Genomic DNA, 144,179 nt, shown 5'->3' with positions numbered 1-144,179 from the left:
CGCGGTGAGAAAAAATCTCACATTTTATCCTTTTCCGTGACAACTTGATGAAAAATTTTTCAACATTTCTTTCCACTCGTAAGTGCTTCGAGGAAGATAGTAGTAATGCGTGGAATTTCTTTTTTTTTAAATGTTTTTTTTTATTTTTTTATTTTTTTTGTGGAATTTATAGCTTTGGTGAGAACCAGTTAGCTTTAAAATTGTTAGGAATATTATATTTTTAACATAACAAGTAAATAAAATATTATAAAATAGAAATTTGATTTAAATTCGTATTTAAATCTATAGATTTAAATACGATTGAGATTATTTCTCTACGTGCGACTACTTACGTTACAGAAGTGAGCGCGACTGCTCTCGTGTTAAAGTTGTTATATAATTTTTTATCTAATTTATATAATATCTTAACTTTGATCTTCATTTTGTTCTTTTCCTACTTGTCACTTGTTTGCATATTTTGTTTGGTACTGCGCCTTTTTTATTCTTTCTAAACAACTTCTAAATTTCTGTATCAAAAAATTAACTTGTTTGTTAAAGTTTAAATAGTATTTTACATGTTTTTTTTTAATATTTATTTCCCTTTTCACTCCCAACAGCGATATATAGATTTTATGTTCTCCGTAGGGTCTCATGAAAGAGAAGGATTAGATATATTCTTGAATTAAAGAAATTTCTCAAATGCATCATGGAAAAAAACAATAACTCACTACTATTTCTGAATGTGTTAATCATAAAGCAGCACATAGGTTAAAAAACTTAAGGCTACCGAAAACCAACACACACCCTTATCCAACTAACTGCAACAAAATTGTATATAGCCCAGTCGGGATAGCATTAGGAGCTGCCCCAAATTTTATTTTTCTAATCTTTAGGGAGGGTCAATGTTAGTAAAAATTTAAAATCTCGACTGAATTCCACCGTTGCGTTAGCCGCCATCTTGATTTTAAAGAAGAACCGTTTTTGCTCAATATCTCTGCCATTTTCAATTTTTTGACAAAAAGTGTAGAAACTGAAATTGTTGAAAATGCGATTTTCTATAATTTCATTTATTATAATTTTTTGGTGCGGTCGATATTTTCCGAGTTATGAGGGGAAAATAGTGACAGTTGTAGTATAATTATAGAGTTATTGAATTATCTCGTTTATTATTAGTTTTACAACAAATATTTACCTACACAAAAATGAAGACAATTAAATTTTGTACAATTTTGATGCCGTTCATTTTTTTGATAAAATCAATATTTAAGGTAGTACGTATGTGGTAAAGGTGCGAGTGTAAGACCTGATTGATTTTTTAGCAATTGTTTTTGTTCAATATCTCCGCCATTTTCAACTTTTCGACAAAAAGTGTAAGAACTGAAATTGTTGCAATTACGATTTACTACAATTTTTCGACAGAACCAGTGGCGGGTCCACAAGGGGGGAAATGGGAAAATTTCCCCCAACAGGGTCCAAAATTTAAAAAAAAATTATTGGAACCTCACGATATATTAGCTGACATAAAACTTAAAATATCGACAGACAAATTCAACCAATAAAAAACGCTAGTTAATAAAGGGCCTAGCCGGTTAATATGATGAAAAGTGTCTTCAACTCGATTCGAATTCCATATAGGTCACCGTTTAGCATATATAGTGAAACTAACTTTCTGAAATTTTTAGCCCCCTAGGTGGTCATGTGACCCACCTAGAGCCTAATTAGGCTTTTTAGGTTTTTATTTTTTATCTCAGCCGCATCGAGAACTAGCGAAAAACTTTAAATAAAAAATTTGTAAGATTTAAAAATTTCTGTGCGAAAAATTTTTTTTTTAAATTTGGCGGGAAATTTAAATTTTAGAACGATTTTAAAATTTTAAATGAGTATAAAAAAATAACTAAGACATTCGTTTTCACGAAAAAAATATATAACGTGTATTTTCGTATAATATTTCACCCTGAATTTTTAAAAATTTTTAAAATTGGTGAAACGCACCTTCAAAAATAAAAAACCGCATTTTTTTGTTTTTTTTTTGTTTTTTGATACAATTTTATACATATTTTTCAAAAAAGGTAACACCGTCACTGGAGCAAGTAAAAAATTTAAAAAGAATTGGGGTTTGCTTAATAAAAATTTTTTGTAACACCATCCATTTTCAAGATACAGGGCTTGAAGAAAACAAAATTTTACACATTTTTTACGATTTTGCCGAAACTACTGGCAACATTGTAATAAAACTTGGCGGGTTTTAAGAGGTAGTTATTGTGCATGTTTTGACATACAATTAAGGATTTGATATTCATCATTGGCGCGCTTAGGGGTAATGGTCTGAAGTTTTTAAAGAAAAAAAGATAGTACGCCACTGACATATTTCAAATTAACAATCATTTTTAAATTCCTCATTCAATTTGCGATAAAAAACTATGTTATCATTTTTTCATACGAGGCGCCGTTTTGCTGCAAAAAATAAAATATCTTAACGCTTCCAAAGTATTCGAATTAGTTTTTATAATGGATGTACGAGTTTACGTATGTAGATGTAGAAACTACTAATAGTAGTTCGAATACTTTGTAAGGGTTAAGATATTTTATTTTTTGAATAAAAATGGCGCATCGTATGAAAAAATAGAAAGATAGATTTTTTGTCACAAATTAAACGAGGAATTCAAAAAGGATTGTTAATTTGAAATATGTCAGTGGCGTACTATCTTTTTCCTTTAAAAAATTCAGAATATTACCCGTATACGCGCCAATGATAAATATAAAATTCTTAATTGTATGTCAAAAAATGCACAATAACTACCTCTTAAAACTCGCCAAATTGTATTACAATGTTGCCAGTAGTATCGGCAAAATCGTAAAAAATGTGTAAAATTTTGTTTTCTTCAACGCCCTGTATATTGAAAATGGATGGGATTACAAAAAATTTTTATTAAGCAAACCCCAATTATTTTTCAGTTTTTTACCTATTCTAGTGACGGTATTACCTTTTTTGAAAAATATGTATAAAATTGTATCAAAAAACGAAAAAAAAACCGAAAAAATGCGGTTTTTATTTTTAAAGGTGCGTTTCACCAACTAAATTTGAAAAAATTCAGAGTGAAATATTATGCAAAAAGACACGTTATATATTTTTTTCGTGAAAACGAATGTCTTAGTTATTTTTTTATACTAATTTAAAATTTTAAAATCGTTCTAAAATTTAAATTTCCCGCCAAAAATTATAAAAAAAAAATTTTTCGGACAGAACTATTTAAATCTTACAACTTTTTTATTTAAAGTTTTTTGCTAGTTCTCGATGCAGCTGAGATAAAAAAATAAAAACTTAAAAAGCCTAATTAGGCTCTAGGTGGGTCACATGACCACCTGGGGGCTAAAAATTTCAGAAAGTTAGTTTCACTATATATGCTAAACGGTGACTTATATGGAATTCGAATCGAGTTGGGGGCAATTTTCATCATCTTACCCGGCTAGGCCCTTTAAGTGAACTTAATGTATATAATGTCTTTTTATGTCTTTTATATACTTAGTTTGGTTGATGTTTCATTGGAAGTTTCAAAAATTGTATAGAATATAATTCTCTTTATTTTTGATTATGTACAAATATGTCGTAAATTTAATAATAAATGAGAAAATTCAATAATTATGCTTCCCCTCCGCTTCCATTATTTTCCCCCTTAACTCGGAGAATATTGATCGTATATAAAAATTGTGCCAAAGAAATTGTAGGAAATTGCATTTCCAACAATCTTCTTTCCCACCACTTATGTAAAAAAGTTGAAAATGGCGGAGATATTAAGCAACAACAGTTCTCATTTAAAATCAATATGGCGGCTAATGCAACCGCGGAATTCAGTCGAGATTTTAAATTTACCGTAATATTGATCTCTCCTAAAGGATACAATTATAAAATTTGCGGCAGCTCTAATACAAAATTCAATTCAATAATTATGCTCCCCCCACCACTTTTTATTATTTTCCCATGTAAGTAGGAAAATATCAACCGCATGAAAAAAATTGTTAAAAATAAATTGTAGGAAATTATATTTTGAACAATTTTAGTTGAAAATGGCGTAGATATTGAACAAAAACAATTGCTATAAAATCAATCCGGTCTTACGCTCGCGCCATTACCGGATACGTACTACCTTAAATATTAATTTTAGGTAATGAAAATGATAATTCAATAATTCAATAATGATGCTCCAACGGTCACTATTTTCCCCTCATAACTCGGAGAATATCGGCCGCACGAAAAAAATTATAATAAATGAAATTATAGAAAATCTAAATCTAAAATTTGAGTAACTTTGAAACGAGTAAGCGATGGACTACCCCAGCTAATTGAAATAATATTCGAAAATATTACTTCAACCAACCAAGATAGCCATCTTTACACCCTTAGCTTTGGTCAGTCACTCAGGTGTGTGCGTTCGTCTTGTCCTAACCTTAGATATGAACTCTAAAAATTTAGAATGGAAGCAAACAAACCAGTATTTTTAACTAATCATGTTTATTGTTCATAAAGATATAATAAAAATATAACTTACTAAATTGCATTAACAAATATATTCAAATTCTTGCCAAAAACTAACAATTCTGGATTATACTTATGGCTTTTGGTAGCTGATGGTAACTTCTTGATGTCGTATGGTACAGCTGTTGACTTCTCTTGACCTGGGCTAGATGGACGGCCTCAGGTCAGTGCATCTCTAGTTTACTGGTAGTGTTTGTCGCTGTAGTCTAGTTGCGATGCATCCTGTCGTCTTTGCCTGAAGAGTAGCATCACCGGTGATGAAGGCATGTGGCTCCCGAATGGAGAGAGGTGATTTTATCCAAAAACTATAAAATAGAGACACATATCAATCATCAAGAAGAAAAACCAACCTGTGCCAACCTGTCATTCTTTAATCCAAAAGTAGCAGATGACAAGAATAAATTAAATGGAATTTAGATTAGGAGAATAGTTAAAATTTTCATTACTAAACGTGCATATATGTAAATTAAAAAGATAATATATTTAAAACTAAAATATCAGAACACATGGTCTGACATTGGGGTTAGGTTGGATATAGAAAAATATTAGAAAAAATGTTATAAGAAACCAGGTATGGATGGAATATAATGACTGTAAGAATTTATTAAAAAGACTTTATGAAAAACTCACCCCAAGAGGAAGATTTTATTTGGAATCAAAATGATTTATTTTCCACATTACATGCCTTTTATAAGATTACCACCGCCATTTGGAGAGTTGAAATGACAGCGAGTAGGGATGAAGTCGATGAAGTGTCACTTTCATGACAGTGCGACATAGGCAGTGGCGGCCATGTTCCGTATTGAGACAGATATTTACACAGTAAGAATGTATGGGGTACATTCAGTATGTTCAATCGATGATTTAGATTTTAGATGAAAAGAGATATAGTAAACAGAAGATAATAAAAGAGGGTAATAAAAGAGGATAATAAAAGAGGATCATAGAAGAGGGCGCCAACGAGTTTTAACGAAGAAAACTGGTAAAACAAATAGAAGAAAATAATTACTAATGAAATATTAAAGAAAATAAAGTAGAATAATTATTTAAAAATAAAATATCAAAGATGTAACGTTTGTAACGTTATAACTTGCAATTTATTTACTTTAGTTATTTAAAAATATTGTAAGTTTATGTCAAAAAGTGTAATTATGTAGTATTTTGCAATTATATTCATATAAAATAAATTAAAACTTTACCGGTTTAGTAATTATTCAATATTGATATAAAAGAAAGAAGAGTTTATGAAAATATTATGACTTTTAAAATTTAAAACGTTCTTAAATTGTAAATTGTAAGTCCCTAAGTGTTAAAACCAATGTAAAAGGCGATAAAATTTTGTATGCACCACGTCAGTAAAGATTCTTTATCGAACTTGTCTGTTATTCGCCTTGCTCGCTACGCTCGCTCGGATCATATTATCAGACTCATTCGATAAAGAGTAACACTATTAAATAAATTGTTATTATTCAGTTTAAATTAGATAATGACATACAACGGCATATTATATAAGGTATATCTATAAAGTTACAAAAAATAAATAGTTTCCTGATTTTGAGAAACACTTTTGTAGCCACTGTGTTCATTTTCATTTCCCTTTAAATTTCCAAGGGAATTGCGATAACAAACAACTGGAAAAACTTTCCTAAAATATTCCACTGATAAACAGCTAAACATGGCACATATTTCAGTCCTCACCAACACGAAAACCTCACGACCGCTTGTGGTTAAATAGTTTAAAAGTTGAAAAACAAACTTGGCACACATCTAGCCATGTGGTTTGTTTTTTAACAGCGCTTTTCAGACTCGTTTCGAGTGACAACACAAATGAAACTAACCAGAAAATTTGTAGTCTATACGCTATGTAGTAGTGGAGTTATAATCAGTTGGTGGAATTTATGATAATGACACTTTTAATACTATAAAAGTCCATACTGTGATAAAATACTCGGAAAGTGTGTTTGTAATTGGTGAAGCATAATGTTTTTGGAACTAACGAGTTAAAACTTAACAATGCATGCTAACGCTTACGCTTAATTAATTATGCAATTTTGAAATTGATATATTGCTGTTGGTAGTATGGCAAGAAATACATTTTGAAATTGGATTTTCAAGTCTTGTACTAATATCTCAATATATTCTTTAGATTAACCAAAAAACTGATATTCTAACGTATAATAGATCTCTCTATATAAAAAAAGAGAATACATCAACTGGGAAAAAATTATAGAGCAATAGGTGTGCCATCGGTATGTTTTAAAATATACACGAAGATTGTGGAGAAGAGTCTAAGACCAGAGGTAAAAAAAGAACTGAGACAATTAAAGGGATAACCAAAGAGGAACCAATACTAAACAAAATAATAAAGAGCAAATTAAACTGGTATTTACTGCTGATGAGAATGAATTTCAGTAGACTAACGAGAAAAATGCACGAAAAAAGAAATATCACAAAAAAGGTAGACCAAGAAAAAAATTGACTAATCAAATAGAAGATGCAAGAAACATTAAACTTTCGCAAACCATTCTCGCAGGTTATTCAGCCAGAAAAATGGCTGAAGAACCTGCGAAACATTAAACAGAAAACGCTTAAAGAAATGAAATGAAAATAACAGCACAATATAGAAAATAATGAAAGAGATGGGTGAAATGGGTGAATATGTATTGTAACTGTTACAGTTCAAGTTGATTATCCAGTTGGAGTTGACTCCAACTAGTTGGTTTTGGTGACTCCAACCGTGGCAACGGTTTTATAAAGCAAACGGTCATTATTTTTTCATGCAGAATTACTCCTTAAAGTTTATCGTACTTATTTAGAAATACCCTGTATTGATGAAGAAAGTTGCTAGTTGTTAAAGTACCTAACTTTTTTATTATCCAACATAAGCGAATAAATCAAAAAGCGTAATATTAAGAAAGCCTAAGGCTACAGTCGAGTTTTGATTTCAATATTTTATATGCGCCAGAATATTCCACAGGGTGTTCCAAAGTTTGAGGAAAAAACACACTATCATTGTTATACCCGGTATACAATGACACTTATCTGTTTAACAACCATATTATTACAACGATATTCTTGACGTATAAAGCTATAATACATTGAAAAAAATCACTAAAATCGGAACAGTTTTAGGAAGTACAAGACACCAAAAATGTCTCATTTTTAAGATGGTGCGGTAATTTTGACGCTTAATGTATAAATTTCAAAAGCAAAAAAAATGTGCATCAAGAATATTTAGAAAAAAAGATTACGCTATAGGTAGTAAAAAACTCAACAAAATGAAACACAGAGGAAGTTTGTACTATGATGCTAACCGAAGAATTCGCAAAAAAACTAAAAACCCTTTTTTTATTTTTTTAAGGTTTTTGGTAGGGCTAGGTGTTTAAAAATTTTTTTGGTCGAATAATTTTTGATGTAGAATAAGATGGTATTTTTATTTTTGGAATATCGCTGGGGGATTTTTCACTATCTTAACCAGCTAGCTAGAGCCTGTGAAATTCAGTATAATTTTCTTTTTATTTCATTTGTTGTGTAGCTCTCATTTGTTAAATAGTAAAATATTTAACAAATAAACCAAATATACTGTAAAAAAAGACCTATATGTATTTCTACTACGTCTGAAATTTGAGCAGTACAGTATAATCGCGAAAATGATTTTTTTCATAAATTCATACCTTTCGTTAATCGTTAATGGAAAAGCCATAATAGTCCATTCCTTCACGGTTTTTGCTCTAAATTTTAAGGAACCGCTTGGATTGACATGAAATTTGGCGTACGTATAGCTTACATGTCAAAGAAAAAAAGTGATATTGTGCCGATCTGTGCTTTTGCCCTGGGGGTGACTTTCACCCCCTCTTGGAGTGAAAAAATATATGTCCAAAATAAGTCCGGAAATGGGTAAACTGACTAATTTTAAGTAACTTTTGTTCTATAGAGCTTTTTCGCCAAGTCAACCCTTTTGGAGTTATTTGTGAATGAATATGTTCATTTTTCAACAAAATAACCACATTTTTAGACGGTTTTTCGCAAATAACTTAAAAAGTAAATATTTTGTCGAAAAAAACGTTCTTAGCAAAAATATACCTAGCTTATAAAAAATAAAAAAAAATGGTGTACTCGTTAGGTGTCTGGATCTCGTAGAACCAGAGTTATAGCCAATGAAAAATGTATTCAGAGTCACCAAATTTCAAATAGAATATTTCGACTTGAAATATCCAAAAAATTAAGCACTTTTTGGGGAAAACCCATTATAACTTTTTTAAAGTGTTTAAAAAAAGCTTTATTTCTGTTTTTACAAAAAGTTTCTAGCATTAAATTTTACCAAGTTACGCTGAAAATAAAGTTGGTCCCTTTTTTTTTCAAAAGAAAATCGGGAAGACCACCCCCTAATTAGCAACTTAAATGAAATTAATCGTTACCGCTCCACAAATTATTTTACTTATGTTATGTTTATATGATCTGTAAGTTTTATCGATTCAAAGTGCTTATTTTTGAAAAAAATTGGTTTCAAAGTAACATTTTTAAAAATTTAAATTTTGAAAAATATGCTTTTTTTTCAAAATAACTTAAAAATTGTTAGAGATTAACTTAAAAATCTCGAAAAACAAAAGAAGTCAGATTTGGTTGAAAGACTGATACTACAGACATACTACATTTTCATTTTCCCTTATGAAGTCAGATTTGCTTTTCTGAATATCATGTATTTTTTTGTTTTTCTGTTGGACAAAAATTGATTAAGATTTGGTGTTTCTAAATTTGCATACATTCGTGATCAGTGACCCGTTCAACACCTTTTAACTACAGCCCTTTCAATAATAAGGACTTTGAACCGATGAAACTTACAGATCATATAAACAATATATACACGAGTCAAGAAACTTGTGAAGTCGTAACGATTAAGTTCATTTAAGATATTAATTAGGGGGTGATTTTCTCGATTTTTTTACCAAAACCAAAAGGGACTAACTTTATTTTGAGCGTAACTTGTTTAATTTTGATGCTAGAAATTTTTTTTATAAAACAAAAATGAAGCTTTTTTTAAATACTTTAAATAAATTCTAATGAGTTTTCCCCGAAATGTGCTTCATTTTTGGTTATTTCACGTTAAAGTATTCCATTTGGAATTCGACGAATATGAATCTATTTTTCATTAGCTATAACTCTGCTTCTACTAGGTGCAGCGACGTGATATACACCATTTTTTTAAATTTTTTACAGGCTATATTTTTACTAAGAATGTTTTTTCGAGAAAATACTTACTATTTGAGTTATTTGCGAAGAACCGCCTAAAAGCGTGGTTATTTTGTTGAAAAAATGAACATATTCACTGCCAAATAACTCGAAAAGTATTGACTTAGTGAAAAAACTCTATAGAACAGAAGTTACTTAAAATTAGCCAGTTTATCCATTTCCTGACTTTCTTTGGACGAATATTTTTTCACCTCCAAGAGGGGGGTGAAAACCACCCCCAGGGCAAAAGCACATATCGGCACAATATCACTTTTTTTCTTTGACTTGTTAGCTATGTGTATGCCAAATTTCATGTCAATCCAAGCGGTTCTTTAAAATTTAGAGATTTTGCAATATTTTACCGTTAAAGAACGGACTATAAGGAAACCTGCATTTCCGTCCAGTAGCTTGCTTTCAGTTAAGGCATGAAATTGTAATTACAGTTTGTATTTGCAAAGCTGTTTAAAGCTGAACGTTGAGTAACAAGAAGCGCGTTAGAAACTTTAGTTCAGTATAAACTGTTTTATTAGTTGGTAGCAAATTTGCTTTAAAATATTCTGGGCTAGTGGTAAACGCAAAGTTTTATAATATCTTGGAAGCTGCAGGGCAAGAAACGAAATAAGGACAAGTTAATACACACCACGATACAGAATATTGTAGGAAAGCATATCGTAGGAAAGTTTTATTAAAACATTTGTAGTGAAAATTTTTTGCTCAATTAGAAATCCAATGAAATCAATTAATTTGTGGTCATCTGATTGAATACAACCAATAAAACCAACATTATACTGAAAACAGATCCCATGGGCTGTTTTCACTCAATCATGTAGCTATGTATACCTACATTTCGTTTCATTTCGATTTTGACATTTCAAATATTCAATATTTCATAATGTCACGATTTGGTTGTAATACTGATGAGAATATTAATGAAATTATAAATCTTCATTAAATTTTTCTAATTGTTCCTTTGTTAATTGCACATTTAAATAAATTGTTTCTGCTCTGTATTTTTTTTTTCATAACCAGCAAAAAATTTTCTATCGGAATAACCCTCAAACATTGATAAATGATCAAAAAATTTTTTAACAACTTTCTCAAGCTTGTTGCTTACAGGCAACAGACCTCCGCCTACGGCGTCGGTCTGTTTCCAAGCAACAAGCTTTCGAAATCTGTTATAAAATTTTTTCGAACAATTATCAATGTCCTTGGGTTATTACTACTGAAAATAAAATAGTAGAAAAATTAAGTTCATCTTTAATTTATTCAATTGAGTATTGGCTTTGCGATTGCTATATAGACAAGGAAGGATCTGTTTTTAGGTGGATGTGAGAGGTGGCATTCGGATTTTTGCGGATGAAGTTAGGTGATAACTTCTTTAATAATAATTGACTTATGCTGCTTCTCAAATATGCCCGGAACATTAATAAAAAAATGAAATATTTAAAAATTTCAAAAAATTTCGTTTTTTTTCTATTTTCTTGGCTTATAACTTTAAAACAATTCATTTTGGAACAAAGTCGTATAGGAATAAAACAAAGATAATTAAATTTTCTATCAGATACGGTTGGTGAACAATGTCTTAATTTAACACCCTTGCTGCAAAATAGCAATAAATATAAAATAAGGAGGCAAAACAAGCATGTCCTTATTCAATGTTTTTCCATGACTTAGGTTACACTTGGAACCTTCCTAATTCGCATAGAAAATTTTTGTAATTTCATTAAAATTGACTTACTAGATTTTGCACACTAACTTTGCAATCTAAACTTTTTTTAAAAAATTAAAATTTTTTAAAATCTTGCACAACAAAAACTGGAACATACGATTTGTCAAATTTTTAACATATAAAGAAGCACTCCACCTATCTAATGCAGTTTAGAGAATTGAAATCGGATTATTTAAGCATCCTCAGCAATGTTTTAAAATTATAAACAATTTTTTGGCTTATAAACAAATTAGTGCTGTGTCCAGGAGGGGGTGCTACCGGCTCCTTTATTTAGATAAAATTACCCAATTTTTTTTATATATTTTGACCCGTAGAACACGATTTTTTTGGGTAACAGTTGATCCGGACTTCGATAAGGTTGTTATAAACAAAGAACTTGAGGAATTACATAACATCGATTTTTAGCAAAATAAAACATGTTCTTAAATTTATCGTAGGATTCATAGTTTTCGAGATAAACGCGGTGGAACATTCAAAAAATCGAAAAATTGCAATTTTTGAACGAGAATAATTTTTGATTCAAAAATAAAATAGCAATTCTGCTGACAGCATTTGAAAGTTTAAGTCAAATTATACCGGGTTTAATTATTTGCATTGCTAAAAATTAATTTTTTTATTATTAAATAAAGCTATTTGTTTATAAGCCAAAAAATTGTTTATAATTTTAAAACATTGCTGAGGCTCCTTAGATAATCCGATTTTAATTCTGTAAAGTGTATTAGATAGGTAGAGCACCTCTTTATATGCAAAAAAGTAGCCAACTTCTAAATAGTCTAATTTTTGTTCAGAATGATTTTAAAAAATTTGAACTTTTTTAAAAACATTTATACTGCAAATTTATTATGCAAAATCTAATCGGTCGATTGTAATGAAATTTGGTAGACCATTTAAGTAAGTTATAAGAATTTTCTAAGCGAATTACTAAGGTTCTAGGTGCTACCAAAGTGGTTAAGAAACATTGAATTACAACAGGCGTATTTTGCCCCCTTATTTTGTATTTATTGCTATATTGCAGAAAAGGTAATACCTTAAGACATTTTTGACCAGTCGTACATGATCATCATGTATCCGTACGATGATCATCGTACATGATCATCATGATCAATAGATAGCATCCACACTCCTAGCGGAGATTCGTTTGTCACGGTGAATCAATCCGCATTAACATTTTGGTTTTACAATTGGTTGTGTGACTTGGCATCTTCTACAAATTTTCTCCATTCGTTCCTGTTTTTGCTTATGTTTGCCCATTCTCTGACTCCCATCTTCTTAAGGTCCTCGACTATCTGGTTCTCCCATCTAGTTTTGGGTCTTCCCCGTGGTGTGCCTGATACAGGTCTCCATTTGGAAATTTTCTTGATGACGGCTTCTGGATTTCTTCTTTCTATATGTCCCATCCAACTGAGTCTCTGTGCCTTGATAAATCTGATGATGTCTTCTCCTTTCAGAAGTCCTCTTACTTCGTGGTTCATGAGATTTCTAAATTCATTATTATCTAAATCTAGTGGGCCTGCTATCCTCCTAATTATTTTCCTCTCTAGGATCCTCAATATTTCTTCCTCTTTCTGGGTCAGACACATTACCTCAGCACCTTATATGTGATTACTGGTCTAATTGCTGCTTTGTAAATCTTCAGTTTAATATTCTGAGTAAGCTTCTTATCTTTTAGGAGGTTATTTTATTTCCAGTAGACTCTGTTTCCTACCTGGATTCTTTCACTGATTACGATGCTTCTATCGTTAGTTCCATTAACTGAGACTCCAAGATATTTTTCTGAAGCTATTTCCTTGTGGCATTTTTATGATTAATTATTTATATGGGAAATAAGCCACAATTAAAATGAAAAAAATAATTTTATTAACGTTTCGACGCCCAAAATTTCCAAGATATTTAAAGTGTTCTACTTTTCAAACTTATATTCACCAATATTTAAACTTGTCACATTATCTGGATTTTTTCTTGAGCATATTAGGTATTTTGTTTTGTTTTGGTTTATTTCTAAACCCCTTTTGGATGCTTTCTTGCATAACTTCGTAAATTCTTCCTTTAAACTGTTCAGGTTTCTGCTAATTAATGATAATATGTCGTCAGCATGATACAAAATTCAGTTATCTTTATTTTATTTCTCTACGACTTTGTTCCAAAACAAAACATTTTAAAGTTGTAAGCAAAGAAAGCAGAAAAAAAATCGATGTTTTTCGAAATTTTTAAATATTTTAATTTTTTTATTAATGTTCCGGGCATATTTGAGAAGGATCATAAGTCAATTATTATTACAGAAGTTGTCACCTAACTTTATCTGCAAAAATCCGAATGCCACCTCTCACATCCAAAAATACACGTTTTTTTACAGATTAGTCCTGGTCTAATAAAGAGACCAGACATTTTATAATATATACCGTGAAAATTTTAAGAACTGAACATGTGTAATATTTAAAATGGAATGGGGTGCCTATCTTTCAAAAGGTACTGCACAAATATTGGAAACAGCGATACCCTATTTAACTAAACTGAGGATGCTTTTGACAAATAGATAAGAAAATCCCCATTTTGTTTAAGGTTTATTAATAAAATGTTTTATTTAGGTATTACCTTTTTAGAAATTACGCATCCTAAATATTAGTGCTAGATTTCTTACTTAAAACAAAATATTATATTGTTATAACTTATAACAATAATGTATTAACTGTTTAATTACAGATAAAAAATTGTTACATTTGAACGTTTGCTTTAAGTTATGCGACAAGATCAATATGCTTGAATTCTGATGATGATGACTTACGATATAATGTTTCTACACAATTGAATCTATCCCTAACGGTATTCTCTTGTACTCAGCATTTAAATATTACCTACCGATCACTTTATAGCTTGGTAAGTTCCATGACAAACCAGTCGAAAAATCTGCGATCAACTTTCTGCCACTATCAGATCGGAGACTGGTCCTGAAATTCAAAGCAAAACTAGACTGTCTCAATATTATCTTTTATGGTTCAACAGCAATGAAAGGGATGACGAAATTGAGAATTTTTATAGCGAACTGTGATTTAGCTACCACAGTAAGCCCTACAAGAAGGCCAAAAATTTCACTTAGTCATGGGCGATTTCAACTCCACCAACTTAATTGGCTGTTCTACTTCTTTAAGTACCGTGCCCAAATTTTAGGCGTGGGTAGCTTCCATGACAATTTGCCGATATCGTTCTCGATCTTGCGCGGCATGTATTAATTGATCTGCTGATAAGCCAGTCCATTGACGAAGGATTCGGTGCCATGAATATTTCTTCCTACCAATTTCTCTTTTTCCGTCGATTTTTCCATTGAGTATTAACTGCAGCTTCCTGTACCTGCTATCTCTCATTGTATGCCCAAGATATTCAAGTTACTTCTTTTTATCATCTCGATTAAGTCACCTTCGACTTGACCTACTCTGTTTAAGACTTCTCTGTTTGAAATGCGTTGAATCCAAGATATTCTGAGCATTCTACGATATGACCACATCTCGAAGGCTTCTAATTTGTTCATCGTGTTAACCTACATGATCCAGGTTTCACATCCATACAGTAATACAGGATACACATAAGATTTTAGGAATTTGATTCTCAGTTGTAAAGCCAGCTGAGAGTTGCACAGAAAAGATCTAAGTTTCATCAATGCTCCTCTTAGAATATCTATACGAGTTTTAATTTCTTCATTCGGATTTAGTGTCTCGTTTATCCAACATCCTAGGTATTTAAAATGGTTAACTTTTGTTAAAGGTTCATTATTGACAATTTGTTGCATAGGGCCGACGTCTTGTTTGCTAACCACAAGTAACATTGTCTTTGTTGTATTTATCCCAAGTCCGTTATTTGAGGATTCTCTAGTAACTCGATCTATAAGGAATTGAAGATTTTCGATACTTTCAGTCGTGATCGCGGTATCGTCTGCATATCTGATGTTGCTAATAGTTTCTCCCCCCATTCGAACTCCACATTACCCCTCCAAGGTGTCGTTAAAAATTATTTCTGAATATAGGTTAAACAAAGTTGGGGATAACACACAACCCTGTCTGACACCTGTTTGAATGCAAATTTTGTCTGTCTCTTTGCCATCTACCAGAATACAAGCTTCTTGATTCCAATATAGATGTTGTAAAAGTCTCAGGTCTTTATCATCTATTCCAATAATTTCTAGATATTCACAGCCTATCATGTTGAACCCTATCAAACGCCTTCTCAAAATCTATAAAGTAAACGTAAATTATTTTCTGTACTTCCCATGACCGTTAAAGTAATTTTAGCATTGATAACAAAGCTTTCCTTGTTCCCAATCCTTCTCTGAAACCGAAATGTTGGTTTTCCATTGTCTCCTCACATTTATGCTTGGTTCAATTAAGACTTATCTTAGACTTAGAAGTAGCTTGAGAGACTGGCTCATAAGACTAATTAGTATAAAGTCTTTACATGATGATGTATTAGGTTTCTTTGGGAGTGGAATAAATGTAGACTCTAACCATATCTGTGGGTAATTGGCTGTTGGTTAACTGAAAAAATATAAAAAATTCAAATTCTAAAAGTGTAAACAATAATTAGAAATTACCTTTTGTTATATAGTGTTAATAGGTAAATAGTAGATTATCTTTTAAAATGGATGCCTTTCTGTTATTAAGTTCTGTTTTCACAATCACCAAAAATTTTCAACAAAAGTGATTATTCGATTTGGTTTCTTGTCTTGTTCTTCCTTTGTGTAGATATGACTCTTTACGTTTTTCAGTACGCCTCCAATAATTTGTCGTTCCATCGCTTTCGCGATCTTCCCACTGATCGTCTTCCTATTGGGAAACCGGATTTTCATCATTACTCTTTCTAGTATTATTGTTATCCTCTTTGTACCAGGTCGTGTTTCTGCAGCGTATTACATTATTGGTCTGTTGATTGTTTTGGGAATTCTCTCTTTAATTTCTCTCCCGATATTTTTGCTTCTCCATCGAGCTTTCCGTAATTAGATTGTTTGATGGCTGGATAATTAAAATCCATCACTTGTTCTATTTTCCGATCCTCTAGCTCTAATCTACATCTTAGTAGATTTGCTGTTATGACTGCTGTTATTATTATTATTATTATTATTATGCTGTTATGACCATACGTTTTGCCTTTTTTTTTTTGGAAAATTAATATGATCTCCTGGCGGTTAAACTATATTGGATATTGGTGCTTCATACGTTATAAATCATCTTCAATTTGAGAAATTAATATTGCGTTGTCTTAAAAACTGATTATTTTAAGTTGTTTTTCTCCCATTTCGTATCATTATTTTTAAATAAATAGGTTGCATGTGTGAGTCCGTTTCAATGGGCTGAAAAAATAAAATTCAGACATACTCACAATCTGTTTGTAAGATTGTGAGTAACGATTGGAAGTTAAAATGATTAAAAAATAATCAGTTTAATTTTTATTTCTGCAGCTTTCTATTGGTCAGAATCTCCTACGAATGAAATAATCAGTAGTAATTGCACAAGATCTCTTTAAATTATCGAATTTTCCCGAGTGACACTTTGACAGTTCTAATTTCAAGACCCGAAGGGGATTGAAATTATGTCAAAGTGTCACGAGGGCAAAAATTCGGTAATAATTTTAGAGATCGAGTGCAATTTGTTGCGATTATTTCATGAAAAACTGTTCAAAACCAAAATTTTATTGTAATTTATTTATGTAAGTACAAAGTAGTACAATTAAACACACTGATATTATAAATATTTGACGGTTGAAAGTCATCACTTTTATAATTTTTAAACCATTAATTGTCATTAATGTCACTGAATGTATTTTTTCGTAGCAACGAAAGGCATCTGACATAATATACTTGACGACGGGATATTATCAAAAATTATCAGTTTCATTTTTATTTCTGCAGCTTTCTATTGGTCAGAATCTCCTATGAATTAAATAATCATTACAACCGATTGTGGCCTAATTCCATCAAAAATATCATTGTCAACATAAAAATGTTAAATAAAATATAAAACTATGATATTAAATTTCTATATTTAAAAAAAATGGCCCGATTTTCATTGAAAAGTCCCGGATTTCAGGTACTTTTTTCAGCCTTGACCCGAATTCGAATAAATTGGAGTTGATCACACTATGTATGATGTAAATGTAAACTGTAGAAATATAAAACAATTTCATGTATATTTGCATATTAAGCACAATATGACTGTTAATTGGTTATAAGTAAAATTTTGACAACTGAAAAAAAGAAACATTATACGTTCATACGGTATTGTCCTTTTTATGAGCATTTTTCAGTGCGTAACAAATGATAGGAAAAAGGGTAAGTCCGTGATAATACACATTTATGACATTTATTCTAACATGACATTTTAGTTAAATCTGACAGTTGTCACATTTTATTTTCAATTTGGAATAAAAACAAATCAAATGTGTTTCTTGCATTTATAAAATGGTATTTTCTTTGTATAGTCTTATAAATTATACAGATTATATTTGTAATATTATTATCTAATTAAAAAAAATATTTTTTTATTATGGTGCCATCTATCGACAAATAGAATAACTAGAATAAATGTTGTAAATGTCTGTAATCACGGACGTGCCTTTTTTCTGTCACATAATATTTAATGCGTTAGAAAGAAATCGAAAAACTGTGACGCACTGAAAGATGATCATGAGAAAAATAATATTACATTTTTTTCTAAAAATTACACACACACTCTGTTTCCTGCATGACTGCTTTGGCGGTAAACATTAATATCTGATGGAACACACAACGCTTTGAAGCTAATATTTTATACGTGTTATTCACAATCACTACCAATTATTTGTAAGCTGTTACATAATAATATTAAGTGTTATCCAATAATCCAATGCGGACTCTCCACATATCTATAGCCAAATTACAAGTATAAACTGGCCATTAGTCAACCAACAATTAAAGTTAGACCGTCCATTATCGAACAGTTGAATTTGCACTATTGCACTGATGATAATTGGGATGTCTGCAGATCATTATTGGTCACCATGATTGGCACAATTTCGTTGCCGATAATGCCGTGTCAGCACAACGAGTGCGGCAGGCACTACGTTGGCCCTTCGATTTGTCTCTCAGGTCATAGACATATTGCGGATCTCCCGGAAATTACATCTGTTTTAGAGGCCACGGTTGGTAATTTGGTGAATTAGAGCCGAACTCGGTTTGTATATAACATAAGGTGTTTATAGAAGGTCACTAAAAAGCTATCAGCAGTATCAGGACAGTGTAGAGCTATAAGCTGTTATATCGAGTGTTAAAATATTATACTGCATGGGCCGTTATTGCTGAGTAAATGAAAAATTTCACGACGGTAGTATAATATTATCTTAAATTCAATATTTTCAGTAGTAATTACACGAGCGCTCTAAAGTTATCGATTTGTCTCCCAAGTGACACTTTGAAATTATGTCAAAGTGTCACGAGGACAAAACAAATCGATAATTTTTAAGAGGTCGAGAGTAATTAGGTAAGAATATTTCATGAATAAAACTGTGCTGATAAAGCCGATAAAGTTTTGATCCAATCTGCGAGTATATTTTCCTCATTCCTTATACTGTTGATAAGGTTACACGTCCTTTTTTGTAGTTCTTACATTTAAGTCTTTAGCATTTCCGTAGCTATTTCGTTGTCTCTCGGTCTTTTGCTATTTTTGAGCCCATTGATTTTATTTTTAATCTTTAGTTCAATAGGAAGCAATTTTCGAAGTGAAAATCGAAACGTCAAAACGTTTTAAAGTAAAATTGTGGAACATTACTAACAGAAATATTAAATTCCCAAGACAGTCTTATTATAAGGCACAAAGAGTGAGATGGATGGGACACGTGCAAATAATGGAAAGGATGAAGGAGGTCAATCACGAAAAGAAGGAAGTGACGACCCAGACAAAGACGGTTTGATAGCGTACAGGAAGATCTCAGAAGAGAGTGTATTGAAGGTTGGGAAGAAAGAGCAATGAGCAAGGATAGACTCACTACCACAGAATAACAGATAGTGAATGTCGAAAATGAGGAAAAAAGGTTCATGCAAGTCAAGAATAATATAAAGATGCGTTGTGAGATAGAAGAAGACACACAAATTGATACCAGGGAGAGTGAAAGCAGATATAAAATATTCAAACATAAGGTAAAAGAAATAAATGATTTTTACCAGAGTAGATACAGGGTGAGTTTTTAGTGCGGGATCGGTCGATAACTCCATTATGGTATAAAATATCGAGAAAAGTTATTTAAAAAAAATGTAGGCAATGATATTCTCCACGCTCGGAAAATATGTCCATTTCTACAGGGTGATCGGCAACTGCGTGGTATATCAAACATATAATTTTTAAATGGGACACCCTATATATTTTTTTAATATTTATATTCCCCTTATAATTCTTGTTCATATAATACACGGTTTTGCATTACTATACAGAGTATTTAACAAGTTATGACCATTTTTATTTCGAAATCACTATGAGGTTAACACCCTGTATATAAAGAAGTAATTCGTAGACAATAATTTGTTTTCTGTAATAAGATAAACAGTATACTGTAGTTTTTAAATTAAGTCCAATTCACATCATTGACGAATATTTGCATACAGGGTGAACTACAAAACCAAATTACGATTTTCTCTATTTTTTTAAATGGATCACCTTATATTTTATTTTTCAACATTATTGTATTTAATATACTCTTTCATTTTTATACAAAATTACCTATATCTAAACTGATTACTTTCCGAGATATTTTTAGTTTTCTTCAAATTTCGGGAATACATTCAATTTTTCTAGTAGAAATAAGTTAGTATTGAGTGATAATTAAACAAAATTATTTTTATTAGATAAATAACTAACACAAAATATAAACCATAGCAATATGCAGTGAATATACCAATAAGTGTGATATTAAGAAATTATCATATTTCCCTAATATACAAGAATCGTAAAATTCCTACAAAAAAAACTTTGTATTGTATTTAATAATATAACAAGATTATTTTTATTTAACAAATAACTTACATGAAACATAAATCAAAACAATATAAAACTGATGTAACAGTTTTTAGATTGGTATATCAACAGCATTCTAAGCCAAGCATTTTTTAGTAGAAGATTCATTTTTATAAGCACTTTTAAACTACAAAACACAATTACGATTTTCTCAATTTTTTGAATAGATCACCCTATATTTTATTTTTTTTTGAAATATTTTATTTATGAAAGAAGTGAAAGAAGTATATTAAAGTGTGTAAATGTATTTTAATTTCCTTAGCTAAGCTCTTTCGACATAAAAGTCATCTTCAGAGCTAATGCTACAATAAAAAGTTAAAACAATAAGTAAAAAGATGTTCAGAGTACAAAGTTTTTTAACTTACGTCAATATATAAAAAGTACCGGCTACTTAGGAATGTATTTTCTTGCATCGCATTAAGAAATTTTTAATTCTGGTCCACTGTACAACTCCGGCTGATGAAAGCTAGTTTTAATTTTTAATTTTTCAATGGTAAAACAATAAGAACAACCACTGGGACGATACATACATATAAAATTTTTGGCATGGTACAGGTTATAAGCAAAAATGGTATTGTATGGTACAGGCAAAAATTTTATATGTATGTATCGTCCCAGTGGTTGTTCTTATTGGAGTTGTACAGTGGACCAGAATTAAAAATTTCTTAATGCGATGCAAGATAATACATTCCTAAGTAGCCGGTACTTTTTATATATTGACGTAAGTTAAAAAACTTTGTACTCTGAACATCTTTTTACTTATTGTTTTAACTTTTTATTGTAGCATTAGCTCTGAAGATGACTTTTATGTCGAAAGCGCTTAGCTAAGGAAATTAAAGCTATATAAAAGTGAAAGAGTATAATAAATACAATATTTTTGAAAAATAAAATATAGGGTGATCCATTTAAAAAAATAGAGAAAATCGTAATTTGGTTTTGTTGTTCACCCTGTATACAAACATTCGTCGATGATTTCAATTGGACTTAATTTAAAATCTACAGTATATTGTTTATCTTACTACATAAAACAAATTATTGTCTATGAATTACTTCTTTAAATACAGGGTGTTAATCTCATAGGGATTTCGAAATATAAAGGGTCATAACTTGTTAAATACTCTGTATAGTAATGCAAAACCCTATATTATATGAACAAGAATTATGAGGGGAATATAAATATGAAAAAATATATAGGGTGTCCCATTTAAAAAATTATATGTTTGATATACCACGCTGTTATTGATGACCCTGTAGAAATGGACATATTTTCCAAGCGTGGAGAATATCATTGCCTACATTTTTTCTAAATAACTTTTTTTGATATTCTATACCATAATGGAATTATCGACCGATCCCGCACTAAAAACTCACCCAGTATATCAAAGACGTACGTAATATAAAAATTGTAGTGAAAACAATATTTTGATAATTTATAAACCGACCAGTTATTATAAAAAAAATAGTTGAATTAACGGAAACTGTGACAGCTAACTCAACAGTTATAGTCACCCAAATAAGAAACGAGGAAGCTGCTCGAGTACTTAGAAAAGTTAAGACAGGTAAATAAGTTACACCAGAAGATCTCCTTGAGGGAGCAGGGACAGTTTTTGTAGATAATGGAAACAGTTGGCAATAGATTAAGAATGCAAAAGCTACAGGGCTATAAAACATTGTCACGACGAATTAAATATGGTACATTTAATATTTTCAAGGATATTTGGGCGAGGCGATGAACTAGTAAAAACCCCAACACCTACCAAATTTTTGCAGTTAGATGATTCAATAGAACTTTTTGTATTCGATTCGTAAGGGCCTTAGGAAATATTTGAACAAAAATGGTGACGACGAAATAAAAATTGCGTTATTAAACCAGGAAAATGCATTTTCTTAAATGAATTTCGATTTGACGACAGATAATAATGTTGTCCTGAAGCTATTTTCTTGTGTCATTTTTAAAATCAATTACTTTTAATGGGAAATAAGCCACAATTTTACCAAAAAAATGATTTTATTAACGTTTCGACGCCCAAGCCGGGTGTCATTGTCAAAATACAAAATAATACTAAATTAAACAAAAATGTTGTTGCTTAGTTAAAAATTCTACTAATAATTTATTTAATCTGATTTATTTAAATGAATCAGATATAAATAAGTCTGATATAAATGAGTCAGATTAAATAAATTATTAGAAGAATTGTGAAGAAGTGGAAGAAATGGAAAATTAAATTAAAAAATGGAAAGTCCCCACTAAAATGAAAAATTTAAGACTTTTTTTGGTCATAGGACCTAATAATCACAACCCAATAGGTCCCCGTGACTGCAAATTTAGCATACTTTTTTCCCCTACCATTATGTTATTAATAGTAATTCTTTAGGATTTTTTGATTCCTTATGATTTTGTCACATAATGTACCGTTGTATTATTTATAGCTTTCGCCCGTTTATAAGGATGACCAACAAACTGTCTGACGTCACAACCGATTCCGCCCGTTGAAAGAATAATTTAAATTGTGCAGTTTTTAATTGCTTATATTTATTTCATAATGATAAAATATGAGTTTTTTTTGCAAACTGGGGTTCGTTTAACACAATTAAATAACGTTTAGCAGTAATATTTCTGGAATATAATTTTTATGCAAGTTCCCTGTTGTGTTAAAATTTTATAAGAGTGGAGTAAACTTGCCTAAGATTGGACCAAATTACAAGCAGCATTACGGTACGGTAAATTTGAATTACTCCTCTTGGTTTAAAACATACATTAGTACACTCCAATAACCAATATTTCAAATTAAAATTTAATTTTAAAGTCGGAAATTGCCAAAAGGGTTATTGCTGTAACTTTTTAAACCTTCAATCTTTTTTTACACGTTCGATATTCTATGAGCAAAAACGATTCATAGGCGATTTCGTTATTGCAAAAAAATAAGTGACTATATAGTAAATGTAGATAATTACTCATCCCCAAGAGATGAGACTTTGTCGAAATTGGTTTATGACATATCACATCCACTTTGAAAAGGTTTCCAATATGAACAAAATGCTAAAGATACTGTAATTAAAAATTCTGAAAACTTCCTATAGGCAAAAAAATCGTTCAAGAAAAACTCTAAGTAACTGCACGTAATCGTTTTTAATCTTCTGGTATATAAAAATAACATAATCGGAACTTTTGGTTGTAATTTAAAGGTGTGCTCGGAAATATTGCATACTATAAGATAATATCGAAGATATACACATATCGTCGGTCTAAGATGCTAATTGCCTAAGTCACAAATTGAAAATTTTACAGGAGAGACAAAAAACTTTGGAATTTGCCTAATTGCCTATGTCCAACAGCCAACAAAAGTAATAAAAGAGAAAATTGCCTAGCTCCATGCAATACATATTGACCAAAATTAATTAAACAAAATATTTACACAAACTTTCTACTTATTATACTATACCCATATTAATAATAATAATCAAAATATATTTATTTACTTACATTTTCTAACGTTTTCAATCAAAACAATTTCATTAACACTGTTACGTACAATCGAATATCTGATCAAACAATGGACATAGGCAATATTCGTATGAATGTGAAAGAACGTTTGGACTTCAGCAAAATTCGTTTAGCGAAATTGGCGCGAAATAAAATAATAATGGCGCTTGTGGGAATTATCAGATGGTAGCTTTTACCGTCTACTACTAGATGACACCAAAAAACAATTTTCGCCAAAAATGGACTTAGGCAATTTGCATCTTAGACCGACGATATGTCTCATTTAGAACACAAACCATCCAACTACTAATTACAACAAAAGACCAGGTCTGCACAAAAAAATATAAATTCATTGTGACCTTGTCAATAAATAACACTCTGTAAATTAAAATTTTCAAGGTCCGTTCGCATATTTAAAAAGAGCACAAAAAACCAAGTTTACTAGTTGGCTTCAATTTTTTGGCTAGACAATTTAATGACATTAATTTTGAAATTTTATTGAAATTTTTAAGAACTCGGAGATTGAAAAGCAGGTATTTTTACCTTTTAATAATAAATTATTAAATTAATGAACAAATACTTATTTGATGGATTCGACCGTTACTTGATGGAAGTTCACTTTATCTAACAATAAAACACTGAAAACGTTTGTTTTCTATACTTCCACAAAATTTATTATAACTAAGTGACTACAGCTGTTTCGGCGGAGTGCCTTTCTCAAGTGATACAGTTTACAATGTGTTTGCCTTTTAAGTCTTCAACTGAAGAGGTTGAGGAGTGGGGAGCTGTTTGTCTCGAGTTGGTCATTCAGAATTATATCTGTATTTTTCAGTTTATTAATTTCCATAGATTCTAAAAAAGATAGCTTAAGGCCTTTATTTTGAATATGTAAAATTTGAAACTCTTCATTGAACATTGAAATACTTATTTTAAAAATAACCAATACTTACTCTCTATCTTAGAACGACCTATTTACCAATCGCAAGAAAAATCCAGGTCCGGATTAAAAAAAAAACCTAAAGTAATTGTGACCTTGAAACAACACCCTGTATATTAAAATTTTCAAAATCCGTTTGCACGTTTGAAAAGAGTTAAAAAACTGAGTTTATAGGTTCGCTTTAATTTTTTGCGGAGACAATTGAATGACATTACTTTTTAAATTACATCGATATTTTTGTTGGAGTTCCCAGAGTTCTTAAAAATTTCGAGATAATTTTAAAAAATTAGAGTCATTAAATTGTCTGCGTAAAAATGGAAGTGAACCATTAAACTTAGTTTTTGTGCTTTTCTCAAATGTGCATACGAATTTTGAAAATTTCAATATTCAGGGTGTTGTTTCAAGGTCACAACTACTTTATATTTTTTTGTTAATCCAGACCTGGATGTTTATTGTGATTAGTATGTGGATCGTTTCAAGGTAGTAAATAATTACTGATTATTTTTAAAATGAGTATTTAGCCATTTACTTTAATAAGTTATTATTAAAAGTCATTAATACCTTCTTTTTAATCTCAGAGTTCTAAAAAATTCCAATAGGTATATTTAATTTCAAAATTAAATTCATTAAATTTTCTGTGCAAAAAATTAAAACGAACCTATAGCTTCAATTTTTATGCTCTATTCAAATGTTCAAACTGATTTTGAAAATTTCAATATAGAGGTTGTTACTTCAAGGTCACAATTACTTTATGTTTTTTTGTTAATCCGGACCTGGATCTTTCTGGTGATTAGTAAATTTGTCGTTTTAATGTAGTAAATAATTATTGATTATTTTTAAAATGAGTATTTGTTCATTAACTTTAATAATTTCTTATTAAAATTTAATTATGCCTGCTTTTAAATCTAGAGTTCTTAAAAATTTCCATATAATTTCAAAATTAAAGTCATTAAATTGTCTGGCCAAAAAATTGAATAAAACCATTAAACCTATAGACTAAGAGCCGCTATAGGTGAAATTTCTTAATCATTTTAGGCACGACGGGACCCTATAACTTAAATAGTAGAACCTAAAAGAAAACGTTTGAGCACTGTGCCGTCACTTTTCAGTGGCACATGCGTCTACAGTGGCGCATCAAACTTTCCACTTATGGACGGGATATATAAATTAAAAAATACCCTCCCTCATAACCAGAATTTAATTTTTTTCCATTTTTTTAAGTTCTATGTGATGAAGACATAAGATTCATCGTAATTTTAACCCACCACCCCCTTCTCCCTGCCCCCACCATCAAAAAGTTTATTTTTCGATTTTATTTTTTTTGGTGGGATGCGATCAATTTTAAAATTTCAATAAATTCACAAGCATAGATAATTCGTTTATAAAACTTCGTTTATTTTTTATAGACCTATAGGTTGAGTCTACATAACCTCAAAAAATTTTTAAATTTTTTTTTTGGAAAAAAGTATATAACTTTTTTTGGGGGATAGCTGCAGATCTAATTTTTTCTTAGTCTTGTGTATTTTATCAAACATTATATTTCTAATTTTTTTCAGATTTTTCTGTAACGCTGGTCACCTTCAAAAATCCAAAAAACTGTTTTTTAAGGGGGTTTTGGGGGGTTTGAACGTGTTTTTCTGATTTTTAAATATTCTAAAGGACTCAGTTACTTCAAGTTACATAACCTATAAAAATAAAATTGATTTGATATATTATGTAGTCTATAAAATAGGGAAAATCCCCCAAAACCCCCCAAAAAACAGTTTTTCGGATTTTTGAAGGTGTGAAGGCTTACGGAAATATCTGAAAAAAATTAAAAATATAGTGTTTGATAAAACACACAAAATTAAGAAAAAAATAGACCTGCAGCTATTCCTCAAAAAAAGTTATACGCTTTTTAGAAAAAAAAATCTCTTTTAATTTTTTGAGGTTATGTACACTCCACCTATGGGTCTATAAAAAATAGGCATGTTTTATAAAAGCCTCAGCTATGCGTGTGAATTTTTTGAAATTTTAAAATTGATTGCATCCCACCAAAAAAAAATAAAAACGAAAAATGAAGTTTTTGACGGTGGGGGCAGGGGGAAGGGGGTGGTGGGTTAAAATTACGCTGAATCCTATGTGTTAATGACATAGAACTTAAAAAAATAAAAAAAATAATTCTGTTAGTAAGGGTAACTTTTAATTTATTTATCCCGTCCATAAGTGGAAAGTTTGATGCGCCACTGTCGGCGCATGTGCCACTGAAAAGTGACGGCATAGTGTTCAAACGTTTTCTTTTAGGTTCTACTATTTAAGTTATAGGGTCCCATCGTGCCTAAAATGATTAAGAAATTTCACCTATAGCGGCTCTTAGTTTACTAATTTTTTGTACTATTTTCAAATATGCAAACGGATTTTGAAAATTTCGATGTACCGGGTGTTGTTTCCAAGGTAAAAATGAATTTATATTTTTTATTAATGCGGACCAGGATTTTTCTTGCGATTGGTAGTTGGATGGTTTGGGTTCTAAGTGAGACATGTGTGCACCAAATATCAAAAAAATACACAAGGTGGTTCAAAAGTTGTGGTTCCAGAAATAAACGGGAAAAATCGATAAAACTCCCTGTAACTCGGTTATAAAAGTCAGTGAGGCAATCAATGCAGTATATTTAAAAGTATTTTAGTTTCTCAGTGACAACACCCTGTATAGCATAATATACGCGATACTCTCTATAAAAATATTATGATTCTACTTTCTGAGAATATCACAGATCATTTTACCCAAAATTACTTTACTGCCGTCCTGTCCGTCAGTAATTCCCAAGAAGTGTTTAAAATTTCGAACAAAGCCGTCGGTATATATTCTTTTACAGAATTCATTGTGTCACAAGTAGATTGGAACTTGTCCCGAAATTCCAGCATAAAGTAGCTTTCGAGATTTAGTTTAAGTTATACACTCTGAGAAAAGAACTGCGAAGTCCTGATTACAATGGGACATATATCACTTTTGAGTTATCGCTCCAAAGTTTAAGCCAGTTGGAAGTTTAGTGAGAGCTACTGCCACATAATTTAGGATAAAAGTTTCCATATTCATTCTGAACTATCATATATCTCGAGCGGTGTTGCGTCGTGAATATCATAATGTGTTGTTTAGTGAAAACTGTCAATAAGTTGTCGCTTTATGCTGAAGTTTTAGGCCAATTAGAAATCAGCAAGCATTGTAAGGTAAAATAGAACCCTCAAAATTATTACTATTATATTACACGTGGGGACAAGAAGTGAACACCATAAACCGCTACAGAAATTTGGAACCAGTAAAAATAATTTCTACTATACGCAGATAATATAGTAGTCCAGGGCGCATCTGTTTGAGATGGACGTTGAGAGGTGACTCAAATTTTTTTGCAGAAATTGCTTGAAAATATGTCAAATTTAAATATTTGAGTTATCCTCCCGCTCAAAAAGGTCCGGAACATTGTTTAAATAATCAAAATGTCAAAAAATGAAGGAAAAATTTGGTTTTTTCCTTCGTTTTTTGATTATAACTTTAAAAGTATTCATTTACGAGAAAAGTTGTACTGACATAAAAGTTACGTAATACAATTTTATACAATATAGAATTGGTTAAAAATTTAAAAAATAGTCACCCAAGTTGCAAAATAGCAATAATTGCGAAAAAAACCATACAAAAACAAGTATTCGTAATTTACGTTTTTCAACCATTTATGCTACACTTAGGACCTTCATATTTCACCCAGAAAAACTTTATGACACAGCAAAACCACAGTATAAATTTCATTAAGATCGGTTCAACAAATTTTGCAAAATAAATTTTGCAATCAAGCCTTCGCAAAAAAAATTCATTTTTTCAAAATGTTACAGGACTGAAAATAAAGCAGATAACAAGTTGAATTTTTTTTTGCTTATAGAAGTGTACTGTATCTTTTATTTGAAATATTGCAAAATTAAAAGCGATTAATTACCACGGCGTCAGAAATTTTTTTAAATAAACATTAATTTTTGGTGTTACGCGCAGGACAGCGGTGTTCGATTCACACAAGTTGACTTCCACCAAAATTTTTTCCAATCTTTATCTAATATATTATTTTCTTACTCTATATTTTGTTGTATTTTAATATTTTAATTCCACAAAAATCAAACTAATTTTATTATTGTTTGTGAAATATTGTTTAAACAATTGCATATGTTTAAAAATAATAATCTTTTATTCTCTAAGTTAAAATATATGAACAAAGAAAGTTTTTTGTAATAAAAGTGTTATTTCAAAGTATATAGTATGTGTTTTTATTTTGCAATAAACAAATTTATTTATTTATATCGAAATGTAATAAAAATTAAAATGTATCAATCATTATCAAAGGTCATTGGAATGCCCAATCAGATCAAACTATCCGCTGTCCTGCGCGTAGAACCAATAATTAATGTTTATTTAAAAAAATTCCTGACGCCGTGATGTTAATCGATTTTAATTTTGCAAAATTGTAAATAAAAGGTACAGTACACTTCTATGGGCAAAAAAAATTCATCTTGCTATTTGCTTTATTTTCAGTTCTGTAACATTTTGAAAAAATGAATTTTTTTTGCGAAAGCTGGATTGCAAAATTTATTTTGCAAAATCTGTTAAACCGATCTTAATGAAATTTACAGTATTGTTTTACTATATCATAAAGTTTTTCTGAGTGAAATATGAAGGTCTTAAGTTTAGCATAAATGGTTGAAAAACGTAAAATGCAAATACTTGTTTTTGTATGGTTCTTTCGTAATTATTGCTGTTTTGCAACAAGGGTGAAGTTTTTTTTATAATTTTTAATCAATTCTATATTGTAGGAAATTTAATTACGCAACTTTTATGTCAGTACAACTTTTCTCGAAAATGAATACTTTTAAAGTTATAATCAAAAAACCAAGAAAAAAATCAAAAAATACTAATATTTTTACAGATGCGCCCTGGTCTATAGTGCTGATAGCCAATAATAAAAATATAATGCATGAAAATCTTAATTTATGGACTGAAGAAATTGAAATGATGGTAATGAAAATAAACATAGACAAAAAAACAATGATAATAAATAACAAAGAGGACCTAAACAACAGAAAGATAAAGTTCAATCAGATAACGTTAGAAAAAAGTATCAACCTATGAATCAACCTAGGGAGTATAATAACTGACGACGGGAAACAGACGCTAAAATAGCAAACAGAGAACACAAATCAACAAGAATATTGTATACCTTAAATAAATCCATACTATGACATAAATACACACACCCAAACTTATATGGAATCACCATGTATTTCAAAGTAATATTTTTTTTTTGAAAAAACTTGTTATTGTTGCGAAGAATAAAGGTTTTTATTGAAAATAAACAAATCTATAAAACAATCAGATGGTACAGCTTGGTATGGTATAGGTTATTTGCTTGAGTTACAAATTGAACGAAAATAAATAAACTAACTTTTGCGTCCAAAAACGAAAATATGCGTCACATGGGGTTATAGAACTTACAACGGGGAAAGATTATTGGTCTTGTGGAGCAAGTAATGTCCTCAGAGGGACATAGCTGTAGAGACAGACGTAACACAGAGCGTTCTGTCCAAAGCCTATGCTAGGTAACAGGACTAGGAAAGCTCAAAAATAAAACAAGGGAAAGTCACCAAAAGGTAATAAGGGCTCGCGACGATCGTTTAATTGTCGATTCAGCTAGAAGACACCCAACCATTTCTCACGTGCAGCTCCAAAGACAGCTTTTAGAAGCTACAGCTGTAACTCTTTCAGTTGACATAAGAAGAAGAGTTTGTGCCAAAAAATATACAGCAGGAGACAGTTATGGGTTCCCGAGTTATCCAGGCAGCACAAGATTGATCGCCTAAATTGGTGTATTCACCACCAAAACTGGAACATTCGGAGAATTGACAAAATGTGCTATTTTCAGGAAAAGTCAGGATTTGTGTAAAATCAGATGACTCACGAAATCGTGTACTTAGAGTTCCAGGAAAACAAGCAAGAACAAAAACTGTCAGATCTGTTCACAGATATACAAGAGGAAGTGTAATGTTCTGGAGAGAAATTGTGATCCGTAAAAAAACTCCTTTAATTTTCATCCAATCAACTTTAACTGCTTACTGGTATGTTGATAACTTGTAGTTAGGCCACAGAATAAATAACCATACAGAAGCGAAACTCCTGCCGAAAACGGTAACATAATTTTCATGCTCATGCGTCACATAATTGGTGCAACCTCACTTTTGCGACTGACGCACAGTGGTTCCAAATGCTGAAAACGTGGTCATGAGGCGAAAAAAGGAGTCCCTATTTAGGGATTTTCATGTGTACAGTTGTTTTCTCATACTATCGTAGAGTCCAAATTCGCAGGTATGAGGATCAGACTGGATATATTCTGGTTCACAACTCAGGTACAAGTGGGCATGTCCGGGGTTATTTTGGCCGGCAGAGAAAGTGAAAAAGAACTCCTATATTGAAAACGCTGTAAAACGTTTTGTAGTTTATCAATTTTATCGCTGTAAAGCAGATTCTTCTTTTTTAAGTATGTAGTAATGTAAGATGTAACTTAAATCAACATTTATTAACAATAAATGCATTAAATTTGTTAATGCATAAATAGTGAAAATATACTTGAAATAATTAAAAATTTGTAAAAATGCATTCCAAAAGTACAAAATTCTGCATAATTCTGCGACTAATGTTTATTAATCTTAAAATATATAGTAAGGAGATACAGAATCACTTTGGTTTAGCTGCCTATAGCTGCCTATGCATTGCTGGCAGTTGTTTGAATACAAAAGTGGGAAATGACGCATATTACATGATTCTGGCGATTGTTGAGTATGTATGGGCAGTTGTATATAAGTAATAGGTTCTGAATATTGTACTTCATAAAGAAAATCTATTGGTAATCAGCAGTTTCAAAAGTCCCTGATAGTATAACATTTTAAACAAAAATGCGTCTAAAATAAAATTTTCGAACTTCTTTCGTCCATATTGGATCCGCCATTTTGTTAAAAAAAAAAGTAATGTTAGATTTGTAATCAGCTACCTTAACCTACCAAATTTGACAAAAAAATTTCCTTTTTGATTGATATTTTCAATTTCTTTCCGCCATGTTGGATCCTCCATTTTGTTTTTCAGAAAAAATAATGCCAGATTCGTAATCAGCGATGCCAAAAACCCTTAAGAACGAAAGTAGTTTCAAAACGTATAAACAATATACGCTTTTAAAGGTTCATGACCACGTTTTCGGCATTTGGAACCACTGTGTGACGTGACAGTTGTTTATAGTTAAATTTTATATTTATATATGTTTTATTTTATATTTTATTTATATTTTAGAGTTAAATTTTATATTTTATATTTAATTAATAACTACTTGTCAAAAATATTACCTAATTTGGAATGGTCTATTCCTTAGAACATCAAGTTCTATTCAGCAACTGTTGCACTAGGTCAAATATTTCGGTCCCAACAAAATCAATGGAAACGACAGTCAGATTCGCTTCTGTGTGGTTATTTATTCTGTGGTTAGGCTCTGGAGAGGTGCACAGGAAAGCATTTAATTTTCTTGCATAATAATGGACCTCCACATACCATTAGAGTGACTAGAGACATCATTGAAGCAGAAGGTATCCCTTGTTTGGAGTGGCCTGCTTGGTCACCCGAGCTTAACCCTAGAGAGAATTTGTGGGATATGCTTAAATGAAAAATTAGAGCTTGCCAGGATAATCCACAAAACACGTCACGACTAGTACAAGCTGCTCTTGAAGGATGGAGCAACCTAACACAACTAAATGTTGATAATTTGATTAAGAGCGTGTCCACACAAACTGAAGCTTGCATAAGGACTAGAGGTGATAACACTGACTACAAAAAAAATAAAGACAATTTAAACATTATTCGTTTCACATTGAAATCTTTTATGCTATTGACTTTAAAACAACTAATTTCAATTTGTTTGTTCAATACTTTATTATTTTGTTATGTATTTGTTTTTAAATTGCTTTAAATTAAGTATTGTTTGACTTCATGTGTTTGTTTTTTTAAATTCGCAGGAAATAATAAGAAATATTAGGTGACTCCATATAACTTTGGGTGGGTGTGTATATACAAATGGAAGTAAAGAGGAAGATTCGTAACAATAACAATACCAGTAATAACCTATGCAAATGAAAATTTGACAATACAGAAGAAATGTGAGTCAAAAATAGGAGCCATGGAGATGAAATACTTAAGAAAGATCGCAGGAAAATCAAAATGGGATAGAAAAAGAAATGAATAAATAAGAAGAATAACGGAAGTAGAGGCAATATTATATCACATTCAAAATAAACAACTAGAATGGTATGGAGATGTGATAAGAATGAAACCAGAAAGGATGCCCAGGAAAATTCTGGAAATGGGAAACACGACAAAATGGGGAAGAGGGAGTCCCCGAAAGAATTGGAGGAATCAAATAGAGGACATAGGAAATACACGAGGGAAAACGAAAGAAGAAATGAAACGTCTAGCCAAAAACAGAAAAGTGTGAAAAAATGGGTGAAAGAAACAACGGACCATAATCCGACGCCGTAATGGGCATAAGAAAAAAAGACAAGAAGAAGAAAAATATATTGCACGTGGTCTATTTTCAGTCTTCGATGTTAAAGAAAAAATACGGGAAGAAGAATAGTTAGTAGATGTGCGTATTCAATACAAACAATGAACATATAATGAAAAAAAAAATAGATCTAATATGAAATAACGTTTTCTTCCCTAAGAAAGTTGTTAATAGCTATTTTTATAACAAGGGAGGAAAGTGCTACTTTTCCTCCTGAGAATGAAGTTTACTGCCCGACGCGTAGCGGAGGGCAGTAAACATTCGAGGGAGGAAAAGTCACTTTACTCCCATGTTATACATATGGTTTTTCCACCTTCCTCAAATTAATAACAAGCCATTTTTCATTTTTACTTAATTTATTTATGTAACTAACCAACAAAATTAATTAAACTAAAACTAACAAGTAGGTACAATATAACTGTCAACTGTCAAATATAAGTCCAGTTATTAATGTAAACATTGTTAAATCAAAATAACAATTTACTGTTTTTTACCATTCTGCAAAATACTGGGTGTTTTATCAATAAACGTTAAAATGTATAGAAACTTACGTAATAGAAAATAGATATTGTACAGGGCGTCAATAAGTTATATTTCATGAATGACGTCACTTTTCGGTAGAAGTCAACTTTCGGTAGAAGTAGGTGGAAAAATAACTTACCTACATTCATATTTTTTTTTACTTCGCAGTGAAACAGGTGACAGGGTTTTTCACTTCGCAGGTGACCAAGCTATTGCTGCACAGTACTTTAATACCTGAAATTTATGCTCAGAAAATACGGAGGACTTTGTAATGACATATGGAAGTAAAAAGTGTGGACTTTAACCTTTCAGTTCTCGCGTCAAGCTTTAATGCATAATTGATTGAGTGCGGACTGAGGGTACGCACGAACAAAACGCCTGTTTTTGTCCCACATTTCCTCACAGTTTAATCGGGTAGATTTTAGAACTCTCGCTAGTCATAAGAACCCAATTAAAGCCTTGATTTATATTAAATCTGTGTTTTGGCATCTCATTCACGTTGATAATTTTCCCGGTATACTTAAATGTGTTTATTTGTGCAATCGACAATTCTATTCAACATGGTATCAGAAAATATCGAAGAGGACCACAAAAAATCAAGTGGGGGATGCTAAAACATGAGAAAGAAGGTCTGTTCAGGGAAAGAATAGTAGAGAAAATATGTTGGAACATGAAACGAAGCCCTACTACAATTTGGAAAAAAATGGCCAGTAGTATTAGAGAGACTGGCTATTGAAATCCTGGGGAAAACGTCAGGAAAAAAGTTTGAGGATAAAGAGACTTGGTGGTGGTCAAACGAAGTTCAAGAAAAAATAAAAGAGAAGGGACAATTATATAAAAAGTGGCAAGAAATCAGATCCAACACAGATCTTCAAAACTATATGGTCGCGAAAAAGGAAGCGAAAGTAGCAGTAGCAAAAGCTAAAGCAGAAGCGTATTCAAACCTATACGATCAACTTGATACCAGGGAAGGCGAAACGAAGATATATAAAATAGCCGAACAGAGAGCAAAGAAAGCAAAAGATTTTAATCAGATTAGATGTATCCGAGATGAAAATAATAAAATACTAGTTCACGAAAAGGATGTCAAAAAGAGATTGAGAAAGTACTTTGACAGCTTATTAAATGAAGAATTTGACAGACAGACTGTTGACCCAACGGAGACTGGAGCAGCAATGGTCACCAAAATAACAAACGAGGAAGTGGCTCAAGCGCTTTAAAAAATAAAGAAAGGAAAAGCGGTAGGACCAGATGATATTCCTGGGGATGTATGGAAAGCATTGGGAGAGACAGGAACAAGGTGGCTAGCAGGTTTATTTAAAAGAATTATGGAAGTTGGACATATGCGAGACGAATGGAGAAGCAGTATACTAGTACCTGTATACAAAAACAAGGGAGATATACCGCAGTGTACAAACTACAGGGCTATAAAACTGCTTAGCCACACCATGAAAATATGGGAGAGAGTAATAGATAGACAGATACGTGAAGAGACCGGCATATCCGAGAATCAATTTGGCTTTATGCAGGGTAGATCAACAACAGACGCAATTTTTATTATAAGGCAGTTGATGGAAAAATACAGGAGTGAAGAAACAAACGCTCATATGGTATTCATTGATCTTGAGAAAGCATATGATATAGTTCCTCGAGAGATTCTGTGGTGGGCACTCAATAAGAAAGGAGTCCCTGGTGCATATGTAAAGATTGTGAGGGATATGTATGAGGGAGTAACGACTAGTGTTAGGACAGGTGTGGGAGAGACTGATAAATTTCATGTGAAAGTAGAATTGCACCAAGGCTCAGTGCTTAGTCCGTATTTATTCTCATTAGTTTTGGACCAGATAACAGTGAAATTACAGGATAACATTCCATGGTGCTTAATGTATGCTGATGATGTCGTGTTAGTAGGAAATAGTGAAAGAGACTTAGAACAAAAACTGGAACAGTGGACACGAGCTCTGGAGGAAAAAGGTTTAAAGCTTAGTAGGACTAAGACAGAGTATTTGGAATGTTCATTTAAAGATGGAGTTCCTACAAATAAAATGGTACCTTTGGATGGTGAACTGATTGAAAAAGCAATAGTTTTAAGTACCTGGGATCGGTATTACAGAGTAATGGGGAAATAGATGGAGATTCATGCAGTAGAATTAGGGCTGGATGGATGAAGTGGAACGAAGCGAGTGGTGTTTTGTGTGACAGAAAAGTTCCAATGAAGCTGAAAGGAAAATTCTATAAAACAGCCATAATACCGGCTATGATGTACGGAACTGAATGTTGGACAGTGAAAAAGAAAGAGGAACAACTAATGCATGTGGCGCAGATGAGAATGCTTAGATGGATGAGTGGAATGACAAGAAAGGATACAATTAAAAATGAGTATATTAGGGGAAGTCTAGGTGTGGCACCAATTGATGCCAAAATGAGAGAGCATAGGTTGAGATGGTTTGGTCATGTTCAACGTCGAGACGTTAATCATCCAATACGAAGAGTAGCTGAACTGCAGATTTCTGGAAGGAGTAGGAGAGGAAGACCAAAAAAGACGTGGAGGGAGACGATTAGGCAGGACATGTCGGTAAATGGGATTAATATTGATATGACCCAGGATAGAATTGTGTGGAGAAATGCAATTAGGAAAGCCGACCCCGCATAAGGATAAGGCAAAGAGAATGATGATGATGATGATCAGAAACAAAGTAGTTCCAAATTTCTAACCCCGTTTTCAAATTCCTTAATGACATTTTTACACCAAGCAGATGTTTTGTTAGGTTTCCTGCCCTAGTTCTACCGTGCCTGGGTATAGGACCTTTGACAGATTGATACATATCTATTAAATTAAATTTTACCTTAAGTACTATCCAGTTGTATTTACTCACACCATAACGAAAAGTAGTAAATAGTTCCATGATGATACATACCTGAAACAAAAACATCATTTAAATAACAAATACATAAATACAAGTACTTATACGAATAAATATTTTTGGTCTTTGGTCTTTTTGGTATTGGTATTTGAGTTTGTACACATCCACGTATACCTGACGAAATCAAACGAGTTAAAATGGTCATCGAATATACCGCCGGTCCCGAATAAGAATGACGTAACTGCAAAAAGTCAAATTTCTCAGGAGAGCAAAAAAACGATGTTTAAATATTTAAAATAGGGTTTAAATGAGGCAGGACCGCCGCTACAATGTGTGCAAAGATGATGATAATACTTTTTTTAAAACGAAAATAAATTCAAAAAATTAAATGGTAATGATACAGATATTTCTATAAACTCTAATATCCCAAACAATCTAAACAAAAATGCCAGAAAATGTTATTTATTATATGAACTGCCCTTTTGCAACTGTAGTCATAAACTAGTTCCGGGAATGCTTTTTAATTCAAAGTGGCTGACAGCTTTCGGACTTTAAGATATTTTTATCTACGTGGTCAATATTATGCGATTTTTTCAAATTCTGAACATACATATATGATTTGTTAAGAGAGTACGATAGGACAATAGGATACTTTCCGAGAATTTAGATTAAGTGATTATTAAGTTGATCTCATTTAGTAATAAAAAAGTTTTTTTTATTACTCGATGGTTTAAAAAAATTTTTTTGTTACTCGATGGTTGCTCTGTTATAATATTTTTCCTTTATGCTTATGCATGGTTATAGATGGGTTATATTTAGTCTAAGTTAAGAATTTGATGATTTTAGACACGCTTTTGATAAACGATTTTGTTTGTAATATAGTGGTGTGCCCGTTTCTTTTGCACACTACTGTATTTTAAATAGGCCTGAATTCCGCGTACCAAAAAAAAAGTTGATTAATAGCAAGCTGAAAATTTGTTAATAGGTTAACGGTGTCTAGTCGGACAAACTTTGACGTACGGGAACACTGGAACAGGGGAAGATTTAATTGTGGAACAGTTTTATTATTTGGAACGTGAGATTACGAAAACGTCCCATGTATTTTGTCGGGCAGAACATCCAGTTGATTTGTTACCCTTTCATTAAACTCTCAAGCAAAAATCAAACTGCTATTACTAACCAACATGATTCCTGTCATTTGATATGTTCTTCGTGTTCCACTCATTAAAATGTCCAGTTGGTGATAAAAACCAGTCTGATTTTTGCATGAGAGTCTAATGAAATGGTAACAAATCAATTGGAAGTTATATTCGACAAAATACCTGGAACGTTTTCGTAGTCTGACGTTCCAAATTTTTAACCTGTTCCACAATTAAAACCCCTGCTGTCGCAGTGTTCCCATATATCAAAGTTTGTCTGACTAGAGAGAAATTCACACCGAGAGTGCAGTGCAGCTAAGATAGGGCAATACATTTCTAATGGGGAATAAACGCTTGTCGATCTTCACTAGTTGTTGATTGCTCTCTCAAGAGCGTCGCACAGGAACTGTGGCAACTTTGAATGAGCATGTCTATCTTAGCCGTACTGCACTCCCAGTGTGAATTTTAGATTAGACACCGTTAAGCTATTAACAAATTTTCAGCCTAGTATTAATCAACTTTTTTTGGTTCTCGGGATCCAGGTCTGAAAGTCACGTCGAGATCAGAGCAATTAGTATTCATATACGCGTTACGGTTCCGATGTATCTCCTGTACATTTCTTTAAATACTTGTACCTATGTTGAAACGACTAAAGTGTTAAAAGGGGGCGGCAAATATTAACTTGCACACGGACGGCCAACACTTTAGCGGCGGCCCTGAAATGAGGAGTAATCGTCCAGCAGCATCGGTATGGCGTTTAGTGTTAGAATGCTGGCTTTTATATTTATTCCTTATGGTTTGAATTTCTTTATCTTAATTTAATCCCCCCATTTCTATCCATTTTACAGTTGCGTGATTCAGTGGTGTAGCTAGCCCCACAGGGGGCCACGTATCAAAGTTTGTCGCGGGGCCCTTTTTGTCTTTTTGACCTTGTTCAACAAAAGAAGCAAAAACGCTTGTATTGAACAGAATACTTATTAAATATAGTTCTAAAGTATACAAAAATATGCTCCTGCAAGCCAATAATATTTATATTACCCAAATAATTTAAAAATTAACTTCTTTTCTTGCCTTTTGTTCGGCAAATTTATGTATTAAAGCATCCATAATTGAAGAAGATTTAAATTCCTCTAAATTTTCCATAGAAGTTCTGAGATAGTCTTTAATCAGTTTTAATTTTAAAAAACATCTTTCAGCTACGGCAGTAGTTACCGGAAGGATCAAAAATCGAAAACATGTTGTTATTACTTACCTCAAGAAATCTGTATGCAAGGTTATTATATTTTATCATTAGTAAGTTTGTAAGTTCTGTAACATATTGAATTTTCTGATTTTCAGTTTGTAAGCAGATTTTTAAAGCAAGCAACTGTTCGTAAAGATGCAATGAAATGTCTTGATCGTATTTAGTAGTCAGTATTTGGACTTGCTCCTTTATAATAAAATTTCATTTGGAAATCATAGAAGTTTCTCCGGTTGTAATACTTCAAATGTCTTACTCAAGTCACAGAAACTTTGAAATGTTTGTTTGGTTGGAGAAATAAATATATCTAAACAGGAATAATATAATTGGGCTGTACGATTCCGAGTTTGAAATCCTCTTATCTTCTGATAACTCATCAAAAAATCTCTTTGGTTTTTTCGTCTTTTGTTTTTAAAAATAGTTGTTATCCCCACTCTTTGATTGGATCCCATGAAATGGATTTTGATTTATTTTTATCTTTCAGCCTATTTAAAAGATTACTTAGTAGAGTACCTACCAGATTTCTGTAAATCATTGTTTTCATTTTGCTGAGCTTTAGAAACAGGATTGATTATTTCAAACAACAATAGTATATTGTACAACAAGTGAGAAAAAAGACATATTTCTCACGAGCGCAGAACACGAGGCGAGGGCCGCAAATCAAGCGAGGGAGAAATATGCCATTTTCTTATGTGTTGTACACTGTACTTTTTCTATGGATGCGGTTTTGTTAAGAGTTGAAACTTCAAAATTAAATAATTTACGTGCTTTTAGGTATATTATATGTATAAATGGAAATAAAATACATATACATGTAGGTATTTAATATTCTTAAAATTTACATACCTTATTTTTTAAAATTCTAATTAACAGTTATTTTTGAACAGTTTTGAAAGGTATTTAATTCCTGGTAAGTTTTGCTTTGACACATTTGTTTGACAACATTAATTGTGTTTGTATTGTGCGTGTTACTATGGAAACGGCAATCATATGTATTGAAACCGGCGGAGAACCCGTGAGAAAAAATATTTCTCACTGCAATGGCCGACTTTTCTCACTGCCTGAGAAATTGTTCGTTTTGAATGAAGTAGTGAGAGAAGTTGCATATTGTATAGCATCCATAGAAAAATGAATCTTTTTTAATTTCTGAGACAATTATTTCCCTAATTGTAGTAGGTACCAAGTAAACTAATAATATAATTTGATTTTGAATTTTGGGGTTGAAATAATTTATCTCACTTTTGGGTTTTAAACTAAGTTCGTTTAAAATAGGATCCTAATTTGATATAAAGCGAAAGATAAATAGATATTAGACATACATGAATATAATTTATAGATAAAGAATAGATTATACGAAATCGCCGGTATTCAAACAATAAAATATTCAAAGGTAAATCGATTACAAATATTGCAATTTTGTATTATACAGTGCCTCGCACACAACACAGCCAATGATAAATGGACAATGGAAATTAGCTTAAACAAAGATACCTACTCCGTTCTTATGGTATGGCCGGCGGCGGCTAATAGATACACCTACATAATACATATCGCACCTTGAAAACCATAGGGCAGTAACTGCAAAAATCATAATATTGAGTTATGAGCATTTTAAGTTTTTGTAAAGTTAATTTTATTTACTGTAATTCCAAAAATTAAGCTGCAAACCTGGTATTTGGCACAATTGTCTTTAATTTTACATATTTTTATATGAATTAAGAAGTACGTAAAATTTCCCCCAGGAAATAGGTACTTTAGCACATACGGCCATATGGTATTAAAAAATATATCAATTTTCGCACATGATACAGTAAAAATTCATATAAAATAACACTTTTTTTATTGATTGTACTTATTTATTACAAATTTTTAGTGTTAACACTTAATCAAAGTCTTGCATATTATAATCTGTCGTTTATATAATGTCTGTCGGTTATAATTCGCTTATCTTTTGGGATCTGCAGTACGACGTTGTATATCAATTTGTTATAGTCTTGTCGCTTATTTCCAGTGTTGAAATCAAATCTCTATGCAGGACTCTGTTTTGTTGCAGTCAAAGGATGTTTCCTTAGTAGATCTTGCTTTCATTTTACGAGCGTGGGTCACATTTTGCACATACTGCCATATAGATCTGGGGTTTTTTTTTCTAATTTTAGAACCGTAGAGCATCAACTACTGCAGATAATGCCTGATGGTATAAAAAGAAGAACCGATTTTTGACAAAAGCCATAGGGATGTATCTTTCTGGTGCCGAACTTAAAATTTTTTGCAGACGCTGCTATATAGCATTAAAAAATAGATTTTTTTTCTTATTAGACTACATTCAAAGGTCATTTCATGAAAAAATTGCAGATATTGCTATATGGTTTTCAAGGTGCGATATAGTTTATATTTAGATAAAATATACCGAAACAATACATACTGTCTCAAAACGACCTAATAGTGAAATTGTAGAATAGTTTTATCAATTTTTTTAAATGGAATTTTTGCTTCGACATGCCGGGGCCCCTGAATTGGTACGGCTGATACGACGGTAGCTACGCCTCTGGCGTCATTCTTCATCTAAAAAAAAATTAATTATTTAAAATAATGATTAAATAAGCAGTAACCATCCGGGGCATCGGTATGGCGTTTATTATTACAATGATGGCTTTTAGTTTCATCCCATTTGGCTCGAATTTCATTATCTCAATTTAATCCCCCCACTTTCAACACTATCTACAGTTGCGTCGTTCTTGATCTGAAAAATTTTCTGTACAAAAAAACTATTTTTAAATAGTTATTATTCCGTTTATTCTTGTAACGGCCTCAAATTTACCGTCTTATAAACATATCAGGTCCGGTCCTGTAGTGACGAATAAATTAGATGCAAGTGTTATAACACGAAACCTTTTTTATATATCCCACGATCTGTGGCGATATGGTGTTTTTCGTTTGCCGTTCAAATACCATGAACGAGCACGTGTTTATTCTTCGGCTAGTTATCAAAAGGATTTAATGATTTTGTGAGACAAAAGCCTGGTAAATGTTAATGTTAGGGCTGGAATGTCGACATGGAGTGTTGGTAAAATTCTCAAGTGTCTGAATTCTCAAAATTGGCCATTAGAATAGAGTAATAGAGTCAGTGGTTTCGGTGAGAACCAGAAATCTGTTTATGGAAAATAAGCGTTTTTTCATTGGTTAGGAAGAAAGAGTACAGCCTCGGTAGAATGCTCTTATTATCATTTTCTTGCTATCTTATTGGCAGAAGAAATGTTTGTATTATTTCTATTGGATAAGCGATCTGATATTGGTAAGAATGGGAGGTAACTTTTTTTTAAAGAGGGAACCTGGGCTTGAAGGAGAACTGAAAGATTTAGTTAAGTTTGGTCTGTCAGAGAGTTTAGTTTGAGCTGACATGTAGTGAAGAGTCCAGTTTACTTTGTCTGTGCCAAAGTTAGACTCAGATGGAATCTTGTGTAGATTCTGTAGTGAAAGTAGCAGGAGCGATGTGTTAGTCGTAAATACCATACCGGCATCTTCTGGTGTTGTTGTTCCGGTGAAATAAATGATATAGTGTTTCTAGTAGTGGCGTAGAGTATGCCTTTTCCAAGAATAACTTAATTCAATCTTCGCAGGACGTGGTTCCGATCTTTTAACTAAAGTTCAATTGCTCAAACTAAATTTTTTATCATCAATTTGGTAAAATGTGTCAATAATAATCAAAATAAGCAGTTACTTTATTTTTAAATATAAAACAAGACTATGGAATTTTATCTTTCATATAAAAAAACAACTTGTGTAATAGTACTTTCTTTCGATCAGATATTGTAAAGTGGAGTGAAGTGTCGTCGTATCGCTTTACCAGAGCTCCAGGCGAGCTACACGAGGCCAGCAGCCCACGGCACCACCGCAGGTCATCAGGTATTTGTAACAAACTGTTTAATTATTTTTCTTCGAACTTTTGAAAACGCGAAGGACTTAATATGTTTATTGACTTCTTACCAATTCAGTTTTGCCTTTTAACTTTTTTTACATAAATAAAAAATGAATATGTTTTAAACTTTGTCTTTTTATTTTGCACAATCTATCTCTGATCCTTATTGCAATAAAACATACAGATTACCTCAGATATCAATGGTAAGTACCGATTTATATTCAATGGAATGTCATTGAAAGTAGTTTTTTTTGTAATATTCGTATAGACATAATATGGCAATACATTTTAATTTGTTGATGGCGCCCAATAATTACTATTTTTTCTCTCTATATTAAATTTTATTTCAAGGACACACTTCCTTAATCCTCTGAGGCTGTTAGCTTACCGGGGTAATATATAAAGTTGTGTAGCGCGAAATTTCTCAAGCCTATGACCTAACAATAATGTCTAAGAATATTTTTATGTTTATTAAATTTGTCGTGCTACATTCTTACAGCCATGGCTCTTATTTTCATCCCTATTGGTTCGAATTTCATTATCTTAACTTAGTCCCCCAATTTTCAACGCTATTTACAGTTGCGTCATTCTTCATCTGAAACAAGGTCTAAAATGGTGCGTATTTAAATAACGACGCAACTACCCTGTGGTGGCCCAGCACATAGTTACAGTTCTATCGCTTTTGTATCATCTGTATATAGTATTTTAAGAAGTTAATTACGCAATAAACAGGAATACTCATTGAGCTATTAGATAGTATTGAGGGGTAGTAATTTTTATATAGTATGTTTGCGACAATGAATCTGTTAAAATATACCCCAGTTAAGCGAATGGATTATGTTTATTTTATTGAAAGTGTAGTGTAACTTTATGCCATTTAAAACCATTTTCTGTAAATGTATTTCCATTTATTTTCATTTATGTTTAATCAGATACGTTTAAGCTGTTAAGATAATTATCTTCAAATTTTCACACGATGAAAATGTTACAATAAATTGCCATTTAAGAAATTGACTAATACATTAACGTTGATGGGAGCGTTTTAAACGTCGCGTCGCGTCGTTAATACATCTTTATACTTTGGATTTCATTTTAATTTGAACATAATGCGGATATCGTGACAGTGTCACATTTGAACAAGCTTTTGATGAGCTAAAGTTTATTGAATTATTGTCACATTTTTCATATCTAACGAAACTTTTTACTCCTCTTCTTCTAACTATGTCAGCTTTAAAACTTTAGATATAAACTATAAATTTACATAATGAAACTAATGTCACTATACTTTTTTATAACAAAATGAATATAAAGTAGTAGGCGTGGATTCCGCGTACCAAAAAAATTATCAATAACAAGCTAAAAAATTGTTAAACTAGAAGCCAAACAATAAGGAATGTACGTAGTTTTCCCCTTGTTGTCATATTCTAAATTTGAAAAAAAAAATATAAGGAATAATCAGATTTTTTTGACATGCCATTCCTATTAGAGCGAGCATTTTATTGGCTAGAAGTAGTGACGACTATATATGACGTCATTATTATATTTGGTCAGATGGTAAATGGTAACTGACATCGGTGATAATAACCAAGGCCATGATAGTAACTCAAAAGAAAAGGGAAGAAATAAACCAAACGATATTTAGGTGCAAAAACGAAATAATATAAGTAGTCTCGACATTTGAATACATTGGAGTAATAATATCAGAGGATGGAAAGATTGATCAAGAAATCTCATACAGAGCGAAAAAAGCAAATAAGATCTACTATGCACTAAATAAAACAATATTTGGAAAGGAAGAAATAGATAAATATATAAAACTGAAGGTATACAACGCAATCTCTGTACCAACTTTAATATATGCAAGTGAGACATTGGTAAACAATGCAAAAATAGACAATACAATAAACGCAGCGAAGATGAAGCAGCTAAGAAAAATAGCAGGAAAAACGAAATTGCACAGAATAAGAAATGAAGATATTAGACAAAGACTGAAACAGGAATCGATAATAACCAAGATACAAAAAAAATTAAAATGTTATGGACACATTAACAGAATGAACCAGGGAAGACTACCAAAGCATGTAATTGAATCAAAAAGATATGGCAAAAGAAGGAAAGGGAGGCCAAGGAAGAGATGGATCGATCAGATTAGAGAAATTGGACAGGGAAAAGTAAAAACCCATCAACAAATGAAAGAGTTAGCAAAGGACCGCAAGAAATGGAAGATATGGATAGAGGATGAATAAAACCTCCGACGCTCCTGAGGGGCATAAGAAGTTTCGAGAAAGAAGAAGAAGATAATATTTTATTGGCGCCTGAAGCGTATGAAAGGTCGAGCAACTCCATATGGGTTTCGTATTATTAACTGTATTAGGTATTAGGCAAATTTTTATTTCAAGGTTATGGTTAGAGAAATAGTAACTAAGAATGACGTTAATTTATAAAAGCAGTGACGTAAGCTTAAAGTTGTAATAAAAATATTATGTATCCCTCATAACATTAGGTTTGTTCTAGCAAACAGTCAAACTAGTCAGACTAGTCAAGCTAGTCAGCAAACAGTTGGTCAGTGACACGGTTATTAGACTTTATTACGGTTGTCTTGTCCGACGGTGGTGGGGAGACTTATATTTTTGACTTTACGTCACAAGAGTTTACATTCCCATATTTTTAAATTATTTTCGATCATTGAATGTGTGTTATTGTGTATATATGTGTATTATTTGTGTTATTATGAAATAATAAGACAAATAGTACACATTTTATCTTATACCGGGTCGCGAATCGTAAAAAGGGCCATAGGAAACTCAATGTAAAGTTCTGAATTGTTGAATTCCTGCTTCCCTAATTATTCTACATCAAAAGTCATGAGAGAATACTTGTAGAGAATTAAAATCTGTATTAAAATCAAAAGTTAGAATTGTTCTACGATTTAAATGCATTCCAAAATTTTGAAAAATATGATATATTTGCCACAATAGGTAGGCGTGTAAAAGTAAGGCCACACGTTACTATTTAACTGACAGTGCTCACACCATTGACTGAATAAAAAAATCTTTATTATTAATCCTTTCTCCACAACTGAGGGTATCTTATCAACTGTATTGTTTTTAAACAATACATGATAAAATAAAAATATTGACAGTTCAAAAATGTGAACATTATTGCATTGTGTGTGGCCTAAGTATGGGCTGAAAACTAAAATGTATTACATTTTTACAAAATTTTGGAATATGTTTAATTACGTAGACCAATTTTAACAGTTATTTCCAATACAGATTTCAATCCTCTTCAAATAGTTTCTAATGTCTTTTGATGTAAAATAATTATTAGGGAAGGTGGAATTCAACAGTTCAGAATTTTACATTGGGTGCGTTCACCAGACCAGTGCGCTACGTCAGCGCTCTGAAACTGTTTAAGATTTTTCGGGTGAACGTCATGTCAATTTAGGCTAAACTTCAACGTGTTGACGAAGCGGTCGCCATTTTATTGAACGTAGTATTTGTATCGCTTCAATATTGAACGTGTTGAAGAAATATATTGTAATGGCGCGATTATTTGAAAATATTTATTTTACAATGGATTTAATTATAAAGTAATTGAAACTTAGGAGATACATAATTGTTTATTCTCACGAAATTGTAAATCTGTGTATTAAGGAACAATATTTTCAACATAATTCATATTTACGTGATAATTATTATTTATTTATGGTGGGTCATCCAATGGTCCAGCACAGCCAGCAGCACCAAAAATTATTTCTTGTTCATTTCATTATCAAACATCAATAAAGGTAGTATATTATCCATTTTTGAATTAAATTTGTTTAAGATACGTCCAATAGGGCTTTTCATCGACTGTCATTTGTTTCGAGCTTCTGTCATGTGTCACATAATATTAATATATCTACGCCATACGTCTTTGGTTTGTATCATTGGTATATATTAATAACGTATGACGTAGATATATTAATATTTTGTGACACATGACAGAAGCTCGAAACACATGACTGTGAATGAAAATCCCTATTTATTGTTGAACGATAAGTATAAAATCAACAAAAGCAACGAATCTCGTTTTAGGTTAGGTTCATACATAGAACGTGGGAACACAAAAAAAACCAACTATGAAAATGTCAAACGGAAAAATACCATTCACCAGACTAAACGGAGTTTTAAAGCGCTGCAACATAGCTGTTTAGTTGAAACTTAAACCGATTATTTCTGGTGAACGCAGCCATTGAGTTAATGCAAAACTTTGACGCATGTCAAATTTCTCAATGTGTTTTAATTGTATTCATTTTTTTCGAATCTTGAGAAAACTAATAAATATTTTTGAAAAATTTAAACTCAGAATGAAAGACTACATTATTACCGAGGGCTGAAAGTCCCTGAAACTTATATAATGTTTATTTTAATAAGTTACAGGGCTGAAAATAAAAGAGAAGTGTGATATTTAATTTCAAATATTTCATTCAATAGAATCTGCTTGTTTATTCTAAGGGGCTTTCCGCCCTCGGTAATAATGTAGTCTTTCATTCTGAGTTTAAATTTTTCTAAAATACTTTGTTTTCTCAGGATTCGAAAAAATCATATTACGATTCAAATGACAGTAAACTCTCGTGACGTAATCTCACCCTTATTGTTCATTGGTTAGTCGATTTAGGCAACCATAGTAATGTCTAAGAACCGTGGGTCAGTGAGGGAACATAATAGCAAAAAGAAGCGAAAGCATCGACTATTTTACGATCCAAATTTCTTTGCGCATGTACGATCCGCCATGTTTTATGTATTATTTCTTATTTCTCAACCTAACCCCTAACAATTGTTTGTTGAACCTAACAAATAATGTGAATGTATTTGTAAAATTATTGTGTAGTTTAATCTATGCTAATTGTAGAAAAAGGGATAATACTATTAAACATATATATTGTTAAAATAAACTCTCATTGTGATTGCTCCACACAAAGGTGGATTTTCTTGTGTGGTTCGTACTGGGATGCCCCACTAGATCGTAAACAAATACATAATTCTCTTTTCAATAGGTACCGAGAAATCGTAGCAGGTAAACGATCGTAGGGCAATGAGAGAAGTTCCGTTTAAACATTTATGTGATTCATTTTCATTCATTTTCAAACATTTATGTGATTCCATATACGTACCTATCTATTAAAATTATTTATTCCCAGATTTTTAATAAAGAATAAATACAAACATAGCTATTTGGTGTTTTATTTAATTTGCAAGAGTATTATTTTATTTCCAGTAAACCAACATTTGCATAATTTTGTTCAGATCATTAAGTATTTGTCTAAGCACCCTATTCAAAATAAGTTTTCGTCATCGTAATACATTTGAAATAGGTATAACAAAATTTAGTGTACGGTTCTAGAAGTAAAAGTCATTTTGAATTTATGCAAGGCAGGTCCACAACATAATTTTTTATTTTATAAAAGCTGAGGGAAAATCTTATGAGTGTAAGAGAAAGTCTTGCACATAGTGTTTATTAATATTGAGAAGGCATATTTAGCAAATTTACCAGAAACCTATTGGTACTAAGTAGGAAAGGAGTGCCGACTGAATATGTGAGAGTGGTATAAGAGATGTATCAGACGGTAACAATTAGAGAGAGAGCGAATGCAGCTGAAACTGGAAAATTTTGTGTGAAAGCAGAGCTTCATTAGGGTTAGGTTAAGTTCCGTATTGAACCCGTAGTTATAAATAACTAGAACTAGCAAATAACTAGAAAAGATAATGTTAAGAATCAGTATATACGAAAAAATTGGGTGTGGATCCTATTGGAAACAAAATAAGAAACAGGTTAAGGTAGCTAGATGCTAGATCTAATATCTTCTTTCTTTTATATAGGCAGTACTGCCTCTTTTTCTTCAACGATGCATTTCATTCTGTCTCTAAATTGTCATTACAGCCTTTCCTTGGGCATCCTATACTTCTTCTGCCTAACGGTGACCTGTCCCTGGCTATTCTTACAATCCTTGATTCAAACATCCTGCTTATATGTTGAGTCCTCTCTTTTTTTCTGTTCTTTACCCAGGTATTTATATTGTCTACCCCACATATGCGTCTGATTTCCTCACTTCTTACCCTGTCCTGCAGTCCTTTTTCAGCAGTCCTTCTTAATATCTTCATTTCGTTGTGTCTCCAGATGTTTTTGTGTCTTTGCTTGTATCTGGTCTTGTTTCGGCCGTATAAGTCATAACTGGCCTAATAACTGACTTATATATCCGGGCCTTTATTTGCAATCTTACGTGTTTGTTTTTCCAAATTGTGTCGTTTAGACATCGGGCCGTTCTACTGGCTTTAATTATTTATTCTTTTACCTCTTCTTCGATATTCTTCGTAATTCACAGGTATGAGATGCTAGATATGATGGGATAATTGTTATATATCCAGGCGAGTTGAATTTGGTACAGTACAACCAGTTTCCAGAAACCTCAGATGCACAGAAAGAAATCAAAGGCGAATAAAGTCATTCTAGCCTCAGCCGCGCAGAGTTTTCTCGTGCAGCGAGAATATGGTTGTGTTGGAGGTCAATAGATATTCAAAGAAATTTCTCAAAAGGAAACAAACAGTTATCAACCTAAGACAGAAAAAGTTAATAGAAGAAAATTTGAAAGTATAATTCTGTACCAAGTAAAAAGGTCTTGGGTCAAAAATATCTATTTTGACAAGTTTTTTAATACGAAAAAAAGTAATAGAAATCGATAGAAATTTTAATCTCTATTTTGAATATAACTATTAAATTCAACTAGGCATTAAAAATCCATCACGTTTACATAAATTTACAAAACTTAGTCAAAATAGATATTTTTAACTTAAAACCTTTTTACTTATCAGTACAAAATTGATGTATGGGTTATATTAAATTTTACAGAAAAAATACAACTCATATTAAATAGATCAACTTAAAAACACTATAGTTTTAATTATTACTTTGTTTCTCAGTGTAACTCAAATTTCCTACTGTTTTGAACGAATTCCTCATTACTTTTCTTAGTGTAGTGTGAAGTATTACCCCTACCATTCTCCGACAGATATTTCTGTCCCCTGAATATCAAAGGAGCCGACAGGTGCTTTCGCTTCTTGTTGGATGGAGTATTCTTTGATAATAGAGTCACCAGTGCTATCACCTCTACTCGCGCTGGTCGACTATTCGCTGATGGTTTCAACCCGTTTAAAACTAATGCTAGAACAAACCTTGTATAATATTATTCTACTGTCATGTCAATAGTTGACAAATATGCGACAATAATTAATTAAACAATATTTAACAATATATTAAAGGTATGAAAATGTTAACGAACAGAGGTGTTTGCATACCTAAGTACTTATATAGAAGAAAAATTGAACATTTAAAAACCAAAATTATTAGAAGAAAATACGCATACTTATTTTACAGAAATACTATATGCAACATTCTTCCTTCACAGGCTTGTAAATATTACTTATTTAAACTGCAGCAAAAATGTTTTGAAAGATGGTACAACGCATGGTATGAAGTAAGAGTGGGATGGAAGAAAAACGTTAGAGCTTCTGTTTTTTATAAGTATACTCTTAGACTAAAAACTTTCAGTTGCTGGAAATTATTTGCAAGGTATAGATTAAGCAGAAAAATTAAATGGCAACAAGCTTTATTACATTCTGCAAAGAATGAAGACAGATACGATATATTATATGCCTTCGAGAAGTGGAGATGGTATATTAAGTATAAAGCATATAAGAAATCCAAAGTTATAATAGCCGACGAGTTTTTCAGAATAAAACATACTCCAGAAGACTTACGATTATTTTGGAATATCTGGGTGAACTATACTGACACAGCAAGGGAAGAAAAGATGAGACTTGAAAGAGCAGGACAAATATATCAAAAAAAATTGTTAATTAAGACTTTTAATAGGTTCAAGGCTTACATTAATATTGTAAGAAGAAAACGTTATATTTGTCGATTAGCCGACGAATTATATAATCAGAATTTAACAAAAAAAATATTCTCAACTTGGATAATTTTTACGGAACAGACAGTATCGGAAAGAATCAACTTTGCATTGGCTGAAGCTCACTCAGTCTACAAACTAAAATTAAATTGTTTTGCAAAGTTACTTCAATACAAACTACGGAAATGTTCCATCCGAACTAAATTGCATCTTTTTAGAGTCAGCACAGAAACAAAATTGAAACACCGATGTTTTAATCAGCTTTTAAAATATGCCCAAAACAAACGAAAAAAGCATGAAAAATTTAAGGAAGCCGGCGAGTTCGCAAGGAAGAAATTGTTACGAAAAACTTTAATTAATATCAAGGTTTTTGTGCAGATGCAAAAGGAAAAGGCGCAAACAATTACTAATTCGGTAAGCAGGGTAGTCCATTTGCTTAATATGTTCCAAAAGCAAAAAATAATAACGAGATGGAGAGACTTTACAGATGAAATGCAAATTAAAAAAGTTAAACACAGAAACGCTGAGAGTCATTTTAAAGATACTTTAACAAAGAGGTATTTAAGATCCTGGATCTATTTCGTAAGTTTAGCACGTCTGAAAAGAATAAGTCTTTTAAAGTCAGAGAAACACTATTTACTGAACTTAAAAAAGATGGGTTTCCGAAGTTGGCAGATTTATGTACGAGCAGAAAAAGATTTTCAAAACAAGTTGAAAATGGCCCAGGAATATTACAAATCATCTTTAGTTGCTGATGGATTACTGGTTATATATAAAGCAGGTTTGAGAAGGAAAGATGAAAATTTTCGAGTGGCGTTGGAAAAATATAGGCAAGATTTGTTTTTGGCTCAAAAGTACTTAAGCCTATGGAAGAAAAAAGTGCTCTATATTAATGTAGGTGAAAGAAAGGATACAATTATCGAAAAGAATAAAGAGAGAGATGATGATTGGTATCCTGTATGTTTTTTGGTACCAAAAGTTTCAAGGTTTTTTACAAGCTAATCTATTTTGCGATGACGATTTAATAGGCTCTTCATGTTCTTTATTTTTTCATAGTGTTTCATTTGTTCTTTTGTTTTGATAGTCCAATATTGTGAGATATTTAATTTATAAAATAATTATAGATTTCAATCACTTAAATAAATAATATTTCTGTAGGCAAGATAAAATGTGATCTCTAATATGCATGGATACCTATGGTTAACTTTCCTATTTTGCACATGGAAATTGGACTAACATTTATTTTAAAAAAGAGGTAATCCTTAGTTTAATTATTGATGTTTTATAATATGTGAATTACATACAATAAAATGAGTTGAAAACCGATAGTAATTTATTAAATAAATATTTAGGAAGGACTGTATCTTTATTCTTTTATTTGCAGAAGATCAAATAATCACTGCGACCTAGGAAGAGTATATAATACATGTAAGAAAAGTTACCGAACTATAAGAATGGAGATTGAATGTAACTTGTGACAAAACTGATTATTTAAATGTAAAAAGAAGACCAGAGATCAACTTCCAAAGAGAACAATGAAAGGATGTCGTCAGTATAAATATTTAGCAACCAAAATCCCAGTACAAGGAAAGATATAAGGATGGTCAGAATAGAGTTTGCAAAAGGATGATGATCAATGCAAAAATGTTTAACTCTATTTTATGGTCACCGAGAATAATTACATTAAGAACAAAATCCATATTTTCCATATTTTCAATCTGCATGTTGTTAACAGTAAATAATATACAGTGCGCTGGAGTAAGTGTTACCGCATTTATTAACTCTTTTATTTTTAGCACATAAGCAAAACGTTCTGACAGGTCGGTTTTTACAATAATCATAGTATATTATAGCATCAATGTTTCGAACTTTACGCGATTCCTCTTCAGGTGACAGGCATAACTTTGACTTTTTTAAATGGGAAAGTACATCATGTGACACTTCATTTAAGAGCTTCTGAAATACTGATTACAAAAATGTATAATAGTTTAATTCTATTTGAGAGCGTAGGTGCAAAATTTCGGTCGAATTATTTTTAAACGCATTACTTTTTTTTTCGAATTCTGAGAAAAGTAATAAGTGTTTTTGAAAAATTTAAACGTAGTATGAAATATATTATTATTACGGAGGGCTAAAAGTCGTTTAAACTAAACACAACGTTTCTGTTGAATTATATAGGGTGAGGCAGATAAAGGGCCTATTAGAAATATCTCGAGAACTAAAGATAAGATAATCATGAAAATTGGAATACAGGGTACATTTCATTACAATACAAAAATACAGGGTGTTCCTTTTGAGAAAACTTGGGAAATACTCATTCCGAGCTTCGACCAACCCTGCATTAAACATTTCGCTATATTATTAATGTTTAATAATAATAGACTATATTCAAAATCGCTTGAATATAAATGGAGTTTTTGATATCAAATCAGTACAATTCTACGGGGTGTGAAGTTTGCTACAAAATTTATAAAAAACCGTAATTATCTTTTAAACTACCCTATATAATATCACAAAACTTCATATTTTAAGAACGAAGATATCGAGCAGAATCCAACAATGTAAAAATATACAGGGTGTCCCATTTAAACAAAAACGAAGTTACAATGAATTTCCGGTATAACCGGAAGTAGCAAAGAGGCCAAAATATTTTCGTTAAATAGTTCATACCTCAAAACCCCTGTTATCAATTTTCATGATTCTCTTACCTTTAGTTCTCGAGATATTTCTAATAGGCCCTTTATCTGCCTCACTCTCTATAATTCAACAGAAAATTTGTGTTTACTTTAAACGACTTTTAGCCCTCCGTAATAATATAACATTTCATTCTACGTTTAAATATTTCAAAAACACTTATTACTTTTCTCAGAATTCGAAAAAAATTAATGGTTTAAAAAAAAGTTCTCGAGATATTTCTAATAGGTCCTTTATCTGCCTCACCCTGTATATTTGAAATTAAAAATCAGACTAAATTTTCACTTTTTTCACCTCTGTGACTTACTAAAATAAACGTTATAGAAGTTCTTAGGGACTCTCGGCCCTCGATAATACTGTAATATTTCATTCTGCGTTTAAATTTTTCAAAAATACTTATTAGCTTTCTCAGGATTCGAAAAAAATTAATGAATTTAAAAATAATTCGACCGAAACTTTGCACCTACGCTGTCAAATAGAATTAAACTATTATATATTTTTGTAATCAGTATTTCAGAAGCTTTTAAATGAGGTGTCATGTGATGTACTTTCCCATTTAAAAAAAATCAAAGTTATGCCTGTCACCTGAAGAGGGATCGCGTAAAGTTCGAAACATTGACGGTATAATATACTATGATAATTTAAAAAATCGACCTGTTCGAACGTTTAGCCTATGTGCTAAAATTAAAACAGTTAATATGGGGGGGGGGGGAGGACATCAGCCCACTGTATGATGGTTCTGGAATTTATTCTCATGGATTTGCGTTTTAATAACATTGATTTTCAAGCCTATTTTATTGGTTTCAGTGGAAAGTATTTTCAGTTGTTCAGCCACATCTTGGAATCTTTGGTCTAATAAGCAGATACCATCAGCGTATTCTATATCGCTTAGGCGTGTGGTCAACGTCCGTTGTATCCCTCTTGTTGCGAAGTCTAGAGAACATAGTCTACGGCTACGTTAAAAAGAAACGGACAAAGCACTCATCCCTGTCTGACTCCAGTAGGTACGTTAAATTTATCACTGTTGATCGCATTGTGTCCACGCTTCATTTAGCCTCAGTGTACAAGTGTACAGTGACTTTATAATGGAAATTATTTTTTGCGGTATACTTCTCAGTCATTAAAAAAGTGCATCCCAAACTATTAAAAATTGGATTAAAGTATGATTCGGGTATAAAATAAAATTAAATCCTGGCTCAGTTTTTGTAAGTGGCAACATTGTCAATTCCGCATAAAAGGTCGTAACTAACCGGAAATAGTTTTTCGCTTTTTCCGTTTACGACCGAAATCAGAGATGATCTACGGAAAACGCATTAAAAACGTCATAAAAATCCCCATCCTTTCAATAAAGCATAATTTATTACCCATACTCTTATTATATAGATAGAAAACACGTGAGTTTTTTACTGCTTCATTATATTTCCGCTTTATATGACGTAGTAAATCCAGAAGCGTTTATTAAGAGTTAATTCCACGTGAGTGGGATTGCAGTTTCATAAATTTTATCTGTCAGCATTCAAACTGTTGCATATCCCGGGTAGGATTGTTTTGAACATTATCTAAAAGATTCAGGGGAGTAGACTGGAATTAATGGGATTTTAGATAATTAGTTGTTGCTCTAGTAAATTATTTGAACACGAAATTTATCAACTTCGATAAACTGCGATTATTTTAGTGTCAGTCAAGTAATGGATAGAGGCTGTTTCGTTGAAATATTTATTAGCTGTTTCTGTATTTCAGTGTGTCAAAATATTATATCAGGTTTCATATGAGTGGCATATCTAGTTTTTATTTATTTAATAATCTCAGTCTGCAGTTTTGTTGGATGAATCTAGTAACTCGACAGAACTATTACCGGTCCCAAGCCCGGATAAAGGAAGAGGGGTCTAGAGCGAGGTTAACAGTCAGTCGGCCACACTTTAAACCGGTAGCCTTTAAACCCATACAGCTCATAGCAATAGGATACATAGCAAGTAGGACTCCAGGTGATCATAAGAGTGAATTCATTTTTGTAGGTGCTATGGGGAGCTCTGTAATAGATTTAGCGTGTATTTCAAGGGCATTAGTGTAGAAATTGGAGGATTTATCAGTAGGTTGTGAATACTTTTCAGATCATCAGCCAATAATCCTGGAGCTCAAGATGGTGAGGGATCAGAGGCAGGTACAAAATGAGGACATTTTACCGTTACTACCCAAACTTAAATGGACAAATCAAGATGCAAGAAATTTTGAAAATAAAATAGATTAACGTATTCAGCGGATAGACGTGAATATGATGAGGCCAGAAAGTTTTGTTGAGGAACTGCAAAGAAGCATTATGGAAACCGCCAAGATAGGAGGAGAACGCGAACAGAGAGGTAGGAGAGGGAGCAATAAAAAAGGTAGGATAGTATGGTTTGATCGAGAATGTGGGAATTTGAGAAAGCAGGTAATGAGTTTCCTAAATATTTTAGGAAGACGGGTGGAGCATATGTGAGAGATATGTATTTGCAACGAAAGAGAGAGTATAAACAGACTTGTGAAAGAAAAAAGAGAGAGTATTACATGAGAGTGGCAGAGGATTTAAGTAGGGCACGTGACTCTAAAGAGTTTTGGTCTTTGGTAGGTGTTTTTAGAATTAAAAATAGTTCGAGATGTGCATCAATCCCCTTAGAGACATTTCGTTTGCACTTTTTGGGTCTCCTAAATCCAGCACTCCCCTCGGACCAACTAAATTATGCAGAGCCTTATATTGCCTATGAAAGAACGGGTGTGAGTTTTGATATGACGGAGTTAGATATAGCGCTCATAAGCCTAAGGGATAATAAAGCACCTGGCACCGATAGGCAACCGGCTGAGTTTTATAAAAATCTTTCAGCTACTAGCAAAGCAAAGCTATTGGTTGCTTTTAATGCAATGTTCAATCGAGCCTCGGTTCCGGATTCTTTCCGGGATGCGATAATTTTTGCTTTGCATACGAAAGGAGCGAGAGACGATGTAATGAATTACAGGGGAATAAGTTACCTGAACGCAGTAGCCAAGATAATTTCGTCGTTGTTATTGGGTAGAATAAAAAAGTGGGCAGAGTCAGGGATTTTACTGGAATAATAGGCAGAGTATAGAGAGGTATACTCTACAGTCGACCAACTGTTTAACTTGACAAACATAATTAAAATACGAAGAGCAAGGGGTTATAAGAGAACCTATGCTTTGTTTGTAGACCTCAGTAAAGCATTTGAAGCGATTGATCGACAAGCATTGTATTACAAGCTTAGTTGTATGGGGTTGTCTTCCAAAATGCGGGAAATTATCAAATGCATTTTTACAGAAACACAATCTGCAGTATGGGGAATGGTATGTCACGTTGGTTTGACTGTGAGATGGGAGTTAGACAAGGCTGCATTCTTAGTCCGCTGCTAGTTGCACTATTTCTTAATGACTTACATGATTTTCTAGGAGGAGGCGTTGATTTAAACGGATTTATCATTAGAATATTGCTGTATGCTGATGATATGCTAGTGTTAGCAAGCAGCCCGAGAGTTTTACAAATTATGACCAATAAATTAGGGGAGTTTTGCAGACTATGGAATTTGAAGATCAACATGGACAAGTCAAAAATTATGGTGTTTAGACAAGGAGGGGGAAAAATTAAAGAAGATTGGAAAATAAATGGAGAAGTGGTGGAAATAATTATGGCTATTTGGGAGTGAAACTAACACCGCGGCTATTTTAGTTCCCACTTTATCGAAAAACGACGAGCGGCTAGATAAGAGCAGCTATACACATGGCTTGGCGACAGGTCTTAGCTTAGCCGAATTTTCCACTATCATCTAAAGTGCGTATTTATGAAGGGGTAGTTCGATCTATTCTGACTTATGGTGCTCAAGTTTGGGGATTGGCGGAATTTAAGGAAGTTTAGGAGGTAAGAAGGTTTTTTATAAAAAAATGTTGAATATTCCGAGTTACTGTCCAAACTACATGTTGGATTTGGAAACCAATATTGAGCATGTGTATCTATTTACGATGAAGTTGCATAAAAATATGTCAAGAGAGTGTTAGAGTATGAGGAAGGACGTCTGCCTAAATTTCTGCTTCAGGAAATGATAAGAGCGAACTGTGGTTGGAGAAGAGATTGGGAAAACTTGGGAGAGAGATGGGGAGTGGAATTTAACACAGAGTGGGAAAATAGGAATTTTTGGGAGGATAAGTTGGAACAGGTGATAGGAGCCATTCGTGATGGGATAAGGGAAAGAGCATTGGAGAGAGCAACTAGATCAAATTTCTGCAATCATTATAGAGAGTTAATTGGACTCGGCGTTGACATGGGTTATACAAGGGATGAGGTGAGTTTTAATGATATAAGGTGGATATTCAAGATTAGATGTGGAGTATTGTATCTCAATGATAGACCTGGTAGGGCTGATGATAGGAAAAAGTGTGCTTTGTGTAATGAGAGGGAGGTGGAAGATATTTTGCATTTCATGGGACCGATGTCCGTTACTACGTGAATACAGAATGAAGTGGTTTAGAAAATGTAGATTAGATAGGGAAGAATTGTTGGAATGAGAGGTTTGGGCTGGAGAGAACTGGTTGTATATGCAAGGGATGCATGGAAGTATAGATACAATCTAGTGTTGGAATATAACTATTGGACTCACGACATTATATTCCTCTTCTTCATGTAATGTGCCTCTTCACCAGTTCTTAACCTATTTTGAGCGTGTATTTACGACATTCTAATAGGTAAAATTTAATCTATACTTCTCAGTTAATGAATTACCTTTTATGCTTTATTAAATCTTAATTAATATTTAATTTAATTGAGTTTATATGTTTATTTTAGTATATAACACTTTATAAAATTTCATTATGTATTCTGGTGCCTGGTGTAAGCTTATCCCAGCAAGGGAATTTCACTGGAAACTATGATAGTTATCATTTTTTTCATATTCATTAGTTTTTTTATTAATAATTGTTAATTTTATTGTTAGTTATAGAAAAAAAATGTTGATTTATATTTTGGCCAACCCCCCAGACGACCAGTGGTCATGGGGGAAAATGTTTTATTAGGCGAGGTATTATGTTAATTTAAGCATTACGCGTAGTTAAAAGCAATAAACATTTCTGAATCTAAATCTGAAATCTGAATCTGAATAGGATAACAACGAGCAACACGAGAAAGTAAAGGAAAACCTGATGTTGTAAAATTCATTAATGTAGCACGCCTTAGATTCATAGGGCATGTATTCAGGCGACAGGAAGATGCCATAATCAGAAAAGTTTTCAGCTGAAGAGGGCCGATAAGACAACTAGCAAGAAGAATACTGAAACTTATGTACCAAGACAACTTAGAGAATGATATAAAATCTATGGAAATTTGAGCATGGAGAAGGGTGTTACCAGAGACAGGGGCGAATGGAGGAATCTTCTGAAGAAGGCTTTGGCTCATAAAGAGCTGTAACGCCAATAGTGATGATGATGAGCCACACAAGAAAGCGGAAAACGAATTTTTAACGTGAAGTCTGTAAACACAAGAAAGTAGGAAACTACAATAGAGCTTGTACCAAAAAGTATAGACATAATACGTGCACTACAAGATAAAAAGAAAAAAAAAGAAATAATCAAATTATACTGGAAGAAAAAAACCTGTAGAAGCCTCAGAGGTGTTACCAGAGAAGGTTCCCATTGTTTTCAGTCTGGTAGGATGTAGAATAGCATTTTTGGATGTTGTTTTATGTGCTATTAGATTGGAAACTTGTTGCCGCTAGGGCATCCCTGCCATTTTGTTCGTTGCAATCCGTGACTGCACGCCGGGGTTTGTCCTAGTTGGGTCAGAGAGAGCAGCATATGTGCCTCCTGATGAGAGACTAATAAATTTCGAAACCGGTAGAGGTGCTTGCTGCACTCTCTGATTCAACTGAAATGATGAAGCGGCTGTAGCTTCGTGTTGCAACGAAACCGAAGATGGTTATTCATTTTTGATGTACTGGAAGATTTTCTGATAATTTACAGGGTGTCGACAAAGAAATCCGAGGCAAATAAGTAGACGCTTGTTTAGTGCACAGAAAGTTTTTACACGATGTAAAAAATGTTAATATATCTCTGAAAGAATAGTTAGTGTTCTGGATGTCAAACCTTGAAACGTGATATACATTTATGCACCTGACTTACAGACTTACCTAACAACTTACATAATATATTATATAATTATTATGCGTGATTTTAACGACCGTGTTGGAAGACCTGAGTAGATGGTCAAAGAACTATACCACTACCGACTTCTATGATTTTTATGGTCTGCAAAAGGAAATATGGCGTTTTGTCAGAAGTCAAAAAAACGGTGGTAAAAGAACTACTACAACCAAAACACCTAGAAAAGTATACGTGGATTGATTATCTAAAAGAGTAGACCTGGATCCCGCGTAAGAAAAAAAGTTAATTACTGATAGCAAGCTGAAAATTTGGTAATAGCTAGATTTACCATAATTTATTAAGGCCAAATCCGGACAGATTATTAAGGCTAAATCTGGAATTTGACTGTGTTGCTACCTCTACATTGTACATATAGGAGAAATGCATAATGGCACAATTAAGAGTACAGCTGTTTCGCTACAATATGCAACTAACATCGAAAATCTCTGCCAGTTTAAAATAAACTTACGTGCATAGCAATCGGCCCACTTAAAAATTTGGTCATTTTTATGTCTCATATTTCAAATTAAAATGTTATGGACACATTAACAGAATGGACCAGGGAAGACTACCAAAGCATGTAATGGAATCAAAAAGATATGGCAAAAGAAGGAAAGGGAGGCCAAGGAAGAGATGGATCGATAGGATTAGAGAAATTGGACAGGAAAAGGGAAAAACCCAAGGGAAAACAAGAAAGTCGGAAACTACAATAGAGCTTGTACCAAAAAGTATAGACATAATACGTGCGCTACAAGATAGAAAGAAAAAAAAAAGAAATAATCAAATTATACTGGAAGAAAAAAACCTGTAGAAGCCTCAGAGGTGTTACCAGAGAAGGTTCCCATTGTTTTCAGTCTGGTAGGATGTAGAATGACATTTTTTTTATGTTTTTTTATGTGCTATTAGATTGAAAACTTAGTTTTTTGATAGCAGTTGCCGCTAGGGCATCCCTGCCATTTCGTTCGTTGCAATCCGTGACTGCACGCCGGGGTTTGTCCTAGTTGGGCAGAGAGAGCAGCATATGTGCCTCCTGATGAGAGACTAATATATTTCGAAACCGGTAGAGTTGCTTGCTGCACTCTCTGATTGAACTGGAATGATGATGCGACTGTAGTTTCGTGTTGCAACGAAATTGAAAATGGTTATTCATTTTTGATATATTGGAAGATTTTCTGATAATTTACAGGGTGTCGTCAAAGAAACCCGAGGCAAATAAGTAGACGCTTGTTTAGTGCACAGAAAGTTTTTACACGATGTACAAAAATGTAAATATATCTGTGAAAGAATAGTTAGTGTTCTGGATGTCAAACCTTGAAACGTGATATACATATATGCACCTGACTTACAGACTTACCTACCAACTCACATAACAACAGACTTACCTACCAACATAAGAGAAAACTTCAATGAACATTTTCAGACTGTAATAAATAAGAACCCAAATGACGAATATATAATTATTATGCGTGATTTTAACGCCCGTGTTGGAAGACCTGAGAAGATGGTCAAATAACTATACCACTATCGACTTCTATGATTTTTATGGTTTGCAAAAGGAAATATAGCGTTTTGTCAGGAGTCAAAAACGGTGGTAAAAGAAATAATACAAACAAACACATAGAAAACTATACGTGGATTGACTATCTAAAATAGTAGACCTGGATCCGGCATAAGAAAAAAAAGTTAATTATTGATAGCAAGCTGAAAATTTGGTAATAGCTTAACGGTGTCTAGTCGGACAAACTTTTATGTGTGGGAACACTGGAGCAGGGGAAGTTTTAATTGTGAAACAGGTTAAAAATTTGTAACGTCAGACTACGAAAACGTTCCATGTATTTTGTCGGACAGAACTTCCAGTTGATTTGATACCATTTCATTAAACTCTCGTGCAAAAATCAGACTGGTGTTTATCGCCAACAGGGCATTTTAATTAGTAGAACACGAAGAATATGTCAAATGACAGGAATCATGTTGGTTAATAATAGCAGCCTGATTCTTGCAAAAGAGTTTAATGAAAGGGTAACAAATGAATTGGATGTTCTGTCCGACAAAATACATGGGACGTTTTCTTAATATGACGTTCCAAATTTTTAAACTGTTCCACAATTAAAACTTCCCCTGTTCTAGTGTTCCCATACATCAAAATTTGTCCGACTAGACACCGTTAATCTATTACCAAATGTTCAGCTTGCTATTAATAAACGTTTTTTTGGTACGCGGGATCCAGGCCTATATCTGTACCTATGTATAGGAACAGAAATTGACGCTAGGACCAAAAACACCGGAAATTACGACAAACGAAGAAGAAGTTAGTATAAATAGACAAGAAGTTCAAAAGATACTTAAAGAACTGAAGGACAGAAAAGCTGCAGGTGCAGACGGAAGAACGACAAAGACACAAAAAAATAATAAACAAAATTAAATATAGATTAAAAAACAAAGCAATAAAACAATAAAAACTATCGACAGCATGGAGAACTAGCGAAATAATTGTACTATTTAAAACAAGAGATAAAAAGTGTCCAGAAAACTACAAAAGTATACACCTATTAAATATTACCTTTAAACTTATAGAGTGTGGACCAATGAAAACAGTCCACCTCGATATTTGACAGTAATTATTAAATTTTAAGGAAATGACGAAACAGGTCGATTTTTGATCGAAGGTTGACACATTTTTAGGGTACATACATCTGTCATTTGTAAACGCCCTCCCTTCCACTCCCCCAACCCTTATTTTTAAATAGGGGCCAGAGGTCGTGTGCTAGCTCATTTGAAAAGTTATTCAATTGTATATTCAATAATATAAACATTAATATAATTGTTTATACAGGGTGTCAAAGAAAAATTATTTTTAATTAAATTGACACAAAAAGAAGAATTTATACAAATTATTTAATTCAAAATACATTCTACTGTTGTCAAAAAACATAAAAAAATGTTTTTTGATAAATAAACATTGCTTTTCGCTTAATTTCAATGTTCAAGCTGCCACCAATCTGCCTCCTGGTAGGTTGAATACTGAATTTAAACAACAAGCAATGTTTATATATCAAAATAAAATGTTTTTCTGTTTTCTATCAGCAGTAAAATGTATTTTGAGTAAAATAAATTACATACAATTAATTTAATTGTGTCAATTAATTTAATTCAAAATAATTTTTCTCTGATATCCTGTATAAATAGTTATATCAATGTTAATATTACTTAGTTATAATGTTAATATTACTAAATAGAGAATTGAATAACCTTTCAAATGAGCTAGCACAAGACCCCTATTCCCTATTAAAAAATAAGGGGTGGGAGATGTGGAAGGGAGGGGGTTGACAAATGACAGTTGTATGTACTGAAAAATGTGTTCCCCTAAGATTAAAAATCGACCTGTTTCTTCATTTCCTTAAAATCTAATAAAGATTGCCAAATACCGAGGTGGACTCTTTTCATTGGCCTACCCTCTACCCTATACTAAGCCCTCTAAACTAAAATTTTACAAGAAATCACGAAACAGAGAAGTTTAGCACGTGAACAACAAGGTTTTCGTACTGGAAGATCGTATACTTAAGAAATATTAGTCATAAAGCAAATTACTGAGAAGCCACTAGAGTAGAATAGACCAGCATTTCTCTGTCTGACTGACTTGAAAAAAGTATTTGAGAGAGTAAGACTCAAAGATGTAATATAATATTTCAGTCAACGGTAATATCTAAAAACTTTTAAGGAGTCATGATAAAATAACAAATAAGACAATTACCTTAAATAAAAACCCCAGAAATGTTAATTACTCTTAGGTCTGGATCCCGCGTATGAAAAAAAAGTTGATTAATAGCAAGCTGAAAATTTGTTAATAGCTTAAGAGTGTCTAGTCAGATAAAGTTTGATATATGGGAACACTGGAACAGGGGCAGTTTTAACTGTGGAACAGGTTAAAAATTTGGAACGACCAGACCACGAAAACGGCACATTTATTTTGTCCGACATAATAGACTTAAACTCTCCAAACAGAGATTAAACTCTCACGCAAAAATCAGACTGCTATTTATCACCTGTTATAATTCCTATCATTTGACATATTATACATGTTCCACTTATTAAAACGCTCATTTGGTGATAGAAGTCTGATTTTTGCATGAGACTTTAATCTCTGTTCGGAGACTTTAAGTCTTTTCTGTCGGACAAAATAAATGTGCCGTTTTGGTAGTCTGACCGTTCCAAATTTTTAACCTGTTCCACAATTAAAACTGCCCCTGTTCCAGTGTTCCCATATATCAAAGTTTATCCGACTAGACACCCTTAAACTATTAACAAATTTTCAGCTTGCTATTAATCAACTTTTTTTTCATACGCGGGATCCAAGACCTATCTGTACTTTATTTTACAGCTTATATTTATATAAGAAAGATTATTAAAGTTTTCTCAGTTTTCTTCTCAATCCGCAATGCCGTATCTCAACTTTTAAGATAAAGTTGAGTAGTTTAGCCATATAAGAGAAATATTTTTATTACCTATTTTTGTGTAAAGCAAGTTTTATATAAGTAGAGACAAATTTTTCTTCGTGCCTGTTTGTTTAATGTTGGATATAGTACGTGATGTACGTCCATACTCTTGCAACGCTTTTTTAAAGGTATCTTGATCTATTGAAGGGGTTAGTAATGACAAAACGGTAATTCGCGGGTATTTTTCATTATTTGTTACTATGTAGGGCTTACGATTGACGGATAATTTTTGGGTAAGTAGGCATGAGGTTAAATTGGTTACCGGCAAAGCATTTTAAACACATTTAAAGTGTTTTTTTTAATTTTTATTGTTATTGGACTTATCACCCGTTAAGATAGGCAAAATGTCGCCACTCCAAAAATTCAATATTTTTTTATTTTTTGACGTTCTCTGATTAAAAAGTAAAACAGCGCAATTTTTACCATACGCTCCCCTACCCCTTTCCCTACCAGCAAAAATGTAATTTTTTCGTTTTTGTTTTTGGTGGGATGCAATCAGTTGAAAAATTTAGGCTTTTGACAAGCAAGATGTATAATTTTAGACTCATAGGTTCAGTGTACATCACTTCAAAATACATTTTTCCCCAGGTATTTCTGTTTGGCTTCTCTGATCGTTCTCTCTATCTCTCGTTAAATGTTTTATACATGGAGTTATCGTTCTTGTTTTTTCTTCTCTCTTCCATTATCTGCAGAATCTCTATCGTCACCCATGCCTTATTCATACCTTCTTTGTTCTTCATAAATTTGTCTTTAATGTCGCCTATCGTTCTTCTCTTCTTTCCGTTGTATTATCGATTTCTTTGAATTTTCTCTTTAATGTTTTTCTGACTATTTCTTTTACTTTGCTACCTTTTAGTTTTCTCATATCGTGTTTTTTTACAGTTTTTCCGCGTGTTTTCTTTAACTTGGTTCTATACACACTCACTAAAGGAATTATCTCAAAATTATAAACAGTATAATTGGTTAAAAGAGCATAATTTGGCTATATACTGGTGATATTTTTGGAAGATTATTATAAATATCTTTTTCTATGGATGCTATACAATATGCAACTTCTCTCACTACTTACATACATTCAAAACGAACAATTCCTCACGTAGTGAGAAAAGTCGGCCATTGCAGTGAGAAATAATTTTTTCTACCGGGTTCCCCTACGGTCTTCCATACTATGATCGCCGTTTCCATGGTAACATGCACAATACAAACACAATTAATGTTGTCAAAAAAAATGTGTTAAAGCAAAACTTAGCGGGAATTATCTGTCAAAACGCTTCACAAATAACTGTTAATTAGAATTTAAAAAAATAAGGTAGGTATATGAATTTTAAGAATATTAAATACCTACATGTATATGTATTTTATTTCAGTTTATGCATATAATACATATAACTAAAAGCACCTAAATTATTTAATTTTGAAGTTTGAACTCTTGACAAAGCCGCATCCATAGAAAAAGTACAGTGTACAACACATGAGAAAATGACATATATTTCTCTCTCGCTTGATTTGCGGCCCTCGCTTCGTGCCTCGGCTCGTGTCAACAAACTTGTGCGTTCGTGAGAAATATGTCTTTTTTCTCACTTGTTGTATAATATACTATTGCAAATACCATAAAATTTGAATCTATTATTTTAGTATAAACTTTTGTAGTTTATAGATATTTCTATGTATTTTTTGTTCACACACAATTAAAAACCTTTTGTCGGAAAATTTTCATTTTGATGTAATGTTTTTGTAAAATTAAAGCTATCGATAAAAATACATTTAAAATAATGAAAACAAATATATTTAAACGTAAACTGCATACCAAAATATCATCCAACCGAATATTCTATTTTGTTTTTATAGAAATGTTTTTAATAATTTTGGTGGTGGTGAAAAACCATTGTTATTAAAACAGAAAAGAGTAATGGAAGTGCTAACAGTGTATTTACTTTTATTATAGGATAAAAAAAATACGTAAAATAATATAACGGCTTTAGTGAAATTTTATGAAATATGATAAACTGGTAGGAATTTGAGTAGGTAGGAAGTTTTAGGAATAATTTTATATCAACTGTGATATTCTGTTTTCGGGTATATATTTCTTTTGAACCAATAATTAGTTTTCTAATGACGGTTTAAAAAGGTTTGTAAGATCTGTTTAAGATATTTTTATTGCTACGATTTTTCCTTTTTTTGGTAGGGTTTCTTATGGTTTTATTAAAGGCCTGTTGCTTAATTTTTACTGGAACAAGTATGCAAAAATAAGTATTTATTTGAACTAGTGATAGCATGGAAGAACCTGTTTCATATCTTCATTACTTCAGCTAAAATTCCTAAAATCAGTCAATAATTCAACCGTTTTCTTCCAAACGCAAAGATCAATAGTAATCGTATAGTCTAAGAGCTAGTGAACCCTTCGGGTAACGGTCTTGCTGTAAGGCTAGACCACCATTTTTTAGAGAAAATTACTACTTGGTATCTAGCTATATTCTGGTCCATAAGATCAACTTCAACTTTTCTTTCACTAGCTTTTTAGCTTTTGCTGATTATCTGGAAGGCTGATCCTCGTCAATATCATTATATATTTCGGAATCTCTTTCATTATTTGGTAAAACAAGTTCAACAGGTACTCTAAGAATTCTCCCGGACAACCTGTTAAAATCATTATGTTGCTCATCACCAGACTCCTCGTCTGTAAGCACATTAAATTCTGGGGGTTCAGTACCTATATATAGCATTAACATCGAAAATTTTATCGGCATCAATCGTCTCGAGCGCTTCTTGAGAGAAAACCCTATTCTGGAATAAAAAATACAGTTCTAAAAGTTCCGATTTTTGCTCCCATATGTTCCTAGCAATACATATATATTATGTAACACCAGCAATACATATATATTATGTAACACCAGAAATTAAAGACATAATTTACAAAACCAGGATAAAATTTCGAAAAATTTATCTTATCAGTAAGAAAAGGCATATAATTATTATCAACTGAAAACACTTTAAACAAAATATAATAATAGAGTGAATAGTAAAAATATACTTACTCAAACTTGAGATCCATGTTTACCATAAATAATAAACACCGTCAAATCAAACACTCAACTAAATAAACAGGTTAGATCAAATCCTCGAACCAAATGGTGAAAACTAGTAAACAAGTGTCCCTTGAAAGTCTTGCATCACCATCTAGTTAAAATTAAAATCACTTCCCGAATTTAAGGCTCAAGATTTTAGCGGTTTCTGCGTTACATATTTGTAACGATAGGAAATTAAGGGTTAAATAAACTACATACATTTTTCTTTTTGTGTCGATCAATCTAAAAAAAAATCCCCTGTACTTGTATTTTTGGACACCTTGTATAAATAATTATGTAAGTGTTTATATTACTGTATAGATAATTGATTAACCTTTCAAATGAGCAATCACATGACCTCTATTCTTATTTACAAAAATCATCGATTACGTCATCACGCCCGAATGGATGACCTCACTAGAATGATATATATATATATATATATATATATATATATATATATATATATATATATATATATATGATTATTAATATGTAGTGACTGTTAATAATACAAAATGAATAATTTTGGGGAATGCAGTCAATGTGTTTTGGGCTGATTAAAAGAGAAACACTTTGAACTTTTGTCGAGCTTTCGGACAATTTATTTCCTTTATCAAGACAATCTAAAAATACAAATGTTTAAATTTAGATGAAAACTAGAAAAATAACAACTTACTGCTCGTGGTTTACAAAATAACTAACATACTTATTAAAAACATAAAAATTCTTTCTAAAAAATATAAATTGTAAACGTAAATTAATTATAACTTAAATTTAATAATTATAACTTCAAATTTGCTTATATCTTTATATCATTATTTTATACACTGTTAGCTAACTTCTTTCCCAATCTATCGAGTTATTAAAGTAGTCTAACTACATTTGATTAATGTCCTTTTGACATATTTCAAAATTAATTTACGTTTACAATTTATATTTTTTAGAAAGAATTTTTATGTTTTTAATAAGTATGTTAGTTATTTTGTAAACCACGAGCAGTAAGTTGTTATTTTTCTAGTTTTCATCTAAATTTAAACATTTGTATTTTTAGATTGTCTTGATAAAGGAAATAAATTGTCCGAAAGCTCGACAAAAGTTCAAAGTGTTTCTCTTTTAATCAGCCCAAAACACATTGACTGCATTCCCCAAAATTATTCATTTTATATATATATATATATATATATGCCAAAAATTCGTAATTTAAAAATAACAATCAACCTGTTCTGGGAACTTTTTATAGTGTTCTTTATTTAGCTAATAATGAGTTTATGCGTTACTTTATGAATGAACTGCATAATGTCCTTTTTCATTTAGTATTCCCAGACCATATTTTCCTATGATATCTTCCTGCTGTACTTCGCCAATCTTCGCATTCAAATCTCTCATGATAATATTGAGCTCATTTTACATTGTAGATGATAATACTTTTCCTAACTCATGATAGAATTTTACAATATCTTCTTCTCTTGTACGGGTGCATACGCCTGTACGTTACTAAGTAAAATATCCAGGGGTGGAACGCTGCGTGGCCGACAAATGGGTGGGGCAGGTGTAAATATAAAAATTATAAGGGCTTTTTATGACGTTCGTGATGAAGATAGTGACCCAAAATTTGGGAGTAAGTAGATCATGACTAATCAAAGTCTCCAGAGGCTGAAACCAAAGTTGGGGATATGGGTAGTGTTAAGGGGTCAAAGTCGCAGTTTGTATTATTTTTATTTGTGACGCAGCGCAACATTTGTGCACCACGCAGCGCTCCGCCCCTGGGGATTTTACTTAGTAATGTCATGATCTATTTATTCCCAAATTTTGGTGCACTATCTCGATCACGAACGGGAAAAAACCCCTTAGATATTTTTATACTCACCCCTGCCTACCACTCCATTGTACCCCAAGCAGCGGTCCGCCCCTGGAGATTTTACTTAGTTACGTCATGATTTTACTTACTCCAAAATTTTAATGCACTATCTCCATCATGAGCGTCACAGAAAAATAATAAAAACCGTGATTTTATCCCTTATAACTACCCTCGTCCCCCACTCTGGTTTTCGCCTCTGGGGATTTTGCTTAGCTAGGTCATGGTCTTCTTATTCCCAAATTTTGGTGCACTATCTCAATAGCGAACATCGCAAACAAAACCCTTATATTTTTTATATTCGCCCCTTCCCCCACCCCTTTGTCGGCCACGCAGCATTCTGTCCCTAGAGATTTTACTTAGTTACATCATGACCTACTTATTCCCAAATTTTGGTGCACTTTTGGTGATCTCGATCATGAGCGTTACAAAAAAAATAATAAAAGCCGCGATTTTGACCCTTTATAACTACCCTCGTCCCCCACTCTGGTTTCCGGCCGTTGGGGAAAGTCATGTACACAACTAATTCAACATATTCCCGTATAGTTTTTCCATATTACTTATCACGCACAAAATCCGCTCTCAGCTCTTAGACTATAATTATTCCTACATAATATTTATTTAACTGTCTTCTCCCAAATAGTATACAATATTTTACTTACCTATTCCAAGGATAATTATATCTAGCCGATTTATTTCTTTTATGATGTAAATCTTTTCTGATTCGTACATAATTCTTTCATTCCATATATAATAATATGGAATCTGATCTAGATAATCAGGAGTGTTTCTTAGCGCCACTGCTCCATTTAAGGTGCGCCCTTATTCGGAGCCTTTGTATTTATCAGCCATTTCTATGATTGCTTCTTGGAGGTTAGTACCTAGATGGTTTCCTGTCACCTTCCTAGAGTGTTCAGTAGAAGTAAATATAGCGACTATTTTACCCTCGGAAACTTATTTATTTGGGATCGAAAAAAACAGGATTTACCAGGAAAGTCTTATTGAAAAAAGCTCTTAGGAGCCGCCAGGTGCATTGGATGATTTTATGAGTAGTAATACACCTTGAGTTTCCACTCCTACCCTAGGATGTTGACTACAGGCTGTATGGCTGGTCCATCATGCAACAGCAATGGCATCATGAAGTGGGAGAAGATAGAATACACGTCATTTTTACAGTGTAGATACCTTGACTTCATGGCCCAATAAAAAATAAGAAAATAATCAACAAAAATGTAGTAAGTTATAAATATTTTAATTACTTATGAAATGTAGTTAAAATAATCCTAGCCATTATGGGACTTTGTGTTTTGAAATAAATAAATAGTTTCTCTAAATAAATAGATCCAGTTTTAAGTTCACAATTTAAACTTTTTACCAGTATGTATAGTCCTGTCGCCAGGGGGGGTACAACGGCCTCCTGTATTCAGATGGACTTACCCAAGTTTTTTTATGTACTTTGACCCGTAGAACACGAATTTTTTGGGTAACAGTTGATCCGGATGTCGATAAGATTGTTATAAACAAAGAAGTTGAGGAATTACATAACAGCGATTTCTCACAAAACAAGACATGTTTTTGTATTTTTGGGCCATTCTAACCAAAAAGTGTTCCTACAAATTTTTTCCTAGGATGCATAGTTTTCGAGATAAACGCGGTGGAACTTTCAAAAAATCGAAAAATTGCAATTTTTGTACCAGAATAACTTTTTATTAAAAAATAAAATAGCAATTCTGCTTACCGCATTTGAAAGTTCAAGTCAAAGTATATCGGTTTTAGTTATTTGCATTGCTACAAATTTATTATTTTATTGTTAAACAAAAGTATAAACACATAGTGCTGGAGTGATGTTTTCAATGATTTCTCATTTAAAATCGAACGAGTAGGTAGAGTAGGTACAAGTGCAAGCGAGGCTATTTCTACGTAGCATGCATGTAAACGCATGTATTAGGCACGGGAAACACTATGTGTTTATAGCTTTTTTTAGCAATAAACACATAAATTTTTAGCAATGTATATATTCGAAATCGATAGAATTTGACTTGAACTTTCAAATGCGGTAAGCAGAATTGCTATTTCATTTGGCTACGAGCCAAAATACATAATAAAAACTTGGGTAAGTCCATCTGAATACAGGAGGCCGTTGTACCCCCCCTGGCGACAGGACTAGTAGGTAAAAATCCGCGAAAATCCTTTCCGTTCTCTATATTCTATTTTGGTGACGGCGCCGGCGCGTCAAAAACGTTAGTCCTTTGCGCAGATGAATAATAGACAAGGACGGATCTGTTTTGAGGTGGATGTGAGAGGTGGCATTTGCATTTTTGCAGATAAAGTTAGGTGACAACTTCAATGATTATAATTGACCTATGCTCCTTCTTAAATATGCCAGGAATATTAATAAAAAAATTTAAATATTTAAAAATTTCGAAAAATACCGATTTTTTTTCTATTTTTATTGCACATAACTTTAAAACGATTTATTTTGTAACAAAGTCGTAGGGAAAGAAAATAAAGATAATTGAATTTTGTATAATACGCGACTGGTTTAAAATGTCTTAAATTATTACCCTTTCTGCAAAATAGCAATAAATAGAAAATAAGGGGACAAAAAACTGTTTTTATTCAATGTTTTTCAACCACTTTGGTTGCACTTAGAACCTTCATAATTGACTTAGAAAATTCTTACATCATACTTAAACCATCCACCAAATTTTATGAAAATCTACCTAATAGATTTTTTTGCATAATAATTTTGCAATCTAAATTTTTTTTAAAAACTTTCAAATTTTTTAAGAACTTTTTGAACAACAAGTAGACCATTTAGAAGTTTGATAATTTTTTTTTCATATAAAGAGGTTCTCTACTTATCTAATACACTTTAGAGAATTAAATTCGGATTATTTAATCGGTCTCAGCACTGTTTTAAAATTATAAACAATATTTTGGCTTATAAGCAAATACAGTGAGGACGTTTGAGTTGGAATATATCCATTTTTTTGAGAATGGGAGACTCTGGAGATAAATCCCGACACAGATCGATTTTTATTTTCAAATTATAATTTTTTGGCATAAATATCATACTAGTGACGTCATCCTTCTGGGTGTGATGACGTAATCTAAATATTGGAACTAATTTAATTCAAAAAAATTTTTTAATTCAAACTCTGTATAAATAGTTATATTAATGTTTATATTAGTGAATACACAAATGAATAGCCTTTCGATTGAGCTATCACACGGCACCTGTTCTCATTTAAAAAAATCATCGATTACGTCATCACGCCCAGATTGATGACGTCACTAGTATGATATATATATACCAAAAAATTAGAATTTTAAAACAAAAATCGACCTGTTTCGGGATTTATCTCCAGAAACGCCTATTCTCGAGAAAATTAATTTATGCCAACTCAAACGTTCTCACTGTATTTGTTTATAAGCCAAAAAATTGTTTATATGTAAATTTAAAACAGTGCGGAGGCCGCTTAAATAATCCGATTTTAATTCCGTAAAGTGTATTAGATAGGTAGAGAACTTCTTTATATGTAAAAAAATTAGAAAACTTCTAAATGGTCTACTTTTTCTTCAGAAAGTTTTTAAAAAATTTGAACTTTAAAAAAAAAATTAGATTGCAAAATTATTCTGCAAAATCTATTAGGTCGATTTTAATAAAATTTGGTGAACAATTTAAGCATGTTATAAGAATTTTCTAAGCGAATTACGAAAGTTCTAAGTGCAACCAAAGTGGTTGAAAAATATTGAATAAAAACAGGCTTATTTAGCCCCCTTATTTTGTATTTATTGCTATTTTGCAGAAAGGGTAATAATTTAAGACATTTTGAAACAATCATTTATCATACAAAATTCAATTATCTTTATTTTATTTTAGTACGACTGTAGCAGAAGGATTTCTACTACAATGTTTTATAAAAAATATCCATTAATTTTAATCCTATCACAAGAAATATATTTATTTTTCTAATATATTTTGTGAGTTAATATATCATTAAAAATTCTAAGCCATCCCTGCTTATGAGTTATACTGTTTGTTTCGCAACATAGTAAAATCATAGGAAATTTCCTGTTTACTTGTATAAACATTTATTGTTCTGGAAGGATCCGTTGAAAAATCCCAGTATATTTCCCTTAAGTTTTGAGCGCTAAAAACCCTATGATATTATTGGTCAGAATTTTGAAAGATCGTTGAGTTCTCTCCGCCGATTGGTCAAATGTCAAACCGAAAGAATGATCGGCTTGAAGCGTAGGAGAATTTTGGGAAGAGAAGGTACGCGGTACGTACGCCGCTGAAAATAAAGTTTAGTTCTGAAAGTATGTTTGAGTAGAACATATCTTTTTTATATAGAACTCAACAGACTCAAAAAGAAACGCACTTTGCCGGCTTTAAAATGGTTTTATTTTTATGGTAAAAGAAGTGAAGGACTGGCAGTTTGTCCAGTAAATGTCAAGGAATATTATTACAATAGTTTCATAACATTTACATGGATATATTCTTGTGAAACACTATTATTGTTATGCAGTTTGATTTGCCGGTAAAAAAGAAGTGCGTGGTTGCTGGTTCCTGTTTTTATGATGTTATGGTAACATTCCTGTATTGAAGTATCCCGATTATATTTGATTTGGTATCAATTTTATCCAGTGTCCTGTGGTTCAAAATTGAATGTCTCCCCTCCCAGCCCCGCTTAGAATGGAAAATTTTGGATAAGTGTTTGAACGTGTGACATGGATTTTTGTTTTAAGGTATGGATAATGTTTATTTTAAATAATTCACAAGTGGATATTAATTTGGTAAAGGTTTTACATATTTAAATAATTTGTTTTCAACATGGATTCTTGGAAAGTTTTATGTAAAGTAAATTTAATGGCAGTGACTTTTGACAGCCATAAGTCAAATTTTTGTTTTGGTACACTGCTAAAAATAAATAAGGTTAAGAATTGTAAAACCATGTATTTGTTTTTATTATTCATTTCTTGTTTGAGAATATGTTTATTCTCATTATAAAAGGTATAAAGGTTTAAATAAACATTATAAAATGTACACATTTTTATTTATGTAACCTCTTTCTTCAAGAAAATTATTAACAGATATCTAATACAAGCGAATTAAGTTTTAGAATAGAAGAAAATGTAATGGCATAGAAGCCAATAAAGGTAAATGATAGCCCAGTATAACCCCAACGAGGAATCTACGATGAATGTCCCCCCAGTTGTTTTCCAGTAAGTACTCGATATGAGAATTTGAGGATTTTTTCAAACGGCGTCCCAATTTGTTTAAATAGTAGGAAAGTCCTCAAGTCTGTGTAAGTATCCTTTGCTTATTTGGTTATGTAGTTAGTCTTCTTTAAACCCTCCTACCCCTCCCAACGAATCTACGACCCGCCACCGCACAAAAAATGAGCTGTCGTTCGCATGAAGGTTTGCGTGTCTGTTCCTTCTACAAGCCCCATTTCGACCCCCCACTATCTTAGTAGATAGTATTTCCTTGTCCCCATATGAGCAGACATTTAAAATGCTTCACGGCTTTGTTCCAAAATGAATCGTTTTAAAGTTATAAGCAAGGAAAGTAGAAAAAAATCGATGTTTTTCGAAATTTTGAAATATTTTAATTTTTTTATTAATGTTCCGGGCATATTTGAGAAGGAGCATAAGTCAATTATTACTGTTGAAGTTGTTACCTAACTTTATCTGCAAAAATCCGAATGCCACCTCGCACATCCAAAAATAGACCTTTTTTTCAAAGATCCGCCCTGGTCCAGAATGACAGTTAACGGCATCCTAAGTTTGACGTAAGTGATCGTTATCGTCGCACATTCAAAATTTTGTCTCAGTGAATAGCAAACATGAAACCGTCAAAATTCGAGAGTGAACTAACTGATTCTTTAGCATTAAACTGTACTTTTTACTAAATTTTGTTAACTTCTAATCATAATATAAAAATACTTTAACATTCGATCATTCTGTAAGTTGGTTTATATAAACTTCATCATTTTTCTTTAGTTGTAGTTTAGTTGAGGTGAATTTAACATTTCAGTGATGTCAGAAAGCAATTACTCGGGAAGGTGCATCTGGAGACGACAACCTAATCGGATTTACTAGAGCAGCAGATCTGATGCTCCATTGTGATATTAGGAAACAATACTAACGAAGGGGTCTCAATATTATTTGATCAAATGCAATATCAGTAATTTCAGAGACAAGTCATATTATAGAATTACTGTTATTGGATAACGAGGAGGAATCTATAGCTACACATTAGCATCATTCCTTTATGTACAACGGACGATAACAGTGGTGTACATACTTGGAAACAAGAAGTAGGTTTATTTTTCTATCAATTTTATGTCAGGCTCGGGCATGTATGGGGTAAAAAAATATATAGAAAATTTTTAAATGTTTCTATCGCTAAACTTTCTGATACAAAAATTGGCATACATTTCTATAATATACAGGGTGTAACAAAAATACAGGTCATAAATTTAATCACATATTCTGGGACCAAAAATAATTCTATTGAACCTAACTTACCTTAGTACAAATGTGCACATAAAAAAAGTTACAGCCCTTTAAACTTACAAACTAAAAATCGATTTTTTCCAATATATCGAAAACTATTTGAGATTTTTTATTGAAAATGGACATGTGACATTTTTATGGCAGTAGCATCTTAAGAAAAAATTATAGTGGAATTTGGATACCTCATAAAAATTTTATGGGGGCTTTGTTCCTTTAAACCCCCCCAAACTTTTGTGTATGTTCCAATTAAATAACCATTGTAGTACCATTAGTTAAACACAATGTTTTTAAAACTTTTTTGCCTCTTAGTACTTTTTCGAAAAGTCAGTTTTTATCGAGATATTTCGAATATTTGTCAAATCCACCACATATTTGTATATGGTTAAGTACGATTATGGAGACTTGGTAATAATATGAACATTTACTTATGATTTACATTTTTAGGGATATTTTGAACCATATTAAAAAAGAAGTCACATCTCGATAAAAGGTGCCTTTTCGAAAAAATACAAAGAGGCAAAAAAGTTTTAAAAACACTGTGTTTAACTAATAGTACCTCAGTAATATTTTAATTGGAACGTACACAAACATTTGGGGGGTTTAAAAGAACAAAACCCCCATAAAATTTTTATGTAAACATATTGAAAAATAAGCCTCAACTCGATAAAAACTGCCCTATCGAAAAATACTAAAAGGCAAAAAAGTTTTAATACAATTGAATTTAACTAATGGTACTACAATAATAATTTAATTGAGACGTACACAAAAGTTTGGGGGTGTTTAAGGGAATAAAATCCCCATAAAATTTTTATGGGGTGCACAAATTTCACTCTAATTTTTCTTTAAGATGTTCCTGCTATAAGAACGCCACATGTCCATTTTCAATAAAAAATCTCTAATAGTTTTCGATATATTCGAAAAAATCGATTTTCATTTTGTAACTTCAAAGGGCTGTAACTTTTTTTATGTGAATATTTGTACTAAGGTAAGTTAGGTTCAATCGAACTATTTTTGGTCCCAGAATATGTGGTTTAATTTATGACCTGTATTTTTGTTACACCCTGTATATAATAAAAATATACCTTTTCTTTTAATTTCTATTTTTTTAAACTTGGCCAGAAATGTATCTATACAGGGTGTAACAAAAATACAGGTCATAAATTAAATCACCTATTCTGGTACCAAAAATAGTTCGAATGAACCTAACTTACCTTAGTACAAATATGCACATAAAAAAAGTTACAGCCCTTTGAAGTTACAAAATAAAAATCGATTTTTTCCAATATATCGAAAACTATTATAGATTTTTTATTGAAAATGGACATGTGGCATTTTTATGGGAGGAATATCTTAAAGAAAAATTATAGTGAAATTTGTGCAACCCATAAAAATGTTATGGGGGTTTTGTTCCCTTAAACCCACCCAAACTTTGGTGTACGTTCCAATTAAATTATTATTGTGATACTATTAGTTAAATTCAATACTTTTAAAACTTTTTTGGTTCTTAGTATTTTTTCGACAAGGCAGTTTTTATCGAGTTGCGGCTTCTTTTCTAATATGTTTACATAGAGATTTTATGGGGGTTTTGTTCCTTTAAACCTCCCAAATGGTTGTATACTTTCCAATTAAACTATTACTGCGATACCATTAGTTAAACACAGTGTTTTTAAAACTTTTTTGCTTCATTGTATTTTTTCGATAAGGCACCTTTTATCGAGATGTGGCTTCTTTTTTAATATGGTTCAAAATATACCTAAAAATATAAACCATAAATAAATTTTCCTATTATTATCAAGTCTCCATAATCGTACTTAGCCATATACAAATATGTGGTGGATTTGACAATTATGCAAAATATCTCGATAAATACTGATTTTTCGAAAAAGTACTAAGAGGCAAAGAAGTTTTTAAAGCATTGTGTTTAACCAATAATACTACAATAATAATTAAATTGGAACGTACACAAAAGTTTGGGGGGGTTTAAAGGAACAAAACCCCCATAAAATTTTTATGGGGTGTCTAAATTTCACTAAAATTTTTTTTAAGATACTACTGCCCTAAGAATACCACATGTTCATTTTCAATAAAAAATCGCCAATAGTTTTCGATATATTGGAAAAAATCAATTTTCATTTTGTAACTTCAAAGGGCTGTAACCTTTTTTGTGTGCACATTTGTACTAAGGTAAGTTAGGTTCAGTGGAACTATTTTTGGTCCCAGAATATGTGATTAAATTTATGACCTGTATTTTTGTTACACCCTGTATTATAGTTTAGCTTAACCCATTTGGTCCCACTGTACTCGTCTAAGTACAGCAGCAAAAATGGCCTAGTAATGACACATCTGGTAAAAAAGTGGTACTCCACGTGTATGTACGATTCTATTAGGAAGTGTTCTACTAGATTTTCACAACTTATACCCTTGGTGGCGCTTTTCTTCGTAATTTTTGCCGCAGTAATTGTAACCTAACCTTGATATTTCTGCTTGATTATTGAAGTGCTTGTTATTTTGTGATTTTGATATTATTTATCATTTTTTTAACTTTTACTGTTGTAAGGGTAAGTACTAATAATGTTTATTTATTCAGTATAAGATTTTTTTATTATTTTTGTTTTTATGTTACAGAATAGACCTGTACTCATCTGAGTACAGTGGGTTTGTATGAGATCAAAATGATTAATTGGTCATCACTCATCTAAACAGTTCATAAGGGGAAAACCAGTAAGATTCGGGTACAAGGAATGGATGCTTTGTAGTTCAATTGGTTATTGCTACAATTTTGACACAATGTGTCCAATATTGTCGAGCATCAGTGGATAAATCTAAAGTCGCGGCGTTGCCTTTAGGATCACAAGTTGTTCTAAAAATGCTTGATGTCGTTGATGTGCCTACTAGCCACGAAGTATTTTTTGACAATTATTTTACTAGTTACAATTTGATGGAAACTTTAAAAGAGAAGGACTTTAGAGCAACATGCACAGCAAGTGAAAATCGTATAAAAAAATGTCCTTTGTTACCTTCCGCTGTAATTAAAAAGAAGAATCGTGGATATTACGAATATCGCTTTAATAAGACATATCTACTAGGTACTTTTTTAAAATTGAACGGTAACAATGTCGTCACAATGGTATCAAATTACGATGGTATTGAACCACTTTCAAAAGTGAATCGTTGGTGTGCTGCTGCCAAACGAAAAATTGATGTACCCCAACCAAAACTTTTCTCATCATACAATGCTTCAATTGGCGGTGTTGATATCTTTGACCAATCGGTTAATAACTACCGAGTCAGTATAAAAGGTAAAAAATGGTGGTGGCCCATTTTTACCCACATGCTCAACTCAGCTCTTGTTAACTCGCGGAGGTTACAAATATTTACTGGAAATAAAGAAATGGATCTTTTGGCTTTTCAACGAGATGTAGTAGGCCACTACGTCATTATTTAAGAAGTGTCGGAAAATCTACTTACTCTAGAAAACGACTAGCAGGATCTACACCAATTAGTCTAAAAATGGATGGAAGCGGTCATTTTTCAAAGAAAATAGACAAACAACTTCGATGTCGCTTATGCCATCAAAGAGTACGTTGGACTTGTATAAAGTGTGAAGTTACTCTGTGTATTGAACGTGATTGTTTTGTACAATTTTATATTAAATAGATTATAATACAGGATGTAACCAAGTATGTACCTATATTGTAAGACCATAAAATATTTTCATTTTTACACAATGTTTTATATTTTTGACCCCCGATCAGCCCATTGTACTCGTATGAGTACACCTACTTTTTGCTAAAAATTTAAATTTTTTATATCAAATAACAATGAATTGTTACTATTTAACCCAGATTCAACAAGGATATTCAAAAAATCTTGTATTATCAAAAAAAAAATGTCGTGGGATAAAATGGGTTAATACCCTGACGCTAGTATGAATTAAAAAATTAAGAGATATCTCAAATTAAATACGTTGCAGATTTTTCTTAGAATACCTACAATAACTCGGTAGTTGCGAACACCATATCATAGAACAAGTCATAGACTTTAACTTCCTCTTCATACACCAAATAGAACAAAGCTCGTCTCGAAAATTAAATTGTGAAAATTATTTTATCTCCAGTTAACTGTCATTTAAGTAATATTCGTGCGACAGACATCCTTACTAAAATAGACCACCTTCAGTGTGTACAAAACAACTGGTGGAATTATCAGAAATTATAATATACGGATGGTTCAAAAATGGAAGGAAAAGTTGGATGTGCTATATATTACCCACAAAAAAGTATAAAAATAAACAACAGATTGCCTGATAAAATGACAATTTTCACAGCTGAACCCATTGCAATCAAAAAAGTATATAAAATATGTATTAATCGAAAGAACTCAATTATGTTATATTTACAGACTGTCATTGTAAAGAAACTGAAATATAATGTACATAATCTTGAAGAAAATTATATCGTCAGTATCATCATAGCAATGAACAGCTTTGAAATCGGGCAAAAATATAATATTGTGCTGGATAAAAGCACACATTGGTATAAAAAAAACAACGAAATAGTAGATAATCTGGCTAAAAAAGCAACAATGAAGGAATCCGCTCTGCAAACCTATCAACTTCCTATGGGAGACATGATTTCTATTATCAGGGCCCGGATTACGTACACTCGATACGCATCGTATCCGCCATGTTTCACCGTAGCGCCTTATGTGAAAACATGGCGGATACGATTCGTATCGAGTCTTCGTAATCCGGGCCCAGGTCTATCAAACGGACGAAATGGCAGGAACCATACAACAATTCAGACAAAGAAAAGTATTACAAAAAAATCCGGCATATACTTCCCATCAAGATATGGTTTAATCAAATTTCCAACAGAGGCTTTATCAAAACTATTTGTCGAATAAAAAGCAATCACTGTCTGACTCCAGTCTACAAAAGAGAAACAGGACTTAAAGATAATGATGAATGTTTATGTGGAGAGCTAGCTGATCTACAACTTATGCTGTTAGAATGTCCTTTACATTTTATTGAAATATTAAATTTCTATGCCAATCTAGTTCAAGTTAATGTACAATTTCCTTTTAATCCTTTATACCTTTTACTAGCAAACAATCTAGATGATTATAAAATTTTATGCAACCATGTTAATTATTTAAAATTAAAGCTCTGATAAAAAAATTATATAATAAAATATAGAAAAAATAATAAAATAAAATAAAAAGTTACTAAGAAGATCTAAACCTCCGAGGTGTTTTAGGTCTTAGCGTAGTAAAAAATATATAAAAAAAAATACATAAAAAACAAAAGAAAAAAAAGAAAAAGCTAAGTAAAAAGAAATAAATAAAAAATATAATTAAAAATATAATAAAAAAAACAGAGTAAAAAACTTAGTAGTAGTAATAGTTTCAAATTTAGATACTTAGCATATCGCACCCTTAGTAATATAGAGGCACAATTCAAAAAAATAGATTTTTGGGAAATCGCGTTTAAAGATTCTGGTCTCCAACAGTACAGCCATTTTTTCAAATAACATGCTTATTATTTAAGTTTTAAATGTGAAATTTGGCAGATTTGTTATTTGATACTTGCACTATAAAAAATAATGAGAAAAAAAATAATATGAATAAATTCCATTAATTACATGTAATTGAAAAAAATACTTTCAAGTTAGTCCCATAGAGTACAAAAAAACATAACAGAAATATGGAACTGTTTAAGTTTGATCCCTTATATTATTAATTCCCTGTCGCTGTTTGTACAAAATAGCGACCTATTGTGAATTAGACCCATTTATTTATTATATTTTGCATAATATAACGGGTTAACAAAAACTATTCTATATATTACAAAATGTTAAAACACAAACTAACCAGGATTTTTGTCATAGAAAGACATGTTTGTCTGATTGCTCCCTTGTGGCAGTAAAAACCAGGGGTCGCCGGGGAGAGCGAGAGGCACACATATATTTACCGAATCATTAATGTTCCTTTTCTCCCTCTGTCAACGCTAACCAGTAGGGAATTTCATTTTGTGCCTTTGTCATTTAAAATCAGAGTTAACACAAGTTTTGAGTTAAGCCATTATATTACCGAGGGTGTGATATATTTTGTAAAAGAGAGAACTGAAAACACATTGACTGGCCAGTTGGTTGCTTAAACCAGTGCCAATAATACACAAACACACACACACACACACAACTTCCCCTGAATAGTTATATTGCATGTGTAAGGTAGAGCGCTAAGAGGAATTTCTAAAAGAAATTTCAATATAGAATAAGGAATCATTAGACATTAAGAGAAACTGATGGAGTCCAGGATCTGTTGAGATCTACAAGAGCATTTCGCCATAAATTAATACGTCGTGTCCACAAAGTGCACCTTGAAAGAATCGCGAAATAGGCAAAGGCAAGCACACATAAATCCAATACACAAAGACCAGTTGGAAGACCCCAAAAGAGATGGTATTCAGCTGGAAGTCATAACACAAAAGCTGAGAAGATACAATAAACAACACCATGTCCTACAAGAAGAAGAAAGCAAAAACGAACTAAAAGAAACAGATACAGAAGAAGAAGAAAAAGGGAAATAGGCAGAAGAAAAACAAAAGGAAGAAAAAGGAGCGTGAGGAGAGTTAGTACTAAACTTATTAAACTTGGCATTCATTTAGCATTGCAAGTAATCTTATTTCTGATAAAAACTTTTGATTTACTCCATAATATTTTTCTTTATAGAACAGATCACTAACTGTATTTCTTCTTCAAGTCCCGCTCCTATCCGAGATCAGAAACAATTGTGGCAGTTATATTTTTTATAGCATCTAAAAAGCGTCTGAAAAGTTCAATTGAACTATAGCAAAACTATTCCTACGCGCATGGTTATATTGATATTGTTACCATAAAAAAGTTTTCTAATTCTATTAAAAGTCAACCGTGCAGTTCTGTCTTCTTCAAGAGCCATCTCCGCGACGGAGGTCGGCAATCATCAGAGCTATTCGGACTATGGTGACGGCTACTCTGAAAAGTTCATTTGATGTACATCCGTACCATTCTCTCAAGTTGCGCTGCCACGATATTTTGCATCTCCCTATGATTCTTTTCCTTGAATCTTTCTCTGCATAGTGAGTTGGAGCAAGTTGTATTTCTCTTCACGTGTAATATGTCCGAGATATTACAATTTGCTGGTTTTGATTGTATTTAAGACTTCCATGTCTTTCTTATTCATCTTTCTTAGAACCTCTTTGTTTGTGACGTGTTCTGTCCATGATATTTTCAGAATTATTATATACAACAACAACTCGAATGGTTCCAGTTTTTCATTGATGCTGTATTTAAGTACCAAGCTTCCATTCCGTACAACAAAGTCAAGAAAACGTAGCACCTAGCCAACCTTACTATTAGCTCTAACTTTAGATCCCTTGTCCAGAGTACTTTTCTCATTTTGTTAAAATTCGCCCCAGCCATTTCTATTCTAATTTTAATCTCCTGGTTCTGCAATTCTGTACGGCATTTAATTTATTATTTTTTTATTAGTATTCTCTTTGATCTGTGCTACAAGATATTTATACGAGAATATTTGGTTCATTTTCTACTTAGCTAAATTGTCCAATTTTCGTCTGTCAAAAGTAAGTGTCATTTTTGTATGCTCATCATTTCTTATTCGAATTTTGCCGTCTTCTAACGAAGATTGGCGATTTCTTACAAATTGACGATTTATTCATCGCTTTAAAACCAGTTGAAATTCGTAAATTAAATTTGGTGGGTTTTAAGACGTAGTTATTGCACATCTTTGACATACAATTAAGAATTTTATATTCACCATTGGCGTGCATACGGGTAATTTGATCGGTCATATTACCCGTATGCGCGTATTATCTTGTCATTATGTATTTGCCGATATTTGTCGGCCCTTTATTACTAGTCCAGAAAGCCATTGCGCATCCGCTAGGAAAAATATTCCGATTCGTATTTTCTGCACAATCTTACTCAAAAAGGACCCCTTTTAAGAAGTTTGCGTGTTGCCAGAAACAAAAGTGGGTCAAAAATTTTTTGAAAGTTTTTTTTTGTTTTTTCCCTAAAATTATTTTTTTTGCATGAAACAAAGTTTTTTTAGGTTTTTTGGATCACCAAACAGAAAAATTCCTTAGAGACTTTTCTCTAAAGTTGATAGTTTTTGACATATATATAAGCGATTAAAAATTGAAAAATTGCGAAATCGGCCATTTTTAACCCTCAAAAACTATGTGAAAAACTGAAAATTTGAATGTCGCCAAGGTAACTAGATATTCTTTAAACATCGATTGATGAAATCCCTAAGAGTTTTTTGCAATACAATATTCAGAACTCCTTTGTTTTTTAATTGCTAATTAAGCATGCGCGACACTATTTTCCACCATTGCATGTGTATAGAGTATGGTGCAAATGAAAGGAATAAATTAGGGATGGGAAAAACCTACCGGTTTTAACCTAAAACCGGTTTTTTTAGTTTGCAATAACCGGTTTTACCTGTTGTTTTTTTGTCCCGGTTATAACCGGTTTTTCTTTTTAAAGTAAAAACCGGTTATTAGGTTTTTACGGTGATTAGGATTAGTTTAGGTATTATTTTAATCCCAATCATAATTATTATTCGCAAGTAATTATTCCAAACAAAACCATAATTCAAATTTTATTTTATAAATACAGAAGCAAACTGAAAGTGCAAACTCACATCAGCCAGAAACAATTAAGTTTTATTATAATATTTCGTTGAAAAGGTATTTGTAATCATAATATTTACATAAGTAGTGATCTGGTTGAAGTAGACGCAAACATTATCTATTTTTCACACTTACTCTTGACATTCAAAGTGGGTGAATGACTTTTCTGATTACCAAAAATAATGTTCTGACTATGAATATCGAATTACCGATTACGAGTACGAATCTCCAAGGATTTTCCTACGTTTTCAAAACGATACACCCATACAGGAAGTACTAAATGAGTTAAAATGTACCTATTATACAAATATACAAACGTGTTAAAAGAAATACATGATAAATTTTTTTTATGGTAGTAAAAATTAAAGATAAATTGCATTATTCAATTTATTTTTAAGTAAAATATTTATGTTGATATTATTTTTTAAATCCCATTTGAAAGAGTCTGGGAAATGTTTTATAAGTTGAAATGGTTGGATTAAATTGTATATTGTTGCAATATGTATATATTAATCTTGCGCTATATTATATTTAATAATAATCAATAAATATATAATAATAATAAAATAATAAATAAATGTAATAATTAATAGAATAAAATGGTTTTATTATAAATTGTGTTTTATTTATATTGATATTGATGTTTTTTCGATAGTACTAATTTTGATTATATTAATATCGAGTATCGAATCGAGTGGAATATCGCAAACTAAAGTGCATTGTAAATGTTACATTGTAACCTATTGGATTAAAAAAACAAAAACCGGTTTTTGAAAAGCCGTTTTTTTTGGCCGGTTATAACCGCCAGGTTAAACTGTAAGCAAAAAAACCGGTATAACCGAAAACCGGTGTTTTGTCAAAAACCGCCATACCTAGAATAAATTCGTTATTTCGTAAACCGGCGACTTTAAGGAAAAATCCCGAAACAGGTCGATTTTTATTTTTAAGTTATGATATTGTGGCATATATGGTATACTAGTGACGTCATCCATCTGGGCGTGATGACGTAATCGATGATTTTTTTAAATAGGAATCGTGGTCGTGTGCTAGCTCATTTGAAAGTTTCTTCAATTCTCTATTCAGTAATTTATTCTCTATTTTTGGACACCCTGTGTAAATAATTATGTAAATGTTTACATTACTGAATAGAGAATTGAAGAACCTTTGAAATGAGCCAGCACACGACTCCTATTCTCATTTAAAAAAACCATCGATTACGTCATAACGCCCAGATGGATGATGTCACTAGTATACCATATATGCCACAATATCATAACTTAAAAATAAAAATCGACCTGTTTCGAGATTTTTCCTTAAAGTCGCCGGTTTACGAAATAACGAATTTATTCCGTTCATTTGCACCATACTGTATACACATGCAACGGTGGAAAATAGTGTCGCGCACGCTTGATTAGCAATTAAAAAACAAAGGAGTTCCGAATATTGTATTGCAAAAAACTCTTCGGGATTTCATCAATCGATGATTAAATAATAATATCTACTTACCTTGGCAACATTTAAATTTTTAGTTTTTCACATAGTTTTTGAGGGTTAAAAATGGCCGATTTCGCAATTTTTAAAATTTTAATCGCTTATATGTCAAAAACTATCAACTTTAGAGAAAAGTCACTAAAGACCTATTCTATTTTAAATGATCCAAAAAAACCTAAAAAAACTTTGTTTCATGCAGAAAAAATAATTTTAGGAAAAAAACAAAAAAAAATAGTTTTAGGAAAAAAACAAAAAAAAAACGTTTAAAAAATTTTTGACCCACTTTTGGTCCTGGCAACATGCAAACTTAATAAAAGGGGTCCTCTTTTAGTAAGATTGCGCATAAAATCTGAATCGGAATACTTTTCCTAGCAAATGCGCAGTGGCTTTCTGGACTAAACGGTTTACCCTCCATTGTCAGATGTATGTTGTCAACAGGGGTTTTTCGGATCACCATGTATGTAAGCTCATCATTTACACACGCAGAATCACAAGTAGAATCTGTGTTGACCTATAATGACCAAAAAATAAAAATAAATTCTGTTAAGTACTGAAATAATCCATTGAAATGTTACATTTAGTGTGTGTTTCTTAGAGGAGTCAATCTTATTTTTTAATGTGTAGGGGGGTTCAGTAGAAGCTTAAGTTCAAGTTTTTGGTGTCGCCATCCTTGTCCCCCGGCCGCCATATTGGAAATAGTGCTGCAAAGGGCTTTCGCGCTGTATCTCCTAAACTAGAAACCCTACAGAAAATTTAGTTACACCTAAAATGTAGCAAATTAAATTGTCTACAATTTTACGTCCATCACTTTTTATCGTCAAGTGACCAACAAAAAAGTTATAAACAAAAAAAAGAGAAAATTTTGTAAGAAGTTTCCTTTTGGAGGTTATAACTTTTTTTCCGTTCATTTCACAATAAATTACATAACAGCTATTTTGTAGAGGATTTTCAATGAACAATTTTCACTATAAAGTTATTTAATTTTATTTATTATCTAGGGTTTACAGCGCTCCAAACTTGACCAGATTCTCTAATTCTCATAGGAATACAATAAAAACAATACTTTAAATAAAATTACGTTATGCCGACCACGAAAATCAAATTTAAGGTTAATGACGAATTTTCGTCATTGTTTATGTTTTCGAAGTAGCTGAATCCGAATATGAAGTTTATTTTTATCTAGAGTTGGGGGAACATGTTCGAAAGTCAAATTTTATACAAAAATGCCAAAAATTAATTTTTATGATTTTTCAAATTTACCTCGCTGTATCATTGGTCGCTGCATATATTTCCTTTTGAAACTTTTACTGTGTCATCTTTGAGGTATTTAGATAAAAACGAAATTTGACCAAAATGTTTAAACACATTATAAAAGTAGTTGTTAATTTTTAAACATTTTGTCACCATATTTCGTTAGTTTCATATTTAGTTAAAAAAGTTGAGTGACAAACTTTTTAGTTTATAATTTTAACCAACACATCAATAAAATATGATTCATGAAGAAGTTTTTGCAAAATTTTAAGTCAAAATATACAATAGGAAAAAAGTTATGTTACTTCATAGACAAGCGCCACACCCCAAAAAACGCTTATATCTCGATATCCTGGTCACGTTGTGATAGATGACTAATTTTGATCATACTTTATGATTTTGATATCAAAAATCGTTTTTTTGTTCTTCTTAAGAATTTTGAATTTTGCGGTTGCGTCATTCTTCTTCTGGACCGGCGAATTTTTTCTCAAACAACTTCTTGGGCCTTTTCTATATATGCTTACGGTTATAAGTTTTATAGTGGGGAGAAAGATCAAAAATACATTAAGGTGATACAGTAGCCATCAACAGGTAGCCAAAACGCGTTCCAAGATTGCGGCTGTAATTTTGAATATTTTCTCGAGATATTTGGCACATGTATTCGTAACATAATAAAGAATGGCGGTACAGAGCCCAATTTGAAAAATATATTAATATGTGGAAATTACTCTGTAATTAAATACAATATTAAAAAAACGAGCCTGTACCGCCATTAAGAAGAACAAAAAAATACACTTTCTTCAAAGAAACTCTTTTATCCGATGCCTAGATTTTGTGTCATTTTGGAACTACTAATGAAATAAAAAATTTTAGTAGTTCCAAATTGACACAAAATCTAGGCATCGGATAAAAAAGTTTATTTGAAGAAAGTGTATTTTTTTGTTCTTCTTAATGGCGGTACAGGCTCGTTTTTTTAATATTGTATTTAATTACAGAGTAATTTACACATATTAATATATTTGTCAAATTGGGCTCTGTACCGCCATTCTTTATTATATTACGAATACGTGTGCCAAATATCTCGAAAAAATATTCAAAATTACAGCCGCAATCTTGGAACGCGTTTTCGCTACCTGTTGATCGCTACTGTTTCCTCTTAATAATAGCATAGGAATGTTAAAATCACAATAAATTGTATGAATAAGAAATATGTATAGATAGAAAAATAAGCCTAAACTTTTTTTATTGTATACCTGTGAGCCTGTAAAACCTATATGAATAAATAGAATTAAATAAAATAAAAATGTATACCATTTTTATTCATTTGCAATGCGAAGGCAAAACAATCTTACTTTTCAATTAGAATACGGAGTGCAGTCCAATCCCTTGAATCTCGATTTTCGGCTCTTATTGGAGCCTTCATCGGAAAGAACTTAGGCACTGTTCTCCATATTTTAACTGATTCGCATCGAGAGGTTTTCCCACCCATTGCAACTGAAGTGATGATAGTAGGTGGCTAGCGCCATCTGGCATTGAAAGACGAAGTAGTTTTTAATCCTAATAGTAAATTATTAATATTGAAAATGTTAAAAATATCACTAAAAGATTTTTAAATTGAAAACTTATTGGTACACTTTCCCGGTGACACCTCCAAGACTTCTACAATTTGCAAGTCAAATGTACGCTGCAGTGAAGACGAGAGGGAAGGAATTCTACACTATGCAATTCACATCCCCATAGATAATTAAAGAACCTTATAGTGGAAATTGTTCGCTGAAATACCCTCTACAAAATTGATATACTGCTATTTTATTTTAAAATGAACTGAAAAAATGTTATAACCTCCGAAAGGAATCTTGTTAAAAAATTTTTACTTATTTTTGTTTATATCTTTTTTCTTGGTCACTTGACTACAAAAAGTAATAGAAACAAATTTGTATAAAATTTAATTTCCTACATTTTATGTTTAATTAGATTTTCCGTAGGGTGAGTAGTTTACGAGATATAGCGCGAAACCCCTTTGCACCCCATTTCCAAGATGGCGGCCGGGGGACAAGGGTGGAGACCCCAAAAACTTGAACTTAAGCTTCTACTAATACCAGCTAAACATTAAAGAAATAAAATTTACTCCTCTAACAAATGCAAGGTATGGCCTAAAAAATGTAACATTTTAATGGCCTAAAATTCGTGTTTAAGATTTATTTCTCTAATCGTATTCTTTGCATAATTTGTGGACTTTTGAAATACCAAAGTAATCGAGATAAATATAATTCATCCGCGTTTTCGTTTTTCGAATTATGAGGCCATTTTTAAGAAAAGGAAATATTGTTCTATTTGATAAATTCAATTACATCTTGGGGGATTTACTTTGTCTCGAGTTGTGATGTCCGCTTTTATTTGTCAATGAAGTAATTGGTCCTGGGCTGAGCTGCTTTTGTAGTTGTTGTTTTTTTAGTACAATGTTATAAAGACAATGTTTTACAAACGTTTCTAATATGTTTCTGGCACGTTATTAGATAAGCAAACGTGGTGAATATGGGTTTCCTTTCGCTGATTTTGTGTTTTTATTGAAACTAAGACAATCAAATCAGAAGTGGGAATCAGAAATTAACAGATCAAATTTAAACAGATTTCAGACATGAGGTATCTAAAAGATTGAGTCCTAGCAGGACTTTTTCGGTGTTATCGAGCCCTAGGTGACATGATATGCTGGATTATCACCTAAAAATTTTAGTATGCATCGGGCCATTGAGAGTATTACAGTTTATATCGTTCACTTAAAACTACCTGTTTCATGTTTCTGTTAGCCAAGCCGCACACCAAAAAACATGAAACGAAAAACATGAAACATGAAACGAAAAACATGTTTCATGAAACTAAAACACTGCTAAACAAATCTCAAAGTCCGCCTACCAATGAAACAAGTGTGATTCATGCTCATGACACATTTTTATTTTCGGAGTGTTTCATAAATGGCCGGACGTATATTTGTTTACCAGTGGTTTATTTCCATGAAACGTAATTTACGTTTCATGTTTCTTTGATGTGCGGTCGGGCTTAGTAGACATAATAATAATAACTGTCTAAGTCTTTTCCATTCTTCATTGTCTTCTTATTTTTATTTCGAGCTATCTCTAGGCTATATTCCTTTAAGTATGTCTAATTATTATTGTTATGAATTGCAATTTGTAAGTAACTTCTTGATCAAAACTAGCTTCAGGCATCCTATAGATGCGTTCAGACTGCTAGTGCTATTACTTGTACTCGTACTTCTACTTGGAACTCGTGCAGCTTGTTTTACTTGTCCTTACTTTCACTTGACCGTCTACATATACTTGTTCATTTGGAAAAATACTTGTACTCCGGCGGTTCCAATGGAGGAGGGCGAGCTTGCGGCAGCCAATGAGGCTTTTATTGTGATATATTATTCTCTGTTAAAAAAATCGAAAATAAAAAAAGGTGATGGTGCATGACGTCACTGTTTATAAGTCGAAGCGAATACAGTGGAAGTAACTTACTGACCTTAATATTGAGAATCTCCACGTTCATACATTTTGTAGAATCTCGCCTAGTAATTTTGAAAAACATAACTTTAATTGGTCCAAAAATCATTGAGAAAAACACAACATTTCGAAAAGCAGTTCTTGTAAAAGAACAATTAGCTGTAACTTTAAGATATTTAGCTTCACGTGATTCGTACACCAGCTTAAGCTTTTTGTTTAAGTTTTCGAAGCAGTCGATTTCGCTTATTATGCCAAAGGTATGCATTGCTTTATCAACTTGATACAGTAGGTTGATATTTCATGTGCAAAAAACGAAAACGTTTAAAGGCAAACCAGGGAGAATACAATTCATCGTTTCCCATTGCGGATTTATTATTTTGGGCAACTTTTTGGCGAGCCTTTCTGTAAGTTACCAGTAGTGAGGTGATTTTGCGTTTAATCTCTTGCACATCTATATTCAGTTCTTTTTATTTAGGATTTTATAAAATTTATTAGTACTCTCCTACAAAACTGCGCGTTTTTCGTACAGCTGTCACAAGTAAAACCCTGAGTACGAGCACGGGCACGAGTAATCTGGACCCACCTTAAGATTGTAGTTTTATTTGGTGAAATTTGAATATAGAATGAAAAATAAAGTAAAAAATTAAAGCATCTTTATCATCCAACTCTGGGGCTGTGCCAATTCAAGTAATATCCAAATTATCCAGAGATTCCAGAATAAAGTATTAAGGAACATCGTTGATGCTCCTTGGTATATCCGAAATGTCGACCTCCACAAGGAACTTGAGATGGAAGAAGTAGACAAAGTTATCAAGAAGATGGCAGGTAGTCACGAACAACGGCTCCATAGTCATGTAAACATCGAGGCCATCCAGCTCCTCGATAATACTGGGTTAGAAAGAAGACTCAAACGAAGAAAATTATTTGAGTTAGTGTAAAGTGTTAGTATAAAAGCAGAGCATAGTGTTGTATTGTGTGTTAGTTTTAGTTTTAAAATGCATACTTGTTAAAAAAATAAAAGAACACCATAGGGTTAAGATTTTAGATTATGTATCATTTAGTAATTTAAGTTAAAAAAGAACTGATAATTGGTCAACTGTGACCAGATCTCAGTAGTCTAAACACAGCTTGTGTTTAATAATAAAAAAAATGTTTATCATAAATTCGAGAGTTTATTTTTTATCGGAACATGTGTAGATAAATTTTATAAAATCAATATTATACATATAATTAGCTATATTTGATTTCTACCTCTATATGTCCAATTAAATTTTGTATGAAACTGTAGAATCAGAAGAATCTAATAATTTGTTGGATTTTAAAATCTTCTTCACCAGCAAGTTCTCCTTATGGTATAAGAACTAGCAACGTGTTCGAGAAATCATTTTAAGACGGCTGATTCTTTCATATATTGTTCCCTATGCTTCCTCTAACACCGTACCGGCCATCTGGCTGCTGATACAGGTTGCGTTCATTACTGCGCAGCACACGACCTGTACAGGTAAACACAAAATCAGGGTGATTGATTAGTGTGAAAAAGTTTAGTAGATCCGCTATAGTAATAGATAGCAATAAAAGTTAATAACAAAAATTGTAGCTAACTTTGCGCTTCACATTACAAAGTTAGTAAGAATGTTACAGGGTGTTCGATAACATTTTGGCAGACCAAAATTTGTTTTTTTAAAAAGAACACCCCATATTTTATTTTATATTTGAAATCTTCTTAACTTCCCCTCAGAAAAATATAAAGGTTTGTTATGTTATACAGGGTATTTACAAAGTTATAACCAATGTTCTATGAAACCCGTAATAAATTCAGCTCCCTTCCCTGTATAAATTATAATAATAAGCGCAACAGCAATGGTTTATTGGTGCTATATTTTCTTGTTGATTGATTGTCAAAATTTATAAAAATGGCTGATATTGCTAATTTTCTTTATATCGAAGATATGATGAGTCAAAACGCAAGTACATTATTTTCACAGTAATTTTAAATAGAACTCCCTAATTAATAACTTGCTCTGAAAAATGAAAATATCTCGAAAACTGACAAATTTAGGCATTGGGAATATCATACAAAAATTAAAGTATGGTAATGATATGTTGCGATAGTAATATAAAATACAGGGTGTTCTATTTAAAATTTCTGAGAAAAGAATGTACTTGTGTTTTGACTCACCCTGTATTCGATATAAGGAAAATTAGCAATATCAACAATTCTTAAAAATTTCCATAATCAACAAAAAAATATGGCACCAATAAACCATCGCTGTTGTGCTTTTTTTTTATTTATACAGGGTGCTGAACTTGTTACGATTTTCACAAAAAATTGGTTTTAACTTTGTAAAAGTCCTATATAACATAACAAACCTTTATATTTCTGTGATGGGGAAGTTAAGAGGATTTCGAATATAAAATAAAATATAGGGTGTTCCATTTAAAAAAACATAAGTTTGGTCTGCCACTATGTTATCGAACACCCTGTAACAATTTAACTAATTTCTTAATGTGAAGCTAAAAGTTGCCACAATTTTTATTTTTAACTTTTATTGCTATCTATTACTATAGCGGATCTACTGAGCTTTATCATACTCATCAATCACCCTGTTTCTTGAATTTAATTTTTTTTATTACGAAAAATTTTTTTGTCATTACTTTTTAAACCACAGAAATGTTTGGCAATTACAGTTCATATTTCTAATAATGTTTAAAAAGTAATAACAAAAAAATTTTTCGTCTTACAATAATTTTAAATTCGATATGTTTACCTGTACAAATGTGCTGCGCAGTAATGAACGCAACCTGTATCAGTAGCCAGATTGCCGGTACGGTTTTCCAGGAAGCATAGGGAACAATATGTGAAAGAATCAGCCGTCTTAAAATGATTTTTTTTTCGACGTTCTAGCTCTTGGTCCATTAGGGATCAACATTTTTTTCTTTTACATATTATATTTTTTGTCACCTGCCTTTATTGAATATATGCTATTTTCGGAAATTAATAAATTACATACGATGCCACAAATAAATAGATCCAGAACATTACTGAGCATATGGTACTTTAATTTCTTTATGCATTATTTATCCTTATTCTTGGTATTCTGGCTTGTTTTCTACCGTAAACGACTTTACGACTGTTTTTTCTTTAGTTGTTTTCATTTGTTTTTTAGTAATAACACCAGTAGTAGAGAGAGTAATGCTATTCTCTATAAGGGAATAACGTATAGGTTTATTTGTTTGTTGGTCAAAGTTGAATCGGGAATAAAAAAGAGATTTTATCTTTATCATAAATCGGAGAGCTAATCTTTTACCCCGTGCGGTATAGTTAATATTATTATACAGGGTGTCCAGAAACTCTACCGACAAACGAAGACAGGAGATTCCTCAGATAATTTTAAGACAATTTAACTCAATTCACCTAGTCCGAAAATGCTTCTTAAGGGAGCTAGAGCTCTTTGAAGATGGCGTCATGAAATTAGTTTTTCTTAAATACCTCCAGAACGCTTCTATTTAGAAAAACGAAAATTGGTATGCATATTACCTTTTCAGAGATGAATCGATTCCATCCATTGCAAATTTCTAGTACCGGTCATAGGCGTCCGTTTTGGGTAGAGCAACGGGTATTTTATCGCATAACTTTTTTGTCCTTAACTTTTATGCATTTTTGACACCGGATTATTAAATTGTGAGGTATTCTAGTACTAAAAGGTACTCTTACTTTAAGTCGGTAGGACACACCGTTTTCTAGGAAAATCGATTTGAAAGTTTTTCGTTCTTGGAATTTGAAAAAAAATTGAAAGAACTTTTCAACAAAAAACGAAGTATTCTACCAACATAAAGTAAGAGTAACTTTTAGTACTCGAATACCTCATAATTTAATAATCTAGTGTCAAAAATGCTCAAAAATTCAAGACAAAAAAGTTATGCTATAAAATAACTGTTGACCTACCCAAAACGGACGCCTATGACCAGTACTCAAAATTCGCAATTAATGAAATCGATTGATCTCTGGAATATAAATAAATGTACCAGTTTTCGTCTTTCTAAACAGTTTTTTTTGAAATTATTTTTTTAATTCAAAAAGCGAAAAGTTTTCAAATCGATTTTTCTAGAAAACGGTGTGTCCTACCGATTTAAAACAAGAGTACCTTTTAGTACTAGAATACTTTAGAATTTCATAATCCAGTGTCAGAAATGCATACAAGTTAAAGCTAAAAAAGTTATGCGATAAAATAACTGTTGCCCTACCCAAAACGGACGCCTATGACTGGTACTAGAAATTGACACTGGATGGAATCGATTTATCTCTGGAAGGTAAATACGTGTACCAATTTTCATTTTTCTAACTAGAAGCGTTCTGGACGTATTTAAGAAAAACTAATTACAAGACGCCGTCTTCAAAGAGCTCTAGCTCCCTTAGGAAGCATTTTCGGACTAAGTGAATTAGGTTAAATTATCTTAAAATTATCTGAAGAATCTCCTGTCTTCGTTTGTCGGTAGAGTTTCTGGACACCCTGTATAAATCAATGTTATACATTTCATTAGCTTTATTTTAAATATATCTCTTTACGTCCCATTAAATGTTATATAACACAAAAAAATATTCGACAAAGCTTTATATAATTAATAGTCCAGGGCTCATCTGTTTTGAGATGGACGTTGAGAGGTGACTCAAATTTTTTTTCAGAAATTCCTTGAAAATAACTCAAATAATAATATTTGAGTTATCCTCCCACTCAAAATGGTAAGGAACATTGTTTAAATACTCAAAATGTCAAAATATGAAGGAAAAATTCGATTTTTTTATTAGTTTTTTGATTATAACTTTAAAACTATTCATTTCTGAGAAAAGTTGCACTAAAATAAAAGTTGCGTAATTAAATTTTCTAGAATACAGAATTGGTTAAAAATTTAAAAATTAGTCACCCTTGTTGCAAAATAGCAATAATTGCGAAAAAACCATACAAAAACAAGTATTCGCATTTTACGTTTTTCAACCATTTACGCTAAACTTAGGCCTTAATATTTTACCCAGAAAAACTTTATGACATAGTAAAACAACACTGTAAATTTCATTAAGATCGGTTTAATAGATTTTGCAAAATAAATTTTGCAATCCAGCTTTCGCAAAAAAAAATTCATTTTTTAAAATGTTGCAGGACTGAAAATAAAGCAGATAGCAAGTTGAATTTTTTTTTGCTTATAGAAGTGCACTGTACCTTTTATTTGCAATTTGCAAAATTAAAATAGATTAATTACCACGGCGTCAGGAAATTTTTTAAATAAACATTTATTTTTGGTGCTACGCGCAGGACAGCGGTGTTCAATTCACACAAGTTGATTTCCACCAAAATTTCTTCCAATTTTTATCTAATACATTATTTTCTTACTCTATATTTTGTTGTATTTTAATATTTTAATTCCACAAAAATCAAACTAATTTTATTATTGTTTGTGAAATATTGTTTAAACAATTGCATATGTTTAAAAATAATAAACTTTTATTCTCTAAGTTAAATATGAACAAAGAAAGTTTTTGGTAAAGAAAGTGTTATTTCGAAGGATAGAGTATTTGTTTTTATTTTGCAATAAACAAATTTATTTATTTATATCGAAATGTAATAAAAATTAAAATCTATCAATCATTATCAAAGGTCATTGGAATGCCCAATCAGAGCAAACTATCCGCTGTCCTGCGCGTAGCACCAATAATTAATGTTTATTTAAAAAAAATCCTGACGCCGTGATAGCTAATCAATTTTAGTTTTGCAAATAATTGCACATGAAAGGCACTATCTGCTATCTGCTTTATTTTCAGTCCTGCAACATTTTGAAAAAATGAATTTTTTTTTCGAAAGCTAGATTTCAAAATTTATTTTGCAAAATTTATTGAACCGATCTTAATGAAATTTACAGTACTGTTTTAATGTATTATAGTGTTTTTCTGGGTGAAATATGAAGGTTGTAAGTGTAGCATAAATGGTTGAAAAACGTAAAATGCGAATACTTGTTTTTGTATGATTTTTTCGCAATTATTGTTATTTTGCAAGAGGGGTGGCTATTTTTGAAATTTTTAGCCAATTCTATATTGTAGGAAATTTAATTACGCAACTTTTATGTCAACACAACTTTTCTCGAAAATGAATACTTTTAAAGTTATAATCAAGTAACGAAGAAAAAAATTGAATTTTTCCTTCACTTTTTGACATTTTAATTATTTAAACAATGTTCCGGACCTTTTTGAGAGGAAGGATAACTCAAATTTTACTTGAGTTATTTTCAGGCAATTTCTGCAATAAAATTTGAGTCACCTCTCAACGTCCAAATGTACTAATATTTTTACAGATGCGTCCTGGTCTATAACACGACGTAGATGTTTATTCAAAATAAATTCCGAATAATTTTATTTAAACTGCAAAAGCAAAAAAGAACTACTCTATTAAAAGGCAAACACAAACAGCCAACCTTTAGTTTTAAACAATAATACAAATTGATTTTTTAACAAACAAACGATGATAAAAGCATTTTTATTTTCCAGAACAGTTTAAAATAAATACTCTCATTGAGGCAAATTTGCTGAAACACGTTTAGGAAGGTTCGATCAAATAAACTGTATGTTAACGTTAACATTAAACTTTTTTACAGCAAAGTGAAAATAAAATTATAAACGAAACACATAATAATATACATATGCGGAGGAAACTGAACATTTCATACTATAAAATAAATATTGTACAATATTTTTCAAAAATATGTATTTTAACCCAAACTTACGCACCAGCTGCTGATAAATCAAATTCTGAAATTGAGCGCTGGTACACGGAATTGGAAACCATCATTAAACTAGTTCTAAAAACAGAAATAACCATTATAATGGGAGACTTTAACGCTAAAGTTGGGGATGAACCAGTGCCAGAAGTGGCTGGCAAATGGGCGCTAGGTAAGAGAAATGAGAGAGGCGACAGATTGATAGAATTCTATCAGCAACATGAATATGTAATTACTAACACCTGGTTTAAACTACCACCACGAAGGCTATATACCTGTAAGTCCCCACAGGATAGAGAACATAACATCGTCTGCAACCAAATTGACTTTATTCTTGTCAATAAAATGTACCGAAACTCTTTCAAAAGCGTAAAAACTTTTCCTAGTGCTGAAATTGGTTCCGATCATAATCCAGAAGTGGCGCAGATGGAAGTGTTGTTAAAAATATGTAAACCACCAAAAAAGAAGACTATTAGACGCATATCCGAACAACTCAATGATGAAAAAACCAAAAAGAAAATAGAAAAGCAGCTGAACAACAAACTTAAAGAAATTACCAAGAGAGAAAACAGAGCACAAGATGTAGAAAAAAAAACTGGGAGGAAATCAGACACGCCCTTGCAACGGCAACCGAAATGATAACAGAACAACGACGACGGATGCAAAGATGGATGACAGAAGAATTATTGGATTTAATGGATGAAAGAAGAAAATGCAAACAGCACAAAGCAATGTACAAAGCAAAAAATAGAACCATTGAACAAAAAATTAAAAATTTCAAAAGAAAGATGGATAACAGAACAATGTGGAGAGATCGAAAACTTATATAAAAAAACATGATGACTTTCATCTTCATAAGAATCTCAAGGAATTTACAGGCACGACATACTCACAAGGACCAAATAATCTAATCAACGCAGAAGGGAAACTGATTTCAAGCTCTGAAGAACAAATAAACATGTGGGAAGACTATATAAAGGAATTCTTCTATGACATCAGAGAACCTCCTACATTAAATAAAGAAAACGACGAAGGTCCTCCAATACTAAAGTCCGAATTGTAAAATGTTCTGCGTCAACTAAAAAACAACAAATCTATAGGACAAAATGAAATACCAGCTTAGCTATTGAAGTTAATCAACGAGGAAAACTTAGACCTTCTTCTTGGATTATTTAATAATGTTTACAATACAGGGGGCCTCCCTAAAACATGGCTTGAATCCCTCTTCATTCCACTGCCTAAAAAGAAGAACGCCAAGTCTATTAAATAGCATTCTGAAGCTTTTCTTGTGAATCATACAGAACAGAATATACAGTATGTCCCTGTAAGTTGTATCCATATGGAAAACTTTTTTATTATTAATTTTACGAAAAAAAGTTATTCTTTATAAAAAGCTCTGCATGGTCCAAAACCTAAGATTTAACCATCAAATATCAAATTTTCTGAATATTGTACGAGGTATGTCAAAAAGTTTGAATTTCACTCAAGAGTAAAGTAGCTTTATTTTTCACAATATTGAAAATTGCTATTATGAAAAGTTGTTTGGAATTAAAAACTGTAATCTGGTATGCAATTACATCGTTCTAATTGAAAATTTTTTTTTTAAATTATCGATAACTGACATTATTTTCAGTTATTTTAATTCAAATAACTCTTTTATTATTAATTTTACGAAAAAAAGTGATTCTTAATAAAAAGTTCTGCATGGTCTAAAATCTAAAATACAACCATCTTTTGTCAAATTTTATCAATTTTATACGAGGTATGTCAAAAAATATGAATTTCGCTCAAGAGTAAAATACGTTTATTTTTCACAATATCGAAAATTGTTATTATGAAAAGTTATTTAGAATTAAAAACTATGTTTCAGTATGTAATTACGTCCTTCTAATTGAAATATTCTGAACTGTAAAGGTACTTTTCTTTTGATCTAAATTTATCTTTTTTGACATACCTCGTATAAAATTGATAAAATTTGATATAAGATGGTTGTATTTTAAGTTCTAGACCATCCAGAACTTTTTATTAAGAATCAGTTTTTTTCGTAAAATTAATAATAAAAGGGTTATCAGAATTGAAATAACTGAAAAAATAATGAGATCCATAATTTCTCAAAAAAATTTTTTTTTCAATTACAAGGATGTAATTGCATATTAGAATATAGTTTTTAATTCCAAACAACTTTTCATAATAGAAATTTCCAATATTACGAAAAATAAAGCTACTTTACTCTTGAGTGAAATTCAAACTTTTTGACATACCTCGTATAATATTCAAAAAATTTGATATTTCATAATAACAATTTTCGATATTGTGAAAAATAAACGTATTTTACTCTTGAGCGAAATTCATATTTTTTGACATACCTCGTATAAAATTGATAGAATTTGACAAAAGATGGTTGTGTTTTAGATTTTAGACCATGCATAACTTTTTATTAAGAAACACTTTTTTTCGTAAAATTAATAGTAAAAGAGTTATTTGAATTAAAATAACTGAAAATAATGCCAGTTATCCATAATTTTTCAAAAAAAAATTTTTCAATTAGAAGGATGTAATTGCATACCAGAATACAGTTTTTAATTCCAAACAACTTTTCATAATAGCAATTTTCAATATTGTGAAAAATAAAGCTACTTTACTCTCGAGTGAAATTCAAACTTTTTGACATACCTCGTATAATATTCAAAAAATTTGATATTTGATGGTTAAATCTTAGGTTTTGGACCATGCAGAGCTTTTTATGAAGAATAACTTTTTTTCGTAAAATTAATAATAAAAAAGTTTTTCATATGGATACAACTTACAGGGACATACTGTATAATATATATTCTGTATAAACAAATTATATTATGCAGTTTTTTATAAAAAATTTCCGTTTATTGTTATTACTTTGTTGATTAAGGTTTGGTTTTAGAGCTTTTAGTTTTTTTATTAAGTTAGGCTATTATAAAAATGTTTAACTCAAAATGCAGCCGAGTTACAAATGAAAAATGGACTAAATTCTGCAATTTTGCAATGTTTTTGAACTAATTTTGCATTAGAACATAGCATACAAGAACAAAATACATTTTGTAAAGATGATTTATATTTGTTAGTTTACGAGTTATAATAAATTAAAACAATTAAATTGTTTATAATAAATTCTCGTCACTTCCGACGCAAATGCAAGTTTGAAATTCGAATTGAACAATTCCACATGTCTATTATTAACTGAATTATCGATGTTTATTCATTCATATTTGATAATTAATAGGTAACACCCAGTTGAATTTTAAAAATATGTTCTAAATAATTAATGCAATAACTTAAATAATTTATACAAGACAAATTTCTACTGCACTTTAATTAAACCCAATAAACATCAATAAGTAACAAACAACTAAAAATTGCTTTGGAGGTATCAATGGTCTTGGTGAATGTAAAATGTAAATTCTTTGATTTCCACGGTAAATCACTGTAAATCCCAAAAACCAAATAAAAACACTGTATATCCCGTATTTACAGTGTTTATACTTGGGGATATGGATATAATGTGTTTTAAATTGGTGAAGTGAAGATGGAATGTGATATAATGTGTTTCATAGCAATGTTAAATTGTGGTTCTACTCATTTTTTATTTATTTTTTCCTTGGTAAATGGTAGATAAAAACAACCTAAATCCAAAACTGCAATAAAAGTGATTTTGAAAAAAATGGATATACAGTGTTTCTACTTAAGGCAGCATTATGTCAACCTCAAAGAAATAAACAAGATATGAACTCCATAACACCTTGCTGGTTATACCGACTTTTAACATAAATTATTTAATATTCTTTTTTGAAAACGATTTCAGGAATGGACGTCGAACCGATCAATTTTTCAATCAACTCTGCCTAATCTCATATAAACACAATATTAAAGTGCATCTTCTTCTTGTGGTTCTTTCTCCGTTAGTGGAAGTTAGCGACTACACTTGCAAATCTGTCTCTGTCCAATGCGGCTCTAAACAAAGATGTTAAATCAAGGCCGGTCCAGTCTATGATATTTCTAAGCCATGAAATCTGGCGCCTACCGGGACCCCGTTTTCCTTTAATCTTACCCTGGATGATCAGTTGCGCGAGGCGGTACTTTTAGTTTCTCATTATGTGTCCCAGGTAGCTAACCTTTCTGACTTTAATGATTTTCAGCAGTTCCCTATCTGTACCTATTCTCCTCAGAACATCTTCGTTGGTGGTGTGGGTTGTCCAAGGTATTTTCAAGATTCTCCTGTAAAGCCAGAGTTTAAAGGCTTCTAACTTGTTCATCAGTGTTTTGTTGAGTGTCCAGGCCTCCGTTCCATACAAAAGTATTGACCACACAGTAATGCAGAAAACGACATCTAAGGCTGATACTAATGCTACTGTTACAAAATAAGCTTTTCAAACCCCTGTCGGGCTATCTCTATTCTCGCCCTTACTTCTTGTTTATAATCAAGTTGTTTATTGAACCAGCAACCAAGATATTTGTATTGGCTTGCGTATTCAAGCTGTTGGTGTTTCACATATATTGGAAGAGGTAAATTTTTGTTCCTTGATATTTTCATAAATTTGGTTTTCGCAGTATTGACCTTCATCAATATTTTTTCACAACTCTCAGTAACCCTATCCAACAGTATCTGCAGACTATGGTCCGAATCAGTCATTAAACCGTGTCATCTGCATAGCGGATGTTATTTACTCTTTGACCGTTTATTCTGATTCCTTCTAAAGAGTGCGATAAAGCGTTCGCAAATATTACCTCAGAGTAGACGTTAAACAGTATGGGTAATAACACACAACCCTGTCTAACACCTCGTTGTATTTCAATTGGCCTCGACGTGTTACCATTGGTCTTTATGATTGCTGTCTTATTCCAGTAAATAGCCTCTATAATTTTAGAATCTCTTTTGTCGACTCCGATGTCGTTCAATCTTTCTATTAAAGTCTTGTGCCTCACCCTATCGAACGCTTTCTCAAAATCTATAAAACAGACAAAAATGTCTGCTTGCTGATTTTTGCATCTTTGTGCCAGAGTTTGAAGACAGAATATTGCTTCTCGTGTCCCCATACCTTTTCTGAAGCCAAATTTTTCTTGACCTCGTCACATCTTTTATACAGTATGTCCCTGTAAGTTGTATCCATATGGAAAACTTTTTTATTATTAATTTTACGGAAAAAAGTTATTCTTCATAAAAAGCTCTGCATGGTTCAAAATCTAAGATTTAACCATCAAATATCAATTTTTTTGAATATTATACGAGGTATGTCAAAAAGTTTGAATTTCACTCAAGAGTAAAGTAGCTTTATTTTTCACAATATTGAAAATTGCTATTATGAAAAGCTGTTTGGAATTAAAAACTATATTCTGATATGCAATTACATCCTTCTAATTGAAAAAATTTTTTTTTTTGAAAAATTATGGATAACTAACATTATTTTCAGTTATTTCAATTCTGATAACTCTTTTATTATTAATTTTACGAAAAAAAGTGATTCTTAATAAAAAGTTCTGGATGGTCTAAAACCTAAAATACAACTATCTTATATCAAATTTTATCAATTTTATACGAGGTATGTCAAAAAAGATAAAGTTAGATCAAAAGTAAAGTACCTTTATAGTTCAGAATATTTCAATTAAAAGGATGTAATTACATACTGAAACATAGTTTTTAATTCTAAATAACTTTTCATAATAACAATTTTCGATACTGTGAAAAATAAACGTATTTTACTCTTGAGCGAAATTCATATTTTTTGACATACCTCGTATAAAATTGATAAAATTTAACATAAGATGGTTGTATTTTAGGTTTTAGACCAGGCAGAACCTTTTATTAAGAATCACTTTTTTTCGTAAAATTAATAATAAAAGAGTTATCAGAATTGAAATAACTGAAAATAATATTAGTTATCCAAATTAAAAAAAAAATTTTTTTCAATTAGTACGATGTAATTGCATACTAGAATATCGTTTTTAATTCCAGACAACTTTTCATAATAGCAATTTTCAATATTGTGAAAAATAAAGCTACTTTACTCTTGAGTGAAATTCAAACTTTTTGACATACCTCGTATAATATTCAAAAAATTTGATATTTGATGGTTAAATTTTAGGTTTTGGACCAAGCAGAGCTTTTTATGAGGAATAACTTTTTTTCGTAAAATTAATAATAAAAAAGTTTTCCATATGGATACAACTTACAGGGACATACTGTATAATACCATTTTCAATATTTTGTTTGATTTATTATGAGTTTAAAATCGATTACAAAATTTTTTATGACGAAGGGATTGAAACAACAATATTTATAGTTAATAATTTTATATTGTGTCCTATATACATGTAACAGAACCGTGGTATTAGTATTATAAAAAGTACTTTTTTATACCAGTGCAATTTTTGGAATTTTAAACATATATCGTCCAATTATTTCATATTCTCTCCTATAAATAATGAAAACGTTTTATTATAAAAAGTTCTTTTTTATTAAAGTGTAATTATTTTATATTTTTTGTTGCTAAAAACTATTAAAACAATAAATAAATCTTTTTACAGTTAAAAAATAGGTTAATTTATTTACGTTAGACCAATAGTATTAAAAAAAAATAATTTCAAATGTTGAAAATGTTTGCTGTTCACCTCCTGACAACGTGCAAGCTTATAAATAAATTCGTGAGTCACTTTTTGCAAGATTTCTCCACGTATTAGTTCGCATTCATCAATTATTATTCTTTGTCTCAAATTCTGCAAGCATGTTGGTCGCCTAACGTAAACAAGTAATTTTAGATAACCCAAAGAAAAAATCTAACGGGTTGAGGTCCGGAGAACGAGCGGGCCACTCTATGAATCCTCTACGTCCAATCAATGGTCTTGGAAAATTCGAAAAATGTTCACCAGAGTAGAAAACGTAAAGGACTCAACTTTTCAAATTTCTGTTTTTGTCTGAAATAAAAGTGAACACACATGAATTTGGCGAAAAACACTCTTGTTTTTTAGTTAATATTTTTATGTCTGCATTTTATTTCCTGACTAGGTTTTGAACACATACAGTGCTTTTATTTGGCAATCCTGAAAATAGAGCATAAAATATCTCACTTTTTAAAGGCATTAAGTACTACAAATGATACTTTATTCAAGTTCCCTTATCAAATATATAACAAATTGCAACAATTTGATGGTCAATGTCTGGGTCATGTAATTGCTGCCAGCCAGGGGTATGGAAAATCTTGTCCACTAGTGTCTCAGAGACTGACCAAGTACGCCAAAACGATCTTCCCTTTTCAGGCATTAAAGAAAATAAGTTACTCTATTATTTCTGTATAGGTACATAATATACAAATTATATTAAATTCCCTATACAAATAAATATATTCTGTATAAATATACATATAATACAGTACAGCCCGAAATAAACAGTACTGAAACTGAAACATAGGTTTCTCTTTCTGCACCTGTCATACCCAAATTAACTTGTGTAAACCTGCCAAGTAATTCTTAACAATTACTAATAATTAATTATTGTTAAGGCCGTCTGGGATGCGGCCACTAAAAAGAATACACCCACAGTATCTCCTACTGGTCGTAAGAGGCGACTGCAGGAGCAGCTGACCGCTGTCCCTACCCAACATTCCATCTGGTCCTATACCCAACTATTTACCTAGAACCTATCTCAGCCACACCCCGAGTGTCGGATGAGTCCTCTTGACCGTGTTTGAGTGGAAGAGGTCCATCTTGCGCGGGGGGGTGTGTGGCATGTACATGTCGCGCACCCTACACACAAACCGCGTAACTTGCGCCACTCTCCATTCATACACTCCTAAATTCCTCAATACCGAGTGATTGCCGGTATAAGCGATCTCCCACTTAGTGACCAACGGCTTCGGGCGGATGAGTTGGTAAGTGGTAGGACACTCTTTTGTTCTGGAGTTGAGAAATCGGCTTCGAAGGCGGAGGAACTATTAAGTAGTCAACGGCATAAGGATGTGGAAAGCCACGGGATGACTACCACATTATATATCCCTAGTAAAACCATCATGACGAGTAGGAGATTTAAAGATGATATGCCATGCGACCCGATTAGCAACCGGCGTCGTCGAGTTTCCGGGCTGGACGATGTGAAATCAGAGACCGGCCACGCAACGGTGGGAACCAGGCCTTGCGTGGAAAATATGCGACTGGATAAAACAAATGAAAATGTCAGAAAATATACTGTAAAGATAGCTACGTGGAACGTAAGAACTCTTTATCAGACTGGAAAACTAAACAACGCAATTAATGAAATGAAGAGGCTCAAAATTGATATTCTGGGGATGAGTGAAATAAGATGGCCAGGTAATGGTAAGTGCGAGAAGGAGGATGCAACAATATTTTTTTCAGGTGGCAGAGAAGAAGATGTCAACCATAGGCATGGAGTAGCGGTTCTAGTAAATAATAAAATCAGAAAACATATAAAAATTTTTATTCCATATTCAGAACGCTGCATGTTGATCCAGATAAGTGCGCACCCTCTAGACATAAATATAATTCAGGTTTATGCTCCCACATTTGAAAGTACTGATGAAGAAATTGAAGAGTTTTACGAACAATTAGACGAAATCATAAAAAACCTAAAGAAACAAGACATAACCATGGTAATGGGAGATTTTAACTCCAAAATAGGAAAAAGCGAAGTCAGTGATGTAGTTGGCAAGTATGGGTTGGGAACACGAAATGAACGAGGTGATCGACTAATACAGTTTTGCCAGGAGAAGAACTTAATTATCACTAATACTTGGTTTAAGTTACCGTTAAGAAGATTGTACACTGGGAGGTCACCACAGGACAAGTCTGGGTACATCGTTAGAAATCAGATAGACTTTATAACAATCAACAAACGATTCCGTAACGCAATAATATCAGCCAAAACATATCCTGGAGCTGATATAAACTCTGACCATAATCCTATTGTAGCCCAATTACGAGTCAGACTAAAAACCTTAATCCAGAAACAGAATAACAAAAGATTAGATATGGATCAACTTAGAAATCCCGAGATAAAAGGCAAGCTTACAAATAGCATTAATAGTAATGTTGCTTTAACATCCAATACTGATGATATTGAAAGAGACTGGATCAACTTAAGGGACGCTATATGCAACGGTGCGAAAGAAGTAATTGGTGACTACGAGCGGAAGAAGAAGAACGAATGGATGACAGATGAAATATTACACCTAATGGACAGAAGGAGGGAAAATAATAATAATCCCGAACAATATAAAGAACTGCATAGAACTGTCAGCAGAAAGATAAAAGAATCCACAGAGAAATGGTTACAAGAAAAATGTCAAGAGATAGAAGAGCTAGAACGAAGACACGATAGTTTTAACATGCATAAAAAATTAAGGAGTTTACTTATACTTACAAGAAAAAACAGTTTGATAAGTTAATAGACGAGAACAACAAACTTATTGTAGATAAAGAAGAACAGTTACAGACTTGGGCAATTTACATAAAAGATTTGTTTACGGATTATCGTCATATTTCTACGAACACTCTTGACCTGAATGGACCAAAAATATTGAAAAGTGTGGTGATAAAAGCTATAGATCAAACGAAAGATGGGAAAGCAACAGGATGCGATGAAATACCAGTCGAATTTTTAAAAGTTTTTAACGAGAACAACATGAATATAGTATTGAAACTGTTCAATAAGATATACGATACTGGTCAAATTCCATCGGACTGACTGAAATATACATTTGTGCCCCTTCCCAAGAAATCCAATTCTAAGACGTGTAGCGAATATCGCCTTATAAGTTTAATGAGTCATACCCTTAAAGTATTCTTGCGTATTATCCATTCCAGAATACGAGCAAAATTAGAACACAGCATAAGTAAAACACAGTTCGGTTTTAGATGCGGTTTTGGAACTCGAGAGCCCCTATTTGCAATACAAGTCTTGATTCAAAAATGCCTGGATCAACAGAAAGATGTTTACGCCTGTTTTATCGACTATGAGAAAGCATTTGATACTATCAAACATGACAAACTCATAGAACTATTACATCTTTCAGGACTTGACACTAAGGACATCCAGATTATAAAAAATCTATATTGGAATCAAACAGCCCACATAAAGAATGGACATATGGAGAGTGAAAACATAACCATTTCTATAGGGGTTAGACAGGGCTGTATTCTTTCGCCACTGCTTTTCAACCTGTACACGGAACAAATATTTCTAGAGGCACTGAAAGAGTACAATGAGCGCATCAAGATTAATGGCGTACCGATAAAGTCATTTTCGATATGCAGATGATACTGTTATACTAGCCGATAACATCGAAGATTTACAGATGATGCTAAATAGAGTAAATACAACTTGCAACCAATTTGGACTGAAGATCAATAGAAAGAAAACTAAATTTATGGTGATCACTAAAAAGAACATTCAACATATCGACCTGAATATTGAAGCCGAACGTATTGAAAGAGTACACCGATTTAAATATCTGGGATATACAGTAAATGATAAGTGGGACCCAGACGTAGAGATTAGGATCCGAATTGAAATAGCAAGATCCAAATTCATAAAAATGAGAAAGCTCTTAAGCAACCGCAACCTAAGCGTTAACCTCCGATGGCGCGCCACAAAATGCTATGTACTCTCTACGCTACTTTACGGAGTAGAAGGGTGGACGTTAACAGCAGCAACTATAAAGAAGTTAGCGGCTCTAGAAATGTGGCTGTATCGACGCATACTGAGAATTCCTTGGACAGACAGAGTGACCAACACAGAGGTATTGAGACGAATGGGTAAAGAGTTGGAATTGTTAACAACTGTTAAAAGGAGGAAAGCGTCATACCTGGGCCATGTGTTCCGTAATGATAAGTACAGTCTGCTACAGCTTATCGTCGAAGGCAAGATTGAAGGTAGAAGAGGTTTGGGCAGGAAGAAGAAATCCTGGCTGAGAAACTTGAGAGAATGGTTTCAAATACCAGAAGCTGCGAACATAATACATGCGGCACAAAACAGAGAAACCTATCGTTTGATGGTCGCCAACCTTCGGTAGAAGACGGCACATAGAGAAGAAGAAGAATAATTGTTAAAAATTACCTGGCAGGTCTATACAAGTTAATTTGGGTATGACAGCGTGCATAAAGAGAAACCTATGTTTCAGTTTCAGTACTGTTTATTTCGGGCTATTCTGTATTTATATATAATAATTGGACGACATTAAACTATTATCCAAGAAATGGCAACAAGACGCAAAGAACCGTGGATAGTGGCGAAAAATGGGAGAGACCTATGTTAAGCAGTGGACAGAAGAGGTTGCATGATGATGATGATGATGAAGTTTTAATTATTTATTAAAAAAAGATACGCAACAGCCGGGTTTGGAAATCGGAACATCTAGATCTGCAGTCTAATCTTCTACCACTGAACCACCATCAATTTGTAAATATCGATTTGTCGACGTACTTTAGAATGGAAAATATCATTGCATTAGTCACTCTTTTAAAATAGTTGGAAATTAAAAAAAATCAATTTATCCATGTAAATTTTGCACTGTTAGCTAGTTCTGAGCAACTCTGAAAATTTCAGGTGCCTAGGTAGCCTAAAACTATGTTTAAAATGGATTAAAAAATTCTCTGGACATAGTGACATAGTGACAAAGACCAATCCAAGTAGAGAAAAACGTTTTAATAATTGGATATGCTGACATTGTGTTGTGTAAGTACGTTCTACTTTAAGCTTAAAATTACATTACTCTTCTTTAATTTCCGTTTGATTACAACTGTTGTTATCCTGCTAGTAATATTTTAGCAAGAATTCCCCATATAATCAAACAAATTAATCTTAGTTGTCATAATCCTTTCCATCCTTTTGTCTATATCTTATTCGCACAAACGTTCGATCCGGGAATTTACAGGAACAAGACAATAGTATCAACTTTGCCGCACACAGGTAGATATACCCTCTAATTATTTCGCAAACCAGCCAATCGGCGTAATGTGACTAATTGCGAGCATCTATAATTAATGCTTTGGTAGTTGGAGATCAATTTATACTGGTTATTTCCATCGTCAGCCTTTCAATTAAAAATAGTTAGCGGACGTTTGATGTTTATTGACACGTTATCGTTTGTTTTTAACTGTAATATAACATACAATTATTTCGTCGGTATATAGTCCATTCTTTCACGGTTTTTGCTCTAAATTTTAAAAAACCGCTTGGATTGACATGAAATTTGGCATACGTATAGCTTACATGTCAAAGAAAAAAAGTGATATTGTGCCGATGTGTTCTTTTGCCCTGGGGTTGACTTTCACCCCCTCTTGGGGGCGCAAAATAAATGTCCAAAATAAGTCCGGAAATGGGTAAACTGACTAATTTTAAGTAACTTTTGTTCTATAGAGCTTTTTCGCCCAGTCAACACTTTTCGAGTTATTTGCGAGTGAATATGTTCATTTTTCAACAAAATAACCACATTTTTAGACAGTTTTTCGCAAATAACTCAAAAAGTAAGTATTTTGTCGAAAAAAACGTTCTTAGCAAAATTATATCTTATAAAGAAGTAAAAAAAATGGTGTACGTGGTAGGTCTCTGGATCTCGTAGAACCAGAGTTATAGCCAATGAAAAATAGATTCATATTCACCAAATTTCAAATAGGATATTTCGACGTGAAATATCCAAAAAATTAAGCACTTTTTGGGAAAAACCCATTATAACTTTTTTAAAGTGTTTAAAAAAAGCTTTATTTCTGTTTTTACAAAAAGTTTCTAGCATTAAACTTAGGCAAGTTACGTTCAAAATAAAGTTGGTCCCTTTTGTTTTTGCAAAAAAAAATCGGAAAGACCACCCCCTAATTAGCAACTTAAATTACCGCTCCACAAATTATTTTACTTATGTCGTCTTTATATGATCTGTAAGTTTCATCTATTTAAAGTGCTTATTTTTGAAAAAATTTGGTTTCAAAGTAAAATTTTTAAAATTTAAATTTTGAAAAATATGCTTTTTTTTTAAAATAAATTAAAAATTGTTAGAGATACCAAAAATCTCGAAAAACAAAAAAAAGTCAGATGTGCTTTTTTGAATATCATGTATTTTTTTGTTTTTCGGTTAGAAAAAAATTGATTAAGATTTGGTGTTTCTAAATTTGCATACATTCGTTATCAGTGACTCGTTCAACCCATTTTAACTACAATAATAAGGACTTTGAACCGATGAAACTTACAGATCAGATAAACAATATATATACACGAGTCAAGAAACTTGTGAAGTCGTAACGATTAAGTTCATTTCAGATACTAATTAGGGGGTGATTTTCACGATGTTTTTACCAAAACCAAAAGGGACTAACTTTATTTTGAGCGTAACTTGTTTAATTTTGATGCTAGAAATTTTTTTTATAAAACAAAAATGAAAATCAAAAATCAAAAATCAAAAATGATTTTTAAACACTTTAAACAAGTTATAATGAGTTTTCCCCGAAATGTGCTTCATTTTTGGTAATTTCACGTTAAAAAATTCCATTTGGAATTTGACGAATATGAACCTATTTTTCATTAGCTATAACTCTGCTTCTACTAGGTGTAGAGACGTGATATATACACCATTTTTTAAAAATTTTTACAGGCTATATTTTTGCTAAGAATGTTTTTTAGACAAAATACTTACTATTTGAGTTATTTGCGAAAAACCGTCTAAAAGCGTAGTTATTTTGTTGAAAAAATGAACATATTCACTGCCAAATAACTCGAAAAGTATTGACTTAGTAAAAAAACTCTATAGAACAAAAGTTACTTAAAATTAGCCAGTTTATCCATTTCCTGACTTTCTTTGGACGAATGTTTTTTCACCACCAAGAGAGGGTGAAAACCACCCCCAGGGCAAAATCACATATCGGCACAATATCACTTTTTTCCTTTGACTTGTTAGCCATATGTATGCCAAATTTCATGACAATCCAAGCGGTTCTTTAAAATTTAGAGATTTTGCAATATTTTACCATTAAAGAACGGACTAATACTGTGAAAACCAGGTAAATGCCAAAATACCGAAACCGAGAAAAAACGTTTTTAAAGTTTAGTGTTTCATTTTGAATTAAGAGGGACAACTTGTGTTTGATATTCGATATTCTAGTGAAAGATACATATATCATAAATGATATTCTATCATTATTTTGAAAAAGTTAAGACACCTAGCTGATTAAACCTAAATTTAAGATGAAGATGCGGTCACTTACCTGGTTTTACCTGTAAATCTAAATTAATCAGTTACCCTTAAAATAACACATTTATAGCAAATATAATAAACCAAATATAATATTTTGTAGTTCTGTGATCGGAATATGAGGCTTTAACTAGTTAATAGCAATGTTTTTAAGGGATTAGTCGATAATTATAATAACATCTAACTGGTTCTCCCTGAACATTTTATTCAGAGCTGTTTGTAGTTACAGTAGAACCTCGATTATCCGTCAGGGCACCGGACCAAGGGTATGACGCATAATCGAAAAGACGGTTAACAGAACATTAAAAAAAGTTAAAAATTGATAATACAACTCTCAAATTTTATTTGTATGTTTTGTTTGATAATAAAAGAGAAATTTGTGTTCGTGTTAATATTGTCGAATTTGGTTTAAAATATTCTGAAATCTTTGTTTGCTTTACTGATGATTCACATTTTACAAGGGCTGAATTTCTTAATCGGCGTAAGATCATTCAATCTCCTTTATTGGATTCTTCTTGCCGAGAATACCACTCGATGAATGGTTGCATGTCATCGCCACCGTCAAATTCCAAGTTTGTGTCAGCTTTTGAACCTGTTTCGTCAGCCTCTGTTTTGCCATTTCAACGATTTCATCAACTGTCAGCAATCGATAGCCGTTTGCGTCCTCATCACAAATTAACCATTCGTTTATGTCATCTTTAGGCAACGAAAACAAAACAGTTGATTCAGCCATAACTTCATTTTATGGTTTTACCGCGTTGTACATTTCAGCGAATTTCGTTTGACTTATCGAAGTGCTAAAAAAATGAATTGATGACTAAATTTTTTTCTTATGTACTCAATACAACTTATGTACGGACCCTGACGGTTAACAGAGGTGACGGTTAATGGAGAAACGGATAATCGAGGTTCCACTGTATATGAATATTATTTACATAAACGATAGGCAGTTTTATAGAAAAATCAAATTTATTTTGAACGTGTTATAGATACAAGAAAATAATATTACTATGCGTATTACTCGTCAGATTAGTCACTGAAAGCAGGATCTGACAAGATGCCATTGGCATCGTAAAATACGATACCACCTGTTATATTCCTCCGTTATCACTCCCTTATCAAAAAGCTGTAACAAATCTCTGTTTTTTGCTATGCTAGTTAGGGAAGTTCTATCATAATGTTGCTTAAGTTTTTATCGACTAACATAAGCATGCTTATGTTAGTTGATAACTCATAAGGAAATGAAGCTTGGTGACGCGTCATAATTGAAACGGATTCTGTTTGTCTCTTCTTTCACGAATCTCATCTTTTTATCTTTAGCCATAATATTATTTTTTCGCCGTTTTGGTCTTTTCATCGGTTTTTAATTAGAGTGTGTGACAATTTTTTTAAATCATAAAAGTCGTAGTACCTATTTAAAATTTTTACACTTGTATGGTTCTATACAAGTTTTTTTGCCTTGACATTTTTAGTTTCCCTTCCATTTTGGAAAAACAGGCAAGTAATCTGGCATGCCATGAGAGATCTGATTTCTAGCGGTTTAGATGCTGCTATATATAGAGTCAACTTCCATACAAGAATGTCCCGACTCTACTGTCCTCTGCAGGTATAAGAAAATACACTTATTTCACTTGCTTACATATTCTGGAACACGTTTTGATAACTAGTTGAGTATAATGCTTTCTATTTCAAAATTTCCTCGTCTACCGTTAATTTCTGACCAGGTAAAACGGTAAGCTACATTTGGTAAGAATATATGAATTGTCCAGTTAATCTGGAATCTGTAGTATAGCCTGGGGATCAAAATTCCCTTGTTGATTAGAGTTTTTCTTATCATTTCGTCTTTAGAGATTCCATACTTCTTTTTTTTCTGATGCTGTCTGTAACTGTTTTCTAAATCCGGTTTCTTAGTTGGATTAGCCATATCATAGTATGATAGGGCTAATAAATATTATTTATTACCAACTAAATAATGATTTTATTTAGGACAAAAAAGCTTAAATTATAGTCGTTCGAAAATATTCTTCGGTATGTAATTTCGCTAATACCTTCCGGTTTCTTCAGCTGACAATCATTTATATAACGATTCCAACAATATTTTAACGTTTTATTACAACGATTCCAGTAACAATACATAGTATGGTATAACTCGATCCAAACCCAGACATCCAAAGTGAAAGTTATCCTCCAACACCAAATTGTTCTATATGGTCCACATAATGTTCAGAAAAAAGTCACACCATTTTGAGCGTCGGGTTTGGGGGGGGGGGGAGAAATCGGTAAATTCGTAGTTTTTAGGTTTTTCGTCAATATTTCTAAAACTTTGCGGTTTAGCATGAACAACCTTCTATACAAAAATGTTCTACATTAAATTTGAAATAAAAAAAGGCCTTATGCATAATCCTTCTAAAATGAACGGTTCCAAAGTTACGGTGGTAGTATAATACAGGGTGTGACGAAAATACAGGTCATAAATTAAATCGCATATTCTGAGACCAAAAATAGTTCGAATGAACCTAATTAACCTTAGTACAAATATGCACATAAAAAAAGTTACAGCCCTTTGAAGTTTGAATATATCAAAAACTATAGAGATTTTTTATTGAAAATGGACATGTGGCATTCTTATGGCAGGAACATCTTAAAAAAGAATTGTAGTGAAATTTGTGCACCCCATAAAAATTTTATGGGGGTTTTGTTCCCTTAAACCCCCAAACTTGTGTGTACGTTCCAATTAAATTATTATTGTGGTACCATTAGTTAAATTCAATATTTCTATAACTTCTTTGCCTCTTAGTATTTTTTCGATAAGGCAGTTTTTATCGAGTTGCGGCTTCTTTTTTAATATGTTTACATAAAAATTTTATGGGTGTTTTGTTCCTTTAAACCCCCCAAATGTTTGTGTATGTTCCAATTAAACTTTTAGTGCAGTACCATTAGTTAAACACAGTGTTTTTAAAACTTTTGTGCCTCTTTGTATTTTTTCGAGAAGGCACTTTTTATCAAGATATTACTTCTTTTTTAATATGGTTCGAAATATACCTAAAAATGTAAATCAATAATAAATTTTCATATTATTACCAAGTCTCCATAATCGTACTTAGCCATATACAAATATGTGGTGGATTTGACAAATATTCAAAATATCTCGATAAAAACTGAATTTTGTAAAAAGTACTAAGAGACAAAAAAGTTTTTAAAATATTGTGTTTAGCTAATGGTACTACAATAATAATTAAATTGGAACGTACACAAAAGTTTGGGGGGGTATAAAAGAACAAAACCCCCATAACATTTTTATGGGATGTTCAAATTTCACTATAATTTTTTCTTAAGATATTACTACCATAAGGATGGCACATGTCTATTTTCAATAAAAGATCTCTAATAGTTTTCGATATATTGGAAAAAATCCATTTTTATTTTGTAACTTCAAAGGGCTGTAACTTTTTTTGTGTGCACATTTGTACTAAAGTAAGTTAGGTTCAATCGAACTATTTTTGGTCCCAGAATATGTGATTAAATTTATGACCTGTATTTTTGTCACACCCTGTATAATTGGTCCAAACAAAAGGACTAACCCAAACATCCAAAGTAAAAGTTTTCCTCCAACACCAAATTGTTCTCTATGTTCTATACTTACGCGATGTATAGCACTCGCTTCGCTGTCGCTCGTGCTATCAACATCGCGTGCGCTCGCAAAAAGCATACTTCACGAACTGTTTCATAAATAACTATATTACAACAACGGTAGCAATCACAATACAATGAGAGCAATGCAACAATAGTTTGGAGTGTACCAATTTAAACTACCTACTGTAGATTAATTTGTTGTAAATTTAATATGGACATTAATACCAAAAGCACAAGGAAAATCAATTTCTATTTGAGGCTATTTTGAACTATCGTTAGAAATTCGACAGCCACTATTTTATTGTGCTTTATAACCTTTAACGGAATAATTAATCTAGATCTTGAAATGAAAAAATATCGATTCCACGGAAAATATATTACAAGTATAAGTAGTATATCATACAGAAGTAAAGTTCTTATCGAGCAGGGAACCATGTTGCCCTTTGAGCACTCCTAACACATTCAATCTTTTAACATCGACTTGGAGTCGCTATAAATATCATATAAGTATCATGTAAACCATATTTCTCGATGTTACCAATTTCATAAGGTTGCTAGTTTCATGTACTAAGCAGAACGTACTGAAGATGATCTAATCTAGATCGAAAATGTTTTGCAAATACTTTTGGATGACTTTTAATGGTCTTTAATAACATTGTAAAAAACAAAGTTTTTACTTCTGTATCAGTTTTAAGTATAGTGTAGGCTCGAAACGGATAATCGTTTGCAAAAATTGCCGACCGTGATTTGAGTTTTGATACGTGTTATTGGTACCTTTAGCCGTATGAAAAATACTTGTTGCCACTAGCGAGCGCGGTGCGTTGCCGTTCCGACCTTGCGCGCCTCGCTCACTTCCCTAGTTTGCCTTTGTGCTCGGGCGCGACCTTGCCAGCTTGTACAGTGCACGCCAGTCAACGCGTAAACATCGCCGAATATTAATGTTTTCGATTGTGTACGTTATTTACTTATTAAAGTAATATGTTTTGTTGAGACAATGTCGCTAGAAATCGTGAACTTAAAGAGAAAAAGACCCAGTGAACTAGTGTGTCTCTTTTGCGATTCGCCCGGACAGTTAGTGAGTGAACCAAAGCCTGAGACATTTCTCACTATAAAGCGAGCAGCAAGAGACGAAATGATGAAGATTTTGAATGACTTTAACCCTGCTGTCCTGTTCGGGTCTATTTGACCCAAAAAATAGTTTATTTCTTATTTTACAAAATATTACCCGGCGTAACGATTTGGTGTTTCGTGACTTTATTACCTAATATGAGTTCTTTCAATTGCATATGAGATAAATAATCAACTTCCTGATTTTTTTGATAAAAATGAAATTGTTACCTAGGGTATGTTCGGGTCAATATGACCCGCGTATTTAAACCGTTAAAAATTACCTGTTTATGTGTGTTTAGTTGGCAGTATTCTATATTGGTAGTACCTGTGTGTTTGTCAGCCAGATACGTCTGTAAATAAAAACAGGTTTCTGCAAGCTAGAACTTGTAAAATAAACAACTGTAGTATAGCTGGACGATGTTGCAAACCAAATTGTAAATATGACCAACACGGAAAAACAGCAGGTCTTTGAAACCAACTGGAAAGACATGAATAAAGTTGGTTTCCAAGCATACATTGGTCTCTTATTTTTAGCTCGAGTTTATAAGTCCCATGGTGAATCAACTAAAAGTTTGTGGAACAAAGAAACGAGTCGTAGTATATTTCAATCAACAATGTCGCTTGATATATTTACAAAAAGTGTGCAAGTAATACGTTTTGATAACAAAACTACTAGACAGGATAGGATACTAGACGTTTTGATAAACTTGCTGCACTACGTGAAATTTATGAAACATAGGTAGAAAATGTACCAACATTCTATAACCCTGATGAAAATGTTACCGTCGATAAGCAACTAGCCTTTTAGAGGCCGCTCTCCCTTCAAATGGTACATTCCAAGCAAGCCAGCGAAATATGGCACAAAAGTTTGGATTTTATGTAGTTATAAATAGTAAAACTTCTTATGCTCTAAAATTGCAGATCTATACAGGAATGCGTGTGATGTGTGACTTGAGTAGCCATTTGGAAGCCCACAATATTACGTGTAATAACTTTTTTACATCGTCAAATTTAGGAAAATTTCTTCTATCACAAAATAGATACAATGCCGGGGATTATAAGTAAAATAAACCGGAGCTTTCAGCAAAAATCGCGAATAAAGAAGGTCATAGCTCGTCTTTTTTGCTTCACGCAAGATACCACTGTTGTTGACAATATTCACAAAAATGATAAAAATGTTGTTCTTATGAGTAATTTGCATTATGAATCGATGCATCGTGCATCACTTTCATCAAATAAAAAGCCCCAAATTATTTTAGATTACAATTCCAATAAGGGAGCAGTGGATATTCTAGATTAGTTTCTTGGCACGTATACATGTGATAAGAGATAAATCGCTGGCCAATGATTGTTTTTTATAATGTTCTGGACATTTCTGCCTACAACGCGTTCGTGTTATGGGCATCAATATATTGTATCCAATGGAATAACAATAAACTGGTAAAACGGCGAATTTTTCTTGAGGAATTGGGAAAAAGCTAATGAAGCCAGTCATCATTTCCAGAAAAATATACCAATAACTAAAGACTCTCACGAACTGGTAAAAAGGACACGAGCAGAAACAAGTAGACAAGATGGAAATGCTAGTGAACCATCTATGGACAATCTAACTCCGCCTGCTTAACGAGCACGCTGTAAACTTGCCCTAAAAACGATGACAAGACTAATTATCATGTTGTATATATCATAAACATATGAGTAAAATCCATTCTTTTTATTACTGTCAGTTGTAAACTGAATTAAATTTTTGTAGATATTTGTTACTAGGCTTTTTTTAAAGAAAAAAATACTTTTTGTTTTTGTTAATAAGGTTTAATTTACATTAACAACATAATTTTTGTTTAACTAACCATAATTTCTTGTTAATAAAGTTTTATTTATCACCATTATCTTATTTTATTTCGATTAAGGAGCGTTAACCATAGTTGGGTCATATTGACCCGAACAGTACATTTGTGTAGTTGACTCGAACGGGACAGCAGGGTTAATCCATTTAAATCTAATGGGGAGAACAATGTACTCTACAACATACATACTGGTGCTTTGGCTGATAAAGATACCTCAGAATGTCTTCTTAATATCAAAGAATCGGGAGAACGTCTGATTAAAGATTTTGATAAAGCACGTTTTGAATTAAAACAAAAAAAATGTATTTGATACCATAACAAGAAATAAATTTTTAAACTTCAATTTACAACCTACCAAAAGCAAGATGACAAGTTCTAATAAACAATATCAAGATACAAAAGATGTTACAGAAGTTCAACAATCATTCATGTTAGCTTCACAACGTGATTTTGACCTCAAAGAACTTGCATCACACGAAATACTGGACTATCCAAAATATATTTTTCATAAGCATGGTTTTTATAGAAAATCGCAGAAGTCAAGTTTAGCTCTGGAAATTGAAAAAAATAGCAATTGCACTTCACAAGATATTGTACTAAACCCAAAAATTTATCTTGTAGAATGCATGTCACTCGTGTATCAAATACAACTAAATAAATTTAGTACATTCGGAGATTTCGCAGCAGCGTTTTTCAAAGAAGTAACGGCATTTTTGTCTCAAACTTCCGTTACGCAAATTGATGTGATATTTGATCGGTATGATGATATATCGATTAAGTTTATGGAGTCAAAGTTACGAAGCAAATGACGAAACACAAACAAGTAATGATTACCAGTCCATTGACAAAAATCCCAGCTGATTGCAAAGATTTTTTACTAGCACTGAAAACAAATTACAATTAGTAAAATTTCTTTGCAAGTACGCTCCCACTTACGCAGTAGTAAGGGAAAATAATGAGCTATATATTTGCGGTGGGTTTGACGATCCTACAAAATGTTATAAATTGCAAGGAGGTTCTTTCGCTGAAGTTACTAATTTAAAATCTAATCACTTAGAGGCTGATTGCCGAATAGTCTGTCATATATTTCAAGGCGCGAAACAAAATACTGAAACAGAAATTATCATCCTCAATCCTGACACAGACATATTTGTGTTAGGTATTTATTTCTGGCATAAACTTGAAAAACTAGGGTGCCGGGGTTTGTGGTTTGAGGGATCACGAAAGAAGAACCGTTTCCTTGGGTGTCATTTGGCTGCACAGTCTCATGGTGAAAATGTATGAAATGTTCTTCCTGCATTGCATTCTTTAACCGGCTGCGATACCACAAGTCGCGTAGGTACGAAAAAACAAATGCTAAGTACCGCGAAGCTTAATTTTGTTCAGAACGCACTCCTTACGTTGGGCGATGGGCTTTTGTCAAGGCAGCAGTTCCAAGATGTGGAGAAAGTTTGCACTTACCTAATTTCCAAACATCAAACAACAGCCGATGAACTTCGACATAAATTGATATGTCAAAACATATGCTTTGTCTTAAATTTGTCAAGAGTTTTATGTACCTCCGATGCGTTGTATTTACATTGTTTAAAAGCATCAGCACAAATATATCTTTGGAAATACTCTTCTGAACCAATGTTTGAGCCCATTGATTTCCTTAAATTTGGCTATGAGCTACGAGAAGGAAACTTATATCCAAAGCAAATGACAAAAAATGCTCTGCCTATCTCTTTAATTAACCCATGCAAATGTAAATCTAACTGTCGCACAATGTCATGTTCTTGTAGAAAAGAAAATTTAAACTGTATATCTTTGTGTAAATGTGTCAATAATGATTGCAAGAATTTAAAACAAAGTTAAATTAAACATTAGTTCAGAGAAATAAGGAAAAAAATAGCCTGTTGGTGACACAACCCCTCCAGGCCGAAACTAAATTTTTTGAGTAATATGGACATCTATAATAATAACCTATATATTTCCTGCAGCCGATTTTGATGATATATATATTTATAAACAAATGAAGATCAAAAAACGGTAAATTTTCGCTTTTTTCGTCTATTACTAAGAAAATAGGCATTTTAAACAAATTTGAGAGTAAGAAACTCATAAACGGTATAAAAAACTTCAATATGGCGTTTGCTTAATATGTCTATCCTTATTGGTTGCTTAGAAAATTGCAAAATAAGTCATAAATTTTGAGTTTTTATAAATATTTATAACTTATGTAAAAATTAACTTAGAACCTTCTTATTACACGGAATGCTGAAACTTATGGTGCTTAATTCATACCCTAAATTTCGAAGAAATTGGTCAAATAGTTTAAAAGTTATTTAATTTGTTTTTCCCAAATTTATTTTTTTTGCAACACTGTAAGTCAGAAAATAATGAAGCTACAGTAATACTTTGGATAGTTTATGGAAGAAGGAAATTTACAGTATTAATTTAATTAAAAAAAATTACAAAAAATAATTATAAATATGGCAAAATTATTTTGCAAAAACATGTGAATTAAATAAATGGGGGGGGGGGTAACTTTCTCCCTAATTGTCCTAGGACAGTTGTTTTTCTTTCTAAATGTGTATAAAAATTCAGTCTTTCTAAATATGAAAAAATAATTTTTCTATAGGTAACGGTTAAAAAGTTATTCTAATTGTTTATAAGTAAGCAAAAAATCGACATGTTTTTTCAAAATAATTTTACACTGTTTAAAATTATTTTTTGTCATTTATTTTTAATAATGGTAATAGTATAAATGTTCTTCTTTCATAAACTGTCCGAAGTATGATTGTAGCCTTATAATTTTCTGACTTGTAGTGTTGCAAAAAAAATGAATTTGGGATAAACACATTAAATAACTTTTAAACTCTTTGACCAATTGCTTTGAAATTTAAAATATAATTTAAGTATAAGAAGTATCAGCATTTCGTGTAATAAGAAGGTTCTAAGTGAATTTTTACATAAGTTATGAATATTTTTAAAAACTCAAAATTTATGATTTATTTTGCAATTTTCTAAGCAACCAATAAGGATGGACATATTCAGCGAACGCCATATTGAAGTTTTTTATAGGATTTATGAGTTCCTTACACTCAAATTTGTTTAAAGTGCTTAACTTTTTGGTAATAGACGAAAAAAGTGAAAATTTAGCGTTTTTTGATCTTCGTTTGTTTATAACTATGTATATTATCAAAATCGGCTGCAGGAAACATATAGGTTAATAATATAGATGTCCATACTACTCAATAAATTTGGTTTCGGCCTGGAGGGGGATGTGTCACGAGAAAAATCTTATTTCTCTGGACTACATGTGAATATTAAGTTATCTTGTGCATTTTTCATTTCTATTAAAAGTTTTTAAATCCTTATTGCAGTTTTACTTTCGCCATATATGAATAGGAAAAATATAGCCTCAAGTAGGTACCTATAAAATTTCATGCCTAAAAGCAATAGTCTTTTTAATCGACTTTAATAGAAGAAGCTTTTATCTCATCGCATCTTTATTTTTTTCATCGCAAATACAAGCCTTCATCTGTATGATTTTTTATGTTTGTTACGCGATTACTCCATCAATTATGAACCGATTTTTATGATTAATTTTTTGTTATGTAGGTCATATTTAAGAGATCGATCCAAATTTAAAATTAACTTTACTGGTGCTATTGTACTGTCTGTAGAATTTTTTGAAAAAAAAATATTATGAAGTATTGGAGCGTGTGGGGTGGGGGGAGGGGGAACCACAGTACAGACTGGCAACTCTGTGAAATCAAAGTCCAGGGTTACAACAACACATTTCAGAAGTCAGAATCCGGTCTGCAATTTTTTCAAACGAAACTCCTTTGAGAGTCCGGTCTAGTAGTATACTTAAATCATGGGGATACAGTTAATAAAAACGTTTCGGGATACTGTCAGACGGACCTTATTTTTTTTAAACAGGCCTAGTCCGAAAGTGTAGTTTTTTTACCTGTAGCATGTTTTAATATTCGGCATCTCCATGTAAGGCAAAAATATAGATGGGCGGGACATGTTGCAAGAATGAAAGATGGCAGATGGCAAAAAAAATGTTTGGAAACCCCCAAGGCGCTGGAACGATGACCTCAAAAGAATTGTGCAAAAGAAAATGGAAATATCTGGAGGAGGTCTATGTTCAACATTAGAGAAATCAGGACTAATTGGTAATGTATTAATTTTGTTAAACTCTACTTTTATACTAAGAAACCATAGACGTACGTAATAGTAGGGGAGCAAAGTATGCTAAATGTGCAGTCACTCGAGCGTTATGCGGACCTATTGGGTTGTGAAGAGCAACGGCATAACTAGGATGGATCCTAAGGGGGGGGGGGGAGTTAAAACTACTGGAAGGTCTCTAGTGGGTATGGTGTTAAGCGTATAGAGCTTAAAGTACATCCCAATGGGGGGTTATAACCCCAAACCCCCCCTGGTTACGCCTATGGTGAAGAGTAGGTCCTAAAATCAAAAAAAGTTAAGTAAAGTTTTCCATTTTTGTGGGCGCTTGCCATTTTTTTATTTAATTTTCCATTTCCAACAATCGTTTTTTCCGAGTATAACGCCATCTATCCATAATTCGAAAAATGTTTCGAATAAAAGTTACTTATTTTTACGTAAGAAATCGAAATCTGCAATAAAAATGGGGGCCCCTATTTAAGATTTTAAAGTAACCCTCCACACCACCTCCGTGGGGTTCGTGTTTGGTGCCATTTGATAGATTTTTCAAAAATATTGAATTAGTATATTTTTCAGTTTTTCGATCTGATGTTCATTTCGAGAACTATCGCTAGATTCATATTTAAAATATTAAATTTACCCCCACTCCTCTCCGTGGGAAGTCGTGTTTGGTATCATTCGATAGATTTTTAAAAAAATATTGAGCAAATATTTTTTATTTTTTCGATATGCCATTCATTTCGCGAAGTATTCGCTTTTTTGTGAAACCTTGGGACTCACCCATTTCCATATGCCCGGCTCAAATCGTCAGATTTTTTAAATATACACTCTTTTGATTTTAAACTCGAATTATAGTCTAAGAGCTGGGAGCGGATTTTGTGCGTGATAAGTAATATGGAAAAACTATATGGGGATATGTTGAATTAGTTGTGTACATGACTTTCACCAACGGCCGGAAACCAGAGTTGGGGCCGAGGGTAGTTATAAGGGGTCAAAGTCGCGGAATTTATTATTTTTTTTATGACGCTCATGATCGAGATAGTGCACCAAAATTTGGGAATAAGTAGGTCATGACGTACCTAAGCAAAATCTCTTTACGCGACGTTCGTGATTGAGATAGTGCACCAAAATTTGGGTATAAGTGGTCCATGACATAAATAATTAAAATCCCCAGAGCCGGAAACCAGAGTGGGGAAGAAAGGTAGTTATAAGGGGTCAAAATTCCGTTTTTTATTATTTCTTTTTGTGACGCTCATGATCGAGAGAGCGCGCCAAAACTTGGGAATAAGTAGGTCATAACGTAACTAAGTAAAATCTCCAGGAGTGGAACGCTGCGTGGTCGACAAAGGGGTGGGGCAGGGGTAAATATAAAAAATGTAAGGGGTTTTTTGCGACGTTCGTGATTCAGATAGTGCACCAAAATTTGGAAATACGTAGACCATGACATAACTAAGTAATATCCCCAGAGGCAAAAACCAGAGTGGCGGACGAGGGTAGTTATAAGGGGTAAAAGTCGCGGTTTTTATTATTTTTTTTTTGTGGCGCTCATGATGGAGATAGTGCACCAAAATTTGGGAGTAAGTAGGCTATGACGTAACTAAGTAAAATCTTCAGGGGCGGAACGCTGCTTGGGGTACAAAGGGGTGGTAGGCAGGGGTGAGTATAAAAATATATGGGGATTTTTTTGCCGTTCGTGATCGAGAAAGTGCACCAAAATTTGGAAATAAGTAGATCATGACATTACTAAGTAAAATCTCCAGGAGCGGAACGCTGCGTGGGGGACAAATGTTGTGCCGGGTCACAAAAAAAATAATACACACTGCGACTTTGACCCCTTAAAACTACCCTCACCCCCAACTTTGGTTTCCGGCTCTGGGGATTTTACTTAGCTAAGTGATGGTCTACTTATTCCCAAATTTTTATATTTTTTATATTCACACCTACCCCCCCCCCCTTTATCAGCCACGCAGCGTTCCACTCCTGGAGATTGTACTTAGTTACCTCATGACCTACTTATTCCCAAATTGTGGTGCACTATCTCAATCATGAGCGTCACAAAAAAAAATAATAAAAACGGCGAATTTGACCCCTTATAACTACCCTCATGCCCAACTCTGGTTTCCGGCTCTGAGGATTTTACTTAGTTATGTCATGGTCTACTTATTCTCAAATTTTGGTGCACTCTGTCAATCACGAACGTCGCAAAAAAACCCCTTACATTTTTTGTATTCACCCCTGCCCCACCCCTTTGTCGGCCACGCAGAGTGCCACCCCTGGATATTTTACTTAGTTACGTCATGACCTACTTATTCCCAAATTTTGGTGCATTATTTCGATCATGAGCGTCACAAAAAAAAATAATAAAAACGGCGAATTTGACCCCTTATAACTACCCTCATCCCTAACTCTGGTTTCCGGCTCTGGGGATTTTACTTAGTAATGCCATGATCTACTTATTCCCAAATTTTGGTCCACTATCTCAATCACGAACGTCGCAAAAAACCCTTTATATTTTTTATAATCACCCCTACCCCCACCCCTTTGTCGGCCACGCAGCGTTGAGCCCCTAGAAATTTTACTTAGTTACGTCATAACCTACTTATTCCCAAATTTTGGTGCACTATCTCGATCATAAGCGTCATAAAAAAAATAATAAAATCCGCGACTTTGACCCCTTATAACTACCCTCGGCCCCAACTCTGGTTTCCGGCCGTTGGTGAAAGTCATGTACACAACTAATTCAACATATCCCCGTATAGTTTTTCCATATTATTTATCACGCACAAAATCCGCTTCTATCTCTCCGACTATTATGGCTTATGCCCAAATAAAATAGTAAATCTTATTTTGTATTTCTCACGCCGCCGGTAAGAAGGCAACAATAAAATGACCTTTTTTACATTGGTCCGCATGTATATTTTTTATTTCAGCTTTTATTTCCCTTCAGATATCGGCTTTAAGTTGTTTTTTAAATGGTCCTTTGTTGAGGATCCCACAATAATGATTTTCCACGGTAAACATCAATAAGTTTGATATTTTCTTCCGACAGTTCCGACCACTCCATTACTAACCAATATTCATCTCAGGCGCACCAAAACCAACAAACCACTCGCAAACCCGTCCAAATACGTATTTCGAACCATCAAAGCGTTTGTTGAAAAACCGACAGAAGTTAGATCGTGGTGCGCCGTGTGCGTGACGTTTGTGCGCCACTTAAAAACACGTGCTAATCTGACGAACATGCTGCGTGCGAGCGGCTCGCACACCGAGCGGAGCGCATAAGTATACGTGTCTTTAGTAATTTGATTCTTCTTTGAAGTTTAGCTATTTTGTTGTGGCCGACTTTTAGACCTTCACTTAGTATCAGATTTGTCATATACTGTGTCTGTCTAAAACTTATGTTCAAATCAAATTTCTGAGAAGAGTAGTTTCAATGTCTTTTAAAATATATGTTATCAGAACCCAATTATAGGTGGAAGAGCATTTTGTCGTCAACATTGATTCCTTTGGCGTCCCACTCCAATTATTGTTCAAAAGAATTTTCCAGAACTACCTAAAGAGTTTGTGCGATAACATGCCTCATTTCCTGACTCCTCAACTGATTGTTATAGGTGCATCTTTTATCTTTATGTATCTTACGGTCATGGTTGCATTATTTTATATATTTTCAATCGCATTGAAGTACGAGAATCTATTTAACTTTCCTCCAACGCTCTGATTAGGCTGTTAATGTCTATCATACCAAATATTTTGTGCAAATCTACAAAAGCTAGGACCAATGGTCCCCTAAATTCGATGGATTTTTCTATAATCCGTTATATGCAGTGGATTTGGTGATTAGTGACAAAGTTTTCCGGTTTTACAACCAATCTGTTCTCTATGTTGGCAAAAATTAATTTTTTTTTCCAAGTCTATTTTTGTTATTATTCTTGTGAGTAACTTGTAGATGTAGTTTAATAGGCATATGGGTCGGTAATATTCGCGATCTGTTGAATGGTCCTTTTAGGGGAAATACTAATATAATGGTGCACCATATCGTTTTGTTTGCGTTTTTACTTTGATGCAGACATTAGTCGAACACTCCATATCTTCTTTAAAAGTCTGTCTCATCTAGTACGTATATACTGCGAAGCATAAGTTAGGGATAGGTATAGAAAATGTATGCTCATTTTCATAGTTGATTTTTTCGTGAACGGATTAACGGATTTCGCTAATTTTTTTATTATTTTAGATATTTCTTTAGTATTTACACAGTTGTACAAAGATTTACTCAAATTTCTTTTTTGGACTTACACCGGGTGGAAGAAAACAAATGTTTTTCTTATGTTATAATTAAAACACCCTGTAGGGAGGACGAGGTACAAATCTGAGTATACATAGGAACCGCATTGTAGTCTTATATTTTGTGAACATTCTGTTTTTTGAATGTGCCTGATATCTTTAGAAACAAATAAAATAGACGGTTTTGCATTTTAATATGTGTTTTAACGGAAACAAAAGTTTGAGACACCCTGAAGGGAGAAAAAGGTAAAAAGGATTATACATCGATACTATGTTATAGTCATATATTTTGTGAACCTATTTTTTTATTTCTCTGGTACCTTTAATAACAAATAAACTAGACGGTTTTACTCTTTAACATCGTCCTATTAGAGATAAACTCAATAAGTGCACTTTTTTAAGATTTTGACATTTTCATCAATTTGAACTCAATACGGTACTTTCCAGCTCTGGAGAAGTCACCTGGGGTTCTAACCCTTCTAATTGCTGAGATACCTAATTTGTCGTACAATTCACTAAGTGCATTATTGTAAATTTCAATTTCAGGACAAAACTCATTAAAACGTATTATTGTACTTAGTGAATTTTTCCCACCAATATGGAGTGCAATATTGTGCATTTCGGTTTCAGGGTAAAGCTCATTAAATCTTATTGTATTGTTGAAACTATACAAAACTGTGTGCATTGTCTGTTCGGCAATGGGTTAAAGAAATATGAGATAAATTTTTTTTTGTAACAGTGATAGCTTACATAAAAGGTAACATAATCTATTTTGCAATTAAATAGGCGACTTTTGTGGCTGTCATAAATGCCGAAAGAATTGCTTTTATTTTCGAAGAACGAAACTTATTTTTCATTTTTTAAATAGTATAGTGTTATTTTTGATAGTTCGTTTGTCGAAAGTCAGCAAAATTATATGGAGACAAATTCATTATTTTCTCAATATCCAATAATTGTGTTCATGGAAAAACTCCAATAATTGATCTAATATTGATTGTACCATAATTCCTGTGACGAAATATGGCTTAAAATATCTGTTTTTATTTATTCTTTAAAGTTGCATTAAAAAAAATCCCATATTCAAGTCAGGTGAATTTAAAAAACAATGTGTACCTTTAAATCGATTTTTCTACACTTTCTGAAAAGTGTAGTTAGTGAGTTTTACCTCTAATAGGATGATATGTGTTTTAACTGATGATTGCGATAGGTGAGGAGGCAGTCTTATCATACCACTAAGATGAAATTATTTCCTGTATACAGTGCGAAAGGAAAAGAGTGTTCAAAGAAAAAAAAAGTATAATGTACCTCTCGCTATTTAAAGAGAAATTTCACCCAAAACTATAACAGAGCCCCTATTAAAAAATCTTATCTCTCTTATGTTGCGCTGTGCATACCGCTTACCTGGTCGACAAATAACTCTTATAGGCGTCGATAAGAACTGTTTACGTTATGTGCCTTTCTGTTATTTTGTTAACAGTTATTTTTTATTGTTAATTTCGTTTTGTTTCAGTTAAACCACATGTTAAGTAGTAAAACCACCTATTTTCTTTGTTATTTTCATTGTTTCTAAAGATATCAGTGATATTCAAAAAGCAAAATGTTCACAAAACGTAAGATTACAATACAATTCCGATCTATACTCAGATTTGTACCTCGTCCTCCCTACAGGATGTTTCAAACTTAACATTAGAAAAACATTTCTTTTCTTCCACACGGTATAACTACAAAAAATAAGTTTGAGTACATCTTTGCACAACTGTGTAAATAATAAAGAAATATATAAAGTAATAAAAAAATTAGCGAAATCCGTTAATCCGTTCACGAAAAAATCAACTATGAAAATGGGCATATATTTTCTACATCCTTAGCAAGTTGACGGACAGTGCGTCAAATATATAGGCCAGTGTTGTGACACTATAATATGTACTTTGCAAAGTATAGGAAAAAATGCAACGTCTATAGACGTTGTGTCACATTACATCAATGGAAATTAGAGGTCTATAGACGTTCTGTCCGTCAACGTGTTAACTTATGCCTCGCGGTGTATACGGCTTTGATAACAACATTATCTTCTCCTGTAGCTTTGTTTTTTATTTTCCCAGTGCATTCCATGTTTTCTCTGGTGATTTATTTGGTTAACAGATATTTTTCCTGAGACTTATTGAATTTGTATAGGCTACCATATTCATTTTAATACCTTTATTAACAGTAGAAGAATAAGTTAAATAAGAACAAAATTTTACCTTCGCTTTCCGGTTCTATTTTCTCACCCCACAAGGAAGAATCAGCAAATAGTTCCGTGATAATACATACCTGAAAAATAAAAACCTCCTTTAGGTAACGAATATGTACAAAGCTATCAATAATAACGGGTTAAAATCTATCTTTCTTCCTCTTCATCCATCCAAGTCTAATTCTACTGCATCCATATATCTATTTCGGCATTACTCTGGCCCACCGATCTATTTAAAAACTATTATTTAAAACTATTATTATCCATGATAATTTCAACATCCAAAATTCAACCTTTTAATAAACCATAAACAACTAAGTTTTAAACATGTTTCCCCAAGAAAATAAGAAGAAAAAAACATTTGTGGAATCTCAAGTGTTGTAGTTTTTTTCTTCTAAATTACTTTCAGTATTTCTTTCTTATATTACATCATCAGTATACATAATATATACCTATAATATACTATATATATAATATACCTATACATATAATATATACATATAATATATGTAACCCGTTAGTTTTCCTGTTATCTGATAAAACACTCAGTGACATTGAATCTCGCGACCTACAAAGGAAACACTGGGGAAAATAACTCGTTGCTAATGTAGTACATAGTTGACAAAGAAGAAGTTAATAAACTATTTAAACTAAAGTAGAGCGCAGCTTTTTTGCAATCATTCTATATTTAAATTTCCAATTTTTAAAAATAACTAACCAAAATCCATCCAACGGATAGTGGCCTTACAAGAGCTGACGTACCCTGATTAAATTTGCAAGTATTATAATTGGAGCTACATCTATATCTGTCAGACTCACCCTAATTTTGCAATTAATCATTTAATATATTCGCTCACCGTTCAGGCTAAAAAATCGGACCTAATTGATTTCCATGGTTTGGTTTTAATTCGGGACACATTCAATGATTTGATTTAATATAATAATTAATTTGGATTATAGCGAAGTTAATATTGTTACGTGAATATGTGGAACTTCGTATTCTATTTATTAAAATTTTGCTGCATCAAAATATTTGATAATGGATTACATCGATGTCCAAACTAGATTGAATTACGTAAAGCACTTATTTGTTGTTGAAGTTATAAGTAACCATGAACAAAACGTGGATGACACAAAATATGGATGTTATGTCATATAATATAAATGTATTGCATTATCATAACAAGCTAAATTAAATACAAATTAGTATATAGATATTGAGGGAACAGTGGAATGGCATATGGAATGAGGAACATGCACGTACAGAGTGGAATAATGGAATCATAATAAATCTCCCAAAAAAAGGTGACGCGCAGCTATGCGAAAACTGGAGAGGTGTAACGCTATTAAAGCCAAAGAATTAACGTCGAAATCGATAAAAATCTTCGCAATGAACAAGCGGGTTTTAGAAGAGGAAGATCCTGTATTAACCAGATTGCTACATCACGTATCATCATAAAAGAAATTAAAGAAAAGAATCACTGATAATGACGTTTGTAGACTTTGTCAAAGTGTTTGAAAGCATAAAACACAAAGCTCTTTGGAATATTTTAAGCCACACGAAATGTCCACATAAGATCGTTAGAATAATACAAACCGATGCGTATAACCGAACAACATTCCAAATAAATTACATAAGGGTCAAATGACGGACAAAATAGAAATAGAGAAGGGGGTAAAGCAAGGCTGTTTACTCTCACCACTACTCTTCCATATTTGTCTCAACTACATTTTACAAAAAACCATAGACAGAAAAAACGGAATCCCTTGGAACTACTTAGATGGTAAGAAGCTGGCCGATATGGAATATGCAGATGATAATATCATATGCCTGGTATCACATACAATAAATGATAATATGAATAACATGCTAAATAAACTGGAGAAAGAGGCGGCAGAAATTGGTCTCCGAATAAATGTCACTAAGACAGTTGAGATGAGAATAATAGGTCAATTCCGACAGGAAAAATTATATATTAATCAAGAAGAAGTAAAACAGGTACAAGAATTGTGCTACCTAGGAAGTATAGTTGGCGCAATGGTGGAATCAAGGCGGACATTAAACATCGACTTAGGGTAAGAACAGAAAAAGTGGGTCGCGGTGGAGGTGGAGGTGGAGGTGTAGGTCGCGGTCGATGTCCATATCCATGTAAAACAAACACATTGTAGTGAATGGAATAGAACAGAGCAGGTAAGTCGCGGTGGAGGTTTAGCGCGATGCCATGCAGGAGGTTTACATCGCTGCTTTTGAAAATAAAATGAGTTTGTTTTACATGGATGTCTACTGCGCGGCATACAAGGATGCTTCCCTCTGATTGATCCGTTCGAAGCCAAGTTGTCATTACTTGCGCTATCTGAGTTGAGACTTTTTATATACTCCTTTTTTGTATTCAGTTTATTTTTAAATTTCTAAAGTAATTAAATTCAGTAAATTTTTGAAATATGATGGATCTGATTATTTTCAGCAGACATTTCATCACTATCACGACTTGACTGACACAACATCGCAAAAGCACAGTCTTTTTGTTATTCAAATTTCATTAAACTACTTCACTTGATAGTGGTTCTAGCTCGACTGACAACGCAGGTGACCTCCTTGCTATGTGCTGTCGACATCGACCGCGACTTAACTAGTAGCATCCACCGTAACCTACACCTCCACCTCGACCCACTTGTTCTGTTCTTACCCTTAGAAAAGCACAACAAGCATTTGGAACACTTTCAAACATATGGAGGTCAACACAAATTAGTCAAAACACCAAAATAAAACTATTTAATAGTAATGTTATGCCAATGGCCATTAGTTGTCGAGGCGTTAGCTAAATAAAAAAAAATAGTAATGTGAAAACAGTATTACTGTATGGATGCGAGACCTGGGCAATTACAGAAGGAACTGTAAAAAAACTCAAAGTATTTTTAAACAGGTGCCTTCGAAAAATTTTGAAAGTATATTGGCCCAACATTTTAACAAATCAAGAACTCTGGAAGAAAACCAAACAAGAGCCAATTGAAATTGCAATTAAAAGGAAAAGATGGAATTGGCTAGGACACACCCTGAGGAAGGACAACGCAGATATAACAAAGAAAGCTCTAAAATAGGCCGTACCAGGACGAAGAAAGCAAGGACGACCGGCAACGACCTGGAGAAGAACAATTGAAGCTGACTACAAAGAAATGATAAAGAGCTGGGGAGAGGTAGCAGCTATGGTCAGAGACAGAGTTCAATAGAGAAGCTTCGTGGATGCCCATTACTCCTTTATGGAGTAACAGGAAATAATATATATAGGATATAGACGCATATTAGACGCAAGTTATACTTTTTTAGGCGCAATTAGGAGTGAATATTTATTATCCTGGGCGCAGGCGCACACAGACATTATGGAGTGGAGTTCGTTGCTAAATTTATTAAGTTATGTATGTATGTATCAGTGCCAAAAAGGCATGAAAAGAATATATTAGTGTTTTTAGTATATTATATATTAGTTTATTATAATTTTTGTGACTTTGGATTTGTCTTCCTCGGGACCAATATAATAAGTAGTATTACTAAAACATTTTTATATTTATACATCACTTCGTCTACTTGTTACCCTGGTTTGTCATTATGTCCGAGAAACCACATAAATAGTGCGGTCGTGGGTCATTGCTAGAGCATTCGACTACAGATCGAGAGGTCCCGGGTTCAAATGCGGACAATTGCTATTCTTTTTTTTTTATTTTTGTCATTGTTTTAATACAAATTTTTGGAAAGTGGCAAGTATTAAAATTAGTTTGATATTTAAATTAAATAAAAATAAACTGTTTAAAATATTTTTTTATTTCCTTGAAATAATGTAATAGAAGTACAACTTCTTACGTGCGTACAAAATACACACACATTTTTTTAATTGGAAAAAAAGTTGCATCCCCCAAAAGGTTATTAGCGACGGAACAAAATACAAAAGCACAAGTAAATAAAAGAAAATACAGTTAATATTTCATTACCTTCCAGAGGCAACCACCATCTTCTTAGGTACGTTTCACCCTTTTGGGATCTTCAAAGAGGCCTGTGGTTTGCTCTGAATGATTGATGCGAAGATTTGATTCAATATAGCCCTAAAAATAAAATAACAAAAAATAAAGAAAATTAATAAGGGCTCTACTTACTAAACACACTAGTGGATTATTGATGTGGATAACATGGTTCTATTAACACACATAATAATAATAATCGGATTATTTTAAAGTTATTTAATTTATAATGAATACAATATTTATCAACTATTTATTAAACTTTAAGATCTTTTGTTTTAAACTTAGTCAACGTCATCTGACTTGTTATTCCACTCGCCTTCTCATTTGTATTATAACCCCAATATTATCATTTTACGTGTTTCCAGTAACTGATAAATCTTTACATTTCGACCCCTAACGCTATCCGAATCAGTCCCATATTGTTAAAGTTTCTTCAAGGTTTAAAACTTTTGTGTCTATAATCTAATAAAAATATTATCACAGGCAATCCCAACAAACGTAGCGCTAGAGATGGGAATTTGAAGAACATTTTTGGGAGCCATCTGTAACAGTTTATTTTAGAGCCATAGCAATGTTTTGGAGGATATAGCTTCGCTTTTTAACACCATTTATACCAGCGGACCATAGCTCTACTTTGGAAAACAACAGCAAAAACTTGCGCTGAGTCTGACTATAGAACCATTAGTTTGTTAAGCGATTTATTGAAAATTTTTATAAAGGTAATACGTTGCCGTATACAGTGATGAGAACGCTAGTAATCGGTAAAATAACGCAAAAGATGGAAAACATAGTATAGTGTAAAATAGAAAGAGATAAAACTAGTAGACGTGGAAATTATAGATATAAACGTATAAATTAACATTTGCTTACATCGTTTCCCACCTTTTGACGTATGTGACACGAATATTTTATAAAATAATCCTGTCATTGTAACAGTTGGAACAGTTGTCATACTCCTCCTCTATACGTCTAAAGGTGGAAACGTATGTAATGTAATGTTAATCTATACGTTTAAATCGATACTTTCCACCTCTACGATTTTCATGTCTTTTTACTTCACAATGTATTATTATGTTTCCATCTTTTGCGTTATTTTTCTGGTTATTAGAGCGCTCATCATTATACAGGGTGTCCCGAAAAGATTGGTCATAAATTATACCAGACATTCTGGAGTCAAAAATAGTTCGATTGAACCTAACTTACTTTAGTAAAAATGTGCTCATAAAAAAAGTTATAGCCCTTTGAAGTTACAAAATGAAAATATACTTTTTTCAATATATCGAAAACTGAGGGGTGTAAAATCAAAGTCGGCAATCTCCCATTTGCATAATTTTGGGAAACCGCGAAAAACTGTAGAAACTAACAAAGTTAACTTAAAACAATAAAAGTGATGAAGAATTGTAAAAAATTTTGTTTGTGATCGGATGTCCAGAACGAAGAGCTTAAGAAATTATTCCTTTTCTTTTTTTTTAATATTTTAGTTTGGAGATTGTCGTTTTTGTTTGCAATGTTTGGAGATTGACGGATATGAAAATGATCTATAGGGATTTTGTCAGGTTTGAAACTAATAAAACATCAGAGAGCCGGTTACTTAGTCAAGAAAAATATATTGTATATTGAACAATAATATATAAAAGCAATTATTATTGATATGCATATTTACTTAAACCAAAATATCCGGGATTTCGGGTATATATTCACAGGTTTCGACAGACTCTAGCTCTGGATCAGGATTCTCCACGTTGTCTTATTCGCTTCCTTGCCTTTGTTGGTGTAATAGGAGACGCATTAACTTCCATGATAAAAAATTAATACTTTTTTTGTAAATAAAACTAATTTCTTAGGCACAATTAGGAAAAGCACAAAAACAATGTAACGACTCCCAAAACTAAAACAAATTGTAATAGCACGATATTACGGCAAATCTAACGATGTGTTGATCACGTGCGGGCGCTACTTGGTTCTTATTGGCCGCAGCGGAGGTTGCCGTGTTTGGTACGCACTCAGCTATGAATATTGCCGCTTTTGATCCCAACATGAATTTTTCACTGCGATTTTTATACAATTAACACCTCTTTTGGTTCTTATAAATAGTTTTATCTAACAGATAATAAAAAAACAAAACAGATGGCGTCCCTAACTCAAAACATGAAAAATTGGAGTTTGCCGCCTTTGATTTTACACCCCTCAACTGTCAGAGATTGTTATTGAAAATGGACATGTATCATTCTCATAGGAGGAGAATCTTAAAACAAAATTATAGTGAGATTTGTCCACCCCATAAAATTTTTATGGGAGTTTTGTTCCCTTAAACCCCCCAAACTTTTTTGAAAGTTCCAATTAATTAATTATTGTGGTATCATTAGTTAAACACAACGTTTTTAAAACTTTTTTGCCTCCCAGTATTTTTTCTATAAGCGAGTTTTTATCGAGATGCGGCTTCTTTTTTTACAAATTTCATGGGGGTTTTGTTCCTTTAAACCCCCCAAATGAAATGTTTGTGTACGTTCCAATTAAACTATTATTGTGGTACCATTAGTTAAACACAGTATTTTTTAAACTTTTTTGCCCCTTAGTCTTTTTTTGATAAGTCACCATTTATCGAGTTGTGGCTTCTTTTTCAAAATATACCCAAAAATGTACATTATAAATAAATTTTCAGCGTACTTAACCATATACAAAAATGTGTGGTGGCTTATCGAAAAAGTACTAGGAGTCAAAAAAGTTTTAAAAACGTTGTGTTTAACTAATAGTAACACAATAATGAATTAATTGAAACGTACACAAAATAAGAAAACAGAACCCCCATAAAAATTTTATGGGGTGGACAAATCTCACTATAATTTTGTTTTAAGATGCCCCTTCCATGAGAATGATACATGTCCATTTTCAATAAAAAATTTCTGATAGTTTTCGATATACTGAAAAAAATCGATTTCCATTTGGTAACTTCAAAGGGCTGTAACTTTTTTTATGAGCACATTTGTACTAAGGTAAGTCAGGTTCAATCGAACTATTTTTGACTCCAGAATGTCTGGTAAAATTTATGACCAATCTTTTTTTGGGACACCCTGAGGAATATCTAAGTGAGACATAGTTTGGTTTCCGTAACGGGTTTGGAACGAGAAAGGCATTGTTTCGGGTGAACGCACTGGCTTAAAGATGTCGTGATATATCTGTAGATATATACTATTGTTTTATTGACTTTCAAAAGGCATTTGATCGTGTGCAGTACTCTATATTGTCTTATCTAAGAGACATTGGTTTGGACGGTAGATACGTTCGCATAATTGAAGTGCTTATTGTATAAAGGGTATAAGTCCACAATACTTAGTTTTGAGAAAAACGAAAAAAACTATTTAGTTTAGAAACTTGATTATCTATCAAATTTTGTTCTGCAGATGAAATGTAGAAGGAGACTACTAGAGTGACATGTGATACAGCTAACTTGGCTTTGAAAACGATTTAGGTCAAAAAGTCGTTTTTAAAAGCTGGGACTTGATTCCTTTATACAGTCAATAAATAAAAGTGGAAATAGTGCTGCTTCTCCACAGCTAAATTATTAATTTATTTATAAATAAGGTTTATTATTACAAACAAGACCTAAACTACATCGTACGACTAACTAACGTAAGCTAACCGAAGTAATAAAATAAACGACAAAGTGCCACAAACGATGGTGGCGCCACAAGAATTACTAAATAGAGGTAATCAGTCCCGGACTAATTCCCTTTATACGTTCAATAGAAATTTTATCGTGCGGTATTTCGCGTACCGTTAGAGATACACATTTCCTTTATAGACTCATCGGTCCGTCGACGTTGGTTTAACAAAATGTATATCGCACTTTAATTTAGTACGGAAGTGGACTTATTCCCTTTATACAATAAGCGATTCAATTGCAAATTTGTGTTGGGAAACAAACAACATCAATTTTAGTAGACGGCTGGAATCACAGGCTTTTAATTTTAGAAAAGAATACGCAGGGATGCCTCTGATATCCCCTGTTTTTCAACGTGTACTTCGAAAAAATTTTCAGAAATGTCCTTTCTGAAAAAAATAGGAATTGTGAACGCTGAAGTAAACAATAATTTTTAAGGGGACGACACAGTGCTCCTAGCTTTTACTCAAGAAGATCTACAAACATTAATTGATAGTGTCGTTGAGAGCTGTAAGGAAGCAGGTCAGGAGCTGAACATCCGGAAAACCAAAATACTCGTAATGAATAAACAACAGAATATAAAACCGTCTTTTTCCACGATATTACGTAATGCAACAAGTTCGTAACCGGAAAAATTGTACCGGACAATTCGTAACGGCGTCAGTTTGTAGCGGCGACAGTTCGTAACCATACATATTCGTAAGGGCACCCTTGAATCGTGTTAATGACCACAAAAAACTATCAGATAATTTTTTGCCAGATCACTCGATAAAAATTAACTTAACAAAAAGGTAAAAATGCTTGTTGCATTTTTGACTCAAAATACCAGCTATAAATAATATCTAATTAAAACACTAATGTTTTAAATATTGAAATGGTTGCTGATGTGAGCACATAATATTATTTATGTAGGGTAGATAATAAGTCTATTACTCACAGTCTTGTTAGATTTTATTTATTTAAAATGTAGATGTAAAATTTGGGCGACCGGTTTCGCTGTTTAACATTTACATCATCATCAGGCCCCAAGAAGCTAAGAGAGTTACAATTTGTATTAGTCAGAATAAGTGTATATGACGATACAAATATACAAACAAACAGACACCTATTGGAGCTACCTACAGTACAAAGGACTTTGACAATATTAGCGGGTGTAATGTTAATTATAAATATCACGATAAGCATGTTATAATTTAGGTTTTAAATAAATATATAAATGAATAAAATCTTTACCAGATCCCACCTAACGTTAAAGTTATGAATTGTTATTAAAATGTAGTGGACAAAGTTTTAGTTGGATAAGGTATAAATAAACTAAGGGTGAATACTTACATATCAGTATAGCATTAGCGAATTAGCCCTCTCCCTTCAGACATTATTTTTTATTAAAGAATTTTTGTGACATTAACGAGATAACTAAAAATTGTACACACAGAAAGAAGCATAAAGTGTATAATTTGATGGCACAGATATCAAGTCAATAATGTCATATGCTCTGTGACTGGTGTCTATAAAGGTAGAGGGCCACTTCCATCCAATGCACAATGCTCAACAACAAATATACAAACATTTAACCATCTAAAATTTAAAATTTAAAATTTAAAATCCAAAATTTAAAATAATTTAAAATATATAAACTTTAAAGATTTTGTTAAATATAAAAGAGATTGTAGTTACATAAGAATATTTAGAATGCGCAACTGTCGCTCATACTATGATAATATGTGTGTTATACTATGTAGAAAAACTGTTGGTTACCGAAAAACTGAAAAAAAAAACAAAAAAGTGGTGAAGGGTTATATGGTGAATAAGTGGCCCTCTACCTTTATAGACACCTGTCACAGAGCACGTGACATTATTGACTTGATATCTGTGCCATCAAATTATACACTTATATACTTTTTTTGTGTGTAAAATTTTTAGTTATCTCGTTAATGTCACAAAAATTCTCTAATAAAAAATAATGTCTGAAGGGAGAGGGCTAATTCGCTAATGCTATACTGATATGTAAGTATTCATTCTTAGTTTATTTATACCTTATCCCACTAAAACTTTGTCTACTACATTTTAATAACAACTCATAACCTTAACGTTAGAAGGGAACTGGTAAACACTTTATTTATTTATATATCTATTTAAAACCTAAATTATAACATGCTTATCGTGATATTAATAATTAGCATTACACCCGCTAATATTGTCAAAGTCATTTATACTGTAGCTCTAATAGGTGTCTGTTTCTTTGTATAGTCCGTCTAGAAAGTATCCGGAATTTTATATTTTTCCTAATTTTAATAGATTTCCTTTTTGTAACATTTTAAGACAAAAGTAATGCATCAAGTAAGTTGTGCCGATAGTAGGTTATGGAAAAAATCGCATGACAACACCATCTGTCAAATATTGTTGTATGTAAACAGACTTAAGGTTTGTGAAATAATGTCGCAAGTAGAAAAAAGAAAAGTGGTGGAATATTTGTATAGAAAGGGTGTCCGAAACGTTAAAAAATTAGTGCAATTGACTGAACTCGGAAAAAGTGCAGTGTATGAGACAATCAAGAGGATAAAAAATGGCATAAATATGAGATATAGACCAGTAGTTTCGGATAGACCGCGTAAGATCCGCGGAAACAATTTAAATGCTTTAGTGGCTTTAGGACGACAAAATCCGCGCCTAGGGTTTCGAAAATTAGCGAACAGATTTTGAAATCAACGAAGAATAAAAGTGTGCCCAGAAACTGTCCGCATGTCACTGAAAAAGCAAGGCTACATATCAAGGAATCCAAAAAAAATCCCTACAGTGACACCTCTGCAAAGGCAACGAAGAATAGGTTTTTGTCAACGTTTTTGAGAAGATAATTTTAAAAATGTCTTTATATCTGATGAAAGTTGTTTCCAGCTTGGTGCAAATCATCTAAAAGTCCTATCAAGAGAAAATGTTACCGTTCAAATTTCCAAATTTCCCCTAAAATAATGGTTTGTGGAGCAATATCTCAGCGTGGTGCTACACCTCTCTGTATAGTTAATGGTACTGTTGATAGTGCGAAATATTGTGATATCCTAAATGGTTTTCTTCTAGAAACGGCTCATGTTTTATATCCAGAGGGGTGACGTTTTCAGCAAGATAATGCAAGATGCCATACTTCTGCTTATACTCAAGCTTGGATGCAAGAACACGAATTGGCAACAATTCCGTGGCCAGCAGCATCTCCAGATCTTAGCCCCATTGAAAACATATGGGGACTGATGAAGACTGAAGTGGAACGAGCAGCGCCACGAGATAAAGAAGGTTTGATTCGGTCAGTTTACAGGCCTGGAACACCATTACTGAAAATTATGGCCTTGACCTAGTTTCGGGTGTACCTGGACGTTTAGTTAAGTGTTTAGATTTAAATCGAGGTTGTATAAGTAAATGAGATGAACCATTTGTTGAAATTTTATATTTCAAGTGATAGAAATAAATACCGTAAAATTATAATTCTGCTTTCTTTTTTCCGGATACTTTCTAGACGAACTATATATTTGTATCGTCATAAAATATACACCTTATTCTGACTAATACAAATTGTAACTATTTTAGCTTGTTAGGGGCCTGATGATGGTGTAAATATTAAACACCGAAACCGGTCGCCCAAATTTTACATCTACATTTTAAATAAATAAAATCTAACAAGACTGTGAGTAGTAGACTTATTACCTACCCTACATTAACTAATGTTTTACTTTACTTAGTATTGCGTATTGCCATACTCCAAACATGACACCTGGACTCGGTCAACCACAAAAATGTGTCCACACTGGATCTATAGATGGATCGAAGTAAGGAACCTCAACATCAAATTTTAGATTGTATAAGCATTCGTTACTCCATCCAGAATATAATTAAAATACCAATAACGGCTAAAGATCCTTAAAATACATGGCTACTTAAAAGGCCCTTAAGGGTGGGGGGTATGGTTTGAAATATTTAATTTTTTTTATTATTTCAAATAAAAGTGCATACCTTCAAGAATACTCTCTGAAAATTTCAAAACAATCGGAGTAAAATTACCAGAGATACAGCGTGTTAAATATCTCTACTTTCGACTCGCTTTGCCGCGACTTCGCGCCAGCACGCTTGAGAGTAGTGAGAAACGTTAAACAACTGTTCGCCTTCTCTTTTGTAGATTACTCCTCGATTCAAAAATTATATTCCAATGTGCATCACTTTACGATTTGACAGACAAATAAGAAGATGAAGATGCAGTTGTCAAAACTTTAAACGCATTTTTCTCAAAACTGCTTTTTCAAATGCGGTGGACATTGTAACTGAAAAAAGTACTTGGCCGATCTATCTGATACTTTGCAAAGATTTTCTTAAGACATATTATGAGATAACAGCGTCGAGATACTTTTCTTTTTTTGCTTATTTTTTGTTCGACAATAATAAATCTGACAGCTGCCTGTCAAAATTTGTCACCAATGGCTTACTTTTCAATATTTTGGATTGAGTTTTTTTCTAAATTTTCTTTGAATTGTACTTAATATATTTATTTAATTTAAAAATAAAATAATTGTACCATAGCTTTGAAAAAAATTCACAAAAATGTGCTTGATATGCTGATTTCAAACCATAGCCCTCCCCTTAAGAAAAAGCTAAATACATGGGCCTTCGTCCCAAACCTGGTTGGTGATTTTACGCCTTAAGCTGGTGACGTAAAACTGAACTCACAATTCGACAAGCAGAGGTGACAAACAATTTTAAATCCCAGAAGGAGGAGTTTGAAGTGACATGCAACGGCAGTATCCACTGCTACTGGCGACGAATAGAAATTAATTCGAAATTATTCGAAATAAAAAATAAAAATTTGTAACTATTAAATTTGTAACATTGCAACATGCTTCATAATTGTAACATTTGATAGAATAAATTTACTTTTTCTGATATTATGCTAATAAAATAAAATATTACTGAATGAAAACTAACGCATATCCTAACCGTTACTATAAAAAAGACCACCTCTCGATAGAGGCGGCGCGGGAGCGGTAACGAGCTCGCCTGACTATGAATCAAATGGGGCAGGCATGCACACAGCGACCGTTTCGTCGTGGAATTGTTGTGAGAGAATTTATTTTGAATTATTTCGTTAATTTCGTTAATTAGCAAGGAAATTTATTGTCGTTACGTGAAAAAGATTACATTGTACAAGAAGAGTTTGCTTTAATGGAGGCTCTTTAATTGCTTTTTGACAGTGAGTAATAGTTTGGTATAGGGATGAAAATGCTATTATAATATTTGAAACAAGTAAAAAAAAGAAACAATATGAAACGGTATTCACATACTTATTAATTTATATTTAAATAATTATTTTTTTCCACACATACATACACCCCCGAAAACGTCTTATAGCCGAAGGTGTCGAGGTGTACAATACAAGCTCTCTTAAGTTAAAAAAAAAATAGTAAAATCCTTTATAAAAGGTATATATTTAAAATCCCTAAAAAGGGCTACATCACAATCACATAACTAGTTTTCGATTGATTTACCAATTATCATGAGTGCTTACGTGAAGTTTACATGCTAACCACCAAGATATAATTTTACAAAAATATGAGGGTCAAAGCCCTGTAAAAGTAATCCGTCAAGGAAACATCGGTTGAAATGTTAACTTAAGCATGAATGTTTAAAATATTTTACTAATATGCCCCAGGTAATATCTGAGCTGTGGTTTGACTTGTTCACATGGTGAAAGTATGGCAGCAAGTGTACTTTCACCATGTGAACAAGGCAAACCACAGCTCAGATGTTACCTGGGGCATATTAGTAAAATATTTTAAACATCCATGCCTAAGTTAGCATTTTCAACCGATGTTTCCTTGACGGATTACTTTACAGGGCTTTGACCCTCATATTTTTGTAAAATTATATCTTGGTGGTTAGCATGTAAACTTCACGTAAGCACTGATGATGATTGGTAAAGCAATTGAAAACTAGTTATGTGATTGTGATGTAGCCCTTTTTAGGGATTTTAAATATATACTTTTTATACAGAATTTTACTATTTTTTGTATTACATGGTATACAGCCAACTACAAGAAAACTTTTTCCTTGTGGATCTCTCTTAAATTGTTTCTAAAAATTTACTCCACTCTTTTCTGACTCTAGCTAGTTCCTTCGCCTCAATCCATGTGTTTCCTCTTTCTTCGAGAATATTGCTTTTGCTATTGTTCTATATTTTTCTTGGTCGTCCTCTACGGTTTTCCCTGTTTTCTCGTTTCCGATACCTTTTTAACCTGCCTAGTATCGTTAATTCTGATCATGTGTCTCCACCATTCTAGTTTCTTTTCTTCTGCTTTAGCCTTTAGTGATTTCGTTCCTAGTTCTTGTCTAATATCTTCGTTTCTTCTTCTGTCTCTTCATCTAACAGCCGGCACTTTCCTCAAATATTTCATTTTACTTGCCTGCAGTCGCTTTGTTTGTTTTTCGTCGAGTACCCAGTTTTCTGCCCCGTAGGTTAATACAGGTTTGGTACACTGTTTAGTTTACGATTATTTTTGTTTTTGTTGTTATTTCTTTTCGGTTTAAGAAGTTTTTTATACTGCATAATATAATATATTCTAGTTGCTGAGTTTATTCTGTCACCAATGTTGTCTTCTTGTGTTTTATTATTACTTAAACTTATCCCTAAATACTTGTATACTTCTACTGTTCGTACTGTGTTCGAAACTGTAGAAATGTCTTCAGTATAAACCACGGCAGATGGAACCACCACGGAAAATGCAACCATCCACACTAGAAAATCCTTGGCATTCCTTGGTTTCCGAGATTGGCTTTCTTTGGAACTCCAAACTCCATAAACACTTTTGAGGGCAGAGTCTCGGTGATTGGATTTGCGGATGCTTTCATTATAACAAAAGAAGGAAAAAGAAATTATACGAAACTGTTTTCAAATAAAGGTTTTTTATATATATTATTATAAATATACTATTATAAATATAAAATATTATACTTTGTTCAGCTTTGACCCAAATATACTATTATAAATATAAAATATTATACTTCAGCTTTGACCCAGCTAGACAAAACTGCGACAGTGATAAAGCTAGGGAATCTAGACGAATGCATAAATAAAAGTAATGAAAACAAATAAACAAAATAGAAATGTAAACATCAATGAAAAAAGGAACACGACGCATGCATAAATAAAAGTAATGAAAACTAACAGAATAGAAATGCAAATAACAAAAAAAAAGCAACACAAAGGAAGATTTTCCCAGATTGTAGAACTATAGCACAAAATCAAAAAAGTGGACTACTCTCGATATAGTACATGGTGTCCATAAAGGAGACAGAACA

This window comes from Diabrotica virgifera, chromosome 1, assembly GCF_917563875.1.
Source record: "Diabrotica virgifera virgifera chromosome 1, PGI_DIABVI_V3a".
NCBI lineage: Eukaryota > Metazoa > Arthropoda > Insecta > Coleoptera > Chrysomelidae > Diabrotica > Diabrotica virgifera.
Note: the sequence above shows the minus strand (reverse complement) of the source record.